At 38.5% G+C, this 144,179-nt stretch overlaps 2 protein-coding genes and 1 long non-coding RNA gene across 11 annotated transcripts in view; 2 read left to right on the top strand and 1 right to left on the bottom strand.

Moving 5' to 3' along the window:
* The window catches only part of GLCCI1 (glucocorticoid induced 1), a gene marked incomplete at its 5' end in the record, with an annotated part of 55,600 nt that extends 6,124 nt beyond the window's left edge, over positions 1-49,476 (top strand). The window contains 7 exons of one of the 4 annotated variants that reach the window (XM_083825154.1): positions 12,439-12,590; positions 21,300-21,386; positions 29,118-29,231; positions 32,499-32,651; positions 39,275-39,485; positions 45,338-45,458; positions 46,526-49,476. In XM_083825154.1, coding sequence (XP_083681280.1) covers positions 12,439-12,590; positions 21,300-21,386; positions 29,118-29,231; positions 32,499-32,651; positions 39,275-39,485; positions 45,338-45,458; positions 46,526-46,874 — 1,187 coding nt within the window. In that variant the 3' untranslated portion in view covers positions 46,875-49,476. Of the gene's footprint in view, positions 1-12,438; positions 12,591-21,299; positions 21,387-29,114; positions 29,232-32,498; positions 32,652-39,274; positions 39,486-45,337; positions 45,459-46,525 lie in introns of all 4 variants that reach the window. The other 3 variants (XM_083825153.1, XM_083825156.1, XM_083825155.1) reach the window with 3 other exon arrangements.
* A 12,734-nt stretch (positions 49,477-62,210) lies between these two features.
* ICA1 (islet cell autoantigen 1) lies at positions 62,211-134,736 on the bottom strand (the record flags this gene model as incomplete). 6 transcript variants are annotated; one of them, XM_083825161.1, is made up of 18 exons in its annotated part: positions 134,523-134,726; positions 124,422-124,481; positions 123,257-123,303; positions 121,665-121,702; positions 120,879-120,999; positions 117,060-117,231; positions 115,017-115,089; positions 113,237-113,360; positions 110,782-110,980; positions 86,493-86,618; positions 86,210-86,308; positions 79,167-79,261; positions 77,291-77,340; positions 74,510-74,572; positions 74,361-74,402; positions 70,190-70,471; positions 64,910-65,008; positions 62,211-63,141 (listed from the first exon to the last, which is right to left on the bottom strand). In XM_083825161.1, exons 6-18 carry the CDS (start codon positions 117,165-117,167, stop codon positions 63,020-63,022), a joined length of 1,482 nt encoding a protein of 493 aa, XP_083681287.1. In that variant the 5' UTR covers positions 117,168-117,231; positions 120,879-120,999; positions 121,665-121,702; positions 123,257-123,303; positions 124,422-124,481; positions 134,523-134,726. The 6 variants fall into 6 exon arrangements, with proteins under 6 accessions (XP_083681287.1, XP_083681284.1, XP_083681286.1 ...); XM_083825158.1 differs by lacking the exon at positions 120,879-120,999 and having other exon boundaries at positions 134,523-134,727; XM_083825160.1 differs by lacking the exon at positions 124,422-124,481.
* LOC310894708 lies at positions 124,492-137,404 on the top strand. Its single transcript, XR_014580109.1, has 2 exons — positions 124,492-133,974; positions 136,831-137,404. It is a non-coding gene; the product is annotated as an uncharacterized lncRNA (long non-coding RNA).
* The last annotated feature ends 6,775 nt before the right edge of the window (positions 137,405-144,179 follow it).

The raw sequence follows: 144,179 nt of genomic DNA, 5'->3' as shown, positions 1-144,179 counted from the left end.
CAACCAATGATTTGTGTTATGACTATTTTTGAATCAGAAATTAAATCCCGAAGCTTGAAAATGACTGACAGATACTGAAAGGGATCACAGTGTGAGACTTCTGCAGTACAGGCATCACATGAAGTGTCATGATAGTGTGTAATATTAATCCTTTTGAGTAGCGAGTTAGTTTCTCCAGCTCTGTAGGTGGGATGCCATCCATGGAAGTACTCTCACCCATGGTCGAAATGGAAATACGTGTTCTCTTGGGAACTCTTTCCATCTCTCCCAGCTGTGTGAATACGGCCTTGGAACCAGGGCTGTTCCTTTCTGTGTTCCCAGTGACAAGTGGTGACTCTGCTCAGACTGCTGCCCTGGGTAAGACAGAAGAGGGCATCTGGCTACTGGAAGCCTGTCTCAGGGAAGGAAACCCTGCGGGGCCGTGCTGGGCAGTGCCCTCGGCACAGTCTCTGGCCTTGCAGTACAGCCTTGGTCCAGTTCTGTGCATTTCTCTCCTTCACCTTCACGTCTGCTTTGGTATCAGCACTGCTTCTTATTAGCCATTAGTCCTACCAAAATACTAACTATCATGTCACTAAAACCAGATTAGCTTTCTCTGGTCGGAAAAAAAGTAGGTGTGGGTGTCTTGTCTCAAGCAATAGCTGTTTTCTGCGCAGATGATTTGTAAATAGGGATTAACTGAACCTGCTTGTCTTGGGTCAATGTAGGACAGTTGTGATGGAAAGTTTTCATTTTTTGTGGTAGTAGATCTCTTAAGTAGCTTTCTGTATGAGATATTGCTACTTTGGAGACAATAGACGCTTCCCAGTAGGTCATAAAATGTTACGACTTTGAGTTTTGAAACTTTAATGCCAGATTTTTATCTAAATGCTGTATTGGTTAGATCTTATTTAGTGTTGCATATGCCCTAACAATAAACGATGACACAGTTGTTTATAAGGGTTTAACTGTCACTGCTATTATTGTTAAATTGAGGAGTTGCTATTTAAAATGGATTTTATTCTCTGAATCAAGCACAAATGAGTGATTAACAGCACAGGTTTTTATGTGCAATTTGTTTTGCACAACCTGAAACTAGTTTTACCCAAACTACACGCTTTATTTCCCCTCTAGGAAGAACGTCTTGTATTTTGCTCAGAAAAGTGGTAACTAAGAACGGTATGATAGCAATTGTCGCAGCTTTCTAATTATCTAAAACCTACTGTAAACTATCCTCTTCTCACTCTGTCTTGCATCATGATTTCACTTTAGACTGTACTTCAGCTGTTCTGTTCCTTGAACTGTGTAAGTAATGTGTCTGAACAATGTTAGCTTCATCTTCTTTCCACATTCTCACACCAGGCATTGAGCAAGGAGATTATAATCGTAGACACATTTCTGAAATTTAAGAATTAATACTCAAGTCTGACTGGCTTGACTGATCATTGCAAGTTCATTGGTGTTCACACTATGAACTTGAAACTCATTTCTCCAACTATAGAAACTTACAAATTTCTCTTTTTTGTAAGTATAAATCTGTCTTCTGGATATGTTTTCAGTCATAGTAACCACTTGGTTCTGAAATAATTATTTCTGCCTTAGCATGTGAACAATGTACCAAGGTGTTTTCAGGGTAATAACGACCAGGATGGTTTGACTCTACCAAGCTGTGTGCAGCCGCACAGTTCTTCTGCAGGTGAACACAAAGCCTTCCTGATAACGTGGTTATAGCACTTGGTGGTATTCCAAGTGGTAAGAAAGTCCAGTGTGGGCTTTATTTGTCATGTGATGTTTGGGATGCCTGGAGTACACCATGCTCCTGCTGAGGACAGATAGCTCACGTGCAGTTGCATAGAACAAGTGGAGTGCTTGTATGACAAAATGGGTATCATTATATCATGTGCTTTTTAATCTCTGGTGTTTTGGTGTATAGCGCCTGTTCTGGTATAAATACCTTGTGAAGTTTGGCTAGCTGCATACACAAGTTTTTTTAAAGGCTTTTTGATTAGACAAGCCTAAACATTTTAATGTAGGTGTTTAGGCTGCGGTACCAAAAATTCAAAACTCTGATTTCTGTTAACCTCTGTCAGCATTCGGAAGCCAAACTGATTTGGAAATAACGTGTTCTTACTAGAAAACAAATTCTGGTTGTTAAATACTTGGCTACTAGCTGTTAACGCTAGTCTGCAGAAATCCACCCGTAAATCCAAACCCCCGTTTTCTCCAAGCGTGACATGTAGTCAGACGTCGTATGTTTGGGAGTAGCTTGTGTCAATGTAGATATAAATGTCCAAGTCTGTGAACGCACAGCTTCCAGGGATAGTGGTACAGTTGCTTTCATTAGATGAAATGCTGTACTTCATAACCCATGCCAGATCAGAAATGTGGCTGGATAAACCTTTAAAATTTTGCTGTATTGCCAGAACTCAGGCCACTGAGATGTACAGCGTAGAGGAGCCCGTGAGGAGCTCTGCAAGATCTGTAGGTATTTAACGTAGCGTCACGCCTTCCACGCGTGGTGGCAGAGCTCATTAGGCCGGTAGGACTGGAAGGCACTAATGAGCATAGCAGGTACCTGTGCGGTCTGTGCTCTGAAAGAGTTTGGTGTTCTCACACAGAGTCAGCTGAAGCTGAGTGCTGCCGATCAGTCTTGCTGGAGGGCCCAAGTGGCTGTGCAGCGTTGGCTCGATGCAGTTACGTGTATACCTCCATATCCAGCATGTCATATGTTATTCAAAGTCTGTTTGTTATGTAGGATATCTTAACTTTCTGTTTTTCAAAGTGATGGAGAGTTTGACTTGTTCACTAAAAATTAAACCCATATTTATGCCGAGTGTCCCGGAACAGACTTTGAACAGTGTGACTAAAAATATCAACTAACTGCTGAAGAATGCAGAAAAAAAGTTAGGTTTACACAGAAGTTGGGCAGCTGCCAGGTGAAGGGAGAAGTTGTTTTCACTGAAGTAAATTTCAGTTCAAGGACTTAAAATTTTTATTCTTAACTGATAGCGCTCCTTGCTTAATTGTGGTAGTTGGTAGTAAAATAGTCTTACACATTCTTTCTCTAACACTCTGATTCCTCTAGTATTTCACCCTCAGTGGCTCTTTAAAAAAAAAAAAAGTCAACGTGCATGTTTGAAAGTACGTGTATTTGAGAAATATCAGTACAAAGAAGCTTCAGTAATCTTCATAGGTGAAGTGACAGGAGATAAATACCCATCTTAGGAGCTTGTCCACCCAGAAGATCCAGGTAATTTTGGGGCATTACTGTAGAAACAGAACAACTCATACTTTCAAACCAAGTAGTGTATTCAAGTATGCAGTCCACGTGGTGTTTAAAATAACTCATTGTAAAATTGTTTTATACATCAGGCTAATTCCTTCTTTAGAAGTAATTATGGTAATTACGGTTGTTTTATGGAATCTCATGATTTTATTTAGTTGTATGTTACCTTTAATATCGAGTTGGAGGATGTGGAACGATCTTCTGATCACAAGAATTAAAGCGGAAACCTAGTTTGACCAAATGGAAGGTAGAAATTACGGAGTCTGACAACTCAAAATGTGGGTGAACAGAAGAAATGAATGTACTGACACTGCGTGTATAGTAGATGGCTTGAGATGTTAGTTTTCTACAGCTAGGCCTGCTTAAGTTGTCCAAATTTATATGCATGTCCAGCAAAATAAAAAATCCTACAAAGAGGTAAATGACACATAAGGCTAGAGTAAAGTTTCAGATTTCAGAAGAAAATAGTATGATAAATTTGGTTAAACAAGATTGCTCTGACGAATGTGGAAAGAATCTGATTTAATGAAAAATAGACTATCGGAATCTTTCAAACATCAGTGAAACCTGATGATCTGATTACATGCACATTTATCTCAAAAAGGCTGCTAGGAATTAGAGGAGAGTCTGACGGAAACAGCATGAACTAAAAAGAGCAAGTCACATTATCAATCGAAAAAGTCTTAGCTGAGAATTGTTAAATCCCAAGCAGACTTTTGTCTTTGCATATTTCTGGTTTTGGTCTTAAAGTGTGCAAATAAAAGCATGGGGAAAAAGTAGTTGGGGCCATTCTGTAGCAAGAAAAAGAAAAATGTTAAGGATGATCCAGGGCTGACTTATTGGAACTTACTGTTTCAAAATTGACTCCAAAGAATAGTAGCAACAATCTCAGAGGAAATACCATGGATATTTATTCACTGCTTTGTCCTCACCAACGTGGAGTATAGGCAGTCAGTTTTAACTGACGGCGGTGACTTTTAATCCAAGAAGACACAAGGTGGAAGCCTGAGGGAGAGGATTGTCTGGACTTAGAAATTACCACAGCTGGGATAGATGCAGATTACAGATTTTAATCAAGTCAATTAAGTGCTTTCTTTTACAGGATTCCAGAAAAGCCTACTCAGAAATTCACTTGCTCTCAATTTTCTAAAGCAGTCTTCTGGATCGGAGGTGTTACTGTTTGAGTATAGATTGGAGAAGAGCAGTTATGGTCGTATTCTTAAAATTTGGAAATAGCTAAGACCAGTTCTGAAATGTAGAGATCTATCGGTCTAACTTCTGCTTTATGTAAAAGCTCGGAGCAAATTCTAAGGGACAGTGGAAAGTGGTGAGTGAGAAACATTGAATGCAGGATGAGAATTCCAAATTGTGTCATGCTAACCTGGTAGTTTTTGTAGGAGAAATAATTTCCTGTGCAGGAAGTAGATCTTATCTGCGTAGGCAAATTTCAAAATTAAGGTGATGAAACTTGATGAATTTCGGGAGGTTTAATTAGTATGCAGGAAGATTATGCAGCAAGAGTTGAAGGAACTTGGGAATTTGAAATAACAGAAAATGTGAGATTTGAAAGTATAAAATGGATGCTCATGGATGTGAGGTTGCACTTGAGCAGAGTATCTTTTCCTCTAAGTGGGAGCTTGTCATTTGGAAATATTGAAGGGTGGACTTGAGTGATGTTGGGACTCCTGACTGTCAGCATGAAATGACTGCAAAAAACGCTGGGTGCAGGTCAGGTCTTGTGCGAATGGGCAACCTGCTGTGTGGGGACCTGCTGAGACATTGTCTGAGGTACTGTAGAGTTTTGGTCCTCCGTGTTCTAAGTAAGCAATTCTAATCTAGTTTAACATTTCTATTTTTCAGTATTTTCAGAAGAAAATACTATTTTTGTTTAGTATAATTAGTTCTAGCTAGGGGGATGCTTTTTATCCTTGCTCGCCCATGATCAGAATGGTGGCATCGTGTATATGGCCTGCCATGCGCTGATTGCAGTTTTTTCTGAATTTTGACTGTGAAAATGGTGAATTGTGCCTTCTAACTTTTTGAAGTCTTTTTTGTTAATTCAGGATTGTCTGGCTCCATTTTGAAGGAAAGTGGAATTAAATTAAAGGTGTGCGAAAGCCTCGCTTTTCTAAAACATTTTATGAAATTATTATCATTAGAACAACAAAAAAATCCCTTCAGTCACCCAGTTTATTTGACAAAGGTAATATCTTTAGTAACTGAATTAATTGCATATGTTTACAATTTTGTTGAAGGTTTTAATTTGTAGTATGCTGGAAGTAGAAAAAACAGCTTTAGTGCACTTCTTGGTTTCTAGTTTATTTCTCAAGATCAGATGAATTTATCATTTGACTGATCTAAATTAACGAACTAAAATGAAGAAAATCTTCTCTTTACTTGCAGAAGTGTACAGCAGTTAATGGGTTGGTTTTATGTTTCCCAAGTGCTTAGCTACAGAGCTCCAGTCAGTTTTTTTAAAAGTAGGAATATATTTGAAATAGCATAATTTAATAAAATCATGTAAGTTTAGGTCTTTGCGTAGTGTTTACGTTTGAAGTGATAACCTGACAAAGAAAGATATGTTCTGAAAATCTGAAATACATAAAAATCTGAAAGGTTTTAAATTAGCGTTTTATCTACCTTCTAGCGTCCTGTTGAATTGTGAACACGTAGGTTACATCTGTTGAACAAAGCAGGCTTTTGTGATCTTAAATGCTTAGTCATTTTATACAGGTCCTATATGTGCCAGCTGTAATCTTTGTTAGAAGAATAACTTAGCTTTAGAGGGCAGAAACTTTCTTCCTTATAGTTTGTTTGCTTTTCTTACTCAGATTAGAGCTTTCTTTCTATGCTTGATCTCTAAAGATAATGTTGATTTTAAACGGGAGTTTTGCTTTGAACAAAATCTGACTTCTAAAAGGTGCAAGTAAGCCATGTTTCACTTGACCTGTCGCTAGGTAGAATGGGAACATGAGGCAGAGACCATGTTTCAACACGTGTAGACAACCAAGTTTTTAAGTCAACTGTAGGTCCGAAGAAATTCATGTGCCTGCAGGTTCATTCATATGTGCCTCTTCCTCTAGTCTCTGAGCATGGTGCCTTGCTGTGCAGGTGTATGGAAGGACTTGTGCGTCCTTGCAGAGTCATGCATAAAGCCTCGGTGAAAGGAAATGCCTCGATCTGCCTGTTGGATTCAGTGACTGGTCAGAATCTATGTGGCTATAAAAGATAACTCAGTATAGTTGATTCTGAAGATCCTTACAGTGGGTGTCTACTGTTTTTTGTGTGCAGCCTCCTTTATCACCTGGGCACTCTAGCTTGTAGATTGTCTTGGATGACAAGTGTGGGGTTGGAGACCTCTGGACCACTTTATGGTTGTCCAATTTGGTTGTTGGAGCCTTGGTTCGATCACGATGCTGTTCTATGCCTGCTTTTTTTGGTCAATTCAATGTGAATTGTATCAGTCTATTTTGAGCAGTTACTTCAGACCGTCATCCCCCTTCATTTTTAGTCATCTTCTGTGTCAGTTTCTGAAAATAGAAACTTCAGAATAGTTTCCGAAGTTGATAAAACTGAATCAAAAAACAATGTGCACATAATACAGAGAGACATTTTACGGAGCTGCAATTGCAGTATTTTTACTGATGCATCAGAAAGTAACTTGAAATGACTGCCTCTTACATCCTCATAGAAGCAAAATGCTAGTGTATTTTCAATGTTTGAACATACTGTTTTGCTTTGTTTTAAGCTATTGATGAGATTAAGCTGTTCTATTACAGGAGGAAGACTGCAGTAGCTTAAAATTCATATTTTTACACATTTAGGGTGTTTTTTTGAGTTGCTGTTTGAAATCCTATTTTTGGTTATTTTTTACCAACAGCACGTGGCAAACAGTATGCCCATTGTTCTGGACTGTTAATACGGTAGTTCAGCAAGTTTGCAGGTTGGGTCAGAAACCAGTCTGTCAGTCAGTGGCAACTGGGAAATGTCTTTTGAGTTAATAGGTCTGTCCTGTGGAGTAAAACTTCTAGGGACCCCAAATCTCTCACTAATCATCTCCTTGAGAGATTTTTAGCTCTAGTTACAGGAGAAAAGCCTTCTTGAGAATGAAGATTAATTTTTTTTTCTGAGTAGCCTCTAAATCCTCATTATTCAGTCTTTTCTTTCACAGCGTCTTAGAGACAAGTTCTGAAAATAAACGTGTGTTGGTTTCTCCTCCTACCTACATAATCAGAGTGGGAAAAACCCATCAAATATAAATTCAGGAATCAGTATAGTATCAATATATGCTTAAAAAAAAAACCAACCTTGAACAGATTCTTGCAAGACTGTTCCTCCTCTTCTATCTGAAAGTCTGTTAGTAGTACTCAAGGAATTGTGGTCTGAAATAAGTAAGAGCAGATGTATCCCTTTTCATGCTTCTAGAAGGTGTAACAGAAGAGGGGAATTTTGTCTAAAAATTTTTTAGGTAGTCATGAACAGCTGCTGCTGTGGTAACTGGGCCCCAGGCATTGGGCCATCATTCTCAGTGGTTGCTGTGGGTCACCATTCCTTAATATTCAGCTTTCTATCTTTACATTACAGCTTCTGTTCCTGTGCTGTGTTCCCCCATGCTTCGTTATCCAAAAAGGATTTGCACGGGCACTTCTGAATCATTGGTATTTCAGATTGCTGTAAATTTATTGCAGTCTCTAGTAGAAATGTCCCAGACATACCTGATTCTTCTTTGTACTTATTTCTAGTCCTCTGCATCTCCTAGCCAGACTAATTGATCTATGCCTTTGGGACCTTTGAGAGGAGTCTTAAGCAGATGGATGTCCGTCAAGTCACACCAGGCGAGTCCTGTCAAGAGTCTTGCAGGCCTCATGTTTTGAGTATTTTTGGACAAAATTCTTCAGAAGTGTTGACTTCCTAGGTAAAATCTGAAATTCTTGCCAATGGGACACAAGCTTGGGTCTCAGTTCAGTAGTAGCTCTGAAGGTGAACCAGAAGGTTCTGCAGAGTACCAAGTAATTGAACCGAAGAGAAGCAACACCTCATGAAACTGTCTCACCTGTATTGTGGAAATCTGTACCGATATTTCATAGTGTCGTGACTTGGCTGTCTTAAGTAAAGTCATCTGTTACAGATGAGCTTTCAAGAAGAGATTGAGATATTAGTGTGAGAGTGTTACCTAGCCTTTGGGTAGAAGAGCGTTGCAGTTAGCTGATGTTGGTAAAGAGATGGCGATATTAATACTGCTAGGTTCAGGGAAGAATGAGCTTTATTTTTTATTTCATGTTTTTGCTCTCAACTTGAGAGGAATCTGTCATCTGAGAAGTTCTTAGGATAATTTTAGTCTTTTGGAGCTGGATATATCTATGCAAAGATGTGAGTGGAAGAGCCTTGGCCAAATTTGAGCTGCGTCTGCTAGCTGTTGAAGGAGATGAGGGAAGAAAAGATGCTGATAAATGATCTCTGGTGGATTTAGCTGAAGCAGTTTTTTATCCTGGTACCGATGCTAGCTGTCAGTCTTGCTCCTCTTCTGCAGGTAACTTGCCTCATTGCGTGCATGGCAGAACACATTATTTAAGCTAAAATGGACTGTGATCATGGCTGTGAGATTAGGTGCAGGTTAGCTGCCTCTCTGCTGGGTGGGGAGGCAATCTCTTCGTTTCAGAGCTGTAGCAGATGGCTTTATTTGAGCCCTATGTCCTTTTCAAAAGAACTGTCATGTGCTAGTCGTACTGAATTACATTTTGCTGGCAGAGAAATGGAAACCTTTTTTTTCAGTCAGTCTAGGTGGTATAGCTAGAATTCTTTTGGCTGTCGATGCAGCATGCAGAACCATGATTTCATGCGGTTTATTTTAGCTGATTCCTGCTGGGAGGTAGGATCACTCTGAATTTTACCAGCTGTGGTATTCAGGTGGACCCTTGTGTCATTTTCTGTAAAAACATAACTAGAAAGGTCTAGCAATAGTCCTTATATACATACCATTAAAACTTGTGGTGTATTTTAAATAATGCGTGAAGTATTTTGTTTTCCTATGAGCATGTGTCTTGCTTCTGTAACTTACAGCTAACTTTTCCAAGTAACGTTATGCTTCTTAAGTACTGTGTTCCCAAGGTTACTTGTTCTGGAGGTAGAGCTGAGCTCCTTGTGAGATGGAGCATCTCATCACTGAAAAAGAAAAGAGTTGTTCTGACTTCTTACCGCTGCAGTAGAATCCATTCATGTTCTTTGAGTGTTGTCAGATGTGGTACAGTCCAAAACTTGAGTAATTTAAGAAACTTTTTTATATTGCTCGTGCTTTTCTCAGTGCTAAGGCCTGCTGGCTAACTTCAGGAATTGTTGAAGTGCTTCAGATTTTGGAAGGTACTTGCTGCACTTCTTTTTTTCCTGTGCAGGAGAACCAGAGCATGAGGTTTCCATCAGGAGAAAGTGGTTGGGACTGGAGAAAAATATTGGTGATAGTAGCATTAAAATCCAGTTGGTAATGAAAGCTTGGGAAAAGTGAAAGTTCTGTAGTAGCTCCAGAGTAGCAAGAACTCAGACTTAAAATGAACCTGTAGTTGCTTGTGGCTCCACAACAGTTCAAAGCTGATCTGAACCAGCAGTGTTGTGGTCCAGTTCAAGCCTGCTCTCCACTACATCCAGTTACCTTTAAATTATTCCTGTACAAGACAGTTTGTTAAATACTAATTTGTAGAAGTTCCTTCAAACTTCATACTTGCAGATCCCTTGTCCTTTATTTTTTATGGTCTAAGGATGTATATAAATCATAAAAGGGTAAGGGATGAAGCATTTATTGACTAGAACACAACGCTGCTGCAGTCCTGGCTCTCCTGTGGTTGTTTCTGCACCATATGTGCTGCCAACTCTGCATCTAATGGTGAAAACTGCATATTTATGGCTTTTTTTGGCGTAGATTTTAGTTTTCTTTATATCTAACTCAGTGCATCACTGCACTCTGAGTTCACACTTCTGCTCATGCTGTCTCAAGGTAGATGGAAGGAACAGACAGCATTAACATTGGCATTACATTAGCGGTCGCTTTGATTTATTGGTTTATGCAGTTGAGAAATTGTCCTCGGTTTATTTTGTGTGATTCAAAGAAATACTGAAGAGTAATGGGGACTTACAAGACTGCGACTTGAACTCTCCTTCTAGCTTTAGGGTTTGATAATGTCCTGCAGTTCACATCCAAGATTACTATATTTATATTTTTCCATAGTAGTTTTTGGTGGTGGTGGTTTCTGTCCCCCTTGCAGTGGAATTCTGTGAGTTATTAATGTTGGGACTGCTGTTGCCTTTCTTCTGGCTGTAGAACAAGACACGGACCTTAGTTCACTCTAGTTGCATGTGTTTTGTTCATGTGTTTTGGGCTTGCTTTCTTGTGGTCTTTTTTCATAATATTTTTAAAAGTGTAGCTTGCAAACGTAGACTTGGGTTATTTCTTATTTCACCATTATCAGACTTTATCCTGACAGTTTCTCTTTGCATGGTCTCTAACTTGCTTTGGAATTACTGTTTATTTTTAAGAACATACCTCACTGCTTACGTACTTAGCAACTTCCTTATAGTTTTGTGCTGTGTAATATATTGCTAGTGAACAGGATATTCAGAGGAATTTTCTATACTCAGACTATCTGGAGTAGCTTAGTGCCATAGTTTAACAGTGAAGGTTGGAAGAACGCTTTATAGGTATGCACCCTTGAGGTACTTTTGTGTTTCAGCACAAAGGTAAATGCTGGCTTCATGTTTAAAATGTCACCTTTATTTTGGATTTCAGCCTCCTTCACTTGTAGTAGTTCAAAAGTTTTTTTCTTAAAATGCAAAATTTTCAAGATTGGAATCCTATGAGGGTAGATCTGTTTGAAACTGTAGGGATTTGATTTGTAAGTAACAAAGCAATCAAAAAAAATTACATTACACAAAGGCAAAATATATATGTACACACCACTGCACTTCAATTCATGGCATTATTTAAAGTTTATCACCTAGAATGAGTTGTTAATAAGGTGTTTCAGCAGTGTAAGTTCATATATCATACTCCAAGCATGCTGTATTAGTGCAGGCTGTACCCTGATCATCATGTTAATGCTACGTAAAGCTTTGGTGGTGTCCGCCTTTTGAGATTCAGAAGTTCTATAAGATATACCAAGAGAAGATGCATTTGGAGGCACCGGCCATGTTTGGCTGCAAAAGCATGCTAGTAGGTCAGTTCTCAAGTTCTGAGCAGTGAACAGGATTTTGGTGGGTTAGGTCAGGGCATAGCATGTGACTGTTTTGAAAGTAATTTCACTTGCAAAATTTCACTTGCAAACTTACTTTAGTGGGGGTGAGCAAGATAGACAGTAGCTATAATATAGGGCTTAGACTGGCTTATGTAAAGCCTAGAAAATGAATATATGAAGTAATTTTGCCTAAAGGACAAAGCTAGACGATCCAGAGAGCATGCCATAAACTCTGATGTGGGAAAGAACGATCTCATGAATCACCCGCCTTTCTGCTTTCCAAATGCATGTAGAAGTGTTCCATGATCTAGGTGTATGGGGAGAGAAACGCAGGGAGGAGTCAAAGATTGCAGGTACTGTGATGAGCGAAGGCAAACACAGCAGCTGCCTTGACCTGAGCTGTGTCAGGGAGACGTACACAGTCACACACTTCAGCTTGCTGAGGCCTGTATTGGGATACTGTAAACAACATGGAATGAGATACATGAGAGCAAGAAATTTGATGCGTGTTCTCTTAAGAATCATTTTTGCCAGGATTTGTTTTAGTATTTGTAAAGCTGAGCAAGCTGACTTCAAATATATAAATAAAACTAAATTGATACAGTGTTATGCTTTCTTATTCTAAATATCTGGCTTTCCTGAGTAGCTTCATCAACATGTTTAAATTTGCTTTATGTTCTCTGTTGATGAAAATGTATCACATAAGTAGCCTTGTTCCTTGCAGATATGGACACATGGAGTATTGTTGGATTTTGTAGCTAAGTTTTAGCTTTTCTATTTTTTTCTGTTGTCTGATGTTATCTGCTTTGATGTAATGACATTCTTTTCAGCTTAGTATTTAGACAAAGATTTCTGATATGTTCTAGCCATTGTCTGTCATAGCTAGCTTTTAACATTTCACGTCAAATGTAGCCTGACTCTTTTTTTTGTTGATTTTGCTCTGGTTTTCCACAGTGGACAGGCCAAAATCCCAGCAAATCAGAACTTCTGGTACCATAAGGCGAACTTCTTCTTTGGACACAATTACAGGACCTTACCTCACAGGACAGTGGCCACGTGATCCCCACGTACACTACCCTTCATGTATGAAAGATAAATCTACTCAGGTAAAAGTCATAAGACGACAACAGATGTTTCATATAATTGATGTCTTTCTGGTAATACTTTTATCACCTGATCTGGAATCTTAGCTCCACTCAATTCCAAAGAAATGTGGTTTCACTTTATTATAAATATGAAGCCCTAAAAATAGGGTACAGTAGTCTTTTCTTAATCAGTTAGCGTCAGTTCAGGAACGTTATGCAACTGATAGTTAATATTTTTAAGCTTTTATAAAGCGTTTGTTAAAAACATTCTCTGTGGGCTGGTCTGTTGAGGCTAAATAAACAGGTTTAAATCTCAGACTTGTATCTGGTCATTTTGAAGCTGCTATATGCAAAATTGTGCTGACTGTTATTTAAATACAGCATAGTAGTGGCTGACAAACTAAAGATTTTATTAAATTGTAATAAATTCATGGGTCTTAAAAAGTTGGGGGGGAGGGGTGGGGAGTGAGGTTACTGTTGAGAAGAATTGATGAGCTTGTCACTAGATGGAACTGAAGAAGAGACTGCATACAGTGCAGTTTTGATGTTCCTTCTGCTGCTTAGTAGCAAGAAGGGTGAATAAAAATGCTCTGTGGAAGATTTGCTTCTTGAAGCCAGTCATCAGAATGAGAGCCTTACACCAGCTACAAAGGGAAGGCTGCTGAGATTGTCCCAGTACTCCTGGATCCTCCTGAGGGCTCTGTCCTTAGTAGGATCCTCTGGCAGGTAGGCTGCTGTGGCATTCCTATTGCTCTAGCACTCTTTGACTGGGAAAGTGAATGCTGTTGCTTGCCCAAGTCCTCCTTACATTGGGCTATTTGCCCACAGAGATGATCGTCATCAGACAGGTTAAAAAAAAAAAGCCCATAAAACAAAGCACGTAATTCTGAAAAACCTCATTCCTAGCAAATAAGTCACGCTCTTGGTTTTCCAGTAATGTTGTTAGGGTATATGAAGTAAGTCATCTTAGTCTCAGTATTCTAAACTACAGTAGAAAAATAGAAGGAACAATGTCATTGGTTGTATTTTTAGTCTAGAGGCCCTGTAGCGCTGATTACGTCAGTTGTCTAGTCCTTGTGCTGTGATTCTGGTCCTTTGTTACCATGGGTGTCCTGCAAAGGAAAAACGATAGATACTTCTGCCACCCTGACTTTTGCTTGTAACTCTGTTGTGCCATGAATATTTTTCTTCATGGAAGCTTACATTGTAGCAATTTACATGACACCTTTTCGATATCAAAGATTTTTTCCTGTGGTAACTTTACCTGTAGATACATAGTTTTTGGTTAATTTTCTGTTTCCACTAATTTGCGACATTCTGCCCATTCTGGCACACTGCTTAGAGCAAATGCAGCAGCTCTTTAAAATGATGGGAGGTTTTAGTCTTTTGTGTAATACTGAATTTCACACAAGTTAGAATGTATAAATAATTTTGCTCATCTTTGAAGTGTACTGTAACGCAGTGCAGAAAGTCTTCTGACAGAGGAAAAATAAGGGTAGAAAGCTTAGAAAAGAAAAAAGCCTGTGAATTCTCTAAAGCTTGTATTGTCTTTTGTAGGATGTGGAGAGCTATTAGTTGTATGTATTTCTTAGCTGTAGTATGATCCAGAAGTTCCGTGTAACAAATTTGGGAATCAAACGAGTAAAATTTGTCCCAAGAAAGTTAGGTTTTACAGGAAACTGATTGGACCCTTTAAGAAGATGCCATCTTCATATTCTACTCATTCATTTCGAAACCAGCCAGCCAATTTTAGCAAAGAATAAGCAATCATCTATGTCATGAAGGATTTACCGGAAAAGCTATTAATTGTGGATTTTTTCCAAGGTGCCTTCATTTCACTACATACTGATTTTTTTAAACTAATTTCAAGTTCTATTCAGGAGACTTTCTATGGCATGCTTCATAGATACTATATTTCTTAACCCCTCTCTCATAGAATATCAGACTTTACAAATACTGTTATGAATGGAATATTTGGAATATTTAAGCATTCACAAACCTTTTCAGTAGTTACGGAAAACAGAAACAAACTTGTTCTATAAATACTTGAGCTCTGCACATTTGGCAGTAAAATTGCTTTCCCATTGAGCTGAAAGTAAGTGTTTGGGTTATTTGACCTATTGGCTGCCACCCTTGGCCTCTTTCAGAAACAAAGCTGAGGAAAGGACAATGTTTTACCTTTTCAACATAATCAAATGAAAAAGAGAGGAAAGGCAATATAGTAATCATTAAAAGGTGAAGGATAATTTCAAATAAAGGTCTCCACCTTTATTCTTAGTTTGGATTTGTGTGGATGTCTTCTAATGAGGAAATAATTGTTCACTGTCTGTTTATTCAAATTATGCATATATAAAAAACCAAGCATTTAGCAGTTCAAGTTGGGTTGAAAGATGTGTATTTATATATCCATGCAGTCCTGTGTCGTTAAAATGTAACAAGCATTGTGATGGGCTTGGCAACTTCCAGGTTTTTATAAGTAAAATGTTCGATGTGAAGGCTTATAATGGAACTTACTCATAAACCATTACTGAGTTTTGGTTATGTTTTTGTTTGGGTTAGTTTCAAGAACCAAGGATGAGGTCCCAGTTGTTGATAGTGCATGCATGGCAAAATAAATTAAAACCTTGCTCTCTATGTGAGTACCAGCACAAGTACTTTTACTGCTTCATGTTTCTTGACTAAGTAACACTTTAGCTCAAGGGAGTTCATATAGTTTTCAGCAGCTAAAAATAACAACACTTGGTAGTTTAGCAGAGTGGAAGATGGTAACAAACAAAATCAATAAAAAACAAGATAATGAAAATCAATAAAACCCATTTTTTGTATGAGCATATTTCATTGGAGAATAAATTCTTGATTCACTTCTAAACCCATGAACAAAACTTTCAGTATAACTTATGTTGTAGGTGGAATAATTATTCCTCTTTCAAGGGTACTTATTTTCCCTAATCAAACCTTAATTTTAAATCCAGATTTTGTGCAGTTTTGTGAAGGTGGTGATTATGGCTGTTCCAAGTTCCTTAGAATTTTTCTAGTTAAAATAATAATAATAAAAAGGTCATATTCTGGTCGTCACTGTGATTAGATGAACCATTAATGAGTTTTATTGCAAGTTCTTTAAACCTGCATATGCTCATGAATAAAAGATTTCTTCTTTCTCTAAAATTAAGCCAGTGTTCTAAAGAGTTCTCAGTAACACCTTATTTAAACAGAGAAACAATTTTATTGTTTTAATTTCAGTTGCATTTTGGAGAATAGTAACTATAGTTCATATTGCTCCTACCTCAAGTGTTTTGACAGAAAGCACTGAAGAGGAGTGAGGTTTGTATTTGTTTTTGGAAAAATATGCTACAACTTAATATATTTGTGATATTTATGCAATTACAAATGTCTCAGAATTCCTGTACATTTGTGTGTATATGTATACATGCATACAACTAGCTGATCTTCAAGGAGCAGTATGTTTTTAGATAATCAGCTATTATTTAGTACTATTACAAATATTTAACTGTTATTTATTATAAATAAATAGTACTAAATAAAAAACCATTTTAGTACTTTAAAAAAATCAGAAATGCAAATAAATTTACTGCTGTAGAATGTTATTGCACATGTTGATACACCTTGTGATGACTTTCCCAAATTCTTCTGCTGTCCTACTTCCCTCTCCTTTTTGGTTAAGTTAAAATTTCCATTTAAAACTATTTAAAATTCAGTATAGCTTCATTCCATGTTTCTTCTGTCAGGGCTGGGAGCATTGATTGAGCAACTTTGTATAATGCTCCCTTGAGCTATAGATGTAAGAAATTTCCCCACCACCACCTTTGAGGAATAATTCTGTGTTGAAATGGGTATGCCTAACCACAGAATCCCCAGAAACAGTTGGGTAATTGTCATAGTTTATTAATGTAATTATTTGGCAGTAGTTAAATCATTGAAAACATTTTTAGAAAAATAAAAAAGGGAGGTTAGGGGTAAACATATGATGCTGTAAACATATGATGCTGATGTCATAACATATATTGCCAGTTAAAATGAATCAATCTGAATAATACAACAAAAATAACAAAGGTCCAAGTGGTATACGATTCAGTGATTCCTCCCCCTTTTTTAACTGGATTCCAAGATGCATGGATATGCCTTTTTCATACTGCATGACAATTATGTATTATGCAAACAGCAATGAAGAAAGTTTGAAAAACACGTTTCAGAATTTTTACTGAACTACTCTCTAATCTAAAGAGTTAAACTGGAATGCTGGGCTAAAATGTTTTTTCTTCCATGTAGGTCAAGGCTTTAAGGTAATTAGTTACCTGTCATTAGTAACCTGGATAAAGTTTTTGTTTTCTTTTGGGTAGAGATTGTTTGTTAAAAATTGGCGACATAAACCATGAAGCTGAATTACATGGAGCTTTTCTTAATTGGTTTATCAGTTATCATTATTCTCATATGTTATTTAACAAAATACTTTGGGGGGAGGGAAAAAGGAGAAGGATTCTTGTTACATAGCTATGAATTTATCATTCTGACTTTTCCTTAACCTCTCAAATATTTAAGAGGAGTCACCTGTAATTGACTTAATTTCTAACTCTTTAGGAACTCTTTCTTGTAAATATCTGGATTTGAATGCTTTAGAAACATGTAAACACTGATTTGACTTTATCTTCTAGTGCTGTTGTTACATTTCTTTTGAGCACGGAAATTCTTCAAAAACTCCATTGTAGAACGGAGACTTGTGTTCTTAATCTTTGCATGCATCCCCCAAAACTAGTTCATCTGGGATGCAAGCTAGATATAGTAATTAAAACCAGGGGGTGGCAATAAAATGAGATATTTAGAGTAATTCAGTCTTATTTTAGGTTTAGGTAGGTTGGTACTCCATGTGGTTATTCTGATCTAAATGAAGTGGAAAGAATGTAGGTGTATATCCTTGATATGGATGGAAAATCAAGGCAGAATTACCAAATGCTTTGGAAGAAATGCTAATCTCTGCAAGGTTGGATGAGTTAGAACAATGGTAATTGTGATTTACGTTAGGACTGAGGAGAGCAACCAGATGTGGTGTTCTCAGTGCACCCTATCCCGTGCACATGCTTTAAGCATTGTGTCAACAGACTGGGACCGTAAACCCCTGCGTTTCAAAATATAAGTGATCATCCTCTTGAACTTGAAACGTGCATTGCTTAATGCTTTCTAGATTCATGTCCTAAAATGTTTTAAATCTTATTTTTGTCACACAAACTTGTAGGAAAAATCCTACTTAGTTCATAATTAATACAATAAATTTATTTCAGCTCTGAAATAGCATTGCCAGATTAAGAGACAGTACTCGTGACCTCTTATTTTGTTTCTGACTTGAGGTGCAGCAATTTTGCTTTCATCTGTTCTGATTCAGAAATTTATCTTCAAATTCTCTTTTGAGTTTTTTCTTTTACTCTGTTTTGGTTTGGATGTTTAACACATGGGGAGTACACTTTACAGCAGCTTATAATAAAATAGAAGCTTCCATGAATAAACATAGTTCGCAGAAATGGTGAATAAAGATGGGAGAACAACTTTCAGGAAATGTGGCATATCAAGGGTTCTATACAACCCCATCTTATTTGTGATGTAAATTGCAACATTCAAATGAAATATGAGGTGCTTCTTTATCAACTAAGCTTACAAAAAAGAATTCCTGTTTACATGTGACAAGGGTTTTTTATTTTTTCCATTTTTGATTGAATATAAAGTTTTGATTGAATATAAGGCTTTGGGGTTACAAAAGTAGAACTTATTTTCACATACTGTAGGTTACAATGTATTAGATGCAGCAATTTATAGAGTTTAAAGAAGAGGCTGGCTTGCTATAATAGTCTAGCAACTCCTTATGTTATTTTTTAACTATTTTTCTTTTTTTTCCACCTGATTATAAATAGAGCATTACTACAACATTGCTTGAGTTCAGTACTACGCTAGGAACATCATACAGTATGTGTAAACCAATTCTGCAAATAGATGTGAGGGGCACAAACAGTCTGCCCCCTGTATCCTGATACTTGTATGTATATTTTGAAAGGTTGTGACTTGACTCAATTTTCCAGAGATTGAAATCAACTATGTGTGATCCTTGTCTCAAGGGACAGTATCTGAGTGGAAGAGTGTCAAAGGATATTTGAGGCAGTACAAAATCTAGTATTAAGTGAATGGATGTTATATATTTGTTATTCAGAATTCCAATTAAATCGGCTGCAATATAAACATTCCCACTTCTTCAGTAACAGTCACCAGTGTTGTTGATGAAATTTTTTCACTGTTGCTATTAGTTTTTGTCCTTCCTATTTGAATCAATATCTGTGCTTAAAAAAATTCTAGCATGTTCTCACTACATATGTTTTTGTTTTAAGTCTTTTTGTTTGTTGAGAAACTTGCACTCTTTAGGTACTCAGTGTCTTTTCTGTTCTGCTTATTATGCTGTAGCTGATGGGTTGTGAGCTTGTAGTGATCCCTGGTAACATCCATCTTTCTGGATGTTTCTGCTTTGTCCTGGAATTGTTCACCAAACTGTGGAGTAATGTGTTCAGAAAGCATTCTTGGAACATAAACTTCAAAGAATTCTTTTTGCATTGGAGTTTGTCTGTTTTTGTAGTATGAGGATATGTCTACATCTGCACTCAGAATACAGTAAAAATACTTTCAGAAAAGAATAATTTAAACTGAAAATAAATTGCGAAAGCCCATGATTTTTAAAAAGGGAATAATTTCCCCCCATCTTCTTTAGTGCTTTAGAAATCTTCAAGCCACTTAAATACTGGTGACGCTTTAAGAAACATTAGAAGGTAGTAAAATCTGTTCTACTGAGAAATTTCAGGAAGGTGGTAAGCACCTAATCTGCAAGAACAAGTAATTATTTAGAGCATGGCTTCATTAAAATGCAGAGCAAGTAAATGTACACATAGGTAGCATGTGTGTGGCACTGAGGCTCTGCTTTTAGGGAAAAGAGTAGTGGATTGCTTGGCTGAGTGACTCATGTATTTTTATGGTAGTTTTAAATAGCTGCTTTAACTTGTTTCTCTTGGGTTTTGTTTTGTTTTTTAATAACCACATTATGGCTTCTTCCCTAGACCTACAGAGTCATATAATCAATACACAGAACCCTAACTTTTTATAAAGACTGTTTTTTTCTTTCTTGGGAACACGCAGGAAAAAGATCAGTAAAAGCTGATTTTCAAAATGGTTGTCATTTTGTTTTCTAGTCGCCCACACAGCCTTGATGGAAATATTCTTGGTGGCATAAAAATAACAGAAGAAGATGCAGAAAGTGCAGGGCTGGCAGAAAAGAGCAACGGGATACGTGGGCCTGTGCACGTGACTTAGCACATTAAACATTGGCACTGGTGCCAGGCTGTAGGCCATATAATACCACAGCAGCCCTGTGATCCTAACGGTACAACCTATGACCTGAGACTAAAATTCAGTGCTTAATGGCACGTGGGGTTCAACTCTCCAGTCCCCAGGGAGCTGCTTCTGCCCCTCTTCCCTGAGCAGCAAGAATGAGGAGCTCTAGGCGTTGCTTGTTGTGGTGTTTTCCAAGGCTATGCCAAGCCTCCTTACTTACCAGACAAGTGCCACCTCCATGTGCAGGTGCTGTAGAGATTTCTAGATGCTGGAGAGGAAGCGATAGAGAAAAGCTGTGGAGGACCTAGGCATCCATGTGTGGAGGGGGATGAAGGCTAAAGAGTACGGATGCCTGTGGAGAGGTGGATCGCTGATGCTGTCTGACTGCTGGGGTGGGCTGCCACTGCCCCTGGGAAAGTGTCTGCCATGATCCTCTGGTGTTGCCATGATCCCGTAGCCCTGAAAACCACCTCTCATAGTTTTCAGTGGTATGGTTTTATTTCTTGCAGTCAGTATTGTTGTTAAGGGTTCAGCTAGTACCAGTGGGAAATGATGAAAACATCTTGTTTTCACGGATTTGTGTTTTTAGCCCTTTTATGTTGTTCATACCCCAAACTCACTCTGGATTTCAACTGTCCTCATTGGTACTCTGACAGACAGTGACTATCATCTTTAGAAGTACTGGTGAATGCCCACAATTTTGTAAGTCTTGTGGTGAATGAATCCAGGAGGTGCAGATCTGGCTTCTAGACCCTTCTCAGTCAGGGTTTAATTTTATAGCTCCGGCATCCAAGGATTGTTACCAACCTTCTGGGCTTGCAGACAAGTCTGGAAAAGGCATGGTCTTCTGCCTGTTTAGGTCAGTGTCAGAAGTAATAAATGGTGTACTGAGTCAGTTAGCAATAAGGAATTGATTATATGGCACAGTGACTAAGGAACACAGGTGAGAGAAGTTAATACTGGCTTTTGGTCTCTGAGGTTGCATTTATGTACTTCATTCTTGTGGTTTTCTAAAGTGTTCACTGAGTGAAAACTAGAAATGGATGCTGAAGCAGAGATGGAACTAGTCAGGTAAGGGTTTTTTGTGATCATCAGGCAGCTGTTTTCTTCAATAATGTTCATTGTCTTCATACTTTGTAAATGCAAGTTTACAAAGCCTTAAACTGAGTTGCTTGTATTCTTTTTTTATTACTATAGACACTATTATTGTGGTATATCAGATTCTGAAATTTATTCTTTATGTATGATGCCTGGACACCGACATGGCAGAAAGATTAAACCAATAATTTGTGCCAAAAATATTCTTACCTGGGGAGTTTAGTACAATACGTATTTCATTTTTTTTCTCTCCAGACACCTAGCTGTTGGGCTGAAGAAGGAGCAGAAAAGAGATCTCATCAGCGCTCGGCATCGTGGGGAAGTGCTGATCAACTAAAAGAGGTGAGAAGTTTTGTACAGTGGAGCCTTTCAAGTCTTGATATGCCCAAGACACATTTTTTTTAATCCCTATCTGGAGTCCAGGAAACTGCACCCTTTCCCTCCCCTCTGTTGCTTTTGAAACAGGTTTTATGTCCAACATAAGAGTTGTTTCAAGACTGGTTGTTTTTATGCCTGTTGGATTTCCTCCCCTCCTACTACACAGTGTTGTCAGCAGAGGAGTGGCCAGAGTGAGTGCTGAGGAACCAGCTTGTTGCTGTTATTGTTTGTTCAGAGTTACCTTAGCTAGCTTTCTGTTCTTTAATGCTGAAAGAGACAAAGTGTTTGTCAGGATGTTACCATATTCTTGTTTAGAAATTTCGGTCAAGTTTAAGGGTGAAGATAGAGAGGATGTCAGTTTCACAAATGAAATAGAGTAAGTGTTGATACAGTAGTGGTATGATTACTTGAAATGTTCTTTAATCATATGTTTTTCTTGTAGACTACAATAGCAACTAGAAAGAACCCATCAGAAATGAAGCAGATTTGCATAATGAGAAATTAGATACAGGAAAATGGTTTCCATCTCTCAGCTGAATATGCACTATTTCAGCCTTATGCACCAGTAAACTACATTCTGTCCCAAGTTCATGCAACTCTGGCTGTGGTCAGTAGCACACACTTGGCCTATAGTAAGCCTCATGTCCCCACAGGAAGGGTATAGCCTCTCTTCTAGAGCTACACCTTTCTCTTTAAGAAATGAATCTTGTGGCATATTCTGGTGGTTCCTCCCCCATAGGATGGGACTTTGCCCTGATTCTTCATTTTTTTGTGTACTCTCTCCTGGCTCCGTGTTTAATAGAGCATTCAAAAATGAGGAGAAATATATAGGCTGGCTAAGGAGGGATTGTTATTGGCAGTAGATAGTCCTTTTCCTGATAGCTGTTGATAGGAAGAATAGCTATCAAAAGGAGTGATGTAAGTTTGATTCCTCAAATACTGAAATCAACTTTGAATATGGAGTAATCATTCATTCTGGTAGTAGCAATATCCTCATTTTTAAAGACAAGGATTCTGAGCTGAAGAGAGGTAAGGATTGTCTATTCCTGTCTCATCGAGTACCCAATATGAAGCCCGTCTTAACTGATTTATTATACATGGGATTTCCAAATGCCTGTGTGACTTCATTTGCAGCTGGTAAGCAAATACTCAAAATCACAAATTGTGCCCTGGAATTAGTGCAGAACGAGTCTTGTATCTGAAAAGTTTTTTGGCTTAAACATTAGCTACCAGCACAAAGGAATTGTACCAGAGGCAGGAATAACATCTGTATATCCAGGATAACACTTGCTTTTACTGAGACCATCCTTCATCATCTGGTGGTTCCCTATCAAGTGTTGCAGCAAGCAGCTGTTCTTTACCACATGGCTGTGACTGTCAGTGATAGGGAAACCTTCAGTATGTAAGTGAGTCTCTGCCACTTGATAGCAGTGATCCATTGTGCTAGGTTACTGTCCTCTATGGGCTGAGCTCAAGAGAAAGATAAACATGTTGTGGCTGGTGGGTTTCGTGGTGCCTTTCAGATAGAACACAGTAATAAAAAAAGGTAAAAAATTGGGATGTGTGGAAGGGAATTATTTCTATTCAGACTTTGTAAGGGTTATTCACCCTAAGACCTGTCTTACCTCTTCCAGCTTGCAGTTCTTTCCCTTCCTCTGTTTTCCTTTCTCTCTCTCCAGCTTTTCTACACTGTTTTGTTGCCTTTTCCAGTTCCCCAGGTTTATAATTCCAATGTCATTCTGTGTATGTTATCCAACCAGCTCTAGTTTACCTTCCCTTACTTGAGCTCTTTCTCAGTTCTGTTTGGCTTCTGTTTTTGTCCCTGAATTTTTCCATCCCCTCACCTGTAAGGCCTGGTTCCAGCCTGTCTGTGCAGCCATTCCATGTGTGTGTGATGTTTGTTCTCCTGGATATGCAAACCTGTCCCCTTCCTCCACCGAGCTACTTAATGCCTGTGTGGTGGATGGTAAGAGTTTGATCAATACCAATAGTATTTGTGCATTCAGTTTCTTTGTGTCTCAGCAATCTGCGGTTTCTGGAAGGAAAAATTCTCTGAGACAGTTCTGTTCAAATCTAAAGCTCAGTAGAAAAAGCTGCTGATACTCGCAAATGTAGCTGCCAGTTCCAAACATCTTTCATAAACAAATGCAAACTGAAATTTTGCTAAAACTTAACCAGACTTAAAGGCTTTTCCAGGGAAATAGGTGCATTCCCAACATAAAGGACTCCCAATCAAATGTTTGTCTTTTCCTTCCAAGGCATTGAACATCTGAAAACTATGCTAATGTGTCTTAGCATAGATAAAATTATTTTTCTCCCCTTCACTTTAATCTCAGTCTTAAAACAACTTTAATACTTGTGCTGAAATTTCTGATGGGAAGGTGATAGGAGAGCTGAATAGAGCATTGGAAGAAGTCAAAAAATTGACAAAGCTGTAGGTACCTGTAAGTAAGAGCTTAAATAATAGAAATAAAACTATCACCTTTACTGGACAACTGCATTTGTTACGAGTAACATTAGGTAACAGTACTTCTGCTCAACATTTAGGATTGTTTTCCCTAAGCATTTGACGGTAAATAAGCAGATAGCTATTTACAGTTTCCTTGGTTTGTCTCAGTTTAGATTCGTGTTTTCTTGTTCCAACAACTAATGGAATGATTTCTAGCATTTTTTCATTGTTTTGATACGGTAAACTAACCAAATATTTGTATATGTGGCTTTAATTAATTGTGATAAAAAGATTGGATGTCCTTCAAATTTAAAAAAAGGCTTTATTATTGGTTTGAGAACTATTTCAATCAAATGTATTTTACCACAACAGGAAACTCTTCTACAAATATTCAAATTTATAAACCCTAAAAATGTGTACGTTTCTTATCACTTCCTAACAAGAAGCCTTTCTTGATTCTGAGGGGGATCTACTGCTTTTTTTAACTAAGTCTTGAATATAACTTCTTGTAAGCTAATGCCAGGCTTCTTTAAAATTATTTTAATAGATATACCTCTTGAGTGAGAGGTGAAGATTGTGTCAAATACAACAACTCTGATCAGAAAATAGAGGTTTGAACCACCGGTATTTTTTCCTCTTTGAACCTGAATAGATAGTTTAAAATTCTGTTGAATTTGAATGAAGACTGTTCTAGTTATACCTCACCCTGGATTTTACACTCAGCTGGAAAAAAAGCAGGGTCTGAGGCAAATAGTTTTCAGTATATTAAGACTTTACTATTTCAGACATCTGATTTCCACTTACCTTAAATACCTCTATATGTTGTATTTGTTACACTGACATCAGCAAACTCCTGTTGGAAGGGTCCTCCTTTTTCGTCTTAACAGAACACTTGAAAAAGACTTTGGAATAAAAGAGAATCAGATCTGAAGGATTGATCTTTTTATATGCTTTCATATATGCATTGAATGATTGTATGCAAAGGTTTAAGTTGAATTTCTAATGCTTGTTTTACTCTTTGACCTGTTTGTTAACTTGTTTAACAAGTGGTTCACAGATGAGTTAAAGCTTTCTATCATTAATGATGAGTTTGCGGCTTGTTCAGCAATGGGAAGTTACTGTATTGTGTACTTGATTTGTAGAAGTACAATCTATTAGCTGATAAATATTAATGAACAATTAGGAGTGGTGAGATGTGACATGTTCTTTCATATTTGTACTGTGTTTGTGTCTCTTCAAATGAAAAATTATCAGGATACTCAGATTATTGCAATGCTGTGAAGAGCAAATGGAATTTGCTTATTTATCAGATTTGTGCCATTAGCTATATTAAATTACATGCATATTACAAGTGATATAGACAAGATTTGTATTTATTGCAAATATACTTCTCGTTATAAAAATACTAAGCAAGCAGAAAATACAGACTTTTCCTAACTTTATTGAATAATCCTTGCTTCAGTTCAGCATGTGTGGTCATCTTATAATTGGCTGCATGACAATAACCCATGCACCGATCTTTTTTGATTCTTTTGTATAAATAACTTTAAAGTATGTCAAGAAAAAAAGTCTTTCCAATACATCAAGAATATTGAAGGCAATGGTCACTGGAGAGAAAAGGCTGAAACTTTTCTTAATTCTTCTGAAAAGTGCACAGATATGTTTATGTTCTCCCTCTCCAGTACAGTCACACTAGAGTATTTGCAAAATGTGAATTTAAAAATGCCTTTTGAAACTTACCAGCTTATGCTTGCATCTTGTAAAGTAGTGTAATTTTTAAGTGTCTGAACATTGGAGGTAGGGTTCAAGTTGCTTTTATTCCCCGAGGAATAAAAGGAAGCTTAGGTCCTTAGAGCTCAGATTTTGAAAATGTTCACAAAAAGTCTGCACGCCTGTCAGTAATCTTTCTTCTGTAATGGGAATAATGACTGATAAAAAGGCAGTTTATTTTTTTTCTGGGACAGATCTTGTAAAGATCTTCTAACTATCATTACTGCAATTTGCAGGTATTACTTTCTATATGTAGTCTCTTTTTGTTGGTGTTCTGTGCAATGATTTTTTGCACATCAGTGAAAGCACCAGTTTGATTTCTCTTTGGAAAAAAAAATAGGCTGCATCCTCTAAATGTCGTTTTAAGACCTATTTTTTAAGAAAATAATGCATGAAATGAATTTTCTGTGCCTTCTCCCTCAAGGTGGTAGAAAGGGAGAGCATTTGAGTTGGTACGCTAAAATCATGTTCGCATTTTTTGGGTCTAAGTACACATGTGCAAAGCTAAGGCTTTAATGTCTTCAACAACTGGATGCTTTAAACGATACATGTTAGATCTTTAATTGATGATTTACATGTGTGCTTTTATTAAGGTTGTGTACGGGTTGGTCACCTTCATGCTCCTTACTTGGGAATGTAAGGAAAATGGTGCCCCAGACCCTTTCAGTTCTTTGTATCTGCCCTGTTAAGATGGAGTGTTTCACTGCTGTTCCTTTTTTTTTTTCCCCCCAGCATAGCACTCTATTCTCTTTCTGCCTAATCTTTCTCACCATATTGGTCATCTCTGCTCTCAGAACAGGAAGAGTTGAGTGTTTTTTGTGCTTCTGGTATACTCTGGCACTGTCAGCTGCCCTGAATGAAGTTCACTGTCAGGGTGTGTTTACACCAGTGTAGTAGATGCATCTTCAAGTGCAGGTTCTACCCGGTTCTACCCAGTACCAATCATCTGGGAGGTGCTGTTTACTTCCCTGAAGGGAAGAGAGGCCTTACAGAGGGATTTAGATAGATTGGAGCACTGGGCAGTCATCGGTGGCACGGAACTCAACAAGGGCAAATGCCGGGTGCTGCAGCTGGGACGGAGCGATGCCAGGGCCAGGCCCAGGCTGGGCGGCGAGTGGCTGGGGAGCAGCTCAGCAGAAAGGGACCTGGGGGTGCCGGTGGCAGCAGGCGCAGCGCGAGCCAGCAGCGTGCCCTGGCAGCCAGGAGGGCAAACCCCATTTTGGGGTGCCCTGAGCACAGCACAGCCAGCTGGCCAGCAGAGGTGATCCTCCCTCCTGCTGCACTGAGCGTGGTGCGGCCCCACCTCGACTGCTGTGTGTGGGTATGGGCTCCACCACAGATAAGGATGTTCAGGGCCCTGACAGATGGGGGGCATCACAGCATCAAGATTTTGGACAGTCTAGAGGTGTATTGGCCCAATATAGCCTCTCTCACTGTCCAAATATTATAGTGAGAGGCTATGTTCTCTTAAAGATTTGCAAGCTGCTTGTATCAAAAATCTGAGTCAGAGCTCTGATGTGGATTTGTATAGATCTTTTTTATAGCATGGTCCTGAGGAAAGCTCAGAAAGCTAGATTTCATTTAAATAAAAAATAGGGTAATTAACTTTTTAAACAGAAGGAAGCCCACAGGATCAGGCAGCAGAAATGAAAGATTATATAAAGTACTCTCCTTGCCTCTAGTGTCTTTGCTTTTTGGTTATTCTTGTAGCTATCCATTTCAGTCCACAGCTGTCTTCTAGTCTGGACCTCTTTTTTTTCTCATTCTTACTTTTAAAGAAGATAATTTCCCTATTCTTCACCTTCTTCAGCATTCTAGATGTAAACCATCATAGATTTATTTTCACATTCCCTTATCGAACTGGTTACTTTCTTGCTGCTTCATCTCTCTGAGCTGAGTTTCCTAACTTCCATTACTCTTACAGGCAGAATGGGGAAGTTCTGGACAAATATTTTTCGTAGAGGGTGAAGTATCTCTTCAAACTCCTTTGAAGTTTCTTCTATCATGGTGCCCAAGTGGCACCTTTCATCAAGAGATTAGTCTTGTTCTCTAAATCTAGCCTGTCTGTGTTAGAAACTTGGTCGTGCTAGGGCTATATCTTTCTGTGTGTATTCGACACAGACCCTTTTGGAAATCTAAACTGTTTGTCTGTCATTGAAGATTAAGAGTAGTCAACCATTTCTGAGTAGCAGTTCTCTGAATGTGGATAATGAGGTGTGGCAAGACTTGATATGAAGCATTAAAAATGGATCTGTCTTTTGTGAGTGATATTAGAAATACCAAGAAAATTGCAAAGCCTGGAGCAAGGCTCCATTGAAACCTTCACCAAGCACTGTCATTGCTGACACTGTGAAGAGTGAAGTGTTGCTCTACCACAAAGCTGCTTTGAAAGGGCAATAGTGATGTATTTAGCTACTTGGAGTTGACCACAGAGTGAATGTGCTTGTAGTCTGTCAGTCAAAAAGAGGATACTTCCAGCTGATGAAGTTCTTTGAAACATGATTTCTGTGTGAATTCAGATCTCCTTATTTGCACTTCAGGTTTTTAAATTTTTTATCTATAGCTGAGTTAAAAATGAAATAGGGCCATGCATGCTTTACCTTATATACTAGCATGCTGATCATGAAAGATAGTGAGACGTGAGCGCAAAGGGGGGGGGAAGGCAGTTTTAAAGAAGTATCTCTACCTGTTGTATAAATTTGCATGTGGTATGAACTTCTCAGGCAACGCTTATAGAGGGTAAATACTCTTTCATGTAGAAACTATTCAGGAGGATTAAATAAATGGAGGAATTCATGAATGAAATTCTTTAGCTTCTGTTAAGGAACATGTCAAATGAATAATGACTGTAGTTGCATTTGACCTTTAAAATATGTATCATTTGATTACCCATCTTTACAGCAGACAGTAGAAAAGATAATTTTGTCTGCCTGAATGAATCGGAATCTGTGGTAATGTAGCCTGTGGGGAAATACTGTTAAATGTATTAAATAAGTTCTCCAAGATGGAGCAATACATACTGATTGATTTTGTTTGTAGAGGCTCTTTTATTTTTCAGTTGAATTATTGGAAAACTTTGGTTTGGCTTAAGGTAAAACAAATTAAGCTATAGGCTTTGCAGTCCCTCAGTTTAAGCCAATTACAGTCTAGAAATTGTTACAAATTGTCAGGAGGACTACTTTTGTTTGCATCAGTTATTACAGTGCTTGTTTGTAAGTGAGGAAGTTTAGTAGTAAGCTAAGCCTGCTGACATGTTCAGGTCTGTAAATAGGGCGGCAGATACTTTGCAGAAAGTGTCTAGAGGCAGAAGATAACCATAACAGAATGGTTATGCTTAGAGGGAAGAAAATCCAATGTGCATGTATAATTCTTTAAAGAGGACTTAAAGATGTCTGTGATTCACTTCATAAAGGAAGAAATGAGCAGATATCAATTTGATAACTCATTATCACTTCACCTGAACTTCTTTCCAGCAGATTGCCAAACTGAGGCAGCAGCTTCAGCGCAGTAAGCAGAGTAGTCGTCACAGTAAAGACAAAGAACGTCAGTCACCTCTCCATGGCAACCACATAGCAATCAGTCAGACTCAGGTAAGCAGATAGTTGCTTATATTAACAGCCTCCTATCTTATCTGTGTTGGGTGAATAGTCTGCTGTTTCTTCCCATCTTTCTCCTGTTTGGTTTCTTACGTGGTACATTGAAATGCTTTAACACCCTGCTACCATTGCACCTACACTGAATTTTATCTGATAGCCGTTAATATAATAAAAAAAAAAATTGAGGGGTTGCAGCAAGATAGCTACTAAAATATATTAAGATGCTGTAAAAATTTTAAGCATGGCCAGATAAGGCTGTCTTTCCACGAATGCATACTTGCTTCCAAGACTAATTTTTGTGGTATACTTTCAAAAGTCTGTGTTCCTCTGGAGGGTATTTTCTTATTGGTTTTACGACACAGCTTCATCTAAGCTTGTTTTATAAATAAACAAAATGCACTAAAAGTAAGTGGACTGGATTGGAAGCCCAATAATTGATAAGTCTTTGAGCAGCAGGCAGAACTTCGAATGGGACCCGTTAGACAGTATTTGCATTGAGATTACAGAGCCTAGTTTTCTGCTTCTCTGAAACTAATTGGTTAGTTACGCAGAGGCTTGTAATTCACCCTACTATATATTCATCAGTAAAAGACAGTAGTGTTGCATCATCAGATATTTGAGGGAAGACCTCATTTTCTTGTCCTGTTTCAGGAGTTTTTGTGATACTTTGCTTATTGGTCATTTCCTGGCCAGAGAGGCCAGATCAGAGTGTCCCTATGAAATTGAGTAAAACAATATTGTGTTTTGTCTGCTTTATAAAAAGATAATTCACCTCAAATATAAACCTAGCTGAAATCAAGGTGGTGCTAGCCATAATTAACCACATGCCTGGAATTAGAGGACTGGTCATCATCTCTCATGCTACAGGATACAAACCTTTTTCTTCATGGCTTTGTCTAAGACAAAGGTCGTCTATAACAACCTTTTGGTTGTTATGGTACTTTAGAATCACTGTCAATACAGCATTCTGTCTTCCATGATGAGAGCCTTCACATACTCCTTTGTGGTAGCGGTGGCTTACTTGTGGCAGAACAACGTTGGTATGTTACAGCTTATGTTGAGAATTTCCATCTTATTAAATGGAAAAATTGCCATCATTGTTAGCCTGTTCCTGTTCCAGACACTGTGACTTGCAGGAAAAACTTAATCAGAGAGGATGCAAGACTGAGGTTTTAGGATGCAAACTCTTCTGTTCAGATTGTGTTGATGACCATTCTTGTGTTCTATATCAATGGGCAATGCGATGACAGAACTCTTTCCCAGCAGTAAGTCTGATATCAACTACTTTTTTTTTTCCTTTCTTATTTCCTCTGTTTCCTATCTCAGGTCTTATATACCTGAGCAAATGTTATCAGGAAGCACATCTTTGTGAATCAGGAATAGGACATCATAATCTCTTAATCTCTCTGATAGGTAAAGCTCAGGCTCCTAGCCTGACATCTTCTGTTTTCTCTTATTACTTAACTACTTTTCAAAATTATTTGTGAATTTATGCAAACCTTAATATAGCTGATCATTTTCACACTAGCCGGGCCAACGTTTGTTTTCAGGTCATTTTTGTGTATCATGAAGTTGTTTAAAAAAAAAAATCTATCTCCTATTAGAAAGGTGCTGACACTGTGAAGAATAGCTTTGGCAAATTACATGGACAAGTTACATGAGCATGAACCAGACTCTCAGCAGGGTGCAATGGAGGATGCTTCACACAGTGTCTGTCCTTTAGATACCACAAACTGCCAGTGAAACCGAAACCAAATGGATTTTAAAACTCAGGCAAGGTTCAGTGAATAACTTCGTGAACCTTAAGCCATTTGTAGAAAGCAGTTAATCTTTTCTCATTTGACAGTACAGACGTTTGAATCCTGATTAAATTTCATCTACAGTGGAACCTTAACTTGGTCTCCATGTTACTAACAAGCCACCGTTTGATCTCCTTAAATGCTTGCTCTGTCATCGGATTTTCTGCAGGCCTGTTTAAATAAGTAGTGTTTTAGAAAGAAGCTGTGATGGCTGATCTTTTGTGTTGGCCAGTCCTTTCATGTTCATTCAGTTTACATAAAATCTCATGTTTAAAACCTGATCTTGTGATGAAGACGTATAAGGAATTAATGTTCTTCGTGAAACTTTTATGCCTCTATAACGAAGGATTCACTGCATTTGTGTAGGAAAGTATTTTGCTTTACATCTCAAAGTAAGCTGTTGCAGGTATCAATGCCACTACTTGTACTAAAAACAGTCTTTATCACAGGCTGAAATCCACTTAAGGCGTATACTTTGCAGTAACATTCTTTAGCACTTGGAACTCACTCACGCAACGTTTTTGATTTCTCAGAAAGGTGTTCTGTAACAAGACTAGTGAAGTGTTCAGTTCTGGTACCACTGTGGGAAGGTATCCTGCAGGCAGTGGTTTTTTACGTTCATTTTGCATGAACTCCTCCAAAAAAAAAGGGAGGAAGGGGGAATCCCCCCACCCTAGGCCAATTAATTCAGTAATCTCTTGGAGATGTCCACAGGTATGTTTTACGTTTTGTCTTACCATGTTGCTGTGGATGAGAGGAAAATGCATATTAGGAAGTGAACACTGATGGCTATCAGTGTAGGTGCTAAGCTAAAGCTTTTGGGGTTGACAGTGAAAGACATGCTTTCTTGAGAATGGCTTCTGTTGGTAACAGAACTCCATTCCAACGTGTTTTTTTCCAAAAACCATACTTGCATTTTTTAGGTGCTTGATTCTTAAACTCCAATTATTTTCTTTTAAGACTTTCGACATAAAGTTCTGAAATGTTAGAAGCTAATGAAATTAGAGGTTGAGAATGAATACTTTATTTTTCATTCACTAAAGCCAACAAAAAGAGGATAGAAGTGCATTAAGTGAATATTCCAGTTGAGTGGTTAAGCTTCAGGAATGTTGGGAAATGCCTTTTGGATCACAGTTAAAATCATCCACAGCAGCACACTGTGTGCACCCCATCTCCCTATTGTGTATTCTGTAGTCTATACATCTGAAAAGTACATATACTTGCCTACCTACTGGTAAGTAATGAAGTAGATTTTATTATAGAACTATATTGAGTTTAAGTAGAGGTGTTTTTAGCGGCTTTTGATTCATGCAGGCATTTTTTTTAGTTAAATTTGACAGATAAAGATGATCTACATGGCAAATAATACATGGCTTCTTACTTTACCTTCTTTAGTGCTGATCTCAGACTTCTGTTTTATTCCGTTTTCCAACCTCAAATCATGTGGCTCTCTACCTTCTAGGCTTCTATTTCCAGATCAGTCCCTATGCCACTGTCAAACATTTCAGTGCCAAAATCAACTGTTTCACGTGTGCCGTGTAATGTAGAAGGAATAAGCCCTGAACTGGAAAAAGTATTCATTAAGGAAAACAGTGGAAAAGAAGAGGTATCCAAGGTAAGCTTATATTAATATGCTTATAGTTGTTTTTTCTTTGTAACCTATAAACACGTGAGAAAACTTCCTCATGGCTGAAACTGCAAATAATTTTCTTCAAAGACATTGTTTGAAAACCGTTTAAATGTTTTAGGGTTGTTTGCTTTTTTGTCAGTTTTTTAACGGGCTTCTGGCTAAACACAGGTTATTTAGGATGCCCTTCCTATGAAGAACTTGAAAGTTTTTGTGAGAAATGTAAGTGCTCAAAAACTTAGATACTTTAGGCTACAGTAGTAAGTAGGGACAGAGATTAATTTATTTGCTTCTATTTATTTGTTTTGTTTTTTAAGCAAGACTTAAGTTTCCTGTGCTCTGCTCAGCTTTTTGGTTTTAATACTTTTCTTCCATAAACCAAATGTGAACTGTTTTTACTTCCTTAAAAGACTGTGATCTGTTGTGGGAGATCTCTGTATGGGAAATACATACAATCTAAGGAGCATTGGAATTCTCATTGAAGAGCATTGCAGTGCTTAGATGACACTTAAAATGTGAAATATTTAGTTTTACAGCCACTCTTTCCTAAATAACCAATGAAACTTTTCTGCTGTGGGATCAACAACTGCTCTGCTGTTTTTTCTAATCTTCTCTAAATTGTAGGTTCTCTTCTTGTGAATGGTCCTCTAATAGCAATTCAGTGCACAAATCAAGCTATAAAACTTTAATTAGAGGGTTAAGATTCCAAAATCTGGTATTTGTATTTCTTTATTATGGCAGTAAACTTTAAACGCTTTGGAATATTCTTGGCTTCTCCAGAGGCTTAGGTGTGTTCTGTTATTAAGAATAAAATACTGTAGTAGTAAATGTTTTATGCTAGGTTGCCTTTCCCAAAGCTGTCTCACCCCAGTTAGAAGGGTCTGTGTTGGAACAGGGAATAAAGGGGAAAAAAGAAATAACTGAAACCAAAACAAAAAGCCCAAATCAAACCTTGTTGCCATCTCCGAACAGAGTATAAAAAGGTGTATTATAGTGCCACTACTGATGTTGCTATGGCTAGGGTAGTTATCTCTTATGGTTAGAGGACGTTTCATTTATTTATCAGACAAATCATCTTCGTAAATGTTGTCCTTGGGCTTTAACAGCTTATTACTTTGGATGCAGAACTGTCTCGTAAGTTACTGAATGTACTGGCTCTGGTCCAGCCAAACAGTTAAGCACATACTTAAGTGCATTGTTGGATTGAGGCCAGAGGTGCTCAGCAGTTTACGCAACCAAGGCAATAGTGAACCCTTCATCCAAACATCTAGTTGGGGAGAGTCTTCAGGCACAAAAGAAAGTCATAAATTAAACATTGCCCTTGAAGTCAAGTCCATCTATGTGGGCAGAGGGCTGTTTCCTGTTATATAACTGTTAATTTCTGTCAGATCTATTCTGGTGGGACCTAAAGAGGAACTACTAGCACTGTCTTTGAGCTTATTAGATTTCATTGCTTACTTATGGAAGATCATAATAAGAGTAATTTACTAAATCTTACTGCTGGTGAACTTTCTCCTAATGCAGCAATTTAGCTTCTTTTTTAGCCTGGGGGAGTTGGGGCAGCTGGGTTAAAGGTTAGGAATTACTGAACAAAAGATAAACCATAGGACAACCAAACTTCATTAGTTTCACTGCTGATGAAACAATTTGTTTTTCTTTCAATTTTCTGCCATTCTTTCTAGTTGTAACATTCTATTGTTAAAAAGTGTAACAATCAAAAGCAATTGGTTGCTTTGGGTGATGTGGGAATGATAAACTTTTTAACAGGCTTGTTTTTAAGATAGGTGGGCATCTAGACCTTTTCTGGTTTCTTTTAACCTGTTTCCAAGCTTACTTCCTGTTTCATCAGTGCATGTTTAAAACTTAATTTTAATATGTCAGGAAATAATTCTTTTTTTGTGGGAAGAGGTACAATTTACTAAAAACATAGAGAAGAATGATTACCTTTATTTTTTAAATGCAGTTCCTTATCTAAAGTTTTATTCAGATTTAGATGGTATATGAATAGCTTTCTGATTTCTTCCGTTTCTTTTCAATAAACACACTTGGACTTAACAAAACTAAAATGCATTTTGTTTTTAACTTAACTTTTAAAATTTTAGTTTAGTGTTCTTGAACTTTTTTTGTTCACTTATCTATTCAGTATAAATGTGTGAATTTTGGAGCAAACTGTTTCTTAGTTCACCATCTCAAAATGGGACTAGGTGATGCATAGGACAAAAATAAGCTTGTGGTTAAAGTAAACTTAGTTTTATGGACATTACTTGAATTATTTAATTTAGGGCCTAGTTAAAATTGGAAAATAGTGAAACTTTCCTTTCATGTTCACACTTTCCTGCTTAGTCTTTGGATACACAAATTGATTTCATTTATTTTTAGATTTTTTTTATTTTGTAGGGTATGATGTTCCATACTTTGTCTTCCTTTTTGCTGACTTCAATTTTTGTCATCCTACTTCATAAAAAAGTATAAATTGATCTGGAATATATTCTGTCATATCTTTTGCTGACTTAGTTATATTAATTCTTTGGAAACTTCTTTGCCTTTTTTCCTACAGTCTTTTAGTGATAAAAATAATTTTACTTCTAGAAGGGTAATTGTAGAGAGACTAGCCATGTTGTTTTTGTGCTTCACAAAGGTAATGGATGATGCAGTAATGTCATTAGCTTTTTCTTTTAATAATCTAATTGACTATGAAGTTTAGTAATACATGGTCAAAACATTCCAAGCATTTCTTCCTTTTCAGTTTGGCCATATATGTATATATTTTTTCAGATCATCCCGCTTGCTTAGTTAGCTGCAGGCATTTTCATTTTTCTTTCATAAAAACAGAGTTAGAGCCGACATTTTTTTAGTCCCTTTTTAATAGCATCTTTCTCCTCAGGTTTACTAATAAATGTTATTTCATCTTCTAATGCATTTATTCAAAGATCTGGGATATATTTTCCTTCCTGCTTTATAATTTAGTGACTAGCTTTCCAGGAAATTGCAGTTGTGTCCCACTACAAATTGTAAGAGGGAATCAGCTTTCTTGTGTAGTTGTGACTGGTTTTTATTCTTTGTTCTATGGTGATTCCACAATGCAAATGTTGGAGACTTCGGAACAGTAAGATGATGAACTTGTTGTATTTAGAAGCTCCCTGTTACAGAATACATTGTGAAACTAGTGAAACATGCCCTGCGGTTGGAGGCGTACATGTTCATAGGTCTCTTATTAGGAAAAATATTACCTGACCTATCTTTCAAATATACAAAAGAAATTAGAAATGAAGCAGTTCTGACCAAATGTCATGCCATAAATGTTAAACTGATTCATGTGTTTCTTGCTTAATCTCTAATGCCTCTGGAAGTAGGTAGTGAAATGCTTTTTATATACCTATCAGAAAGCTCGGTCCTGTAATAAAGTGATTGTTTCTCTAATTTGAGCAGGTGCAGAGGATCTTTACCTTAATCTTCATATCCTTCATCTGAAAGGTCTTTTCTCCTGTCTCCACGTGTTCCTTGCCAGGAGCAGTCTCTTCAAGATATGTGATGTCTCTTTTGCATTTGCACCTTGTCTAATGCACTGACTGCATTTACGCTAGAAGGCAGAACCACTTTCCCATTTCTCCCTTTGTTCCAGTTTAGAGAATAATTTCTATATCAGAAGCATAGAATACTCTGCTCTGAAGAAGTTGCCTCCCAAATAGATGAAAGGCTTGTGAAGAACAGATTATTTTTAAGGCTCCCACTGGTATATTATATCATAGTAGCATTCCTGATGCTACTATGGAGGGTGGCTTTAAATTTTTCAAGCAGAAATATTGCTGCTGGAAAGAAAAAAGTGATTTTTAACAGTGTATTAAGAAATGCTTGCTGTTGTCAAATCGACAGTTTCCATACCTTTGCAGGGAGTTACGAGGGTAGTATATAGTGATGTCCAAGAACATACTGTCCCATAGTGGTTGACTGGTGTCTTGTCGGAATGCATTTGGCATAAAGTTAGTACATGACTGGACTCTTGCAAAAAAAAACAGTATACAGAATGCAGTAATTTCCAGTTATTTTCCATGCATTGAGCATTATGAAAACTAATAGCAGCTGTACTGAATTAGCTACTCTATTTCTTGTGCTTTAATGTTGTGAGAGCTTCAGTTTTTAGAATAGTTTAGGCATGACTCATGGAAAGTAACTTCAGTATTTTTTATGTTGATCAGGTTTGATTCATAAGTTTTAAAAAGTGGAATAGTATCTAGCTGATATTTTCATGAAGGGTTTTGCTCTCGTCAAAACCTGGATTCAGTATGAAGGGGAAGAAATATACAGAAGCACGATAATCTGAAATACTTGCAGGTGCTTTCTACATGTTAAAAGTTATTCTACTTGGAAAGAGTGATAAATATTTAGCTTTTTCCACTTGTGTGTATTTCTAGAGGCATACTTGAAAATATAGATGACTTTCTATACCTTAAGTTCTAATTCAGTGGAGGCTGAAGTAAGTGACTTGGGATATACTTCCTGACTACATAAGACTATACTGTTTCTACAGGTGTGGAAGAACATCTGTGTTATACTGAAGTCCTTAATTATGTGCTTACTGTTTTTTTCCTGCCTGGAATCCTTGCTTTACCTGTTACGTATAGTGTGTGCACTTAATGAGTAGCTGTTCAATGTTTTTTTCTCCCTGTTAGATGTGTGTCCTAATGATCACTATTAAACCTTGCTTTGAAGTCAGAAATATGAATTTGTTCTTGGGTTTTTGCTTCTATGTAATAGGAGTGTTTCTGAAATGTTGTTCTCTTTTTATCTCACCTGTGTGAGAAGAAAGATGATATCTGCACTTCATGGATGGAGAAACACAAATCTATCAGGCTTCTATAATGTGATTCTTCAGGTAACTCAGGGTACTGCGTATCATTTTAAGACTTTAAAGTGCAGCTCCCGTGGTTTCCTTCTGCATCTGTGAATGAAGACTTTTGCAGACCTGGTCCTATACAGACTGGGCTTCCAGAAAAGATGCCATAAAAGAGAAGGGTAGCTTCAGATGACTTCCTGACATCTCAAAATTTTTGTGGGAGACAGAGATAGAATGCTGTTCTGCATGGCAGTTACCTTTTGGTTATGTTAATTACCAGACTGTTTCCTTTCTACAGCTTCAGTCTTGTTTTCTGCCTCTCTTCTGTGTAACAAATGATAAAATGCTTTAGGTCTATCTTCTGCATTGAATGAGTCATGGCCTGTTGGGGGTGATGGGAAGAGCAACACATAGTCATGTTGTAACGCATATGCAATGTGAGCTGAACTGTTGGAACAGACTACGCAGCCGTGTCCAAACTTCCGAGCACTTGATGTAGCAACTGTAATGTTCTCTTTATAGTGTGTTACTTTGCTTTTAAATGAAATGTGAAATGCTGTTAACTGGAAGGCTCATAAGAAGGAAAGGCTCCTCTGACTTTACTGTGTCTGCCTCTTTGTGTAGTATGTGGTGGTTTTCTGGACAGACTATTGCTGAAGAGAGGAGAATGTGATACTTGGACAATGTACTCTTGTAAAATATTTGGGTTGAATTTTAAGCTCTAGAATGGGCTGTTTCATTTTGGCATGAATGGAGAAGAGGAAAACAAATATTCACTCGACGTGAAAAGGAAAAAGGATTCTTGTAGCTAGAACATTTAATCCGTTCTCTATGGCTTGAATACAGTCCTCACTGAAGTGAAGATAAAACCATTATTTTAAATCTTGGAGGCATTTTTACCCCTTCACTTTTAACTAGAACTCTCATTCTCATTTGATTTTTTTTGTTGTTTTTAAAGTAGTTCTATCTTCATGATAAAACTAATTTTCCCACAGGGAGCAAGAATTAGGGTGTACCAACTTACTACAATGAACATGTCTGTGCAGTATGTTGCAGACTAGGACGCAAGATCTCTCTTGCCAGTGCCAACTAGACTGCTGTGAGCAGGCACTGCTTTTGGTTTAAAACAAAGCTGGTGAACCTTATATAAGCTTGAACGTCTTCTGCTTAGTTCTCAATTTATCAGAGGTTGCCTACAAAAGTAAAGGATGAAAAGTACAGGCGTGCTAGAGAATTACTGCCTGCTAGCAAAACTTGGACAGTTTAATTTGTAACAGTAATTCAGTTTGTTATGGCAATAATATGCTGTTGTGTTTGATGTTTTCTGCTTTTTGTTTTATCCAAATGTGGTATCAGGGTACTTTGTTTTTGCTTTATAATAAGTGACCTGTATTGAAAATTGTACTGCTAAGTACAATTAAGTACAAGGTCTATTTGTCGAGCGTGTGTGATGCAAGTTGCTTTCTAAAATATCAGAAAAATGCTAAAAACACTAGCGCGTGTAGATAAATGTTGAAGTGCATTCTATTGTTAACCTCACGTAAGAGGACATAGTTGGCTGGGAACATCTGCATATTATCCCAGCATTGAGCATAATTTATGTAAGTTGTGTCCATTTTACATTGCATTATTTTCTTGCATAAAATTTCTTTCAAACCTGACTTGTTTGCTGTTCTTAAGGCCTTGTCTTGTTGCTTCAGCTGTGAGTGCTGCAGGCTGACGTTGCTTGGGAGTTGGATCTTTTCCCTATAACCTGAATTGCTTGTTTTTCTTGCAGCCTTTGGATATTCCCGATGGTCGAAGGGCCCCGTTACCTGCTCACTATCGTAGTAGTAGTACACGAAGCATTGACACTCAGACTCCATCTGTCCAGGAGCGCAGCAGCAGCTGCAGCAGTCATTCACCATGTGTCTCTCCCTTTTGCCCTCCTGAATCTCAGGATGGGAGTCCTTGCTCAACAGAAGACTTACTCTATGACCGTGATAAAGGTGAGAGTAGAATGGCCTGCCTTTACCTATGGGAGGCATGTGATGTCCTGCTTTTACAACTACCTTCATTTTACTCATTACATCAGTTTTTGTTTTGTTTGATTGTTGTGGAGGGACTGAAGATTTATCTTAAAATTGGTTTTGTTTGTTTACATATCTTTTTCCCTCTTGTTTGTGAAACTTCACAAACATCTTCCATAAATATGTCAGAGGAGCACAGCAAACAGCCTTAACTATTTATGAAGATTCTAATGTGAAGAATTCAGACTGTAACATGCTTCTGTTTAAAAAAGGTTTCAAGAAGGTTTGTGTATGTAGGATTGTGATGTATGCTCATCATGGGTGAGTTACTTGCTGATCAAAACAGTGATGAATTTTTGGACTGCTTTAAAAGTACTCTGCTTCTGAACTCATCCCACTTGAAGCTATTTGGTGAAGAACTCGAATACGAGTTTGAATAATCTGATGGAGAGTGATTATCTGTCATAACCCAAAATTTCTGAATAATTTGTGTTTATATGTCAATATTCTGCATTTTTTCTAAGTCTGTAGAAAGTAGTTTAGTATTGTAGAGGGAGTAAATTGGAGTTCCAGTAATTAAGGGTTAATTTACAGGCAGGACACAGTATGAAAATAGAAGCACTAGTGTGAAAAGACTGATTTTGGACAATTCTGTTTACTAATGAAATGACTGGGCTTCTGGTTGGCTGGACTTGAATCTTTTATCAACTACAAATATGGCCCTCTGTTTGGAGGGATGCATTTGGAAGAAATGTGGAAGCTAAGAGTATATTTCACATGAGATGAAAACTAAGATTTTGATTTGGCAAAGATTTCCTAATGAGCTAAAGGCAGCAGTGTTTTGATGTTATGAGTAAGATTGAAGCTTTACTTGTAAATATTCTGTTTTAATCATTCTTCAAGTAATTTTAATTCTATGTGATCTAAAAGCAATAAGATTGGGGCAGGAGAAAATACACTTTTTCTTTGTTTCCGAAAAGTATTGCTTTCCTCTCTTAGATTTAAAAGTAAATAGTAGAAAGCAAATCCACCAGCCCAAATCCTGCACTGGGGGTGTGTGTGTGTAAGTTAACCACATGAAAGTAAAAGTCTTAGCACAGCATAATAGGTGGCCATGTTCCAAAAATAACATGGATATCATCTCCCCCCACCACATACTACTTTCTTTTCTTAGAGTATTTGTGTGAGTTGCAATTTGTCAAGACTGAATCACGATATAGATATCCACTAAAGTACTGGCAGACAAGGAAATGTCTTGACAGGTAATTTGTTCGTATATGTTCTGAAAACATGTATGCTAAAAAGCAAGGAAATGGAAAGAATCATTCCTTTTACAGTTAGTACTTAATTTCGTTATCACAGTAACTGGAAACTTTTGGTGATTTTTATTGGTAGTAGGAAGTAAAGACAGTTTGAAATATTGCATTTAACTTAATGATTTTCAAGGGTTTTATCTTCCATCTAGGATGTTCTGAACAGCTCATTGGAGTAAAATTTATTGTTGAACTTCACAAGGAGAAGATATTTGTGGGTTTCGATCTTGAGACTGGCTTTAATGTTAGGTTTGTATTAAAAGGCTGTTTTAGTAGTGGTATATAGGTGATTGTGATAAACGAGCAGTTTTGTAGACTTTTACATAATTGCATTTTTAAATTAAAGATTTAAGATACCACATTCATGAAAAATAAAATCTTGAGTTGCTCATTGCAACTTTGTTCTTTATGGGCAAGATAGAAACTAGAAAAACATGTAGCAATTTCTCAAGAAAATGTAACTTGTTCAGAGGTGGTAAAAGTGCATTGGTAACCAGATAGGTGCCATTTACGCTCAGATCATTGAGATCACACAGGCTGGTGGTTCTGAATAGGAATGTTATCAAAATAGAATAAAATACAAATGACAGACATAAATTATCAAATTATAAATGAAGAGTATAGGTAGAAATTATAAAGAAATTGTGAAATTTGAGAGAAAGTTTCTTAACATCTGTTACTGATGTGAACTACTTTTTTAAAAACTCAATTTTTTTGCACATTCATTTTAAAGTGATGCTGGAATACAACTTCTGTAAGTTTTCTACAAGACCTTTCAAGTTTTGAAAAATGTATTTCTACATATAACCGAGCGTAGACATTTTAAACCCAATGTTTTCTGTTACTTTTCTCAAGTTGGAGTTTTATGTTCCTTTTCTACTGGAATAACTTAGATTTACCATTAAAATTACCAGTTTTATAAATGCTCCTGAGTGTTTCTGAATAGGAAATGAAGGTTAGTAGTTTGAGACACATAAGCAGTGCAAGGAGCCAGCACTCGTACAGACACAGCACTGCTTTACATTTCTAAAGCATCTTTTATTTCTTGTGCAAAGCTGTGCTTTGGCCTGAGGCCCTCACAGCTGCTCTTTGGACTGTATCAGCTGTTTGGTTTACTTTTCTGCAAGGATCTGCTAAATCTATTGAATTTTTCAAAGGAATGTGAATGCTAAATTTCAGAAAAGGATCACAACCCTGGTCCAAATAAGAGTAGTGGTACTAAATAGTATAAATCGAGCAGAGAAGGAAGGGTGGGAAGGTATTTTCATGGCACTTGACTTTTATGATTTTGTTTTTGAATATCAGCCTACTGCAAGGTAAGTGTAATGCCTTGCCGCATTAAAGCTACCAGTTTCAGTAGATCTGTTTTATGGTACTCTGCTCCTTGAGACTAAAATTTTAGAGTGCCATGTAGCATACTTAGTAACTGTGACAGAGGTGAAGTTCAAAGCCATCCTAACATACAAGATGAAATGATTTTTTTTGTATGAGAATAGTGTAACCTGTTTTTCAGGGATTTTGATTTAGGTGCTTCTGCGTAGGATTGTGTATACCTGCTATTGCTAGCGGGCTGTAACAAGCAATGTGCTCATGAAGATGCTATCTTTTGGACTGGAGATATTTTTTTTAACTTCTGGGCATCTGATTCATAGTTTTTAAAATGAAAATTGTATGAGAAGTCTTTGGGCAGTCTTTAAAAAAAAAAAAAAGCCATTTTTGAGCTGGAAAATCCTTTTGAACCTATCAGACCAAATCCCAAGGTTCACTGACAGTTCCTTGTTTCATTTGTGTCACTCAAAATAAATTGTTCCACGGGTTCTCTTAATCTTTCTTTTTTGTTATTATAATATATGCAAGCTAAAGTTGTGGTGTTAAATATTTTGGTTAAAATATTTAGTGTTTGCAATCTTAAACATTTTCTAGATAATAACCTGTCCATTTTAAATACTTATATTCAGAAATTTTGTATAATAAGGCTCCATATTGTCTTCAGCATGGTTATGGTAACAAAGCTTGCTTTAAAGGTTACATCTGTTAATCTTCAATCATTGTCATCATAATGAAATTTGATTAGTTTGTTGAAATATGCCAGCAGAGCACACCCTACTGGTGGGAGCCTGGAAGATGCAGATGACAGTTTGTGCATTACAGCTGCTGAGAAAGTAAAAAAATAAAACCATGTGTAAATAGAATTGTTTGAGAATTGCATTCGCAGTGTCGTTAAGGATTAATGATGTTACAGTTCAGCACTTAAGACCTTACAGGATACACACCTATGGACTGGCTTAAGCCTCAGACTTCCTCTTATCTCTTCAGCTAATGATCTGTTCTTCTCAGGACCCTTCCATTCTAACTCTGCTGCTGTACATGTAGAGCTAACACTAAGCTTATATGTTTTGGCCTCCTAGTAACCGCATGTATTTATCAAATGTTAGTGTGATGTGTTTGGTCGAAATTAAAAGCTAAGAATTCAGTAAGCTTTAGAAGCTCAGGGAGGCAAAGGGAGGAACAGATGAGTTAAATTATATTGTATATTTTTTCCATGTTTAACAGCTGTCCTGTATAGAAAGTTTCAGCCAAACAGGGCTAAATAAACCAAAAACATTATTGAAAACTGTACTGGCTAGACAACACACTGAATCTTCCAAGAACTGACTTAACTTTGAATGCAGTTTGATTCTTTCCTTGGATGTACTTCCACAGTTTTCCAGTATTCACTGTAATGAACAGTAGCTCATTTTACATTTCAGAGTTCTTAAATAGAAACTTGGATCTTCAAATTTAAATATTAGAAAAAGGAAACAAACTGTCTGGGTTCTGTTAATGATTTCTGTGTTTGCAGTGAGCTGTGTGGGCCAACAGTGGATAGATTCCAAAAGACCATCGTGTGCTCAGCTTGACAAATATCTTTATTGTCTCTAGGCTTTTTCTGCCTTCATACAGTTAACACCTAAAATTCTGTAAATAACAAGTCTGTGTTCACTATACAGCAGGAAAGAGCAGAATAATCAATATACTACAGAGGTCCACTTCAACCATTTTCTCATACCTTTTGTAGTAAAAAAAAAAAAAAAAAGGATGTGGGACATTTGAGTTGATTTGTCTTGTAAAGGAAGGTAAAGGAAGCACTGGTATTTCAAAACCTCTAATGATAAACCTCTGATGATCAGCCTCTATATTTGAGTCATGCTTATACAAGTGTTTATGTAGTTACTGTTTACAGGCTCTTAAATAAAACCTTATAATGCTTCAGTGAATCTGGATTATAATGCTTGAAGCTTTGGTTGGTTTTCCACTCTTGCCAGAAAGGCACACGTGAACAGCAGCAGAATAAACAAAGGTATCTGAGATAAAAATGCTAGGGTACCCCAGTCTGGTGGAAAGACTTGAAAGGAGCTAAAGCAGGAGCTGTTAGCTCTCTCCAAGTTACATTTACTTGTAAGTTGGTGGTTCCTTTCCAATCTTGCCTTTTCAACTCATTTTAATTGTAAACCCAAGCACAGAATATGGAGCTACTAATATTAGCCTGAGATAGCTGTTGCTTTTTTAAATATGTAGAAGCCACTGCAGAAAGCTAAGTTTCTGTAATTATTTTTGTACATACTTTGCCTTAATGCATTGAATGTTCTGTTTTCAAGATGAAGGGAAGGGTGGTTCACTTTCTGTTTAAAGTGAACCCTTTTGTGGTCTTAGTTTGTCAAACTTTTGTTCTTCTGACACTAACAGAGTTGAGTCTTATCTCAGATTTGCCAAGAAATACAACAAAGTCTGCCTGCTGTGGAGCCTGTCTTGTGTCCTAGAGTGTCCTAGATGCTCGTGTCTTCAGTTTGAAGTGTGTCTAGTAATCATCTGTAAAACATACACAGGCAGCTAGAGTCATGAAGAATACCTAGATCATATAGTTAGTAGTGATGAGAGAATTGAATTATGAAAGTTTTTACTTTGGATACTAAAACAACTAAATTGTGAACCCAATAAGGTAGAACATTGTAATGATGAGATATCAGTACCTGTATTACAAATGTGCTTTGTTTCTTTGCAAATTCTGAGCTGTTCATGAGACTGAGGTCAATGTTCCCGTGAAGAATTGTTTATGCTGTATACACACGCTTTCAATAACTTTGTTTATACAGTGAGAAGGCATATTATCATTACCACTCATAATTCTTCTGCATGTATTATGCATATTACCTTGTTCATTTGTTTTTTGAATTACATAATAAAGAGTTTGTTTCCAGGATCACAGCTCTGCTTTGTTCCAGTTGCAGAGTTCTGGATGAAAATACTCTCCTGTTATGTGTTGTTTGTTATGTGATAGATTATTGCTGCACTGAAACTTTTATTCAGAAGAAATGTGCTATACAAGGGTGTTAGAAGTAGTCTGCAATAAAGGAAGCATTGTGGTAGAAGCAAACCAGCATAGTGGCTAAATTGTGAAAAAAGGCATCTTGTTTGGAAATCGAATTTAATTAAAAAGCACTCTCAATCTCTAGTAATATAACTGCTTTAAATTTTCAGACAGTGGGAGTAGCTCACCGTTGCCCAAGTATGCCTCATCTCCCAAACCAAACAACAGCTACATGTTCAAACGAGAGCCCCCAGAGGGATGTGAGCGAGTGAAGGTCTTTGAGGAAATGTCGTAAGTAATGCCTTTTATATCAGCTGGTATCTGCAAAGCAGTAAACCTGTTTACTGAGCCTATTCAACTGCAGATGAATAAACTATTCCAGCTGATGGGTTTTTCAGGAGCAAACTATTCTTAGAGTTTATACAGAAGAGAAGTTGAAGTGTTCACGTTGGTTTGAAGAAGAAATGGAGTCTTTTATGCTTAAACTCTTTTTGTGCATTTATAAAAGGCAGCAAAAATCCAAGCAGAAAAGATAAGGTACATTTAATTTCCTAAGCATTTATAAACCTCTTTCCATATATTTTTATGAACTTTGTACATATTTGTGGCTTAAAACAACAACTCTCCTTATTTTTTATCAATTCAAACATAGGTTACATTTTGATATGTATAAAACACACAAAATGGAGTGAAACCTATGTGAAGTGTTGGTAGGCGGTATATTTAATGGCATAGACTTTGCTCAACAGCAAAACTATTGAGCAAGAAGTCAAATTAAACTCTTGGATATCATGTCTTTTTCCCTAGACTCAGCAGTATTTGAGCACATGCTGTTGAGCTTGCATGCGTAGCTCCTGTGGATGAAAGCATTAAGGAAGGGATAGTTCTTGCTCTTAATAGCATTCATTGCCTGCTGGATGGTGAAGGAGCAATGTTGGGTTGTGGAGGAAGCCTCCAAAGAAATCACAGAATGTGGGAGAGGAGAGGTCTATTTCATGGAGTTTCTCAAAGGGCTTTAACATGGCTACGTGTGTGGTTGCTGCAGTGTTATTATTAAAGAAGGATTTGTGTCATTCTAAATTACTGTGGCATTTTTTTCATGTGCATATGTAGTGCAGATTTTTTTTCTTGCTGGAAGTTGCATGTTTATCCAGTAATGTTCAAGTCATTTTTGTGACGGCACTATTTTTCATGCTGTGGATCAGTTAGCTGACTACCAATATGGAAGATGTTTGCCCCTCTGTCCAATTAATCCCATTCCTTGTCATTCACATTTTAGCAACTTGTAGAACCACAAAGTTTGTGACACACAAAACCACCTTCGTTGGCCAGGTATATAATCTTTTTTCTTGTTGTAGGTCTCGTCAGCCTGTCTCAACCCCTCTCTTTTCATGTCCTGACAAAAACAAGGTTAACTTCATCCCAACCGGATCAGCTTTCTGTCCTGTAAAACTTCTGGGCCCCCTACTTCCAGCTTCAGACCTGACGCTGAAGAACTCTCCTAACTCCGGTCAAAGCACAGCTTTGAGTACCCTGACTGTTGAGCAGCTTTCGTCTCGGGTCTCTTTCTCATCTCTGTCAGATGACACCAGCACAATGGACTCTACAGAGGTCTCGGTACAGCAACCATCCCAGCAGCAGCAGCCGCTTTTGCAAGAAATTCAGACTGAAGAGCATTCCTCTCCTCAGAGCTACGCATTAATCTAGACCAAGGTGGAGCAGGCCTCTGCCCCAAAGCAAGGATTGAGGAGATAACAGTTCAGATACGTCTGCATGAGGTGGCAACCTTTCAGAACAAAACAGAATACTTAGCAGCATTTGAAAAAATATCTCAACGCTGTTCTTGGCAGGGACAGAATTCATATTCAGCATTTTTTGTGAGAAAGCAGTAATGCCTGCAAAATCCATATATCATTAAGCGTTTTAAGTGGAGACTATGCATTTCATAGTATGTTTGACCAGATTAGTACTGTGTCCTGTGTTCTGTTTCAAATTCTACAGTATAAATAAGCTCTATATATATAAAAAAAAGTTGCCTGTCTGAATAGAAAATGTCTTGCTGTGTTGTGTCCTATGGAAAATACTGTACTTCAGGATTATGTTTACAATTGATCCAGGTGTTTGTTTCTAACTTCTGTAATACACACAATGCAAAAAAAAAAATGGCCACAACAGTTGCACAGTGCCCACCCTATGGCCTAGCTTCAGGTACTTCTCTCGAAGTGTAAACTCAGGTAACTTGGAATGTATATCATATTGGGATATAAAATATTTTACAGCTACAAAGCTAAAGAGGGAACATCACTCTTTTGCCTTTCCTTATTTTATGCATTAATATTTCCTCATTACATTCCACTTTCTTGGAATAAGTGCATTCAGCTCCAGGTGAATGATGACCCTGGACATGGGTGAACATGAGGAGAACCAGCAAATCTGTGATGTATATCACTTTGTCATGTGCTTACAAGTAAAAACAACTGTTGCATTTACCGTCATTTCAATATATGTAAAATGTGGCATTTAAAGGTTTCAGGTGTTGCTCAGTTAATGACTGTTAAACTGTTGCAAATAAAGTGTTCAGTACTAGGCTGTACATGAGAAACATTCCACATTATGTGTGAGAGGATTTTGAAAGACAAGAATGTTTTTGTTCAAGGATAGAAATTCTTTCAGGTTTCACAGGGGGGCGATGGGGATTTCCTCTCATGTTTTTGTTGGCAGTTAAGGATGTGAAATGCTACTGTTACCGTCTAAAAGTCAAATTAATGTTTAGTTTCTCTTTTGGAAATGTTCATTCATTTGCTGGTTGGAACTAGGTTTTCAGATTTTTGTCAAGCAGTGTTAGATGAGCAGCATTTTATTTATATAGTGAGTAATTGTGTTTGGATTGAAGTCCAAAAGTAGCAAGTGGGTGTTTTAAGAGGGGTGGGGAAAACAATAGTTTTAAGTTTGTGTTACGTAATCAAAGCTTCTCCCATAACTTTTGCTTACTTAAGTTGTGTGTGTAAAAGTGTGTTTTTCTCCCCTCAAGTATGAATAAAAAAATCCTGGTGAAATAATCCTGGTTTTGCAGGCTGGACGCTTTCTCAAAATAGTACATGGCAAGAACAGTTTAGTAGTGCTCTTCTGTTGTACTAGAACAAGAGCACTGCTTTCAGAGATAATTTCCTGTGATACAAAGAGGACCCCAAAGGCAAAATAAACTTGATGTTCTTGCTCCATTGCTTTCAGCTCAGTGGAACTACATTTATGCTGTCTGCTCCTAAGAGAATAAGGCTCACCTTTTCCAGGAATTGAGGAGATTAGTAGCCTGCAGCTACCAAGCATTTAAACTTGCTCCATTATTCTTTTTTTTCCTCTTTTGAAGGTGAGATTGGAGGGGGTGAGAGTGAACCACCAATAAGTGCTCACTAAATACATGCTTTCTTTGGAGATAATGCATGGTTTCCTTTTTATTACAGAGGTTTTGTTAATGCTATCTTACAAGGTGGAATTTGCAGCCTATAAAAGTCACTTTTTTTGGCTCCCCTTGCAGAAAACATAAGGAGAGAGAGGTCTGTCTCTAACCATTTTCATGTGAAAAACCTGCTTGAAACACAACAGCCATCTTTTAAACCCTACTAATCTCAGGCCTAGGTGAAAACACTATATTTTATAGATTGAAGATAAAGGGGAGAAAATACTCATGATGTAAGTATCAATTCCTTTTAATATTTTTCCTTCTAGATTAACATTGCAGTATGATGACCTTATGCTCAATCGTAGTCTCAGTTGTTGGTGTTAGGTTACCAGGGGATACGATGATGAGTTTTTAGATCAGTGATGAACTCTGTACAATAATTGCAATGCCATTACGTGTTCTTTTTATTTTTTTCCATGAGAAACTAAATATTAATTAAATTGCACATTTGTTCTTAGCAGATTTGAAGGTTTTGAACCAAATGTGTTAAAGCTAATGCTTTGCCATGTAAATTTCCCAGCAGTTGTTTATCTCAATTGTATTCTACATCCAGCTGTAGAAATTTGTCAAATATTGTTTAAAGTTTTGTACATAGTTGTACTGTTATTTCTAGCCACTGTGCTGAACAGTATTCAAGTTATCACACAATATTGCTTTACACAAGGAAGTGTGTGGCTTTTGTTTTGTATTTTTTTGGTATAGAAGTTCCTGTGTCTTATTTAAATAAAAATTATAGTTAAAAAACAAACGTGTGGGGGGGGAGACACAAAAGCAGTGGTTCATTTATTTGTTTTGGAAACTATGTATGAAACCCCATAGAATGAGATTAAAGTTTAATATCGTTCCAAATTTGCATCTAGAATAGTGTCAACTATCTATCTTTATGACCAGTGTGCCATGTCTTACCTATTTTTTCCAAAAACATTACATTCTAAGGAGGAAAGAATATCTAAAAAAAAAATCTAAATAGTTAAATATGCTAAAAATAGCATATTTGATAATGAGCTTTTTCTTTCCTCAGAACATGGAAAAAACCAGGCATTATTGGAAACTGCATCCACTGCTGTGTTTGTGGTAGGGCTAATTTCAAGTTATCTGTTAACTTATGAAAGCCATTAGATGTTTCACTATGTGAAACTAAACTAAAACCTTAAAGGATGTGGTATAAATCTACTGACAGTCTTGGTTTCATGTTGTTTTGTATGAGTCAAATGATTGTCATTTGACTTGCAAAATAATTCTTTCCAGATGAGGAGGGGGGCGGAGGGAGGAAAAAAAAAAAGAATAGTATTTAAATACACGTAAATCCTCCAGAGTTGGTTATTGCCATAGTGCTTTTCAGTAAACACCAGTAAGCATGGTTTAATGCTTGTTATCAGAGTCAAAACTTAGGTTTTCAGCATCCCAGTGATTACAAGGTTTATGTATGACTGTGTTAAAAACATTAACTGAAACTTAAGTGCTGAAAGGCTGGAGCTTCAAAGGCTGTAGTATCCTACCCTGCTCTGAAAATGGTTGATGCACATCACTCATTTTATCATAAGCTTATATGGCTTACTAGGGAAGGCTTTGTGGCTGTCTTGCCCTCTAAAAGGATTTGGCTGCAGCAGCTTCACTCTGTTGTGGTGTGGGAAGGCATTTGCTTCTCAAGAATTAGTTCAACAAAAGCACCTCGCTCACCCTGGAAGACGTGATACAACTTGCACCATGGATGACTTTTTTTCACCATCCCTGTGACTGCAGGCCCTTGCCTTGTTAGTTTATGGTTGTGGTAACATAGTTTATGGTTTTGGTAACATGCAGCTTTGTAATTCACTGCATACGTCTTCCTCAGAGCCCTCAAGGTGAGCAGCCTGAAAAGAGCTGAGAATAGAGCAGTAACAAAATGGTTTTGCCTTGTGTCCCTGCTTTGACTGAAGGATTTTCCTTGACTTGCATGTTATGTTTCCTTGCAGTTCATGCATGGCTCTGGCAGAGGGGACCCTTTGGAGCCTGTGGAGGAGTGTGTAAGGGGAGCCCTTGAGGATGCTGGGCTAGGGGCAGCAGATAGTGACCTGCTTGTTTTAGGAAGCAGGGCGCTGTCAGGGAAATGATTTATGGCTTCCTGGCAAATCACCTCTTGGGAAGGGCCAGATAGCGGCTCGTGGGTAGAGCCTCAATATGTTCCCAGTATTTAAACATAAGCCTGGGGTAATACAAAATAAACAGAAGAAATGGAATGGATTAGAGATGTTGGCTGACATTGCAGTTGCAGGCAAAGACCACTGAGTCTTAGCAAACTCAGTCCGGGCCTTGCTCGGTGGTAGCAGGATATGTAGAACTGCTTCTTGAGGTCAAATCCAAGCAGCCTGGAGATGACAGGCGGCCAGTAGAAGTATAAATCAATTACTGCTATAAAACAGCCTGGCTTGCTCTGCAAAGCACAGCCCTGCAAACAGAAATTCAAAGCTGCGCAACTGGGAGGAAATAACCATAGTTCCGGCAATGTGTTTCCAGAACCTAAATGCAAGGAAAAAGTGATTGAAGCTAGGAAAGTACATTTGTTAATGGGCTGCACACGTAGCGCCATTCCTCGTGTGGTGCTTGGCTAAAGGAAGTTGTTTGATCAAAGATTGTCAAGCAGTTAAAATATGTGTATCTTGTCTCTGTTTGCATTAGTGTAACCACTCCAGGAAAACTATCTGGTTCAAGAAAAACCATAAAAGGTTGGAGAAGGTTCAGGAAAGGGCTCTAGGAATGAGTGAGATACTGGAAAAAAACACACAGCAAAGTTTTGCGTTTAACTTAACAGATGAAGAGTGGTTTAATTCCAGTTAGTAAATACCTGGATAGGATATACTTAGTATCAAAATACTTAAATTTGAAAGACACAGAATAAAACAGAATAGGAAGCTGGATAAATACATACTAGAAATATGGTTTTGTTTATTCTCTAGCACTAAGGGTGGTCAGGTACTGGCCCATCTTGGAAAGGTGGATTGTCAAGCATTGGTATGCTTAGTGTGAGGTGATTTTACAAAGGGTGCTCTCAAAGAAGAATCAGTTTCTGAAAGTTGAAATGCTGCTACTGTGTAGATTGCAGAAGACAATGTTCTTTTAAGTCCTAGTAACTCATGATTATGTTGGGCTTTTTACATTTCAGTTGCCATTAAAGAGGCATTTTTTAACTACCTAAAACATTCTTGCATCACTGAAAAAGTAGCATCCTGAAATATTTTTTAACTGGGAGGTTAACACTTTTTTAAACCTTTCTGCAGTGTTCTTTGAAGGTAACTTATGAAGATTTTTGGTTTGCATCACACTTGAACGAAGCCTCCAGTGAAGCAGAGGTGGCTGACTAGCTTTAGAATTGTTTTGATTTCTGTCACCTCTTCAATAACGCTGTGATTTTGGACAGATGGCGAGGAACTAGAGAGTAGGTGGTGCCTTTTCGGAGTGCGCTGGGTCAGAGAAATAATGTGCCACTCAATTAGAGCTGATAGGAAGATGTAGATTGAGAAGGTAGAGCATTTCCTCAGCAAAGACCTCAACGGAGGTGAGTGAATATGCATATTAAACTGATAATTCAACAAGAAAGAATAGCAATCAGATCAAGCTTGATAGATGACCCCTTTTTTTAAGAAGAACTTGAGAGTTTATGTCAAGTTGTAACAAGTTCTGAGTTTGGCTGCCTTGAGCTGTAGCCTGGAAGCTCAGAAACAGAAAAGCTGAAAGCCTGGGAGAACAGGAAGTTTTGTAATCTTTTTTTTCCCTCTGAACTAGAGACTACGCTTGTTAACGAAGCACAATTATGCTAAACTATGCCTGTAGAAAAGTAATTTCTGGTGGTGGTTGGATTTTGTGTCTGTATGTGCATAGTGAAGTGCGTGGATAAACTTTGCAGGGATTTGTACAGCTGTTGGTTGGGTTTGCTCAGGGCAGCATATGTTTTGTAATACTCATGGTAATATGTTTCTTGCACCCTTGTTTTAACTTTTAGCTCTGCAAATAAGCTGCAAGTCAATAGCCTTATTTAAATCCAGACTGGGAGGCATAGTGGTCACGTTAAGTAATTATGGATGTCTAACTGTTTGCTGAAAGAGCAGCTGAGGTCTAAGAGGGTCACTGAGATTTTGGCAGAAGGAGGTTCTTCATGGAGGAAAAAGCTAAGAGAGTAGATTCCTTGTTGAGGTTTGGTGCCAAGAAGACGTGTGATGCAATTCCTCAATTCTGATTTTTATTTGGATAAGAATTTCTAGTTTTGCCCTATCTTTATGATGCAGAAGTTTCTCAGGGAGTAACAGCCTCCCTTTCCATAAGATTGGTGGTATCTTTGGGCTTGTTACATCAGGAAGGAAGAACTCATTCTTGTGAAGAATGAAGAAAGGGTGTTGCCTTTGGAAACGAAACCTTGTTTTTAGGAAACAAAACCAAATGCCTGGCTCTGCTTTTGTGATTCCTTTGAATTAATTCTAATTCATTGCACCTTCTGAGAAAGCTCTGAAAAAGATGTAGCGTTTCAATGCCAGTCTCTGAAAAAAATAAGTGTAAGGTGTAGTCTACATCTCTGTGACAGCAGAGGGATGGTACCATGCTACAGGCTTTCACTGCATGGTCTTATCTTAGATGGGGTGTGTGTATGTTAAGGATTGCCACCTCATTCAGGGGCTTTTATTCATGAACTGAAGTTGGGTGCAGCAGAGGATATGATCGTTGTCTGTTCTGGTGGATAATGCTAAGGAGAGTTCAGACACCCGTTGAGTGCAGGTACCAGGGAGGACTTCCTGTTTTGACCCTCTTCTTGAGGGAAATGCCTACAACCTAAGGAAAAAAAAATGTTGATAATCGGTCTTTCACCTTTCAAGTAACAGGAGAACAAAAGCAGTGTAGGCTCCACCTCTACGTGATTTGGAGGATTGTCTTGTATATGTATATTTGTACGTACAGGATGTTCCTTGGGTTAGGAAGAAAGCAGGTGCCTTGATACTCCATAGGAACATAAATCTGGGTAAGTGTAACTCATTCCCCAAATCAAGCCATTTATAGGTTGCAATCTGTGTCTCTGGTGGCCTCCTAACTGATAGGCTGTTGAGTGCCGCACTGTAGCGTGATTGTTTTTTGAAAGTGGCAAAAAAATGTATCCACTAAGTGACCAAGCATACCTACTAGACTGGACAGCAAACTAGATGCTGAGCAAAGAAAGAGTGAAGTTTGTGAATCCTGTGACTACTTCAGTGTGGGACACCCCAGGTGCCTGAGGTCTTTGGTATCTGCATAGTTGCCCTTGGTGTAGGTGCTTGGAGAAACACATTGAGGGAAACTGAAATGTGTGAAGACTTGTGTGCCATTGGGATTAGGGACTGTTGAATAGAATTGGAAGAATATTCTGGACATGGTAAGTCAATTTGTGGGTATAACCCTTGTGATCATAAATGTGATAATTGTCATAAATATAATCTGGAATGGGTTGCTCACATCACGTCCAGTTGGGTTTGGAGTCTCTCTAGGGATGGAGACGGTACCCCTCTGGGCAACATATTCCAGTGTTTGATCACATTCACAGTAAAAAAGTAATTCTTACGTTTAAATGGTATTTTATGTGTTCCAGTTTGTGCTCGTTGTCTCCACTGAGAAAAGTTTGGCTCTGTTTTTTTTGGCACCCTGTTCCCTGCCTCCCTTCAGGCCTGCTTCCCTGTCTGTGCGTCTACATGGATAAGACCCCCACCGAGTCTTTTCTTCTCCAGACTGAAGAGGGTCACCTACCGTGCTTCCATCATTGGTACACTTCCTTTCTATGTTTCAGTTTTGTTAGGAGCTCTTTGTTCATCCATGCAGGCCTCCTGCCACCTTAGCTGGATTTCCTGCTTGTGGGGTTGGAGTACTATTGAGCTTGGAGGAGGTGAAAATCAACCTGGTTTTCTGTACTCCTTTCCAGGGCTGTATCCCATGGGATTCTTCCAACCAGGTCCCTGAAGAGGCCAAAGGATGTAATGGTGTCCAGGGTTATCATCCATCTTTCTGTTTTTTTCCCCTCCTCTCAGGATCCCAAGCTTCTCCACCTCATAGAGGCCCTTCAGGGAGCCACCCCTATTTCCCAGAAATGGTAGATCTTCCCCGTAATGCTGTCATCTTGGCACTTTCCTTACTGGTGTATCTACACCTTGGATGGGCAGTCTTCAGATCGCGTTGGTTGATCCCTGAGGTCTCTCTCGTCCACGTGGCCCGACACCCTTTGACAACCTGGGCCACTTTGTCACTTGATTGCAGATCTGAGGCCTGGACAGTCTCTTCTTAACATCCTGGATCCAAGTTCCTGGGATGCTGCAAACCTCCCTAGATGACAGGTTGGGATGGCAGCAGGGAGTTGCCGCTGCTCTTGGTTGCTGCTTCCTCCTGGTACCACTGCATGGCTCCGCTGGTGTGGGTGCTTCGTTGGACACAGCTGCATCCCCGGCGTGTCACCAGGGCACTGGGGCTGTCCTGGAGATGCTGTCCTGCAGATGCAGATCTGCAGGTGGAGCAGGAGCTGTTGTCCTGGTGCCAGAAGTCACCAGCACTCTTCAAGACTTAAGGCCGGCAGCATCACAGCACTGTTTCAGGCTCTGGGGATGAGCTGGGGACAGGACCCATCACGCCTGTGAGTCGTGGTAAGACCGGCCTCCAAGGGACTCGACACTGCCATGGGTCAGGCTTTTTTTTTGTATGCCTTGGTACAGAAACGTAATAGAGGTTTTTGTCAATGCTGATGGTATGTACATTGCACTAAGTCTTCCCTAGGTAAAGGAACTTGCTTTGTTTTGGTGGCACACACCGTGGAAAGGAGCTTGTGTTCTGGCAGTGCTGCACAAGGGAAGGACTGATTTTAGGGCCATAAAAGCATTTTCCTGTATCTTAAAACACTTTCCTTCTTTCGCTTCGATAACAACTATCAAAGAAAGCAGCGTTATGTACCTCCACCTCAATTAAGCCCTCCCTCCATTAGACACTTTGTGTGATTATAGGGAATGGAGGTGGAAGCCAAAACACTGACAGGCAAGCTGTAGTGTTCTCTAAAAACAACCCCAGGACTGACTATTCAACCTGCGCCTTAAATGCTCAGGTAGGAAAATGACCCATTATAGACTTTTTTTTCCAATTGTGCTCCCTGCTTGCTAACAGGGTGGGCTGTTAGCATGGAGGGGAGTGCGGGGAACAGGACGGACTTGAAGCAAGCAGTGCAACCTTTCTTCCTGAAAGTCTCTGTTTGCTTTTTAATCTTGTTTCCTTTTTACTTTGTCTTGGCAAATTTCCCACTGCTTAAACTACAAGCTGTGAGATAGACAGATGCTCTCTGAGGTCCCTCAAGCCTTCAAAGCACAGCAATAAGAATTAATGAGTGGCAAAGGCCAGCGAAGCCAGAAGCACCTCTACCTCCAAGGAGACCTGGATTGGATCCATTCCCTTAAAAATGAAAGCAAAAGCTGTAAAGTGCTCAGCGCGGGAGTGGGGAGAGTGGGTTAAGGGTGGATAATAGGAAGATTTTGTTCATTTAAGGATTTTTCATAATTACTGTTTCCCTACATGAAGAACAGCGATGGCTGTACACACCTTGCAGGTAAGCTTGCCTGTGCTTTGGTGACAAATAGCCAAAGGCTATGGTGCCACTGCTGCCAATTCACAGTGCTCATGTGCCTGTGTGGAGCTGCAGTGGCACAAACATTCTTTTTTTTCCTCTCTCTTTTTTTTTTTTCTCCCTAAATTTTCAGCAAGATTACAAGCTCTTCTTTAGCGGTTGGAAAGTGCCTGCTGTGAGACCATGGGGCTGGTGGTAGGAGAGTGGTGGCCCCCATTTTTATGGCTTGGGGATGCTCATGGACCTAAGCCCTGGGCAGGGTTCTATGACTTAACAGTACGGGTAGGCATTTGGGCGAAAAAACCTTGGACCACTTGTGTGTCTCTGGCTTGTTTGCAGCCCTTGCTGCTGTCACCGAACTCAGGAACAACCCCACAGAAAGGTCAGCTTGGCCCAAGACTGAGCTGTATCGTAGATCAGAAAAATCCCTTCAGGGTGTGTCTCATTATCAGAAGTGTCTTCTTCTCAAACCTGGATCAGACTAAACCCTGCTACAGTGAGACCATCTCTCTGTTGTTGGACTTCGGTGTTTTGAAGCTCTGGTACTCAAGTTCAAAGCAGACTTGCTTATGGCAGGCTGCAGAAAACCACACGGACTGCTTAAACAGTCCAGGAAAATAAGCAACTACACTAACAATGCAGTTACTTCAATGGACTATGAATTTAGTTTCTGTACTTTCTGTGTGTCAAGTATTTATTGTGGAGATTGCACTTGGAATAAGAGTAGTGTTTTTGTTTGTTTGTTTTCCTTGTTGGATCCTGCTCCTGCTATATTCAGCATGCTTGTTTCCTGCAGCCGCTATCATCTACCCAAATAGGTGGAGACAGGATGGATAATTTCATATTATAGCACATTCTTTTTATTTCCAGCCTGTTCATGAAGCATATGGCTTCCAGCACCTGTCCTGGGGCTTTTCCTGCTGCCTTAATAGCTATGGAAGTCCAAAATAAAAGAAACACCCTACAGAGAAGGTTTCTGTGAACTTTTGTTTAAAGAGAAGGCTGGCTGAGCTCAGCTAATGTACCTAATGGCTTAGGTAGGTCTGCAGGCATTTAGCCATTCCTTAAACTCCTTATCTATTTGTGTGTGTTCATTACCCCATAAAGATTTCAAAAGCAACCAGTGTAAATAGCTGCCAGGTAGAATGAGACGGACTTTCACTTCCAAGCTACAGCATGCTTTTTTTTTTTTTTTTAATTTCTTTCTTTTAAAATTCTATAATTTTTTGAAAGCAGCCAAAACTCCACCCCCTTGCATTGTGGCTCAGCACGAGCTCAGGCACAACAAGCTTTCAATATGATAGAAGAGAGTTAAAAGTTGATGCAGTTGCTAGGAGCTGGATGCTGCTCCCTGGCAAGTGGCAGCACCCTCACTTCATGGTGGCTCCTGTGCAGACAAATACCTTGGGTTCCTTAACTGCATAATTAGACCGGCTTACAATTAATTGAATGAGGGGAAAAGTCAGTGTAATGCTTGGGAGAACACTGTTAATAAACACCTGGTTAGCGTGGTGATTGACTGCAAAGCCAGGCAGCCTGAGAGAGGGGTGGGGGTGGTGGTGGTGGTGGTCACCAAGGGCAAAAATGTGCTGAGCCTGCCTGGCCCCTTTGGTCATGGTGCTCTTGTCCACTGCTGTGGGCAGGTGTGCAGGTGAATTGCCCTAAAAGCACCTGGGTCATATCTGGCATGTGTAAATGCAGCTGCACTCCCAGGGACAATGACTAAATGCAGCCAAGTGGCAGAAAATAAGGATTACTGTTAGCTGAGAAACTTTTGCTACAGGGCTGAGGCCTAGATTTCTGACTAGTCGTTCCTTGTCACAGTGACTATGTATCTGCGGGCCTGTGTCCCCATGTCTTGTGCTGGGCAGTCAGCAGGTCGTGATGGTGCGGCACCCAGGTGCAGCCCTGGGTCCACACCAGTGGTTTTGGGCCTCATTTACTCCACAGCGTCATCAGAGAATCACAGAATGGGTTGGGTTGGAAGGGACCTTAAAGATCACCCCCTGCCACCAGACCAGGTTGCCCAAAGCCCCATCCAGCCTGGCCTTGAACACCTCCAGCGATGGGGCATCCACAGCTTCTCTGGGCAGCCTGTGCCAGTGCCTTGCCATCCTCAGAGTAAAGAAATTCTTCCTTCTATCTAATCTAAATCTCCCCTCTTTAAGTTTAAAGCTATTCCCCCTTGTCGTATCACTCCACTCCCTGACGAAGTCCCTCCCCAGAGTTTCTGTAGGCTCCCTTTAGGTACTGGAAGGCTGCTGTAAGGTCTCCCCAGAGCCTTCTGTTCTCCAGGCTGAACAACCCCAACTCCCTCAGCCTGTCTTCACAGGAGAGGTGCTCCAGCCCTCTGATCGTCCTCATGGCCCTCCTCTGGACCTGCTCCACCAGGTCCATGTCCTTCCTGTGCTGGGGCCCCAGAGCTGAAGGCAGCACTCCAGCTGGGGTCTCAGGAGTACCAGGACAGACTCCCCTCCCTTGCACACCAAGCAAAGGCTGAGTGAGGACGGCAGCGCAGCCCTAACAGCCTGTTTGGGCCCAGCTCGCCAACACAGCGCTAGACTGTCAGCGCTGCTGCTTCTCAGCTGAGGCAAACCCTCTGCTTGCCGGCTGTTGGCAAGCTGAGCTGTTGCTCTGCTTCCTGCCTTCCCATATGGTGCCTTATTTAAAAATAAGGCACTGACAAAGAGCGTCAAATGTAAAAGTAGGCCAACCAGAGTGGGGTACAGCAAACCCTATGTTGCAGTGTGGGCTCAACGTCCCCCTACTTACACACCCAGAGGGTCAAAAGCCTAGAAACATGCAGGGCCCCTGGGATGGCCACAGGTTACTGCGGCACAAGTCCAGCTCCTCAACTAATCCTAGCCTGCAAGGTAAGCACGTGTCACTGCAGGCTGCCCAGCACGCAGGGCCCCCCCCGGGCCGCCCAGCTCCTCCCTGCTGGCCTGCCCTGTGCCCCCAGCAGGGAGGAGAAAGCACAGGGAGGAGAAAGCACGGGGGTGCTGGACAAAGAAGGAGGGAACAGCAACTGCTTTCTGGACAGAAGAGAACAGGAGCTTGGAAAAGGTGAGGAGGACCCAAACGGTGGCAGATGGGCCTTTACCACACCAATGTCTTGCTTTTTCTCTGAGTAATTGTAGAAACTGAACAGAGAGAAGACAGGACCGTCCATCTCTTCTTCCTCTTCTCTGAGGCTATCTCACCCTGCACACTTGGGAAAAGGATGCTCTCAGCAGCAACCAGGGACAGTACAACCCCCATTCATCACTGTACTTTTCTTATCCAGTATCCCTAGCAGGGGCTTGTGATGGTAGATGGCAGAGGCCCTGGGAAAACTCAGCTTGAAGCATGACAGTGCCTGGGTGCTGTGTCCTCACGTCAATCTACTGCTCTGCTGAGCCCTTCCAGACTCAGATCTTGGAGTTTTCATGACCAGGTGGTCCTGCTTCAAAGTAAGTACATCAATTTCAGGCCCATGCAATGTTGTGTATGGAAAGAATAGAAAGGAACAAGCTGCGTCATATTACTATGTTGGAAGTGAATTCTGATCACTTAAGGAGGTCAGAAAAGTTACTTACTCCATATGCTATTCAACTTCCCAAGGTGCACAGTCCATTTCTCCTGAAGTGGCTGTTCTTAGATTTGTAAGATCCTAGACTCACCAAAATCAATTACATCAACTTTAATAAACTTCCTGATAAAGATAGTTAATCAATTACCACTGTTTTCATCTGCCATAGGGGTTCTGCAGCTGTTTTTATTTTAAGACAATCCACTACTAAACAAGAATATGCAATTGGAATGAAGCATATTAAATCAAGATGAACATTATGTGTGTAGAACAATCAATCTGTAATTTTACCAGGATGATTAACTACCCTGTTGTCCCAATTACTGCTGAGCTTGCACACACATCACAGAAAATCCTATAACAATGGCACTGTGGCTTGGAGTTACTCTGGAGCCCAGACTGCACAGAGAAGTGTATGCCATACACTTCTCTCTGATTAAGGAAGTATTGTTTGTAACTGCAATTAAGATTTTTTCTGCCTAAAAAAATAGCTATTTGCAGGGTGTTTCTTTTCTTGCTCTACTTTTCTACTTAAATAATGATCGTGATAGTAATGCATTGTACATGGGGATTTCAATTGCTTTTCTTTAAGCAAATTTAATTATGTATTAAAAACCTCTGGCTTCTTTTTTAAATTAAAAATGTGAAAAAATGCATAGGCAGAAAGCACAAAATTCAAAGCTAACTTTAATTTAAAAAAATCACATATTACAAGAAAATGCATAATATGAACCAATCAGTATTGCTGCTTGGGGTAAAAAACACCTTCAGCTGTGGTTTCTCTTGTGTAAAAAGGATGATTATTCAGCTATTTTTCTACCTAAAAACATGACAAGGATTCACAACACATTTAGCTGAAACTTGTGCAATGTCCTTAATTTTCCAAATGAAGACAGGAGGGTTTTGTTTGTTTGTTTTAAACATCCTGAAAGTCTAGAATCTGTGACCAAAAAGTAAAAACGAACATTTTCTGAGTCTTAATTCTAACTTAAAGTACAGTTAGCTATTTTGAATATAGGCCATATTTTAGCCTCACCTTTGCTTTTATCAGAACTGCTTTAGCCATTAAAAATGCTAGAATAGATCGTCCAGAAGTGTTTTAACAAGTATTGAGACAAACATAATCTAAAACAAGTTTAGTAACCACAGACTTGCTTAACGTTGCAAGAATCTGTTTGATGATTTCAGTGCTAACCAAGCTGGGCTGAAAATGCCAGCAGCCTGTCTATTCCTAGAGCTGCTAACATTTTTGGTGTTGCAGATAATTACTGTTTGAGATGAAGAGGATTTCAGGCAAACATCCTGTGTTTTGAGTGCAAACTAGTACTCATAAGTGTAAATGCACCTCAGCATAAGTGTTAGGTGTTTCCCAGTTAATCTTCTTTGCAGATGCCTTCCTTAATGCCAGAGACGGCAGCTCAAAGTCAGGACCTCAGGCTACAGCCCTAATGCTCAAGAAAGTTACACATCTCAGGAGAGACTTCACAGGTGACAGCTTTTTGAGCAAGGAGCTGCCACCACCAGGCAGCAGGAAAACAGTGATCTTTGCAAACAGTTAGGTATCCATGTCTGTATCAGCTTCCATGTCTTAACTGGCACACAACAGAATGGCCTTACTGTTGGGGATCAGTGGGCTGGGTATTCCGTAAAGAGAAGACCAGGCTGTCCATTATCCAGTATAATACACTGCTAAACAGCTGAAGAACATCTCTGGCAAAAATGGAAGTACCTTGAGACTTTCCAGCTATGTGGCACCTTAAGAAGGATTTTGAACATTACAGATTTGTACAGAGGTGATTAAACTTGCTGAGGGTTCAGTCAGGTGGATCCCAGTCAGTCCAGCTTACCCATCCACTAAGTAGCATGTAGCTTTTTAGCTAGAACATATCAAACACACATTGATACTGCTCAGTGCAGCCACCAGATGATGTTCTGCTGTGCTTGAGAAGCAGGCCTGTTCAGATAACTTCTATATTTACAAAGTTATTTTGAGGCTTACAATGCAGGTACGTAGTTATCTAATAGACCATGAGAAATGGATTAACTAACTGAGCACACAAATTATGGGGATGAAAAACTTCATCAATGTAAAAGAAAAATAAATTGAATTAAAAAAGGCTAAATATAATAAATTGCAAAGCAGATCCTATACGGTACACATAGCAAACATGCAGAACTTGTGATATTGTGGCTGCTGCCATCCTTTTCACCTTCCTTCACTGTAAAAGGAGAGAAGGGAGGCAAAGAGAGACCATCAAGTTCAGATTTCCTTACTGTCCTACTGCATCACTATTCAGACACAGTGTGAGCTAATGATATGAATTATTAGGTACTCTCTAAAAACTAGTTATATGTTATCTTCAGATGCTTGTTACATACCAATTCAACAGCACACCAACATTCCACGGGGAATAAAATATATTTTTTTGTCAAAATCATTTTATTAAAGAGTTAATGTCACAACAAGCTCAAAATAACACATGCTTCAGAAATAAATTTGATGAAAAACACTCTGAACAGAAATATGTTTTGAAGGCATGGTAAATCATCAGTTGCAAGAAACTTCTGCAAACAGGTGCAAATTCTGTTGGTGCAATGGAAAAAAAAGTCAGAAAATAAGCCTTTTGGGCAATACTTCTGTTTAGGTAGTACAGTTTGTCTAATAATTTAAATCAGAAAGGGCACAATTTCCATGGCTGCATAGACCCAAATGTATTTCTTATAATTAGCTCCAGCACAGATTTTTCACTGTGAGTACTAACAAAACAAATTCAGTTGACATCTTGACATAGCAGTAATATATATATATTATAGATGTGATAGATGTTTGACTCATGCAGCCTCCTTAGTTACATGATATATGTATTTTTTAATTTACTCAAGAAACATTATAAAAAAATAGGTTTGCAATTTGTATTTCACTCCAGTGTTAGCTCTGCATCACCTCAGGCAAAGACAGTGTTTCAGCAGATAATCTAATTTAGCAAGAAATCTGCCCTAATTCTTAACCTCATTTTTGTAAATCCACGTAGAAAATAAATGCTAAGTCTTTATACAAAACAAGAGCAAATAACTGTACGTATATAAAAGGGGATTTATTCCCTTTAGTTTTGTTATCATGGCACATACTTCATAGTTTCACAACAGCATACTAGTTTTCATTTAGTTTTTTTAAAACCCAAAAATAGCATTGATGAATGGAAGAATGTGAGTTACCATAGGCAGCTGACTCATGCATTAAGCAATTCATGTTCTTTATCAGTTTTCCCAACAGCATCAGGATTGGATAACGGGTCAAGGTCAGCAAAGAGACTGAACCAGGCAGTCAAGTCTTTAGGATTCCTTGTAGGTTCTGGAAAAAGAAAAAAAAAAGAAAAAGGAAAAGTACAAACTTGGAATTCTTGCTTGTCAGCTATTTTAAAACAAAAGTGACTGAAAGTTTGACTGAGGTCAAACAAACGCCATGCTGTTGTTTAATTTATTACTAAGGGCACTTCTGACAAGAAAATCAGAATGAGTGATTACATTTTAAAACACCACCTTTAACAGAATATCGAACTTTAGTAAGAATGAATGTTTTACATCTGGCTGCCTGTGCGCTTTATATACCTCCTGCCATGATAAGTACAGGAACACTTTAATTAAAAATAGAAACAATCTCTCTCTGTCTAGCTTTGTTTAGTGAAAGGTATTTTACTTGTGTGTGCACCTGCAGGCCTGTGAAAAACCAAAAGCTAAGCAAACTCTACTTTACCTTACCATCTTACAGGCCTGAATTCCTTAACCTAAATCCAGTTCATGTGACTGTCCTCTTCCCCCTGTATATGACCATACAATGTCATTAGTCATGTCCCAAGTATGGCTTCTGGTATTAGGGTATATTTTTTGACTTATATTTAAAAAAACAAAGTGAACCAGGAATATGTTGAATACCAGCAACAGCTGGACTATTGCATCTATTGTGTCTATATTGACATATAGATGTTGCAGAGGTCTCCTACCTTCCTGCTTCCTTTGGAACCTGATTGTTCCAAAAAGGTAGATTTTCAAATTAAAGAGGAGGTGAGTTTGGCTGCTATAAAGAAGCTACATCACCACTTTCTTTTTTTGTGATCTCATGCTTAACAAACATTATATTCATAGAGAAATAAGATGTGGAGATGTGCTATTCTACTCAGAAAGATAACGTTGCATGCTAAATGAAAGCACCCTTTGTGCTATGAGGAATTCACGTACAGAATAGGCTCAATTTGGCATGATTTCCATCTTCGTGTCTGCAAGGCTAGAAGATATGTCACCTTCACAAACACAGATTTTGAAGTAGCTGAAGGCTGTTCCTTTTTCTGGTGAAGCTATTGTGGCTGTGACATCTCACTCATTCCCAAAAGAGCTCCCAAAACATCTTAACCATCTTTTTCTACTGGGCTGAAATTAGTCAGTCTTTTAATCCCAGGAGGCAGGGGAAGGAATACGCATTGCTCCTTCCTTCTGCACTGAACACCTTTCACGTAGCTTTTGTTTGAATATGAATGCAGAAAATATACTGCAAACTGGCAACAAGGATGCAATGTCCTCCTAGTTTGCCTACCCAAAAAACACTAGTCAAAATAGTGGGGCTTGGTATCAGTTGATGACAGGACTCTTGGCTCACTTGCCACAAGTGAATTGCTTCATTTGACTACTGATATGATGCATGTTATCAACAAAATCTGTAATCAGGGCTCTTCTGCCTTATCAGTAGCCTGTATTTTAGCCACAGAGTCTTCCTAGAGCTTCAAAACAGCGTTTAGCTTAGACTAAGTGCATGCAGATGCTATTCTGTATGACTCAAAATTAAAGGAGTAGAAGAAACTGTTGTTTCAGCTCCCTTGTTATATATATAGCACACTACTCTTCTGACAGATTACCAGCATTGAAGCCTACAAACAATACACAGATACACACGTATTATATGTATAACTGACACCGAAAGAGTAATTCGTCAGTAAGCACAAGACTCTTGATATGTAACTATTACAAAAATAAGTTTTATTATGTTAGATTAGGTGGGAAGGCTAGAAAGATGCATGAGTCACAGCTAAACAGGAAAAGCTAAATAACTGAAGAACTAAATGACTTACCACCTTTCATTGGCGTCTTGTTAGCATTCACATTCAGGCTGTTTGGTTTCTGTGCTGGCTGTGGTATAGATGGAGGGCTCCCACTGTTAGCTGCCCATCCTAGGATTCAATAATATAGCAGCGTTAGTGTTAAGAATTACTTTGTCAACTCTGCCACCCCGCTGTCTAGCAGCACAGAGCTCACACCAGGTGATGGAGCGGAGCATTCTGTTTTGGTTATGGCCATTTGTATCTTTCCTCATACACGAGAAATCAACAGTCAGATTCTGCAGAAAACAGAACAGAATAGCTGTGGAGTGGTTTCTTCATCTCCAGATCCAAGTAACTGTACTCTTCTCAAACCTTTAATATGTCTAAACAAAGACTTTTTTTTCCCCCTCAATTCTTTTATCCAATCACAGCTAATACTGGTTCACAGAAATGCCGGTACAGTAATCAAGTCAAGCATAGCTGTAGAGCAAAGAATATCAGTTACATTTGGGCAAAAATATCATACATACTAAACATTTTTTCCTCATTCCTTTACTTTTACAGTTCCAAAGACTTTCATTCCAACTGTTCCAGAAAACAAGTATTTTGTGAGCCTTGTTTTTAAATTAATTTTAAAATGATTAATTCTGAAAAAGTTCATTTGTTGCAAAATAACCTGAAGAATTTAATTCTAGATGCACTGTTTACAGTGAACTTAAAACTAGGTTTTAATTGAATATTTTTTAGTTATCCTTCATTTGTAAGGATCTTCTCAGCAGGGAGAGAGCAATTATACGGTAAAAAGTGAAACTGTACTCACAAATTATTGTTCCTACATGCATATTCTATATCCACAAGAGAGTAATGATAACTACAGTTATTGAAGCTGGATGCTCTAGGCTGGCAAAGTGAACTAGGGATGGCATAGCGTGGATACATATTAGGAAATAATGGCGCATTTTTATCCCTGGTTTAAGGAATTTAAATTCTTATGCTTTACCACATTTAGAGGACAAACAGTCACATTTTTAACACCGATGTTACATTACAGGCCTGTATAGATAGCTTTTATTTCTTATTTCAACTTTGTCTCCTCTAAGTGTTGCCTGGTCAATTATCTGTCCATCACAGGGAGCTGCTATATCTAACTCTGCAGTATCAGAAACAAGATATTCATCTGTACATAGAGCTAGCATTTCCTTATTCAGTCTACAAGTTCATGCTCTCACATCATTTTTCTGTTCTCTTCTTCCTTTCTCCCCTTACTTTCTCCATTTTTGAGGCTGCTGTCAAATATTGGTACCCAGCATCCTGAGAGCTCCTGCAACAGCTGCTAAGTCACAGGAACCCTTCCTTCCTCTAACAGATTATTCCCTTCACTCTCTGATCTGGCCTTGACTCTAAAGGGCTCGAGGCCCAAGCAGTGTTGTTAAAAGGGGGCAAGAAGAATGTTTCCATAAAACCACATAGCTTAAAAAGGGAATTTTAAGCCACAAACATCCTCTGTATCTCCAAGGAGAGGAAACAAAAACTTGTTCAAAATCTGGATGCAGAGGGCTCACAAACATTTGTTCTAGGCAAAGATGATAATGGCTTATAAGCCAGCCTGTGCCTCCTAAAAATGAGGTTTTAAGAGTTTAATCTTTCAAATAAGCAAATTTGAATCATAACTAATACAAAAGTATGGCATTACCACTTCAGAATGACATACTTTTTCAGGCATTTTCTCTCTTGTGTTACACAAGAGAAGACTGGCAGAGGAGATTACAAACAACTAGAGAAAAAGTGTAATGCTTTTGTTTCTTTCCAGATATATTGCAAGAAAGTGCTTTATATATCATGGATGGCAACGGATAAATTGAGTGGCTGAAATGAACAGGGCCAAATCCAAATTTCATATAAGTGAATGGGAGTGCTGCTCAGAAACATCCTGTGCACGTTCCACTGCCTTCAGTGAGGTCAGGAGCTGTCTCCCTAAGGACTCACCGAGGTGAGTTTGCATTGATGGAACTGGCAAACCACGAGGCAAAACACTGCAGGGCACCTAACTCCTTTGGGGCCTTCCTTTTGACTCCCTGGCCTGAGTCTTGGCAAGCAGCATGTCCATGAGCGATGCTGTGCTCCAGTTCTCTGTTCATTAGAACACAGCTAGCTTAAGCACCACTTAGAAAACAAAAAGGACTTAACCAAGGAAAAAAAAAATCCAGCCCAAAGTGTTCCACAAAATAGCTGATGCTTTTGTAACGAAGGTTTTGGGAAAGATTGCCACTGCTTTTTTATGAAATACTTTCATGGATTTTATTTTTAGTGTCCGCTCACGGTGAGTTACAGAGAACAAAAGCTTTGCCTTTCAAAACCAAATTGCAGTCTTTATCAAATCGCAAGCTCTTGCTGGCCCTACGCCTACTCTGGTTTGCCTGTTCACAGGATGGATTCATTACGTGACTAGACAAAAGGTTATCGTTGAGACAGCAAGGAAACCAAACAGCTTACTTTTCAGCTAGCATCTTCACAAAAGCTACCACAATTAAATTTAGAAATGGAAGCAGTGCGCTGCACATTTTCTTACCAACCAGAACACGACCATGTGTAGGTAATATAAAGAGGAATTCTCAGTGGTGTAAGTAAGTAAAGGGGGCTATTTACATTATGAAAGAGAAAGCCAATGCTCTCTGAATAAAATGGCAAGGCAACCAAATTACAAAGCTGTATCTGGAGTGGAATATAAAAGATTTGCTGGGAGCATGCTTTGTTTCTAATATTTATACATATTTTAAAACAGCACCTGGTAGTCCCATAGCAACTCAAAGTCCCATTGTGCTAGATCCTGTCCATAAATACAGCCAGAGAAAACTTGGAGCTGGGAATTCCTGAGCGTAACAGTTTATAACCTGCATAGCATTGTGCCTGTTTTACAGATTAAGATCTGAGGCAGAGAGAAAACAAAGCCCCAAAGATTTATGAGTGTGCTTAACGTAAAATAAGTAAGTAATCCCACTGAAGTTAATAGAAAAGTTAATGTGCTTAAAGTTAAGCATGTGAGTTTTAAGAATCTTTATGGTCTTAGGGCCAAATTCACACAGGAAGCATGCACCATCTAGGCTCTACTGCAGCACCTCACACTGAATAATTATTAAGCATTATCAATTAGGGGAAAAAAGAGTACAGCAGTATAAAATACGTATCACAGGTCCTCAGTAAAATATCCATAAATCATATTCTCTGATCTTTTCAACTTTAATGTTTAGATATGTTTACTCTGCAGTTAGTATTTTTTTTTTTTTAAATAGTCTCTGTTCCCAAATTTATTGGCAAGGTCAAATTATGAAAGAAGTGCTGTGAAATTAAATGCAGTTTAAAATTCAAGTTGAAACACAAACGGACAGAATTTCACTTTCAGTTAAAAAAAAGGAAAGAATTAAAAATATTCTGTAAAAGTTAGTTTAAATAATGTATTTCACTTGGCAATTAGAGTCATCTGGGAACATGCTGATTATCAGATACAATCATGGAGTTGATTAGCCGTGACTTTTCAAATGCCAGTAGATCAATTACTATGATCTTCTGCCAAAACCTTGGAAATTCATTTGAAAACATCAACATATTTTACTCTTTTAATACATATTTATATTTTTTCTTATTCAAAACAATTCTGGGATATTATATTGACTGGAACTGATTTTCTATTTCTAGTGTTTCTTGAATGCCGTATATCTGACTTATGATTTTGAAGTGGCAAAAACACAGCCAATGTCACTGTCTCATGCAAATAAAAGAGATAACATCAGAAAGGATACACAAGTCTGTTTGCCACTTACACCTTAAAAATATTTTATCTTCAAAATCATGTTTACATTTAAAAACATGCAAAAACTAAGCTATAATAATAATAACACAAAACACAATCCAATCTCATAATATAGCTGCTATTTTTAGTAATTTGCTTAAAATTTGTTTATGTCTCTATATCAAAAAAAGATGTTTCTCATTGCTCCTTTTTCTCCTTTCAGTAGATAGCATGTCTACTTCTGGTCAGAAACTGTTCATTTTGACAATGCAATGACTAAACCTCGTGATTTTTTTCTGTTCATATTTTATGGAGTCAAATCCTCTCCAGTCCCTCTTTGCTTTATTAATCATACTCCTATATGCATATATCACTATATATATATCCTGTATATATATATATATCCTCCTATATATCATCACAAAATTGCGCAGCACTGCAAACGTCACTTGCCCAGTTCCCATCTAATCATTGAAGTCAGTGAACCCAAGTATTTGCATTTGGGTGGGTGGGGGGAGGGAGTTATATCTGAATTAATTATAACTTAAACTTTCTTATTTTTGCCAAAATGGCACAGGTCACTTCAGAGCATGTGTGACTGTGCGAGTTTCATGGGTTCCAAGAAGTAGCCTTCAGGATGAAATCAGTCTGCTAGTCTCCCTACAGTGCTCTTCCCCAAACGAGATGAAAATGACTGTTGGGGCAGGGCCCCAAATGCCAAGCTTCTCCCCTAGCTTGCAATGCCCTACAGAGAAATCTAAGCTGGCAGCTGAGGGTGGTGGGGAGGATGATGGTAGTTACTTTTGGCTCATTACCATCCGCCTCCCTCCCCCAGGGCACAGAAGCAATAGGAAAGATTTCCCCCAGTATCCCTCCCACATATTCCCCTCCCCACAGCAGCAACTTGGAAAGGCCAAGAAAATGAACAGCACAGAACAAGGTGGAGAAAAGGAGCTGTTACCTGCAGTGGTAGGCAGAAATGCAGCCTACAAGAGGAATCCACCTGTTGCTAGGATGAAACACAATCCATTCTACCTTACCCACATACCTACATTGCAACAGTGTTGGATGCATTAAAAATAAGGCAGCGAAAGAACGCAATTGATTTTCATTAAGTTGTTTAAAAATAGTATTTCCAGACAAAATACAGTAATCATTTTTGGTTCTTTGGCTCCTTAACAGACACAGCAGCTGTGTTTTAAACAGTAAAACCTACTCAAAACATATTGTCTATTACAGAAAAAATGTCTCAAAGGCCTACAGAATATTTCAGAAAGTTTACTGAAAATATACAAGGCAATTATTTGTACTTCAGGCTTTAGACTAATTCATTCAACACTGAGTGAGCAGGGCTTGAAAAACAAATACACATATTTTTCTCCAGGCCACACCTTACTTTAACTTCAGGGTTTCTGCAGCTCTGACACGATATAAGACAACACCACTCTTATAAGTAGCAAAAAGACATACTCTAAAGCCCAAAAGCAGAATCAAAGACCTAACAAACCAAGATGAGCTCTCACCGTGTAAAGATGACTGCAAGTCATTCATGTTTTGGTCTAACAGCTGTGAGGGCAAATAGCCTGATGGTGTTGATGCCATGGACGATGAAGTGTTCTCCTCATCTCCAGCAGAAGAGTTCATGGTGAGATCAGTAAGCGCAACCTGTCCAAAAACAGCTGTCCACTCTTTGCTGAATTCCCCCTCATCCAGGGAGGAAGCGTTGAGGATCTCATTCAGTAACACCATGTCATCCTTATCACTAGGTTCCGACTCCAAGGGCCTCACAAACTGATCCTTTGATGCTGTCTCAGAGCAAAACAGAGAGTAAAGATAAATCAATTTTTAAACAATCAAAGAACAGAAGGAACATTTAAAAAATACCCAATCTATTTTTTATATATTAACTGAGATGGGATGTTTTTCTGTGAATATTTGTCGTTTTCTTTTTTAGAACCAATTCTCTTGAACAGCTGGGCTGTAGCTTATGCAACAAATTATTCCTTGATTCTCTTAGATAACTTCACCGTTCAGACTCATTTCCCATTAAAAAATACTACAAATACACTTAAGAATCTATTAAATGTCCCACCAAAACCATTACATAGTCCAATACTTATAAGCATTGGAGAAAACTACTTTTATGTTGCTTTTTGAAGCATCATATAAAGTTCCTCTCAAAAAAAAATCAGATTGGTACAAACTGAAAATAAAGAACAGCCGGGGATGATTCTAGAATTTTGTGAGAACATATTTAAGACAGCCTTTATGACCTTCTATTCATTGCTTGAGTTATTTATTTTTTTTCCCCACGAGAACAGGTTACTCCACACAAAGTGAGATTTCTACACTGTTCAATGCTATAGCAACTCTTTTTTTTCTTTCTTAGGCCACTGAGAAGTAACTGCGGCCACTTTCCTTCTGATTACCCTTGTTAGTTTTCCTAGTACCAAGAACTGCAGCAGAGGAATCTTAAGCTGACATTCCTTAAAAGCCATTTTTTTCTTATTTTAGAAACGTTAAACAGTTATATAAAATAAATGAAGCTTGTAACCAGGATTACAATCCTTTTCTCTAGCTTACAAAATGTTTGGAGAGTGAAAGAACTATCAAGGAATCCCAAGTGTTATTTTACTTGGAAACATTTAGAGCTCCATTGTGGGAGTATGTGGAGGACAAAAATGGTGGTTAACAACGCTGATAATGCTATGCTACTAAAACCCAGATCAGTTTATCTTAATTACACTCATTTCAAACTTGTGGTAAGGCGCAGAAACAACTTCAGTTTTCCAAAGTTCTGGTAGGTCAGCTGAGCTCTCCAAGCTGCATACAGCTTGCAAAGATGTTGTAACCCTTCTGGGTTGGGATAAAGGATGGATAGCAGCAAAGTGGCTGCCATCAGAGCAACAGGTCATTTGATTTAAATGCAACTGCCTTCTCAGGAAAGTTCCCTTATAAAAGCTGTAATCATTTGTAATGAAATGGCTGAATTTGAGTCATAGGAGAAAAAAAGTACAAAACTGTTTTAAAAATAGGCTGATGAGTCAACATACACACCTACATACTAAGAAACAAATAAGCCAACACATAATACAAGGATTTTTTAAATTGCTGAAGTTAACACTGAGGTTCAGCTCCTTTCTAATTTACATTTTATATTCTCTGACAGGACCAAAAAACTAGAAACAGAAATTTTACAAACAAATCAATTCTTCTAATATTCCCACTAGACTATAACTAAAACCACATAAAACAACTTCTTCTCATGAACTTTCAAGCACTTTCCAAATTTCAGATAAATAGCAATGAATGTGAATGTTCTCCCAGCACCTATAATTCTCCCAAGCCTGTAGCTATTCCATCATGTGAGGAAGAGGGGTGTGTCCTTCCATAGGGAAAAGACAATTACTATTTCTAAGACATGTAAGAACTGTGATTTCTACTGGACAGCACCACCTCAAAACTGCTTTCACTAGGCCCCTTCATGAACTTGGAAGGAGATTCATACGTGAGCATCCTCAGTAACAGATCTGTTGAAACATATCACCAATAGTGTGCCTAACCACAAATTACGTTTACTATAATGGAACAGAAGTTCTGCAGCAACACGGCTCAGAGCGAAACTGTGCTTCATTTGGCTATCCCATTGCAGTAGTCCCATTATTACTGTGGGAGAAAGCAAAACATATAGATTTACATCTGAAGAGCACTTAGATCTTGCTGTACTCCACGTGACCACCAGAAAAGAAGAGTGACACACTTCGTGTCTCAGCAGTCTTTCTGGTTTTCCTGGGGAGAAAATGCACACAGAGTAGGGGAGGACAGGGTGATGCTTATGTTGAGACTACCCCAAGTAAACAGCAGTAAGCTCAACTTGTTTGCAATAAAAGTTATCTTGAAACCAGTCTTGCTTATCAAGACATTACTCATGTGGTATCTGCTAGATTACTAGAATGATATGGACTTTTTCACCTCACCCATAAAACTTCTATTATTTCTTTTCCTGTTTCTCTGTTTTCATTGCCCATTTTCACAGTCAAGATCCCTTCTTTGCCTTCACATGCTGCCCCTTATCTTATAAATGTCCACGAAAAAAACAAAAAACTTCCAGTAAAACACTGAAAAAAAACAATGTCACTATATTCTATTTTGTGTTTATTTGAACAAGCCTCTAACAATCCTCATGCTCCTTTGCAAAGATGCCTTATTTTGCTAGTATTTGAAAATATTCATAGGAAGAGAAATGAAAAATATTTACAATGATACATGGTCTGAAATACAGGATAAAGTCTACTACCTTCTGAAACACACAAAAAAGTGTGTTTGGGAGCAATTAAAATAATACAGTATTCACTAGCCTAAAGCTAGCTATTGTGTGAAATTAGGGTAGACAGCTGATATCATAACATTAACATAAGCATCTTTATCTGATGTAGCTGTCCCACAACTGCTTTCATATTGACATAGCTATTTCACTTAAAAAAAAAAAAAAAGAAAAAAAAGGAAAACACTTCTAACTGACAAGGCTAAACTTGTATGACCAGTAATTGTATGCATTATCTATATCTGCTCTAAGAAGGTCCAAGAAGGAATGCAAATGATTAAGGGGAAAACCAGGAGGAAAAAGGCCACACACTGACCTTTTTGTTATTAACCACAGAAAAGAAGTAATCACTACCTTATCTGTTCACAGATTAGGACTGCTATCTGCACAGGTAGCTGAGGATACTTCCCCTGTTTTTGCCTTCGTGAGTGAAGACGTAATTTCCCCACAGTGCAAGAGACTGCTTGTGGCAAATCCAAAGTCAAAGTGTTTGCAAATCCACTGTTCCTTACCCGACACGAAGGCAGTGCCTTAAATACTCCAAATAACACTCTCAGGTTGACTGACTAAACCACATGGAGGGATTTTTTCTTTGCTTGTTTTTTTTGCCTTGCCACAGGTTTTTCTTTTTGTTGTTCTTATGATTGCTTTTGCTCATTCTTCTGAGATGAAGGAAGTGAAGAGCAAATAAAGAAACTATGAGCAATATCCTTACTCCATGTGAGAACTCGATACAATTTTTTTGCCTAGATGTTTCATATGTTACATGGTAAAACAGCCCCTTTGGTACAGCATATCCCCTTGAGCTGTCACTAATCTAACAGAAGTTTAACAATAGGAGTAGAGTCCAGAATTAAAGACTGCTTTTGCATGGGTATTTGAGAAAAGCACAGCAGATTTAATTAACTACGTGGCTGAAAATGTTACCTGTTCTTACATGTTTTCTAAGAGGATTTAATCATTTGTTTCTTATATGTCCATTTCTGATATAAAATCTTGTGGCTACAAAGTATTGCCAAGTGAAGGGTTGGGGTACAAAAAGAGAACTAAAAAGAAAAGATTTTGAAAAGTTATAGGAAAGGTAGGTTTACAGTGGAACTTACTTTAATGGGGAAAATGCAATATAACCTTGAATCATCCCTTGCATACCAATAAGGTATACTTTATATTCTAACATCAGCTTTAGTGCCTCTGTAGGTTTATGAAGCTGAGCTTCTTTTAACACTGTTTAAAAACCGTAACTGAACAATTTCATTCAGAAACATATGAACCCTTTAGATTAGGAAAACAATTAACATCTAGGATTAAAATTATACTTGAAGCCTGCAATGGAAAGGCAAATGAAAGAGATATACACAAATGTTTCATACCATTTTCTTCAGGTTGTAGGTCTAATAAGTCATCTATGGCACCTAAGAGCAGGAAATAAAAAAAAATTAGAAAGTAACAAAAGAAGACCTGCAGTACACTGACAATTATGATATATATATTTAGAAGTAGTTTTCTTAAGACACTTCACCTGAGTTCTGCTTGTGATTACAATTTCCTTGTAACTTGGATAGGGCATCCTTGCCATCGGCAGCTGTAATCAAGATCCATAAACATGTCAAATTGCACTTGGCACAAGAATATATGTTCATAAACAATGTCACTGTAAGTTCAACATGCAACAGTTGTTGGTATTCATGTTTAAAATTAACCTCATCGCAACTGATGAAAGACCCAACCTAGATATAAGCATTTTAAAGGAAGTCAAATTTCTGATCTTCCTTTGAATTACCAACTGCCACACAAGCCCATCTCCAGGCTAGGTGCACCCAGCTGAGGCAACTGCAAGGATCAGACAGGTCTCTGCTTTTCTGCAGAAGCAGAGATTTTTTATTTTATTTTATTCAGAAGCTTGTACTCGCACAGGGCAGGAGAGAGCACAAAAGTGTCCAGGACCTTGTCATTCCTTAAACTGCCTTTCTTGACCATACGTCAGTTGAATGGCATATATGATGGAACCAATCTTAAACACAGCCATAGCACATTAAAGGCAAATGCAGAGCAAATGATACAAATTGGAAGTTATGAAATAGGAGCAGTTTATGAGGAATGCTATGAAGAAACAGCTCCATCACTAGCAGTGCTATGTCTGTTATTTTAGGATGTACAGAGTACATCAAGAAAAAAAAAACAACTTAGACTTACTAGTATAGGGAAATGGAAAAATTTAGCAGAGGTATTACAAAATACTTCAATTCCTTTTAAAGGTGACGCAGAAAGAGACAGAACAAGGTATTTACATTATGGATGATGCTGAAACATATTACAGTCTGTAAATAATTGAGAAAGGTTCTAGAAAACATCTGCTAATAAAATATTTTAGAAGTCAGATTTTGCATCCAGGAACGCTAAAATATCTGGTAAAACAGATATTTGATCTGACTGATTACTTGCGAAATGGGTGAAACTTCAGAACACCAAAAAAGTCCTAATATGGTGCCACTATTAAAAAACACTCAAACAACAACAGTAATTAACAGGGTGATTCAAATAACTGTAGGTAACTAGGCGCTCATAGCTCATCATTACTCCAAGGCAAAACATTAACTGATTTGATAAAAGAATAGGAGCATAATAAATGCTCCCATAATAAAAGGTATTTTTATGGAAAGCATTCCTAGTTTAAAAAAAAAACAAAAACCCACAAAATGACTAATTCCATTCTTTGATGAAACTGTGAGCTTATTTTAGTGAAGATATTTGTTTAGAAACAAGTTGACTTTGCACTGCATAGTCTTCCAGCTAAAAAGTTAGCACTGCATAATAACTATAGGGAACATATTGAATAGATTAGGAACATGACAACTAACAGATGTCAAAAAAAGTTGTTAGCAGAAACAACTGCAAAGTAGAAGTGTTTCTAGTTTAGATCTGCAAGGTTTAGTGTTATTTCCATTGCTTTTCAATGGCTTTAACAGTCATCTGGAAGTAAACACAGAATCCCTCTTGAATAAAACGTACAAACAACTATAACAGACTGTTAGAGGTGGTCATTCAGGCCAGTCATTGAGTTTCTATAGTCAAGCTGGGAGAATTTAATACCATTAAGCCTTAAGTTATATCTTGAGGAATAAGGAATACTAGCTGTGCTCCAGAATGGAAGAATGAGTCGTGGAAATCTGTGACCAAAACGACCTGAGTTTTTATAAACAACAACAAAATCAAATATGAGCTTCTAATATGATGTTACTGAAAAATGAAATATTCCTGGAAATACAAAAAGGAAGGTGATGAGTTGGAAAAAGGAATGTGATTTTACTTTCTAGAAACACTATTGGTGAGACCAACATCAGGAATGTCTTGTACAGTAGTATTTTTCAAATTTTAAAAGGAATGTTGGAAAGTGGAATGGAAACAAAAGCTTCAAAACTAAAGGTCTAGAGAAGATGTCTTAAAGACATTAATATGGTTAGCCTATCAAGAGGAAGGTTTGAGGGGAGTTTTGAGTACTTTTTAAGCACCTTTATGGAGGATGAAATACTCCATGTTGAAAGGTTCTCTGTTAATTTATTAGATAAAATATACTATAAAGCCATGGCATAATTTAGGCTGGAAGGATGTCTGGGAGTCATTTTGTCCAAGCCCCTTGTTAGAGTACAGCCAGCTATAAAGCTGGATCAGGTTTCCCTGGGATGGGTCAAGTCTTGAACATCTGCAGGGATGAAGATTCGACAGGTTCTGCGGGAACTTGTTGCAAACGCTTTGCCACGCTCAAAGTGAAGCTTTTTTCTGAGTATCTGACCAGAATTTCCTTCTTGTCACTTGTGTCCACTGTCTCCCCTTCTTTCACTGTGCACCTCCAATTGGAGCCTGGCTGTGTCACTGGATAATAACCTCCCACCAGGTCATTGTCACCAGCTGAATAGGACTTTGCCTAACTTAGCCAGAAGTTCCACCAAATTTAACAAGTTTTTAACAGAGTGGATATTTAATCACTGGGGTAAACTAGCAAGGTAAGTGGCATACTTTCCTTGTCTTGACATCTACTAATCAGAAAATCTCTTCCTTGAGGACATGCCCAGTGTAAGAATTACTCTTTGGAAGACAAACTATTTGACCTGTCTGAGAGTAATTGAGTGAAATGCATTAGGATACAATATATAAGATATTATGTTTAACAGATCTTCCTGGCCTTAAGTTTTATGCATTTATATGGATTTGCTTGTTGAAGCTGAACGTATATTAAATAACAGAAATGAAAACAACATAAATCACAGCATTTAGGAAGTTATGAACACATGAAATAGAATACCTGAATAGTCTGATTCCTTGGTATGGCTCTCCTCATCTAATGAAATCAACCTTAATTTGAAAGAGTAAGAAAAAAAATTGAGAAAACAATTCTAACGCTATCATATATTTTTCTCTTTTTGCTCACATCATTATAGAATCCTATCGACAACAAATAAACACTAATTCATGTGGATTCCTGCATTTGCTGTATATGCTGATTTGTTGTTAAATTTTATTGCTTCATTGGCAGAAGTCTGTTGAAAACCAAAATAATATTGAAGACCAACTGTCAAAACCTACCACTTACCTATCTGTAATGAAAAGCATAGACCAAATCTGGAAAAGCAGAATATGCTCTCATAAATACCTCTAAGGAGGTATAACCGGTCCACAGAAAAACAATTTGCACCCCTCTTTTTAACTTTGTAACAGTGACTAAATAAAAACAACCATCAGGTGAGTTTTGTCCCATGACACCAGGTTTCTAAAGAACCAAATCAGTGGTGTTGATGAAAAAGCTCTTGCGATAAAGAAAAGAAAACAAAACAAAAAAAAAAACACAAAGGTTTACAAGCAATTCTTACACAAAGACAAGTTAGTCAGGCCAAATTCTAGTACAATGAATGTTCAGCATGAATGGAAATATTGTGAAGATTTGAAAAGCTTTATTTTACTTTGCATCATTCTTCTAGAATCTTAGATGCATGTTTATGCTTTGATGGATACACCAAAATTTTAAGGAAATGCTATTTTACCCAGTTTAATGAAAGGAAAAAGATAATTCATAAGTAAAAAAACAGTGAAACTATTACGTGGATCTGATGCATTTGCTGGTAGATGCCAATGCACAGATTTTGCATAAATCATGCATTTATTCTAGAATTTTATTTTCAACATTGAAGAAAACAATTGTTTCTGAAATTCTCTATTATTGTCACGTGAGAGGCATCAGACTCAAGGAACTGCTGTGAAAACAGCCACCTGCCAAATGGTACCTGGCCAAGTCATTTCTCATCTGCTTAGCTCCAAACCTGACCAATTTATAAACTGGTTTTGGTCAGTGGATGCAAATCTAAGCAAGCAAAAAAACCTGAAAAACTGAACTCTTTCAAAAACTGTTACTATAAATAGCCAAGCAAAATACACTAATTATCAGCCAAGCTGTTCTCTGCTTTTTGACAACTGATCCTTAGCTGGGTGCTTCACTTAACCATGGATAGTCAAAACAACAGGTGGCAGCAGGATTGTATCAATGTAGCATCTCGTCGCAACTGAATCCTGATGGTCCCATAGGGGAGGGATCACATCTCATTCTCCTGTTCTTCTCTCTCTATAGCAGCCCATTCATAATTCTCTCTCACCTCAGAGCTACAGGTAACCCAAACCTTGATAGCATCAGTTCACTTAGATGTACTTTTTACTAAGTACCTCCTGCTTCGCTGGATTACTAACCAATGCTGTATACATTACAAAAACTAATCGCTGCTCAAAGCAATCAGGAATCCATATCCTATTCCCAGGTGTAAGGAGACGCTGCTGAAGGGAGAAATACAATGCTCACATATCTTCTCCCATGTGATGCTGTTTACCACTTCTTTTACTAAAGAAAATTTGAAGCAAAAGCAGAAAAATAAAGAGATGGCTAAGAAAAATGAGTAACATATAAAGGTTAAATGGGTCCTTTTCAAGCTCTTAAACTCACCATAAAGTTTAGTAATTTTGATACACACAGTACATCATTTCAGTAATGCTTGTATTAAGCTTATTGTTTGCTAGTGTGGTCAGACTACCTGTGTCTACATCTTTAGTTTTAAATGTTTGGTGACTTTAGCAACGAGAAAGTAGATTATAGATAAAATTACTTATTATTTTGAGATACAGGACATGTGACTTACTGACTCTGCTGATCTTCTACTGATTTGGTGCTCTCAATCTGCAGGTCCTCCTTTTCTGCTCTTTCTGTTAGTTTATTCACAGGATCTTGCAAGCTCTAGATCATAATCATTATAAATGAAAAGAGAGAAGAAAAAAAAGATTCAGGGAAGCAAAAATGTGTCATGTAAGGCCAAACCAGACTATAAAGCCTACATAAATTAGTCTAGTATTAAAAGCATATCTGACTCAAAGAGAATGAATAGATGCACTCTTTAAACCTATCTTTTCCTTGTACTGCTTCTTTATTTCTTCACTCTCTTTTTTTTCCTGACCCGACTCTTCACAGAACCCTAGCAGCTGCAGTGCCCCTAGGAAGGCACTGCTCATATCCTCAATCCAAAAGCAGGGGTTAAAATCTTGGATCATTCGATAGAGGCCAGGTGTGATATTACCACAGCCTGCTGACCCTTTGCAATGTGAAAGACCAGGCTATAAGATAACAATGAGCAGTTTCATGGTCTGCACTTTTATAACCCAAAGTTGGGCAAGTGAACAAGCCAACACATAAAAGCATTGTGTACTGACTGTTTGAGATTGCTGAAGTATTAATATACTACTAGTTTTCCCCATAATTAATGTTATGCATTAATTAGGGTTGCTGTAAGAAAACTTAAATAACAAGGTTATTTAACGTGTTTGCTAAGTCTGTCTCACCTACTGAATAAAGGTTAGAGTCCCCAGCTCACTTGCTGTGAGAAAAATATTCCCACACATGTTGTAGCTCTTGTATGCACTGCCCTGTTAACCAGAATGCATTAGTCACCAGAAGGGGCATTCCAGTTTCTGTTTCTGTTAGTACTTGTGTGGAGATGTATACTTCTGTGTTTTAGAAACCAAACTAATGGACTTGTCATATACTGCAGTTGGATTTTTTTTTTCTCCCAGTAAGTTAATGCCTCTATGTAGTGCCACAGATTAATTTGTCATAAGCGCCTAGAGCACTGCAGACATCATGTGTCAGAAGATGAGGGATCACAAAGGCAGCAATAATAACTAGAAGCCTTAAGGAAATGTACCTTATCTATGGTTGCCGCTTTTTTTTTTTTTCCTTCAACACTGTAACAGTGCTAACCAGAACCACTGCTAAGTGCACTTCTTGGATTCTGAATAATGGACACAAGCCACCCCAGCTAGATCACCTATGAATGAACGTTACCCTTCAGCTGTGTCTGTACCAGCCGTTGACTAGATTGCACTGCGTTCTGCTAAAACTGGTGGGGATTAATCCATTGATTCCAAGAGGACCTGGGTTAAAGTTCAGAAACATATGTACAAAATTGCAGTGCAGAGAAAGACAGCAGTGCTTCTGGCATTTGACCCATCTCAGACACCTCCGCTGTAGAGCTCACCATGCACTGCACTCAGGAGGTGATGCTGCAACAGTGTGTGGTGCTCTGCGGCTAAGCATAGCAGCACTGAGCCTGCCCCAAGAAGGATGTAATGGTTTCAAACAACAAACAGCTATGTTAACTACAGCCTAACTTGTAGCAGGTAGAGAATTTATGCAACTTAGAGAATTATCAGAAGTAAAACCTTCTGCATCTTCAAGAAAAATACAGAGAAATCAGCATCCTTCTTCAAGAAACTATATTATGATGCTTCCTTCATTGTTAAAGAGTGTTTCAGGAAATCCATTTTTAAAGGACTGTGATCAACCCACGGAAACAGCATATAGAAATGGAGTTCATGAGTACCTCGGGAAGGAAACAGCACGATAATAATGGGAGTTACTATTTCCTGTATTAGAAAAATAAATATAGGTCTGAAATATAGCTTCAGTTTAAATAGAGATTATGACAAAAATTGTTGAAAATTAGCAGATGTACATTAAAACCATAATTCAATTTACCTAATTATTTTGACATTTAGGCAATATTTCCTCCAATTCTAACAGCAAATAATTAAATTACTATTCTCTTCCCTGCCTCCTTCAGTCTGCATCCCAGTGTGTACTATGAAATGAGATATCTTTTTAAAAGGATAAAAAAAATCTAGACAATGGGTATGAAATAAAACAAGTGTTAAAAAGCTATTCTCAACTATTTTCTAAACACAAAGCCACAGTAATGTGATCACTATTGTCAACATGCATAGAAATGACACTGTGACATTCTGTTGTTTCGGGTTACATCTGAAGAAAGGAAGAACTCCCATCATCTAGGAAATAAAATGATTAAACAAGGTTGTGAGATACAGACTGAACTCAGACAACAGCAAGCACACTTCATTCAGTTTGGTGTGTGAAACATCACTGACTTCATTGGCTCTAAACAGACAGATGTGCAACTTCACAGCACGTGTCTGGATGCTAGCAAGAATTCACACAGACTTTGTTGTAAGCCACACAAGTATGTGACCGAAGGTCTCAAGTCCAAAAAGCTTTCTTCTTAGCTTCATTATGTCTTTTTTTACTATAAAAATCAAGATAAGACCGTACAAACTAGTGAAGCAAGTTCACAGTCATTCCTTGTGCCTATCCTGACTCTGCAACCAAAAGTCACCCAGTGACGTTTTGCTTGCTGCCGTCACTCAGACTGAGTATCCCAGCCAGCTAACTGTGATGGTCCTCCACCACGGAGGTGGCTCTGTTTCCAGTTCAGGCACTGTTCCTAAGCTGACTGCTACTCGTGAAACTCCTTCACCTACGTTATAGCTTCTTTCAAGACAAGCCAAGATGATCTGGACTGCACACAAAACCTGTCCTCTGTAGTTATGTCACCAGAGTGCTGACAATGCATTCAGCTTGCCCACAATTCCTCCCAAGTGCCTTGGACAACTTATGTTCTTCCTCTTTACTGAGAAGGAATCAAAGTAACATAGCTAAGGGCAGCCCCAGGGGCCAGAGATACATCCCAGGACATCATAACAACATCCAGAGAAGCATAACACCACTGAAGAGACAAAAGCTTGGATCTGCTTCATTTTGGGAGAGGGCTGAAAGGGAGGAGGACAATCAGGTAGCTTCAGTATTTCCTCAGGGAGATTTATGAAAAAAATATAAAAGAAAAAGAAAAGAACAGAGATGTAAAATTATATGCAGTTCTTCCTAGGGAATAAAGTCACGATGCAACAAATGGAAATGAGAAAGGATACCGGTCTACAGCAAGAGTCAGCAGAAGGCAGCAGTACTGAAGTAGCTGTTAGGGCAGGGTTCTCCAAACCACATAAGCAGCAGAAGCAGCAGTCTTCCACTTTGCACACAAATAAATGGATGCATTGAGATTTAGGCCTTTTGACTCCCTCACCAGGGCTATTACTGTTTCTAGGCTCATGTGAACTCTTCAGGAAGTTTAGTATTAGAGTACTGAAATGTAAACAATATGACTAAATATTCGTGAAGTACCGAAGACAAATAAACAGCGACAGAAATTAGAAAGAGGTATCATTCATGCAAAGTAGCCCCTGAAATGCATTTGAATTCCTTTGATATATAGTAATTTCAAGAAAACGAAACCTTAAAGGTTTTACCAAAGCAGCAGCCCATCATCTTTAATATTACAGTAATGGATACTTTTACATCGTGATACATAGATTTGTTAGCACATTAATAATCATCTTTCATCAAGCATAAAACTAGCAGTTAGGAAATACAGCTGCAAAAGCACAATTATACTACTCTCAGCATATACCCTGAAGCAAAGAAAACAAATGGGCTGCTTTTCATTAAGGGAGTTTGGCAAACATCTCTAAAGACAATGTTTTCTTTCCAGAAACAACCCCGAGAGGCATTTAAGAGTCTCTTTCCTGAGGTAAATCTAGTACGTGAATATATCCATACTACAAAATACAAATAGTAATTTTCCAGTACATGGCACCTTCTAATTTTTCAGTAATACAATCTGCATCTAAGTTAAATATTAACACTGTTTCCTTAAATTCTTGTTTTGAAGTAAAATGCTGACCCTACATACATGTAAGCTTAGCTTAATTCGGCAGGACCACTCCTGAATTAAGGATGAGTAAAGTTAAGCTGCTAATAACAGAACTAGAATCATAAAAGAAAAATGATTTGCAAGCACCAAATTCACTATTTTAGAAAAGATCCCTTTAAAGAATATTTTTCCTTGTCTTATATCTAAGAGACAACTCCCAATTAAGCATGTAGAAATGGGCACATTAAAATATTTTATGTATGTTTTAAGCAATTATATATCCCATTTGTATGTTTTTAACACATAAAGTAAACAGCAGACACGATATCTTTTTTGACCAGAAGTTTCTCCACTAAAAACTGCACTTACCCGAGATCACCTATAGCCATTTATTATATGTTATAAAAAAAATAATACTTGAAGTAGGTTGCAACTCCTTAAACGCTGGCATAAGCACATGGCATGACTGGTAAGGATCAGTTCCTAACCATAAACATCTCTTGTTTTTCCACACTCATGTCTAGCAGAGAAAGCATGGGACTTGAGGGAGTCCACACCCTTCTGGAGGTTTGGAGACTGACCTGAAGGTACCTAAAGCAGCAGTAGACACCCAAGCTGTCAGGCAACAGAATCTCACCTGATGCAACCAACAAATTTTAACTGAATCTTCTTAGCAACCATTTAATGTAAACAAACAAACTACTAATTGAGGCAAAAGAGATCATGTAGGAGACTGAACTTTGATATACTAAAAAAATAATCCCACACTCAAGAGACCAAAAGAAATAAAGAACTGATACTAAAAGGCAGCAACAGAGTCTTATCCCCAAGCAGCTGTTTTCTGCAAGCACAGACTTCCATGAAATTCCGTAGTATAAAACTAACCCCTGATTAGCATTATTTCTCAGCATACATACAACTGCACAAACAGGAAATCACATCTTTTCAGAGCAGGAGGCCAGCAATAAAAACGGTTATGATTCTCATAACAAAGTTAGGGCTTCACCCTAAACATGTTACAAGATCCACAATCATTTTCACAATTACTTTCTGTTCCAGGGAGTGCTTGTTGCACATGTGCACACAATATAGATTGCATTTCTCCATCACAGATTCCCAATTTAATTCCAAATTTAGATTATACTAAAATCTTTCACAGGAGAAAGTTCAAAAGATAACAAGCATTCCAAACTCTCTCTCATCCTCCAACATGAGGGTACTTCTCATTCTCCATCACAAGGGTACTTCATGCTCCAGAAGCAGTGCATTTTCTGTACAAGTTTCTCTCCAAGGTATCTAAATGTTATGCATTTTGAAATGTGATATGTCTTGTTCAAATGATCATGTTTTTAGATATGAGAGAGAATAAATAGCCTATATTTTTTGCTGGGTGTCTGCACAAATTAGATTAAAAAGAGTTTGATTAAAAGCATAGAGAAAAAACTCTTCAGAAAACTTCAAACATAAGAGGTTAGGAGCAGAACAGCCCCACCGCGTGCTTCCCAGGCTCCTCAACAGGACTCTGTCCATGCTAAACCCAGGCTGTGAACCAGCCGTCACTGCAATGGGAAGTGATGATGGGGAAACAAAGAGGACCTTTTTTCTGATTTAGAGTTTAACTGGTGAGTCTGTAGGCAATTACTGGCAGTGTCAAGATAACTATTCCCAACTGTCTCCTGCTGGAATATGGAGATACACTCTGGCTAGAACCCATGTATGGACGATGTGAGAAGGAAGCGCAGAGTTCTGTTAGCTTCATAGCAAATGCAGACTTTTCCTGCAGGACAGAGACTGGGTAAGATGGAAAAGTTTATGAGTCTTTAAAGCTGCCCAGACCAGAACTTCCTTTTCTTTCTGTCCTCTGGTCAGGAGAGACTGAAGCTCGAAATGTGTTTGGCTGTTTGTTTTGTTGTGATGTTTCAAGCTGCAGGAATAACAGTCTCCACAGGCTCTTTACGTACTTCAAAGTTCAGAAACTACTCCCTTCCAACACACATTCTAGAAAACAACTTTAAATATAGCATGGTCACGTACGGGCAAATATGGTAGCCTGGGGTGAACTAAACTTTATACCTTCAGGTGCTTGCTCTCCAGGAGCTCTGGGGTAGCCACAGGCTATACAGCACACTGCAGCCCAGCTTCCACTTCTGCATATCATATCCACAAACATCTCAGAGACTGAGGCTATGACTCCTAATTGCTTTCAGACGGGGCTGTCTCTCCAAGTAAAGAGTGCTTTGCTGCAGGCTCTTCATTCCTCACTTTCCTCCCAGTGGTAACCCTTCCATCAGACCTTCTTCACACAAATGCTATTTTTCTCATATCCAAATAGGATCAGCCAATGACACAGTTGTTATGTTGCAAAAAATAACTACCGGACAAAGACATCTATGTGGATAACTGGGAAATTAGTGACTTTTTCCTGTTTCTCTCTTTTTCTCCTGAACTTCAATATACAACGGGCAAAGCAACTTCTAATGCAGGGGCAGACATGACCAGGAAAACATACAATGCTAAGTGCCTATTTCTTAGAAATATGACTGAACTCTGAACTCAGACTTCAGTCAGATAGTGCACATTTTCCGTAATGAAAGATCAGCAAATAACCACTAGTCAAGGAAAAAAAGTGATTTCCAGAGCAGTTAAGGGATAGAAAGTCTGAGTACTTCAGAGCAGGTGTGGAGACTCTGAGCATCCCTGTATTTATACTTAGTCTGATAAGGTCTTTTTACAGCATGGGAGTTTTGAAAAGCAGATACAAAGGCAAAATAGTATTAATTCATTGGTGGAATTTTGGAGGGGAACATAAATCCCTAATTCTGCTGGACTTTATGATTTTTCAGGAACAATCAAAACCAATCCCAGTTAGCACTTAAACACATACTTAAGTGTAGCCCTGAATATTGTCTTCCTTTGAAATATGTCCTTTATCACTACACTCTACATGCAGTTTTTGATCTTACTAGCCAGAAGTACATTTGACAGAAAACATGTATTTAAATGAAAAGATGGGACAGGGATTAAATTTCCAGACAACATATGGACAAAATATGAATGCGTGCTTTCTACAGGGTTATACGGTCTCTTATTTGTTATCACTGGGCAGACAAACATACCGATATATTCCTTACCTTTAACATAGTGAATTCATATGGCTGATAACCTTTGAAACTCTCATGGATAGCTGCCATCGTGTGTGAAGTTTTTTCCCAAAAATGAAGAAGTGTTGTCTGTAAGGGAGAGTAAAATTTCAAGGCAATGTTAGCTTAAACACCAATCTGCTTTTACAGATTTTACGTCTCCCCTCCAATATTAGTTACATATTCTTGTATTTGAAAATTGCTATAGTAACCTGTTAAAAACATATATTAACTGGAAATTTTATTTTGGAGGTTCATGGGTTTTTCTCAGTACCTGATATGTTGTTAACACATGAGAAAGAAGGTTGCATCTGCTTGCTCCCAAAAGATCGACTTTTTGACACACATCAGTCTTCAGTTTGTCAAAGTTGAGTTTTGCATGTCGCACTTGAGCTTGAACCTTCAAACAAAGGAAAATTGTTTATGTAGAGATTTTTTTCTCTGTTTTTCTCATGAAAGAGCAAATTAATACAACTTTCGGGGAAATCAAAATTCTGAACACACTCAATTAAAAATTATATAGAACCTTATTATAGTATCCGTCCAACAGAAAATAAGCTATGGCAGGCTAACATGCTAAAATACGGTTCTTACTATCATTTATATTACTACTTTTCTAATATATTCAGGGAAGAGACTTTTCTAACCTCTTTATATGATGAATAGTAGTATTATATATACACTGGGAAGATAATAACTAGAAAACACACTTATTTTGATGTTTCTCTATAGAAATACCAATTCAAATCCTGGCCAACAAATTTGGAATTATAAGTTTATAACATAATGTACATGCATACATAAAGACATCTCCATGTACCTACAGTAAGAAACAAATTATACTGACAAACTTTAAAGGCAGTCTGAAACTCTTGCTGATAGTATAGCACTTCAATAAAACTTTGAACTGTCCAAAAAAGTTCTCTCATTAAAGTTTTACTTCAAATAGGAGTGCTTACCCTGTTCACTGCTATAACACAAACATCAAGGCCCCCTTTCTTAGGAACAATCTCTCAATTTCTGTTTCTCAATTTCTCAATTTCTGTTTCAAAGAATTTTAGTTTTTCAAATGATTCTTCTGCTAAGTGTTAGGTGCATACAAGATACTGTCTGTTACACAAACAGCACATTTAACAAAAGGACTTGTATTCTCATTATCACATATCAGGGTAGACAGTTGATGTAGGCATTTTGTGCACAGGATACCTCATTTTTAAAACACCTTTGTACAATACCCTAAATATTGTATTAATAGAGAATGTTGTATACAACAAAATTTGTACACAAAATCTAGTTTTCATCCAAGTAAATATGAAATTATCAAAGCAGAAAATGTGATAATTTTTCTTATAACTCTGTCATAATAAAATGTTTACCCCAAAAAAATTCAGTGAAGAAAACCCACAACAAACTAAAATCAAACACATTTTCTTTTCTTTACTTGCCTAATTCTGAGAGTAAACTTATTTTGTTCAAAATACACAGACTCAGTCACACAAGATATGACAAACTTGTATGCTTCTGGTCTTCAGAAGTGAATCCAGCACCTTGCAGCAAGTACCTGTGCTCCTTTACATAGGAAGGACAGAGACATACCTCATAACGTAATCTGAAGCATTAGGGTTACCATATTTCCAATCACATTTACCCAAACTCGCTTATAGTACATGAGACTTCTGGTCACACAACTACATCCCGAACTTCTCCTGGCCCCATCCAGTGCTCTAACCCCTAGACTACAGCATTTTACTGACTGCTGCCCATGGCAGGGGGGGTTGTAACTAAGATGATCTTTAAGGTTGCTTCCAACCCGAGCCACTCTGTGATTCTATGATTCCACTCGTGTTGTTTTAGCATACTGAAAGACCTTCAAACTAAAGAGGGCTGTCCATAGCTGGAAGAGTTCTTTGGGAGTTAGGATATGTTTTGGTGAGGCAGAGACAGATTTGAATTCCCTTAGAAAGGAGGAAATTGCACCCATGGTTTCCACTTCATACAACAGACTGGGATTTGGGTCTATCTCATGTCTCCAACTCCTTAAAAGACAAGCAAAAAGGCCAGAAAACAAAAAACTTGTAAAGGTTCTAGTTGCAGTCTTCCTACAGTCTTCAGTGGCACTTAGCAAGAAACAACGCCAACATTTTATCTTAACATGCAATTGCCTCTCTTTAAACCTAGAACACTGACAAAAAGGATTCATAACACAACGTGGAATACAAACATATATACTTGATATGTCCATACAGATGATCCAAAATACCTAATGCAGTGCTGTGTTATCAAATGACACACATTTATCTTGCCAACCAGGGAAGACGCGAAAGTATAAGAACTGTTCAGTGAAGAATGTTTTTCAGCTTTTTTGATGTACTGAAAGTTTATTCAGCAGAAGCACTGTCCATTTTACAGCAGCAGTGCAGGACAGCCCAGGAAGAACACCACATAATGCATCAGCACAAGCTTTTGCCTTTTACATATAAGTGCATTTTCAATTCGAATTATTATTAGAAATCTTTTAAGATCACTTGTGGCTTCAGGAATTAGGTATAAAACCTTTACACTTACAAAGTGTAATCTGCTTAATACCACACAAGTTATCAGAACGAACCTTTGCTTTTCTACTCAAGGGAAAGCTGATGTAATACATATTAATCTTCTCCTCTCTCTGCAATTACTCTAAGACATTACAAACAGGACTTCATTGTGGTTTCTATCCTGCAAATTTTTACTTGTATGTTTTGTTTCACTCGAGCACAACATAAAAAATTCCTTCAAAATCCTGGTCTGAGAAGTGTTGGGATTTTACTGAGTAAGAGAACTGTGCTGAAGCAAAGGCAAGGCAGACATTTTACAATAAAAGAGCTCTGAAGCATCTGAAGCCATAGGTGCTAGTTATGAGATTTATGCTGTACAAGAAAGTCTTAGCATGGCACTACTGACATAAAAAAGACCATTACCCTCCATATTTTCCTCTTTCTAAGGAAAAACAATCTGCTTTTAATTTTCTAATGCAAATATCAAAGTACAATATTTAAGGGACAGAATTCTTTAAAGAGAACACATGAGAAAACAAAGTATTAAATCAATAGCTTGATAAACTCTAAGAAGTCAGATAAAACTGAAATAATTTTAATAGACTGAAATCAATAATCAGTGTTAAGATCCTAAATCCTGGGGGTTTGAAAGTCAGACTCTGGGATGCTTGATTGTAAGGGCAAATATTTGCAAACACAGGTTCCTAAATCTATACTCAAACAGAAAAGGCCCAGCTTTCAATAGTGCTATCATCAAAATAAAAAAGTTTAGATGCAATCAAAAATCCTGTTCAGTACATTCAGTTACTAAAATATGGATTTTTCATGTGTTTTCAAGGAACCTTTATGTCTTCTATAGTACTTCTATGTTACTACTTTCTTTTAGTCTATTGTAGAATGCAAAATTTATTTCTAGTAGTAGCCCAGTTTCAGGGATAATTCAGCTAGTGAGGCATCATCTCCAAACCAAACTTAAATCAGATAAATGCACTAACTCATTCTATATACTGTATATTTTTGTCTCAGCACTTCCAGCATAGAAGCAGAAACAGATGCTTTCAGTCTAATTTGTCACCCAGCCTCTCACTTACTCGATCTGAAAAGCATGCACAATGTGTGTACAGGGTGGAAAAGGGGGGGAAGTAAATCAAGAGGGAAAAATTCCTGGAATATAGCAAACCTTCCTGCTGGGGGCTCTGGGTAAACTCTACCAGCAGATGGAATCGACACAAATCTCTGCATTAAGTAAGTGTAGCACCTTCTGGCATACCTAATTGTTGTAAAGACTACAGGAAACTGAAATGGAAACTAAAGTAGACTGCAGTTTGAGGACAAAGTATGTAGCATACAGCACAGAAAGCATAAGGAACTAGGTTATCACGGCTCCCACAGAACTGTAATAACACCAGTCAAGCTACGAAGTTATGAAAAGGAGCACCCATTACAATTTTACACCAACAAATGCAAGCACCTATTGACTTTTTTTTTTTTAAAGTCATGATTGATGCTGCATAGTCTGAGAACATAAAAGGTAATGTTTTATACAAAATAATGACTGTAACTAAACTATTCCATGTGCAACATGCGGAATTCTTAAGTCTTGCACAGTACTAAGCCTGATTTTAGTGTGCTTCACTATGTTCTGCATTTTGCAGGCTATACTTTGACTCAACTGTTCCCTTGAGTGGGAATAGTATTTACTGTATGTATTGATCTCTGTTCCATGAACTTGTAGGAATAACGCATAAGAACAATGTTTAAAGAAGAGGTAGCGAACTTCTGTTCATCTGCCTTAGCCCTTCATTTATGAACTGATGAGAAACATTGATAAAAGTTAATTTTAGGAGATGAAATTTACAAAGTGAGAAATGCCTACCTAGAAAGGAAAACCACTTGAACAGTGTAATAGATCCTAATAATATCTTCCAGGTTTGAAGCTAAGCAGACGTACACCAAATCTGTTCAAGAAGTGGAACAATTCTTGAAAGAGGTATGAGTTTAGGTAACCTAGAAAAAAGCGTGTAAGTTCCAGTGATACATTTCTCAAGTTTGACGTTTTGGACTTAATTGCAATTTCTCCTGCTTGTGCACACATTCCCAGGCACCTCACCCTATTAAGCTTGATTAAGCAAATTTGCAGTCGTGTTGCAGTTCTTATAAAGGACTTAATTACCATTAGTTGTCTACCTGTCTTACTCTTTAAAGCAACAAAAATATCGTCAGCCTTTCTGCCACAGAAGAACAGCAGATAAATCAGCTTTGAAGTAATGGTTAATTCTGTGTGATGAGGGGAAAAATTGCAGATATGCCTGCCTTACAGGCTGCCTTTTTCTTCTATTTCTATACAAGACTAGCAGAGCGGAATTGCTACCCGTTACTCAGATCCCAGTCACTACAGCAGTACAAGCAAATAATGCTTTGGAACAGTGTTATTGAAAACCGAAATGTCCTGTTTCGAGGTTGTTTCTGTGTATCAGCAAATCCATGAGAAAAGACAACAGATATAAGTGAAAGCTAAATTAAACATCTATTAGGCTAACTGTGTTGTAAGCTATAAAGATTCTGGAAAGGAGATTGAGAAAACTTTCTGGTATCCAAAAGTGTTGTAAAACTCAATATGTATGGACTTGATCAAGGCAAGTCTATCATAAGATACAACATAGCACAAAGACTTTTCAGCCACGTAAGACCTTTTTTTTTTTTTTTAGCAGCTGAAACATTTATAGTGAGAACATTAAACATTCAACTGAAACAGTGATATCCAACATAACGTGATGAAATCAATCTCTATTCAAATAATTGCAAATACCTACTAGCAATTTACCTGACATAATTACCCTGAGATTTTAGATTTAATTGGAATATCTAATTCACTTGTTCAGAGTTCTCACTGCGGCGTGTTTGTACAGTCCTGGAATTGAACATACGCAATAAAGCAGGAGTGCAAGAAGTACTGCAAAGAAAGAAGGGGGGGAGAGGGGGAAGCAGAAGAAATGCTATAGCATTCTGTAGCAGAATATAGAGAAATGCAGCTTAATATGGATCAGTGAATCAGTAGCAGCATTTTGCTGTATTTACTGGGACAAAGAATAATCACTTTTCTCTGTCAAACTAGATCTGAAACACTGTGTACAAACAAAATGACCATGAAGTCTTCATCATATGCTGGTAAAAGTTTTTTTTTTTTTTTAACCATTTAATCACAATATTTTTCATTTCTAGTCAGGACAATTGAATCTCCGTGACTCTGACATATATTTCACTCTGCTTATACTCTGATGAAGCTGTCTAAAGAAAAGAACTAGTAAAAAGTCACTTTATAATAGAAATGTTATTCCCCCAAACCTGGTAGCTTGCATGCAAATTCTGTCGTTCAAACCAGCTCTATTATAGCCATTTTCACTATCTCATCCTATTTGAATTTGTGTGTTAGCATCATTCTTACACTCAGTTTTCCTTCTCACAAAATAAGATTTAGTCAAAGACAGGATTTTTCATTCACCTCTGTAATCAAAATGTGAGACAAAGTAACAGCTGTAATAGTTTTAATTCTCACATAAGAACAATAGTCTTTGATGATAATTCCCATTTTCATCTATCCCCTTTGATTTCAATACTATTGCTCATTATTAGTTAACATTTGTATTGCAGCAATTACTGGAGGTTTCAATGAGATGCGGTCCCACTGCACGACACACCAAACAGTACTGAATAAGTTACAGGTCTTGCCCCAGTGATGTGCGATACTTAAGTACAAGCCCCAGTGTTTGAAGGATGGAGGTTTAAATTGGGACTGCGCTGGGAAAACAAGCCCTTGCTGGATACCTAAGGGATGACTCCTGCCATGGGGACAGTGGAGTCTACCCCACCAGAATGCTGTAGCCCTTGGTAAAACTTTTCTTTTCCCCCTCTTTCGCTAAGCGTGGATGCCAGCCGTGCTAGCACCAAGTCCAGCACCAGCACACGCTGTAAGAGACCGTGCAATGCACCTGCACAGGCGCCCTCTGATGAGACCACCCTGGGCATCTTCAAAGTAGTGGAGTCAGGCACTCGGTAACGCAGGCTGAGCACAAAACACAGAAGGTAGGAGAAATTAAAAGGTTCCTTCAAAAGGTAGCAATCCCTCCTTCCATTTTCCAAAATGAAAGGACTAATCATCCCTATCTTGCAGACATGATCATGAACAGCATGCGCTGTTCTTGATTTGGGTGGTACAGTTCTCTTAAACCTTCAGTGCAGTATGCAAATCAGCACGTGTGCATGCACGTGCACAGCTCTGCCACCACCACCTACCAGCTAAAAAGCATTAGAGCTGCCACGAGGTGTCCGGACAAAGCACATTCAAATGAACTTCAGCCTTCAGCTGTGCTCCTGGATCTGACAATTAGGAGAGTTTGAAGGGCTTGGATTTTTTTTTCCTGCTTCTACTGATTTGTAATAAAAATATAAACATATCCTGACTAGTATGAAGATAAAACTGAACTCAAATTACTACTTAAAATTTCAGGGTTTGTAGGGGGCTTTTTTGCACACTGTGTACCATTTCTCAGGGGTAAAGCCATAGCATTTTAAACTTCCTTCTTTCTTCTCCTTCTGTCCCCCTCTGGAAGTGGTAATAAAGATGCTATAGCCAGCAGAATTTTTGTGTGCCAGGCAAGGAAAGGATTACATGACAGAACTAAATTTCACATGGACACTTTACACCGACACATGATAGCTTTGACACAATGTACAGCTCTAAATTAGTGTGTAACATGCAATGGATAATACAACCGAGTTTCTTAGGCCCATGAAATTAATAGAAATAAAAGAACACATTTTCTGTTCTATTCCCATCAGCGTCTCTGATGCTACACCACAGAACTGGGGTTTTAATTCTTTTTTCATCAGGAAACTGATTGTACTCTGACAGCTCTTCTGCCTCTAACGTGCCATGCTAACCTGAGGCACTGAACATATTATAACTTGAAAAGGAAAATTTTAAGAGCCTTTTAAGAAGCTATATTTAAGAAACTTTGCTAGGTTGTACTACTTAGAACCTAAACTGCATATACAAACATACATATACATATTTATCACTAGAGATCATTATCATCTCCCAGAATGGAACAGAACAACCTGAAAATCTTTTAAGGTGGGATGATAATGTTCTGTATTTTAAATCCATCAGCAATTACGACATTTAGAACCTTAGCTACCTAGAAAACAACATAATTAGGTAATAGGCGAAGCTTAATCCAATGCAAATATACTAAGTTTTCAGAGTTTAAAAAACACTTCAGATTTGTCATTAGCTTTAGCTGAAGTAATAATTTTAAAAATATTGCAATTTTGAATTTTAAGTAAAACAAATTTGTACCTTTTTTTTTTTTAGGATATGTTAAAAACACTTCATTAAAATGTTCAGGTATTTGTGGGTAACAAACTTTTAAACTCCAGCAAGCACTAAGAGAGATCCATTATTTTTTGTGATTCTGCGATTGTCAACACTTACCCTGATAGGACAGGGCCCATTTCAGCAATTCTTTGGGAGCCATTGTAACTCCCACAGTAATCCTCAAAATTGTAGTCACTGTTTTGCCAAAATTTTTCCTTATGCATAGCCAAATCATTCATACCTGATCCAGCTTTGGGAATTTCTGTAGGAGGTTTTCTAGAAAAGTGTTCCTAACTAGTTGCTATGTATTTGGCTAGAGAGTTTATGGACACAACAGATCAATCACAAAACATCACTCCTGCGCTTGCCCTAAGGCACATCTTCCAGAAAGACATGCCAGGTGCAACTAGCTCAGCCACTGACATCTACGCTGTTACTCTCCAGTCTTTCTTACTTGTGCTGGCCAGCTCTCCATCCACTATTGACTCTATAGAGTTTGATTCATGTTACCCTAAAACTGCCCATTTCTCTCCACTGGACTACAAAGGGAGCATTTGATGATTAGCTTAAGTGCAGACACCTACACAGCTAATGTCAGAAGATAAGGCAAGGAATTCTAACCTAAGTGTTGTCTGGAATTAAAAGAAGTTCCTTTATTGCTAATAACAGCCATAACTATTTAAATATGCGCTTATTTACTATTTGAATTCATCTAGTATAAGCTTCCAAGAAATGATTCTTGCTAAACTGAAGAGGGGACTGAGGAGCTTCAGGAACTTACATACCACAGTCAAGCCAACTCTCCATCTTCTCTTCGATAAATGAGACAGATTGACCTAGAAACACCTTGTCTAAAGCAATTTCCTCTAGTCCTCAAGTTACCTCTTACACTTTTGATTCTCCCTCTCTCTCTTCCCCTCCAGTTTTTCAAGCCAGAGGTGTGGACTGCTCAAAAAAACTGTCTCTGTTTCCTAGAGACTCCTGCTGCTGGCTAAGCTACATCCTCACAGAAGATCTTGACAAAAACTGGAGCAGACACCTTGCAAATGCAGCTGCATAACTGCAATTAGCAATTTGCTGCCTGAGAGCAGTAAAGCAGAATATACAAAGAGATGAAATTACAATTAAATGTACAAAAGAGCTCCTAAATACAGGACTCCAAGCAGATGCTACCATGCTGTTAGTGTCTGCAGTCAATGGAGACGAAGCCATTATGCTCAGGATACAAATGTATGCCAAACTACGATTTCCATCCTCTGTTTTCTTCTTTAACTGCCTAATGCTTTTCTTTTTTTTTCTTTTCCTTTTTTTTTTTTTTTTTACCCGCCTGTGTAGCTTTTTCATAATTTCTAGCCCTTTCTGCCCTTATCCTCCCACTACTTTGGGTCAGATACCTGCCTTTTTCTTCCTGTTTCGAAACCCATGTCACCTAGTTGGCTGTCTGCAACATGTTCTTCTGTGGTAAGCCACCTGGGTCAAGGACAACGTCATGGCAAGAAGCAAAGTGCTTAATGAACTTTCCTGTATTTTGTTTTTTCTTTAAGAGCAATATAAAAAAATATATAAGGTAACAAAATATGTTATTGGAAACAGTGCTATTTTTAAATCCCAATAGAGAATTTTTTTTTCCTAAAGGATATTATACAAATATATTTACAAAACAGCGAGGTCATGAACACAAGACATCATTTTTGTGGAATATGAAATTTGCTCTTTGTGTCACATTTCTGTCTAGTCTGCCTCTTAAGTTTTTTCAGTACTCAGCCTGTAAAAATTTTACTGCCTGGAGTCTATTGGCTTACACGCCATGTAACTCCAGCATGGCAGTAATGACTAAGCCATGGTCAAAACTGCTTGCTTCACAACCACTGACAGTCAGCAGATGTGAGCAGTTCTCTGACCCCTGTGAGGATATAAAATTATGGCTGACTTGAATATTCTTCCTTTTTTCGCCTCAAAAAAACAAGGGCTGGTTGTACCATCTTCTAATATATTCAAAGATGGCTATCACAGAAATTGAATCCTACTGAGTAGCTTTCCTCTCTGGTTTACACAAATACACCTTACTCCTCTCCCTCTTTCCCTTCTTGTACCACCTCACTTCCTTCCTAGCCCTGTGTTTATTCCTGCTGTTTTACGCTGTACATCTCTTGTATCTCTTTAGGTTTGTGGAGAAACAAGAACCTCCGCACACATTGTGCATTTGGTTCCATAATTATTATACTGTGGCATGAAGATTTTTTTTTCCCACTCTATATTTTTCTTCTGCCCAGAGCCAAGATGGATCTGCAAAAGCATATCAGTTCAGCCTTAGCACTGAGGCAAAAGAGCTACATTACTCTGGAAGGGGAAAAAGGCAGGAGAGAACAAACGTATCATCAAAGATGTAACTAGCTTCTGTAAGAAGAATGATTAGGGTTTTTTCGATATGGAAAAAAGAGCTGAATGAGGAGAGCGTTGGGAGGCTATCAGATCGCATATACAAACATTGGGAAAGACTATACATTGGCCAACACAGGAAGCAGAGAGCATTATACTAAACCAGCAGTTTGGGCTCAACAGGACAGCGGATCTTTACATGACATCTGTGTTAGTAGTGCAACTCTCAAATCATAGCAATCTGTTGTAAGGACCAGAGTTCAAAAGGCAAACGGTCAATTTTATAGAAAAAAACACAGCACTGCAGCTTATGATGCCTCCATTGGTCACAGTATTATAAGAAAACATCATCTTATATTTGCTCTGTGCAGCTGCCTGGTTGCTACCATTGGTCACAAACAAAGATAATGGACAGATGGGGGGGAATTGCGTTTGAGCTAACGCATCCATCCTTACGAATAAGGTAACCCTGAGGCGGGTGAAGGTGGCTTTGAGAGCAAGGTGCTGTGCTGGACTCCCACTGGCTCAGTGCCTTCTCATGGTGCTGTCTGAAAGCTGTTCTGTGATGTAAGGCACCATGGATACTTCTGTTTTTCCAAAAAGGTAGTAATCTCTTTCTCACTGCAGTAACAGCAGGTTTTCCCTAACGAAAATTCAAAAGCACATCGAATTAAAGAATTTTATAACTCTAAGAGTGTTCATTTTCAACTGCCAGGCTGTATTCAAGCACTGTCTATGCCCAAACATGCCTAAATAATAGAAAGCATGTAGAAATGCTCCCTATATTGTAACTGTATGACAGCAAGTAAGCTTTGCATTCACAGATTCATTTGGGGAAGGAATGGGAGCAATTTTCAAACACTCCAACATTTTTACAATTATAACTGCAGTGCAGAGAGAAGTCCGGATCTCAATATTTTATTTTCACAAAATTTTGTACATCACTTCACCGAAGTCTACATATATATTCAGACCTGGGGTTTTAATTTTGCAAACTGCCAAAAACTACTGGCTACGTCTAGCTTGGTTTCCAGCATCCATTGCCCAAGCATGCAGGCAACACTCCTCTCTTCTTGTTCAAGTCCTAGAGGGTTGTCTGCTGAGTGAAACTTTTACTCATGATATTTAAAAGGGGAGTGGTAACTGAACAGTAATATTGTCTACATGAATCCTCTGGAAAAAGCAGATATACTGCTAATTTTTTTTTCCCTTTTTATAATTTTTGACAAGGTAGTTTGCTAAAAATAAATATTGTTAGAGCAGCCCTACTACTGGGTTAGATATTCTAATCAGAACCAGTTCATCAGTTAAAGATACTCCAAATTCATATGCCAAGGTCTTCCTGGTATTCAACCAACAAGGTATTCTGCTTGAATACATCTCAGGAGAGTGCATTTTTTTTCCTTGTCTGTTTAACTTTCTGAGTTGAATCTGACACCTTTTCCACCCTACTATCAATACTGTTGTAGTGCAAAGATCTGGATCCAAATGCATCTTTGCAGCAGCAAAATTTTGTTACATCCAAATCAAATATCTCTGAGACATGAAAACAGTCTGTGGCGAGTAACACTGCTCTCTGTACAAAATAACTTTCTGAACAACTGCCCTGCAGCAATATGAATACACTTTCTCCTCCGTTATTAAAAAATAATTTAGTCGCTTCAGAGGAAAAACAAAACAAAACCAACAGGCTGAGAGGTACAGCCCAATAGCAACAGAAAAACTCTTAGGTTTTGCTAAGGAGTTCTGGAGATATTTTCTTCTTCCTTCCCAATTTCCCAAGCCCCTCTAGCATGGCCCAACACAGGGAGACAAGGGCATATTATTCGGTGAGACCAGCCTCTGCTGAATCCTTTCCACATAACCACCAGCTGGACACAGCCCTGACCAAACTTACATTTCTCAGCACAATCCAGCAAGTTCAACCAGCCAAAAAACAGAGAACAAATCTTTAGCTATAAGCCTCACAACAGCTTTTACAAACAGAGCACCACAGTGCAATTTCAGAATATGAATCCAACCACTCTACTAGCAATGAATTATTTGAAACAAAACGCACAATACAAAGCAAAATCAGTAAGTCAGCTTTAAGAAAAAGATCTATTGAATACAGGATGCAACCGACTCTCAGACATGAGATGTGGGTCACTTTCATAACTCCAATCATGACTTCCTATAAAACAGGGAAAAGTGTGTTAAATTTAAGAAGCAAAAAGCAGCAACAGTAACAGTCTTCAATCCATCAGATGCACACTCAAAATCATTACTGAAATTAAGATCACAGCACAACATAACCACACACTAAAACTCAGGCAAAGCAAACAACATGACTGAGTCACACCATCTTACAAGATTCAAGATCTTCCAAGCTCAGTCCTAGAGATGGAGGAGATGTGTTACTTTTCTGCAGCTTAACTGAAGTGTTTTTAAAATGACTTTGAATTAAACAGTTGCTAAGCATGTTTAAACAAGACTCTGTTTACTTGATTTAAGCTGTGAAGAATACATTTTTAAGCTAAGTTCATATATGCTATTCTCAAAACACAGTGAACGTTTGCATTGAGTTTCACACCAGTTAAACTACTTTTAGGCACCATCTTTCAGAAGAGCAGTGCATCTGTACAGCCATTCCTCTTCCCAGAAGAAAAAAAAACCAAAACAACTCCTATTGGTACTACTGGTTTTTTCTTTCTAAAAATCTTGCCCTACTTTTCAAATACATATCTCCGTGCTCTATACATGGTACGTACCAACTTCTACGTCTCCTGCCTGTGCAGAGTGAAAGAGATGAACTCCAAATGAATGTGCCTACACTGTATGTAGGGTATGGTCTGACCTCAGGGGCTTTGACCCAAGGAGCCGTAGCTCTTGTTCCAGATGAGGACATGGGACAGCACTGGGGTGCTGTCAGCAGCTCCATCCCCGCTGACACCACTGCTGGCTGCATGAGGCTTCTCCTCTATTTTGGTCCAGCATATGGACAAACTATTTATGGTTAAAGTAATCTGTATTACTTTGAACTGCACCAAAGAAGGAGCAGTTGCCATACAGTCAGGTACGTGACACCTGAGAGCAAGAACACCAGCGGTATCTCCTCAAAACTTGCTCACATTGGGTGAATGCAATTTCCCTGGCCATCTGGTATTTACATGACAAAAGGAGGTTTTATCATGTCAAAAAAAAACCCAAAACCCTAGAATAGCAGCTGTGGATGGGCCACAAAGCAGGAGCACATCCAGGGCAGCTACACAGGGTGGCCAAAGCAACGCACAGAGCCTTAACAGGGCAGAACTTACCCACTCACACAACCGCTAGAAGGTCTGTGTGACTTCAGGCCTTGGCCTGCTGCAACTTTCTACACCCACATCCTCCATCGAAGTCTTTTGCTTTGTTGTACAGGGAAGATGGACTTTGTTTCGATTTGCTTGGCAGATGAAGGCTCACTCAAACCTCTTACTTTACCTGACCAAATCCCTGTCAAACCTGCGATAGGAATAATTTCCAGTCCAAGAGAGGGGTTCACAGGCATGAACTGTGTGCAAGAACAGCTCTACCCCTCAGAGGGTAAACACCTGGCTACTCTTTGATTATCAGCCAACACACAACATATCACTCAAGCAATTGCAATGGAAAGATTTCTCACAGTACTTCATTTTTACAGCTTGGATCAATATGGAAATTGTTTTTAGAAGGGAACAAACAGAAAATGACAATTTAAAGGAAGGGAAGGCAGTAACCATCTAGCATCTAACCTTCCTAGCAGAAGGTCTGCTTTTTCTACTTTAAGCAGCCTACATACGTGCCTCAGCTTTCTGTTGGTGACAAGTTTCAGTATTAGTCAAACTCAGGATGTGTGCTATACTAAGCTGAAAGAAAAAAAATGTATTGACACTAATACAGACCTTGAAGCAATGACATGCACAGAAAATAATTACCAATGATTTCTCTATTCTGTTGACCAGGAAACTCTTAACTGCAAACAGGACAACACTCACTTAAGTAGCATTACTTCATAGTTCTGGGACAGGCTTTTACATTATGAGCCCCAAATGTAGTTCCAGTAGTAAGCACACATCTGTCAGCCTGCAGTTGTGAGTAATTACCACAACAGCATGCTTGGACACATACTATTCCTAACTGTAAACGGGTGCACAGTTTTGTACAAGAATATTCATCCTCTTTAGGGAAGAGATTGGTCCTGGTAACGAAAAACTCAGAACATCTCCTCAAATGACTGTGAGGGAGTTGATAAAATCCAACAGTTCTTTGCACACATGCATGTAACTCAATACAGTCTGAATCCAGTCATTTTGGGGATACTATGATGCAAGTGTGCAAGATGCCAAAAATGGTTGTAAAGATTTGTAGCAAGAAGTGGGCCAACCAAAGGAGACGGCAAAGGCAAAGAAATAAGCTTTCTGGTATGAAAGATCTTCATCAGCTCTAAACCAGAAGAAACCTGGACTTTGTGTTAAATGTACTGAAAATTGCTCCGTGTTTTTTCCACAAGTCAATTGTTCTGATTATATTATGGAAACAGAGATCAAAGGATGGTTGGCACACATGGAGCTGGGGAGGTGACGGCAAGAGGAGAGCAATTAGGCAGTTACCCCCTGCAGGAGACAGAGACGGGTTATTATCACTACTTGTGAGGACTGAAAGACCAGCAAGAGGTGTGATGTAAAGAAAATTGCAATACAGTGTAAAACTAAACTCTCTACTATGCTCAAGATTTTATTCACCTAGTAATTATACAGTTCAGTTTCTATCTCATTTGCTGAAGTGGTGAATATGGTGGAAGTCTTCCTGAATCCTTTAGGTGCAAGATCATCACAGTTAGAAAATGTCATTTATATTTTTCATTTATTTGCCTCCAGATTAAATTCTTCAGGGCCTGGGCAAGACTGTTACTTGACTCACAGTCCCTTTTGAGTAGGCAGACAGGGGAAGTAAATGAACTGGAATGGGATGTGAAAAGCTCATGCTTAGGGGCAGTAGCATTTTCCGCAGTTAAAGCACCATAATACACTAAGCTGGCCTTCAAGGTCCTCTTGGCCAACACAAAGGATGGCAGTATACTTGGGATGGGTGGATATGAGATAATGCTGGGGAATGCAACTGACACACTGCAGACCTTATCAGTATGACACCAACACTCCAAGAAAAATACCTGTAACATCACCAAAATGACCAGGTTGCCTTTAATATTTACTCCCTAAATGCTCTCACTGTTGTGAGCATAAAGCCACCCTGATTACAGTGCTAATGAAGGAAAAGAAGTTGTACAGTTGAGTTTCAGGTTTTGCTTTCTATTTAATCTTCTTCTGCATAGATAATAGAATGATACTTACTGATTTGCATTGTTGTACGTAATCCTCTACACTACTACAGCTCCAGTAAGAAACACAACTAAGCTATATATTACCTGAAATGACAATGTTGTTAAATAAAAAAATAAATGCATGATGATTAATAAGTTTCATGGTTGGTGTTTAATACACCAGTGAGTATACCTCACCGGTATACCTCAAAACAATTTAATTATATTTTGTCCAGATGCAAACTTAGAAAGATTTTAGTTATTATAAAAATCACCCAATCTTTCTGCATTGCTTTTCTGACTTTACACTGTTCTATCACAGAAAACATTTAAAACATTTAAAATCTAACAGGGTTCAGGTAAAACAAACAAACAAACAAAAAGACGAAATGTCACATTAGCCATTTCTCTGGTTAGAATGGTTTTGTTGTTTTTTAGATTATTTTTTCTTTTTCATTCATATCTTCAATTTGGTTTCATTATGTTAAGAAGAAAAATCAAACTTAGCATCTTTGTAAAGATTCAAAGCCTATGTAGCACATAACTGAACAGCAGAGGCCTTACGAAGTGAAAGCAGATGGACTACATTATGTATGTGCCCAGGCATTTTAGGAAAGTATAAAAAGGAATTCCTGGGCAGTGGCGACCATAGAAAAACTTGGTTCTCTTGTGTAAACAATGTTTTCCCCAACAGCTGTATTCCCCTTCCTGTTTATTCTTCTCTCCTGCAGAATTCTCTCAGTTCAGTCACATCTGTATTTCATTTATTTTTAAAATATATTTCTTTAGCTATCCTCCTAGCCTTCCAGATTATTAAGACTGAGGGAATTTTTCAAATCTCATTTCTCCTTTCACAACCTATCTTGTTTACATTTTTACACTTCATTTAGGTTCTGAATTCACATAATGATCCATGTGGGTTAGGGGCTTTACCCACACAGACTGGTTTGCAGGGTTAGAGTTTTCATGCGAGCATTTGAAATTGCCTACGCAATCATCATTTCCTTCTGATTTTAAGATCAAAACAGAGCAGGATAATTAAGTGAAAACAGCATTTGGTAGTTCCTTTCTTCTTCCTTCTTTTTTTTTTTTTTTAATTTCAGGATTACATTGAATGCTTACACATTCAATAATTATTAGACTTCAGAAAAAGTCTAATAAAATAAAATTTAAGAAAAACTGTTGGAGCACAACGTTTCTCACATCATATTTGAGAGTGCTTGTTTAATGCAATAATTATTGCTACAAACCCCAACGTTAAAGTCTGACTTAACACCATTATTGATTTCAATCACTTATCTTTTTAAAAATTATTATTATATACTTTTATTTGCTATATTCTGTTGCAGCATTACAAGTTCTTCTAATTATAAGAACAGCAGTTTTAACCTGCTTTTTCTTGGTATACATAAAAGTCTGAAATTGCACAAGAATTAAACCAAGTCCACCTTTTTTCATTTCAGCTAGGTTACATTTAACAAGATCATTCAAAAATATATTGTATTTGTAGTCTAACACTTCATTTTTATTCTTTTTACAGCCATTTTGCTGGCTCTCATATCTCAGATTCTTCTTAAAAATAATTGAAGAGATGATGAACCACCTCTCAAGGGCAAGCATCAATCTCTGGAAGCAACTATATTCTACAAGCAATACATCTTAAGATGATGTAATCTGTTCCAAGAAGCTCGCTTCTATTTTTAAATAGCATCCTTTTATCATGCTTTTAAAAGGGCATCTCTATCACAAATTGTTACTTTGCTTTTAACCCAGTAACAATCATCAGTGATATTTAATATACATGAAATGGCTTCAGAAAATCATTGATTTTATCTCATTGTCTACAGCGATCCTTACAAATAGTACTTGAAATGGTAATTTAAATTTATAAGACTATAAAATACTTACACTGTGAAAAACATTTCTGCTTAAGGTCATGCTGTCAAAAGAAGTACATCTTTTACAACCAACTAAAAATGCTTAAGTATTTTGTATGTAACGTATCTTGGACTGTTTTGGTTTCTCCACTTAATGCTACTGAAATTGACATAGGAGAACCTGGAAAAAACATTACAGCAGAAACTGCACAAAGACAACATTCTCAGCACTTAAACTCCACCTGACTTTACATGGAGAGACAATAATGACAAAGCAAAAGCTATGATTTTGTACAAAGAGCACTTTTTACATGTTTTGATTTTCATTACCATGACTCCAGGTAAATCATTAAATTTAACACTTCCAGAACAATATACTTCCATAATAAATAAAAAAAAAATGCTAAAAAGAGGTAACATTCCTTCTGTTATTCTCTACCAGAATGAAAGCAAACATAGTCTTGATGCCACAAGCACCTCACAAGAAGTGAAGAATGTATGCATTGTTTATCATCATATTATAAGAATCTGCTAATATCTCTGCCATCACTTGCTACACTGAGATGTGGATCTCTGAGCGCAGAGTGATAATGTCTAATTAATTTTGGAGTATGTAGCTATCTTGCAGCAAAATTACTGGGTCTCCCAGAAGCTCACCTGTTCATCTAATGCGTAGCAGCATTCCAAATTAGCAAATAGATTGATTTTTTTTTGAGTGGATTTATATATTTCAGGGAAGGTTTTGAACCAAGAATAAGATGGACTTCTGAAGTGACAGATTCTACCATCTCACATTCCTAACAGGTATTGTAAAAGCCAGCATTATTTTTATTTTTCACATTATAGTGCCACAAACATCTCATATCTACTGTGTGGTCTACTACAGCTATGCATAGGTCTTTCTTACATTTCCGGGGAGCAACAATAATCATCTGCTCTCTCGCATGCAAAGACCTATATTCTTGTCACCTAAAGGCAAAAGAGCTTTACATTTTGCTGATGAAGTTAAACTTGGAAGTTGACGTGGAAGTATCACAAAAAAAGAAACAGAGCTAACTACTGTTTACAACTTTTTTTTTTTTTTTAATTTAAACAAAACAAAGATGGTAAACACGTGAATACCATAGCTGGGTCTAAACATGAATCCCTTACAGTGCTATTTATAACTATGGCAGTTGAAAGTCTATTGATTACACCACTGTGACTGCAAAGGCCAAAGACGTTTTTCTTTGAGATACTGGTATACTTTACTGCTTGGAAAACCCAAACACCTTCCAGATCAATGTCATCTGCGGAAGTAATTAACATTAGCACATTTTCTTTTGGTTGACTTTTTAAATAATTAAACTAGAACACAACCAATACCCATAAAAATTCAAAGACTGTCACCCTCAACTGAATTATATTTACTAGATGAACACTTGGAAAATGTATTACAAAATGCACAATTTTGTCCTGGCAGGAATACAGTTTAGTTGATATTCAAGGTATTTTCCATCCTCGTTTTCTATGAGTTTTGGAAACTTGTTTTTAACACTCCTCAATCAACATTCTCAACTCCTGAGAGGACTTACTATTTTAGCAAGATTAAATTCATTTTCCCAGCAATCTTTACGAAACTGCAACAAATACTTTTGAACAATCCAGATTTATTACATGTAATGCGTTTTTTTTTAACTAACTTCATAATTTGAATTAAAAACACAAAATAACATCACAAAACTCTGTAATGTTATTTATAAACCTGTGTTGTTTTCTACTCCTCACTTTGTTACCCTCTAAATGCCTACAGATTTTTCTTTTCGTCATTTTACCATGAACTGAAATTAAGTTTGCAAGGACGGGAACTGCCAAGTCTGGTCTTGTTTCAAAGATCAGTACCGTATTATTTTTTTTCCCTCCCTAGGCTTTTGCATTTCCTCAGCCTTCCAAGAGTTTTTAAATGTAACAGACAATTAAAAAAACAATCCTTGAGCACTTTTCCATAGTGCCTCCAGGTTTGTAGGGCTGCTTGCAACTGTGATGTCAATGGGCTGGGGGGTAGAAGGAGAGAGCAGCAGATGATGCTGTAACATCGTGCAGCCCCTTCAGCACCGCACAAGCCAAAGTGCACTCACACCAGGCACAGCTCATAGGCAAGGGAGTCAGCAGAGAGAAAGTTGTAGGGGTGACCACAGCCTCCTAAGCCCTCCTTGTAAGGCTGTGGCAGATGTATCTTATCCATACTTGCTGAAATCTTTACAATATATACATATATTTAAATGTTTCCCTTCTGACCTTTTGATCAATGGATTTATTTAGATCCTCATTATTCCCCAACTGTCCACACAAGCTTTAACTTTTTCATTCCTAAAAGACATTTAACAGAGAACTGTGCAGACCAGCCACTCCCTACACGAGTACAGTTATAAAAACAAGTCTAAACGATCGTTAAGTCATTACAAATCCTTCTTATTGAGCCTTCCTGTTTCTCACTGCTTTGCCTTTTCTTTTGCCAGACTTAACGTTAAAATGCCATTTAAGGGCATTAATTTTGTTTCAAGTATATAGAGTGCTACAACTAGGAAGAACTTGAGATAAACAGCTCCCAAACAACTCAGCCGCAAGCTTGCAAGTTTCTCACAGCTGCATGAAACGTAACAGCTAGACATTAAGGGTCCTATAACTCTTAGGATCTTTAGGGCAACTGGGAATATCCTTGAAACTTCTCTTCCATAGTAGGATCTATGCCACTTCCTCAGCATCACTGAAGTAGTTTGGGGTGCTGCATTGTGGGGTAGGGCCTGTCTAATCTCCCAGAACAAGGCGGCCCAGCACAAACCACACTTCTTGTTCGCCCCAGCTGCCACACAACTATATTGATCAAGAACCAGCTCCTCTTCCAGACAGTTCCCCTGCCTAATACACAATGCCTTACAAACATATTTATTGCTGCAAAATCTCAGTACCACAGAGATAGGACTTGCACTGTATTCCAAGCAGATGAATCTGATGGCATTTACAAAGCTCTGTGGCAAACAGACCATGCACTGCTTCTTACCCTTGCACGGTTTCAAACTTTTCTTCCTCCTACCTAGGCTTCGTTTGGTTCTTACAGAAGCAGAGCTCCTAGGAAAGCAGTTCCAGCAGAGAGGACTACATAGAAGGGGGAAATCGAGCCCCAGTGCTCATGTGCCCAGGTCTTGGGATACCAAGGCAGCACAGCGTGGCTGAAGGATCTCAGTATGGCTGCTCTTGGTACTTACCAAGCTGCCCCAGCTGTGTTTCGAACCTCAGAATGAAGGGGAGGCAGAGAGCAGAAGGATGATGGAAGCAAAAACCATATGTATGGAAAGGATTAATTTGCTCTATCAATGTAACAATCATATATATATATATGCACACTGCCATCTGACAGATTAAATATATATATATTTTATAGTTGTTCTGAAGAGAAGCATGGTAATTTTTTTTAGCTTTTTTTTTTGTTGTTTGTTTACATGTTATAGGAGGCACTGCAATGTCTAGGTTTGATAAGAATCTCTATGTCACACTGTATAAGCACCTGAGATATGTTAGCTAAGTAAAATTGAACAGAAACTCTTCCGTGGTTTTTATAGGCAGCTTATGGGTTGCCTGGTGGCATAGCCTACCACTGCACATTAGTATGTTCCTTCCCAGGAAATGCATGGAAAATTTTGCATGTTTTTCAGAGCTGTGGCAAGGAGACTCAGGAACCAACATCACTTGGGCTACTTGGTCTGTAATTTTACAGTATCACAGCAGAGCTCATGCTGTAGTGTGCAGTCAATAAAACAGCTTAAACTTAAGAGCCTTACAAACCTGATCAGTGGTGGAGAATTTGGTAAGGGGACATTAACTTGTTCAAATTCTTTTAAATATCACAGCATCGCACAGCAAGGCACTGGTTAGATTCTCTCCAGCAACACTTCAAATTACAAACTGGGGATGACAGGTCACTGTAACTAATACTACACTTGAGCATCCATAAAATCTGTTTACAGGAAAACCAAAAAGAACAACAAATGTCCCCCAAATAGGGGGTACAACAATGGAGGTACATAGCATTTAGAGAACTCTGTGAGGAAGTAAATACTTTACCTGTTTCCTTGGTTTGACTCAAATAGCTACAATCACAAGGATCTTAAAATAATAGCGTAAAAGGGTTGTTCTGCAGGTTATTGCTGAAAAATCAACACTGGAACACTTTGAAAGTTGTAATATTGTTGGAACTAGCATCTTTACACTGATGCCTTGGGAACAGCAGAAGAAAATTCCTTCAAGTACCCCACTGTCTGGAAAGAGAGCTACAAAACCGTCAATGTTTTAACTCAGATTTTATCAGCTCTGAAAATACTGACTCAACTATTGATCTTTTAGCCTAAGCTGCTCTGAGGGAAAGTATGAAAAACCCATCTGGATTGATTTAGCTTTGGTCTCTTAAAACAAGTACCATATCTGTATACATAGTGATATATTTAGGATTACATTATAAAAGGCTACAAACTTGAAAAACAGTCACCAAGTGACTGTTTATATCACCAAGTGATATAAATACTGCTGATGCACAAGGTAGATTAAAAATCTCTAAACCAGCACTGTTTACTTGAAATAAAAAAAAGATGTTTAGTGAAGTAATACTTAGGATTTTTACAACTAGAAGTCTGAAGAAAACTTTTTTTCAAGTGCTCTGTCAGGTCCAGCTTCATTAACTACTTGCTGGTGTATCACTACATAAGCAGCTCCAGATCAAACACTTCTCTCTGGTGATGGTATATTTTAGAATTTAAACCCCTACGTAAGTAGTTATAACATCTCTCTCAACACAAAGCTAGCATGACTTAAATTGTTGTTAGAGATCCAAAATAAGCCTTAAAAACCCAGCATTACACTGCCACACTATGGTACAATTAAGATCTGCAAGCAAAAATATAACAAAAAGACAAAAGAACTCCTATAACTATTTAGGATTGCAGTATTCACCGTTAGTTATGTTTGTCTACTACATTCATAAAGCAATAGAAACATACTGTTGTACCCTGTTCAGCAACAGCCATCTAGGTACGTTATGCTTTAGTATTTTATTTTTGTAAAGTTTTTCCAAAATGAATAAAGAAAAAGTTTACTTTTTACAGGTGTTAAAATACATAGGAAAGTTGATACCAAAAGCATTTCTTTACTTTGTTGGCTACAAAATATAGAGCTTTTTGCTCTCTGCAATACAATGTGACCTGAAAGGATTTGTGTTGACAGCCAGAGAAAAGAAAGGTTCAAAGACCTTCTCCAAGATATTTTTGAGCTATTCAAGGAAATACTACATAATTTTTTAGAATCTACATTTAACACATTGATCATTTCTTTATGTCAGAACATAACTCATTTTAGACCAAGAAATATTTCAAATATACTTAACATGGTAAAAATAGGGAAATTCTAAATGCTACTAAGTTTTATGAGAGCTTAAAAAGTCATATTTTTGCTGACCTTGAAGCACAGCAACACAAGAGGGCTGAAATTTCACATGTAACTTTTTAACTACAGCAGCTCACAAGTCAAGGCATACATTATTTTAATTACTTTGCCATTTATATAATTTATACCTTCCATAGCATTTATTTTGCAAGAAAGCTATAAATCAGTTTTGTATGACCATTACCAGCACTGCTTTATTCATTCTAACATTCCATTTTTTAAGTGTTTTTCTAATAAATCAAACATTTTACATAAGCAATCGGCTGAGGCCAAGACCATACCAATTATTTTACCTGTAAGAACTTGCCATTATAAACATTTCCCACAAGGCATAATAAAATACATGTCTGGTGCCACAAGACTTACAGGAATATCCTGTACTGAAGGATATTAAATAAAGATTAGATGACTAGTTGGAGTTTCATCTGTTCCACCCCCTTCTTAATTGCTATTGTCACCACCTCAGTTTACAAAAATGGCACAGTCTGTATGCATACAGGTTCCTTCCCGTTAGGATGGCTTGGTCAAGCTTTTGAAATCCCAAATTAAGCATCTTTCATCTCCAAACACTTTCACTTACAGAAAGACATTAATGAACAGGGATTCTCTTTTCTGTCACCTGTCTCTAGGCTACATGCACATGCATACATATGCATATGCTTTAACGCAATTTCTGTTATTAGGCCTCTGTTTTCAATTATTGGAGTGTTCGTAATTTATTTTTTACTGCATTTACTCAGAGCACAAGCCACCAACTTATAGCTAGAATATTAACTACTCATAATACTCAATACTTACAAACAGCAAACTGTGAACATTATAGTCTAAAAGCTTTTAAGTTTCACTAACAAATGCAAACATCTCCTGAGCATTCCTGAACAGAATCAGCCCAAATAAATTCCATCCTCACACCTGGTAGAAAATCTGCAGACTATCCTCTATAACTCGTGATTTTTGGAAGCCCTTTGGCAGGGGAGGAGTATAGCAAACTTGAGAGACACTGAGGGAAGACAATTTACGGTGAATGCATTCTTAACTATTTTAGTGTTTAGTGGTTGCCCAGAAGTTATGCTGAACTGCATGAGGAACTTGAATTCCAACTTTGCGACTCCTCCCCAAAATCCTACAACAGTCAATTTTGAAATGCTGGCCTTTGACTGCACCCGAAGATTTATCAGCCGATGCTATGGCATTTCTGTTATTCTGTCCATTTTAGTTACAAAACTCAATTTTCCATTTCCCGGCTGAAAGAAGACGTATCTTCTTCCATTAGTCACTCAGGCATCACAGCTAAGTATTTAAAATTAGATAACATTCTTTAAACCATATATGTTATTTAAATTATGAAGATTTAGCTTGAAATTGAATTGACTACTGAAAAATGCTATTTCTTACTATCATATCTTCCCTTACAGCCCACTCTTCTGTGAAGGATACTGTATTCCATATCAGAATAATTGGAGTTCTGTCACATGAAAAAGATTAGTTACGATTAATGGCATCCTTAGCGCTGCTGAGTTATGTCTTCCTCAGAAGAATCAAAATCATGTTCCATTGTCATTCATCAGGTATCCCCTTCCAGGAAACTACGGGAAACATCATACCTTCCTGAACTTTTCCATCTGCTTATAAAGATCTGGATCCAGCTCCTGAGACACATCTTTCATCCAAAGCAGAGCTCCTCTGTATTCAGTTCGATACTGTTCCATTCGGTTCACTGTCAGCCACGTGTCTGAGATGGCCCTATATCTGAAAGTCTCCACTTCTTGATATAATCTACTCAAAGGAGTACGCAGTGCTAATCTGGGGGAAGGCATGAAGGAATGAATGAAAGAATACATTAAAGAAGCTGTTCCCCAAAAGCACACAAATTAATAGAACTCCTGACACTTCGCTAGCAATCAAAAGACACACAGTTAAAAGAATTCACTTAAGTGCTACTCTGCGTTCAGACAGTTCTACAGGTTAGTTGTGGGTATGCATTAATGGGGTAATTTTACACATATATTGTGCTTGCAACACTCCTGTTCAAAGAGTTACCTTTTACAGTTCCTTTCTCTTACACATGAGTGGAAAAGGAACTTTTACTTATGTGTATATTTTATTTAGCCAAACTGCTTGTATTTATGCTATTAAAATTCCTCTTTGTCGGTTGCATTTAACAAATGTAAGAATATACCTGAGATAATTTATTACTGGATACATACCACAGATGCATCAGGATTGTCATGTTAAGCCTCAAAAAAAGTACTTCTATTAGCCTTTAATCTTCAAATGTACGCGTAAATAAAGAAGTCATCTGACAAGTGGATAATTATCTGATTTTTTTATCTTTTTAAAGAATCTGAACAATTCCTTTGAAGGACATTTATCTTTGGGAAGGTTTTAGGCATTTTCTTACATGTTTGTTCCAGATATCACACTTTGGAGAGGCAGTAGGGGACACTGTTGTCTTCCCTATGCCATCACTTCAGCTGCTAACGGGATCTCGGAACTAGACAGAATTACTCCAACTTTTGCTGTTTCTTCCTGCTGCTTCTGCTTTCCTGTTTGTTGCCAGAAGCCACCTCACTGGAATGGGTTCAATCAGCTCCACATCAGTGTACAGCTAGTTTAATTTGCCACTTAGGGACTTCCTAGGCATGAGAGAATTTCTAATTTCAGCTCCAATAGCCAGCAAATTTCATCTACATGCTCTCCAGCTTGCTATTGGCATACAACATAAATAAGAGCAGTCCTGACTCCAAGATGAGCTTGGGGATAGCTCAAGAAGAGGAGGAAGACAAACAACTGGTTCTATTTTTATGGTTGTTTGTTTATAAAGATGCCTTAAAAATGCATCAAGTAAGGCAGATGACAAAATGTGAACTTCTTATTGGGGCTTCCGTAGGTGCAATGCACATTTCTTCACATTCTATAAGCAGACAAACAGCCATTTAAAGGAAAAATTCAGTTTATGCAGACACATCATACAGTGGGATTTCTAAAAAAACATTAGGCTTTTTAAAGAAGCAAATCATTAGGGTTTTAAATGGTGCCTTACATGTATTTTGAAGATCCCACTCATAGCTTTTACTGGATGTGCTAATGACCAAAATCTAGCCCAAGATAAACATGAAATTCTCAGTGCTTGGTATGTGATGTTTTATTCTGAGCCAAACAGCTGTGCTGTTAAGCTAATTATCGTGAAAGTTTCCAGATTTAAGAACCCCCCAAAATCCTGTAAAAGCACAGAATTTAATTTGTAATTTGTCATGGAATTGAATTTTCCCTTCTGAATGATGGAGAAATTCAAGCTTCCATAGTACCAACATGGAACGGGAGGGAACCAACAAAAAAAATTCACAAAACCAGAGGAAACCCTTATATAGTAAAATCCGTAACACCACCAAGTACTGTTACTTTTAAACTCTTTGAATGAACACAGGGTCAGTGTGTCAAGAGCTCTAGGTAAAAGCAAGAGTTTACGTGGATATGAGTCCTTCTGTATTCCTTACCTTTTACCAATTTGCTCCTACTCAATCTGCATGAGTTCGGTTGCAACCTAGGATCTTCTCCTAGAGCTTTTTGTGTAAGGTTAAAGCAGGAAATGGCAGACTCCTTTCTTCTCTGTCTACTTAATGCATGAGACTCTAGTCCAGAAAAAGGCACTTCCTACTCTCCCAGGACCCAGACACTTTTACAACAGGCCTGATGTAGCAGCATTTCTTTTCAGAGTGAGAACTGCCATCAAGCAGCAGAGGGACCTGATATCAGCTCCTTTACTGTCCCACTGCTAGAAAGGCCATGCAGATAGCACCTGTACAGCTTTAGAAATGCTGATCTGAACAAGCATAGGTGGGGAAATCTGCAGACCAAAAGACATAGCAGGTCCATGGGACAAAAACCAGGATCAGGCAAAACTACTCACAGCAAGCCAGTAATATTGCCAATACTGTAGCAGTTTTGGTCGATAACAACTTTTGTATCCTCATATCTCAAATAGCAAAATGAACTGTGGCAATGATGAATAAACTTCCATTATCCCATGTAATTGGATGGTAATGCTGATATACATACCTTTGCTGAGAAGAAAAGCAGAGAGCCTTTCCTGTGGCTTGCATCATTTTTCCTGCTCTCGTTTTATCTTGAGAACCCTGTGATCGAAGAAATTTTCCCAATTCATTTTCTTCCTGAGACAGAACTAATGAAAAATAAATGAGTGGTCAAACGTAATTTAATAGGTTTCTGACAGTTTTAAAGTTGGCCTAACATCAAATACCTTAAGTCACTCCAAATCCAAGCAGCACAGAAAAAAATAATTCCATGGAACATGGAATTACTGCATTTATACATATATTTATATCTTCAATCAGAAAATATGATTCACTTGAGACATTTGTTGATGGGGTTGCTGTACTAAAAAGTATCACAAATTCTGTCAGTGCTTAGTCGGTAGGAGAAACATGCTACTTTGCTCTTGAACAAAAAAAATAGCTTGGTTAGACTCTGCATAAAGGGCCCACTTGAGGCTTGATTACAGTATCTTTTTGTCTTGTGTTTTGTTTTGTCTTTCATTATCCTTTTTTAGCACATGGACTACCTCAGCTGATCTTAGTTAGCATACTTTCGCTGAAGCTAGTTCTTAGCTATACTACCCAAAACTTTCTTAGTTGCTCTTTCTCTTGGTCTCCATTTTTCATGTTCTACTACAATACTGATTTTTTTTTATATGAAAAATACTATTTCTGAATTCATTTTTTTAAACGAGGATCAAGAAAAATAAAAGTGTTTATGCATTGATATGTTGGCTACTTCTAAACTGGAACAATAAGTCTTCACGATCTCACATCCTTACAAAAGCATTTCATTGTGGCCTCATCTATTTGTCTTTTTAAGTGGCTGTCTCCTATGGAGCCTATTTTTTCCCAGGCTTAATGAGGAGAATGGTCTAGTATACTGAAAAAAAGATCTTTTAAGTTCTCTTGTCATTTTTAAAATGCTGACAGTTGAATCTATTGCAGTCTAATAGCAGCACATTTTGCCAGAGTATGCACACGCATTTTTGCATAAGAGATTTTACCTGCTATTGTGGAACACTTCTTGAACTCAAATACTACTAATTCTGTATTACAATTTTACTTTAGTATCCTTAAGCATCATCTCAGACCCTCCTTGGACAGGCAAAAGAAAACGGAAAGAATGGAGAAAATATGCATAAAATTCAACAAAAACAAAGTAAATTAAAAGATGTATCCATAGCCGATTTTCTTTTCCAGGACAGAAATCACAGTATCAGAGAATCAAAAATATTGATTGGAGGGAACTTCTTCTTTAGGTCATTTAATACAACCTGCTGTTTGAAACTTCCTAAATGAGGTTCCTCTCTCTCATTAATGACTGCTGCTAATTAACATCCACCTGTTGCAGCCAAGTCAGCATAATCAATTTCATCATAATCGCACACATTACTTACTTATACAACTAGCAATAAGACCAATACCCTTCATTGTTAATCCCAATTAAAAAACACAGGAGTTGAGAAGAGAGCTAGAATTTCAAAAGTTCTCAATTTAGATGGGCACAGGAACTAATGGAAAAAAACTAAAAAAAATCAAGCTTTCTCCCATAATAATTGCCACTTTTCACTGTGTAACATCAAATATAAAGCTTAACACAAACTAGGACATCTTTAAGCAGTTAAACAAGTCTACATTTAATTTAAATTGCAGGGAATGTTACCTTTAATTTTAACTAGGATGAAACTAGTAGTTCTCCAGTTTCATTTTTACTTTTTTACTTGTTAGATGATTTCATATTGCAGAGTGCCTTATCAACTACTGTACTTGCTCATACTTACAACAAATCCTTTTCTGATAAAGTCCTATTGCTTTCAGCAACTCCATACACGTTCTCTGAATAGAATGGAAGAGCTGAAGTCGAAAAAGAATAAATAAATGTGTGTAAGAAACAGTGAAGATTAAGACACAAGAAAGAGCTTGTCTTTAGTTTTGTAGAAATTATTAGGGATCACTACTTCCTTCTTGAACACTGAGTAATCTTTCGAGCTTGAAAGTATTTTTTCCTTATTAATTGTGCTTTTCTTTCAATCAAGTTGTCCACTGAAACTATAGACAGACAACCCAAACATAAAGGTAAACAAAGACAAAAATAATTTTGGAAACAGATCTATTCCAAACCGCTCATAGTTAACCAAACTATTCTTTTTTTTTTTTTTAAGTTATCTTTTGATACATAAGAAGATGCATAAATCTTTGATTCTGAACAACCCTCAACAGAACAAAAGGCTGTCAGTAGTTTCAATGAAACGCGATAAGCGGCAATATGTATACTGAATTTTTAATACCACAAAATCTACTGGAAGAAACTTGCATGGATATGCCAACAGGAAGGTTTTTGATTTTAAAATGGACTTTTTACTGTCACAGCTCTGGTATTCTAACCAAATTGACAGAGTAGCAGTTTTCAAAGAAAGTAGAGAAAAAAAGTCACTCTTGACTAAGTTTGGAGAATTAACAGGAAAACAGAAATTACTACTCTTTCTTTCTGCTCATCTAAAACCTCTAGACTGTAATTTAAACCTCAACTCTGCTATATCAAGTGCCATGCAAATATTAGTAAAACGGACTGCTGGCACAGTAACTGTCATCCTTTTGCATCTGCTTAACCTTCTGTATGTTTACTGGGATCTTGTCTTTTCAGCAGAGAGCATGACTTGCAGTTTTGAAACTGTTCAAGTGAAAACATGTTTGTACTTTCTATCTGGTAAACACAAATTGCCCTATTTTTAATCCACATGAAGTAACAAAGCATCCTTCCTGATCAATCTGCCACACAAGAAGCACAATAGGAAATCAGGCTGAAATAGTATTTTATAAATATATAAGAAAATACTATTTCAGCTTCTTCAGCTTGTTTAACACCAATACTTTTGACTTAAAACCTATCTATGAAGGCCACACACATAGTTAGAATCTTCTAAGTTTTATAAGTTGTCTTTACAATAGGTAGACTACAAAGATTTGATTGTTGTAAAAGCGCCTCTTGTATTCCAGCTCAAACATGTACGAAACAGATTCCTAAGTCAACAATTTTCTAAGAAAAATAGTGACATAAAATATTCACCCTTACGTAATAAAATGATACAAATAAAATTTATCTAGATGCTAATTTGGTTACTTGCTAACTTTGGAAGTCCATTCTCTATCTTTTGATTTGTGTCAAAGATGCTTAAGCTCTTCAGTTTGTAGAACCTTAATTCTTTTCCAGTGGGGCTGAGGATACTGACAGTAGGACTGCAGATATCACCCAGTAGGATTTCTTCTCTCAGTTACACTTCACAGACTTTCAGAAGCTGCCTTTGGTCATGTCAAAAAACAGTAATCTGCACAAAAGCCTCAGAGAACAGACTGCAATGGCAATGGGCATCTATTCCTTCTTTGCATACTCTGTATTTTTTATGGTCTATGCTACAATGTGGCATTTCATAGCTACAAAGAAAAACATCATTTATGTATGCTAGAGTCTACTATTTTAAAAAATGATTTAAACTGATATAAGGAAAGGATAAGGATGGCTGATACAAAGGGTGATGTCCTGCTCCCACTGCCACCAAAAAAGAAGAAAACCTGCCCTCAACACCTGAAAATAGGCACGAGAAATGTTAAGTTCTGAATAAAGTTTTTTATTACAAAACTTCCACTAGACTCCCTACATCTGCATAAGTATGTTTGTCTGACATTAGAAAGGATATTACACAAAAGCAATGATAAAATTAATATATGTTATTATCTGGTATCTATATGTACACATCTTAGCAGCTTGATGGAAATGAAAACAGTTTAAGTTATCAGAGAACACATATTGTGTAGACATTACAAACCTCTAGCTTTGCATCCAGATCTGCATCTGAAGCCACAACATGTTCATCTTCTTTTTTTCCTGTGACTTTTATAAGGGTTTGTTTTGTTTTCCAGTACTTCTGTTGCATTTTATTGACCACAGATTTTTCTTGGCTTTGAGCATATTGATCATAAAATTCCCTTGGATAATTACTAAAATATTAAGGAAGAAAATTACAAAATTTCAATAGGATACTTAAAAATAAGACTAACAAGCTAGATTAATACACCCCTATTGGGAATACTGCATTTACATGCAGACACATGTATTCTAGTATGCATTTCCTCATTATGCATTAGTAACAAACCAATTAAAATAATAATATATTTCCACCAACATTTCCCATCCTCCTTTGGAGGATAATACATTGCATATAATATGAATGTATTTAGTGTGTAGTACTTCCAAATCATCAACTGCAAAGAATTCTTCCCAATGCATTATGGAACGATTTATAGCTCCTGGAATTAAAATTTTATTTTTATATAGCTAATAGGGAAGTTTAAAGAGCGCTAGCAGAATTGCTTAAGCAGACAGCGATTTTCATGCAATTTTAGTACTGTCAGGATTTCACAAAGTACATTTTATGAATGAAATTAGACTACTTACTGCATTTTTTTTTTTAATTGAATAAAAATGAAAATACTCATCTCTTTTGAGCACACTATGTACAAGATAGCCCACTTCTTTCACTGTGCTATCACCAAGTGATAAATGTAGGTGCAAGACAGAGGTTTGTCAAGCACGATCTGCCATTAGTGAAGCCATGTTGGCTGTCACCCATTACCTCCTTATTTTCCATGTGCCTTTGCAAAGTTTCCAGGAGGATCTGCCCCATGATCTTGCTGGGCACAGAGGTGAGACTGACTGGCCCATAGTTCCCTGGGTCTTCCTTTATTCCCCTTTTTAAAAATGGGGGTTATGTTTGCCCTCTTCCAGTCAGTGGGAACTTCACCAGACCGCCACAAATTCTCAAATATGATGGAAAGTGGCTTAGCGACTACATCTGCCGTTTAGCTCAGGAGACATGGATGTATCTCATCAGGTCCCATGGACTTGTGCACCCTTAGCTTCCTTAGCTGGTCTTGAACCTTATCTTCTCCTACAGTGGTCAGTTCTTCTTTCTTCCAGTCCCTGCCTTTGCCTTCTAGGGCCCAGGCTATGTGTCTGGAGCTCTTGCTGGTGAAGACTGAGCCTTCTCCATATCCTGGGTAACTAGGTCTCCCATTTCCTTCTGGAGAGGGCCCACAATTTCCCTAGTCTTCCTTTTATCACTGTTGTACCTACAGAAACCTTTCTTGTTTCCCTTGCTGTCCCTGGACAAATTTATTTGTAATAGGAGTTTGGCTTTCCTAACCCGATCCTTGGCTGCTTGGATGATTTCTCTGTACTCCTCCCAGGTTATCTGTTTCTTCTTCCACCCTCCTTTTTTGTATGCCTCCCTTTTTGGATTGAGTTTGGCCAGGAGCTCCTTGTTCATCCCTGCAGGCCTCCTCCTGGCATTTTTGCCTGATTTCCTTTGTTGGGATGCATCACTCTTGAGCTTGGAAGAGGTGACCCTTGAATACTAACCAGCTTTCTTGGGCCTCTCTTCCTGCTAGGGCTTTGTCCCATGGTACTCTACCAAGCAGATCCCTGAAGAGACCGAAGTCTGCTCTCCCAAAGTCCAGGGTAGCGAGCTTGCTGTGCTGCCTCCTCACTGCCCTCCTAAACTGCACCACTTCACGGTCACTGCAACCAAGGCTGCCCTTGAGATTCACACTCCCTATGAAGGAGATCTATGCACTCCAGCTGCACATTGACACAGGGGGTTACGACACCTCCTCATCTTCCCTGCCTGTTCATTCCCGAAGAGCCTGTATCCTTCCATTCCAACACTCCAGTCATAGGAGTCATCCCAACACATCTCCACAATGCCAGTGAGGCCGTAGCCCTGCAGGTGTGCATACATATAACTCCTCTTGTTTATTCCCCATGTATGTTAGCATAGAGGTATTGAAATTGGGCCCCAATGAAGATGACTTACTGGCTGGAATTCCTTTGTGCTCTTCAGATTCTCTCCCACTGACCTATGACCATTCTCAAGGCTCTGGGCATCTATCACTGACGCTGGCATCAAACTGGGAGGAATGGGATGGATTGAGGTTCCCCTCCCCCTGCAACTCTAGTTTAAAGCCCTCTTCACCAGCTTGGCAAGCCTGTGACCAAAGATGCTCTTCCCTTTCTCCAACAGGTGGACCCCATCAACCCCCAGAAGACCACGTTTCTCAAAGCCAGTCCCGTGGTCCACGTAGCCAAACCCCTGTCTGTGGCACCAGTCCTGTAACCATCCGTTGATTTGACACTTTCAACTTGCCTTCTCAGTCCCCTTCCCCTTGACCAGGAGGACTGAGGAAAATACCTGCGCTCCCGAGTCCTTTACTGCTGCTCCCAGGGCTCTTGATCCCTCTTGATACTCCTCAGACTGCTCCTGGCTGCATCACCGGTGCCCAGTACAAGGCTTGGCAGTCTCCAGGTGACATCCTTGACATGAGCCCCTGGTAAGCAGCTGACTTCCTTCAAGAGTGGATCAGGTTGGCAAAAGGGTGCGTCTGTACCTCTCAGAAGAGAGCCCCTTACCTGTCACCTTTTCTCAGTTGCACTAGTTGTTATGCCGGGAGCAGATTGGGCTGCCTAACTCAGCTCACCCCACCTCACCCCCTGCAGCAGGTCTTTCCTTTTTGGCAAGTATATTCCACAATATTTAAACCATGTGACTAGAAATTACAGTTTCACAATGAAATCTTGATCTCTTTCAGTAATAGTTATTCCACTATTAAATTCCCTTATGTGTATAAATTAAGATATGCAAAATCACTGCAGCTTTTTTTTGGAAATACATGGTTGCTTAAATTTATTATATTAAATACTCCAAGAAAATTAAAGTGGTTGAATTTATTTTTCAAGTAAAGATACTCTTCATCTGTTTTACATTACTGAGATATTGCTCACTAGCTCAATTCACACAACAGACAGGTAACTCGCTGATGCTACCCCAAAAAGTCCTCAGACTCAACATACACGTCAAGTCATGCAGAGAGACACACAGATATATAGTCTTGCTGTGAAATATTATGGATGCTCTGAAATAACAAGCCATTGGCACACATATTCACCAAGAGAGGCAGCTCTCCCCTGCGCAGTTACTAATGACACAATTCATCCTGAAAAGAAAATCTGCTTGACAGGGTTTTGTTATTTGCTTTGGTTATTTCTAATCAGTGAGTTAGGAGACAGTGACTTAAATCACCAAAGAGATGGTAAGAAATTGCACTGGAAATGAGCAAAGACAAAAGTCAAAATGCACATATATACAGAACTTCCTGGCTTCTTCCACGAACTTTAAAAGAAAAGGTATTCACCCATTTAATTTTGCCAAAGCATCAGTCCAAAGTCCTTAGTTTACGAATTTCATTAAGCTTCATAAGACACTTTTTTGGTGTCACAGCACAAAATAAACAACACTTGCAAAACATATCACATTTCACATGCAGCTTTGCACAAACAAGTCATTACACATACCCTCACAACTCCAGCCTATCTAGTTAGGTGAAGCCTGTATTGACCTGACTTGCTGTATCTCTAATAAATGAGGAGAACATCTAGGTATCTCCCAAACCCCCCTGCATTATGAGAAAGCAGACTATGAGAGCTTAACTAATAAAACTAACATTACTTTAAAAAGAAGAAAATAAATAAAATCAAACTGATCATGTGGCAGTATTAAGATCCTAGCTATCTGGCTAGTTGTGTGCTTTACCTTGTGCTACAGCTGTGCAAATAACTGATATCTCAGTTCAGTGATCAAACGAAGAAAACACCATAATTCATTTGCTGTCAACCAGCCTTAATAGCTACCTTGCTTGAGGTCACCAGAAATTCTAGGGACCGGGTGGAAAAAATAAAAATGAGTCATTAATGTGAGGTCACAAAAAACAGTCCTGGGATTAATAGAGATTTCTGAATTAGACACAGATCAACAAACGGGAAGAATATGAAGAATGCAATCTTTTACCACTACAGACAAATTCAACTTTTAATTTCATTTGGAGAAATTTCTGGCTCTTGTTTATGCCTAATGTGATTATAAATCATTATCTTAATGAAATATTTGGTGGACAATTTTTCTGGAGGTTTAAAGGTTCTTGTCAATACCTTTAAAAATGGATTTTGTCAAGCAGTCATGGGTATATTTAAGTTTTACTAAACAACCAACAATATGACTAAAAGAAGGATCTACTTTATTCTAATGCTGACGACCACAGATAAATCCATTGAAATAAGACAGTTCATACAATTTTTGCCATTAAGCAGAAAATTGACAACATATGCTATTTTTCCATCTCGTCAATTCACTTGTTTTTCCATTCTTTGATAGGTTGGCAGTTTTTCACTTTCTATTTTTATTCTTTTTAAACAGAACATCTACCAGTGACTTCACATAAATACTAGATGCCAGAACATAATGCATGATTATGCAGTCACAAATCAACATGCCAAACACCACTAACTCTTTAGAATAATAAAAAATGACCAAGGTACTTACTACTTATGACCTTCCATGTTTCTTATTTTCTTCAGACACTTAAATAAAATAAGAAATTATCGGTTAATATAAACATCTTTAAAATATAATTCTCAATTTAGACAACAGAAAAACTCCTGCCTTTTCACATACAAAAATTACCATACTTTATCATCTTGTATACCACGTTACAACAGAAAATTTTTCCATCTGTAGACCAAATGCTTTTCTCATGTAACACACAATTCTCACTTAAATCCATGACAAACACATTTAAGTGGTGTTGCTTTTTTTGTATTTTAGCAGGTTTTCCAGACAAACAAGTTTCCCTGTCATAAATTCAGTGATTTTTGACAAGGCAAGCCCAAAGTGTACAGTGTACATGCTAGGAATAATCCCCAGTCAAGTTTTTTTTTTTTTTTTTTTTTTAAAAAAAAAAAAAAAAAAAAAAAAACAGAATTTTAGCCACAACCTAGTTCAGGTATTCTTTTCAAAAATGTCCCATTGATCCACTTTTCAAAAGCATTAGCTACCTTATGTCTTGAGCAATGGATGCAAAATTTAAACACTGGTTGTTTTTTCTCAGAGGGACATCACAGTTCCCATGAATGGAATATGATTTGTATGTGCTTGGACTTTAAATTTTAAAAGTTAATATCTCCAGTTTGGATACGCAATGAGATGACCAGATGGCGCACACATCACCAGTAATTGAGCACACTCCTTCCAGGCCAAATTTACTAGTCAAGCCAGACACTCATTGCAAAAAACCAAGCACCTGGCTTCTCCTGTTTTCAGAAAGGACTCTCTGGCACTAATCTTGGAGACAGAAATGGGGCTGCAATGGGGAGCCATGACTCTGGCAACACGTCTAACAAGGTGCTGCCTAAAGACAGTATGGCAAGCACTGGATGGTAATGGGACTGGAACAGATTGCAGTGACTCGGACAAGGCAATGCAAACCTGAGTGCTTCCTGCAACTGTGAAGCACATGCAATTCCATTTACAGCCAATTGAAGCCAAATCCCAGGTTTTGGATTCTAGCCTCTCTGCTCTCTGTACCTGTGAAACTTCCTGGCGAAGTTCCGTGAGATGCTGGAAGATTTTATCAGAGCAGGACATTTTCCTGAAATGGAATTTTTGTGAAGAGCTCATATACACTGCAGTAGAGATCATAAGTAAATTCATAACCCTGTCTTCCACAGCATTTAATTGTAAGGCCAACAGCCAAATAATGAAGAGGAAGAAAGAACTGCTTTGGATTGCTGTTTGCATTACAGCACCGTCATGTCAGACAGTACGCAGAATGGATAGCAACAGCCACAGCTTTGCTGTAGTTTCTAGAGCCATAAGGCACAGACAACGTTAACTCCAGTTTTCTAATACCTATGTGCTCGACTTCATTGTTTTAATACAGGTTCTGCTTAAGTCAACAGTGGGTGTGTGCGAGAGATAAGAACACAGGATTTGGCTTGTATGCACATTCATGACTCAGTTATTGAGCAGCATGCTTGGCTTGACAGGAAGCAAAGAACAGCCCATCTAGGTGAAATAAAGCGTATTATGTGGAACAAAGTGTAGCTCAGCAAGGGGAACAGGTCTTAGGCACTGACCTTAAACACTGTACGCGTTCACCTGACTCTCCTGGAAACCAGTGTCCCTAAAAAAAGAAGACATAAGGGTCATGGTGACATAGAGTTCTCATCTTGTGTGCACAGCTCACATTCTTTTTTCCTGTAACTATAATTGACTCTGGGGTCTTCTTAGTTATACACCTCTTAGTTCTACGTAGTGCCCCTATGCCCATTGGATACTCTTTGTGTGGTGGTGGTTTTTTTTTTTTTGCACCTGTGAGGACCGTGTCACAGTTATTAGGACAGGGTTTTCATGGTATGAAAATGAGGGTATGCACTCCTGGCCCCACTGCGTGACACAAAGGCACATGAGGTGTTTGAGGCCAAAAGGCTGATGAGATAGTGCTGTATGGCTGTATAGGGTGGAAGGAAACAGAAGTGGAATCTTACCTATACTGTGTACTAAATATGGCTCCTGGCATGCCGTATCCCCCAGAACATGCCAAAAGATAGAAGGGTCCCAGAGAGCTCTAGGTGGTATGGACAAAAACCACTCCAGGGAGATTGCAGCAATTAAACAGCAGGAACAAGAAACAGCCCAGTGCTCTAGCTTAGTCCTTGGACCCCTTTTATTACCAATACAGAATTAGCTTTTGGTCTTAAATGAGAATTCAGGTTGTACAAAGATGGCTTAGTGAGCACTGGCATTGAATAAACAGAACTGTGGTTGCTTGAAAAGAATCAGCTACCATAAGCGTTGGCAAAAGCCATATCACCTGCAATTTCCATCATGAAGAGTTCCTGGATCCCATTCATTCCAGATGCTGTTCAAAGAAGTTTCATAATGAAACCAGTTATGCCTCAGAAGTCCCAGATGAGTTTCACCCTTCTCACTGACTGAGAACACTCTGAAAAACCTGAATGCCCACTACTGTTATGCCATTTTTTCAGCTGTTAATTTAGACCACAAAAGTGCACTCAGTTTGGGTCCCACTGATCTCAATGGTACCCTAAATGATTCCATTCACACAGAACTTGTTTCAAGTTAGATACAAGTGTGTGATACTTACAGTACTGTATACTAATTTACATTTCATGTTTCAGCATTATAGTTAAGCTCTACTGAAATGGAAACAGTATTTATTAATGTAGACATTAAAATCAGAAACAAGGGCAGAGGAAAACATAATATAGGAATACTTACTTGAGCTGGATGTAGCAGATGTGCTATTGCAGGAATTCTCATGTTTGTACCTGAGTGCAACTGCAAATGTATAAATTTTAAGCTTTTGACTTTATGATTTTCTTTTAAGAAACAGAGTCTTACTAATTATGTTATATCCTAAACTAGTCTTTCAGTTCAGGAGGAGCTCAGGACAGCTGTGTGATCTTTGAGGTCAGCTTCCTCAAAGAACAGGACCGTCCCATTTCAATGCACAGAAAGCTGAGCACCTGTGGCAGAAAGCCAGCACTGATGGATTTGTGACCGAACTCAAATGCAAAACAAACACGTAGAAGACGGAGGCAGGATCAGGTTACTCATCAAGAGAATACAAAAGTATTGCCAGAGTACGTAGGGATGGGGTTAGGAAAGCCAAAGCTGTGCTGGGTTTGAAACTAGGACGGGATACAAAGAGCACCAAGAACGGCTCTGTAGAGATAGTGGCACTGAAAGAAAGGTTACAGAAGGCACAGGCCGTTTTTGAGATCTGCCCTTCAGCCTGCTAGTTCTCAGAGCCTACTGGTCAGGGTCTGGGGGTATGAAGCATTACCCACACTAGAGAAAGACTCAGTCAGGAGGTATGCAGGCTGTTAGGATGTACACAGATTCAAGAAACCAGACAAGACGGATCTGGGGGTGCTGAGGGAGCTGGCTGACGTCATTGCAAGGATGTTCTCCCTGTTCTCTTGGAGGTTATGCTGATCAGAGGAGATGCCTCGAGTGAGACAAACATCACACCTATCTTCAAGAAGCACAGGAAAGAGCATCAGGAAAACTTCAGGCCCATCAACCTCACCTCAGTTCCTAGAAAGATCTTAGAGAAATCCCTCCTGGAAACTATTCCCAGCCACATGAAAGACGAGAAGGAGAGAGGGAACAGCCAGCATGGATTTACATGGATTTAATTCACTCCTAACCTGACTGCCTTCAATGAGGTGACTGCCTCAGGTGAGTGAGTGAAGGGAGAGCAGGGGATGTGTGCTCATTTTAGCAATGCCTTTGTCATGGTGTCCCACAGAAGCCTTACAGGTTCTCGTGATATCTATGTGATTCTGTGACAACTCATACAATGTAAAATATTAGACTGGAGAGCAACAGTTGGCTGCTACTTTTGGTTTAATGCAGAAAACTTTCATTAAAAACATGCTGTAAACGGACAGCGGAATAACACTGCACCATGACCACTGTGGTGACACACACACAAAAATAGTACCGAATGTTTGCTTTCAAAGAGTTATCTACAACACATTCAGCTTTTAGTTGTATTATTTTCATTTATATCCAAAACTTTGAAGATTAACATTTTTCATTCTTCATATATCACTACACATACAATGTGAATTGTTCCTGCAGTCATTTAAAAGGGCCATCATTTTTTTTATTTTTGGAATAGTCTCTAACTTCATGTGCTACTACTGCCTATTCCAAGTCCAGGAACAAAAGAGGGTTAAGATATTGGTTCAGCTGTAACAAAGGAGATTATTGAAAGCATCTGGCATAGCTGAAAGCAGCGAGCTTTTTTTAAAGAAAACCCGAAGTCGTAAGTCTAGCCACAAAAAGTGAGAGGTACTAATAAACAGGGACTGGAAACAGTCCAGGGAAGTATCAAGGCACTGAAAGGAAACTTCATAACCACGTAACAAAGAAACCCTACAGTCAGGAAAGGCTGCAGAAAGACACCAATGAATAAGCACACAACCTTCAACTACTTCAGGTTTTGAACTCTTATGCTTTCAAAGAATAACACATGAACGTCCTGGACAGAAGTAACAAGAGTTGTTCTTTGCCAAAGCTGACTACAATAGAAAGCACATGACACTCACTGGAGCACACCAATACCTGACCTGAAAACTGCAGTCAATCTTAAAATTTACCTTTGTTATCACAGAATGTTATATATAAAACTAAGCTTAATTTGCCACAGGGAAGTTGATCTGAGAGGATTTTTTTTTTCCTGTTCCCTTTTTCCTCCCAGTGTACTAAGACTATAAGATGTTATTAAGACTATAAGATGTTTCAAGAAATAATGTTACGCTGACACTGACTGAAAAAAAATACTGTCCACCACCTCATCGGAAAACATTTCTATCAGAAAGTTTCCATTACCTTTGACGACAAAGAATGACGCAACACTCACAAGTGATCTCTATGACAGCCTTTATCTTGGCTAACAAAAGGTAGGGATACTCTAGATAATATGGAAAAAAAAAAAAAGAGACAGCAAACATAGGTGCTGTGGAGCCTGCTAGGGAAAACAGTGCTATGCTACAGCTGACTGTACACAGACCCATGGTTATTGCTGTAGGTTTTGCTGAGGTTTTCTGAGTATGTCCACACGCTGCTAATTCTACACTTGCTTTCCAGTGTTTTGAGACAGGTGCTACCTCGGTTTCAGCTTTAAACCTGAGCTGGCCCTTTCACAACAAGTCTACCTGGAAGACAATGGATCACAGAGCTAAAACATCCATTTCCACGTGGAACCAGCTGGGCCCATTAGCTCTGCTGCCCCCCTGAAAATCCCTAGCTGGCCCTCTGAGGAGCAGCCGAGAAGCCTCAGCACCACGTTCCGCAAACCTCCCTGTGTGCAGACAGACACCAGACAGGACTACATGCAGCCAGCTCGGGTCTGGCACAGTCATTGGCCTGGACACTGAAATACAACAACCAGTGTTTCACGACTCAGTTTGGCTTCAGAAGGAGGACAGCTGCACTCATCAGTGCTCCGCCAGAGCTAACAAGACGTGCTGGAACCAAGATGGCCCTGCACATGGCCAGCTATGGCACCTTCGCATCTGTGGCAGTTTATCTGGTTTGTGGGCTATTTATCTACAAATTATTTCCACAAGTAGCCAAGCTTCTGGAATGCTACAGGACTTCATAATATTTCTGGAATACTGAATTACCCTGTTTTCCTACCAAGAAGTTTTAGAAGTCATGGTGCTCGAAGGAAGCTTTTGATGGAGAACATCTTCATTAGCCAATGGCACTTCTATTCCACATGACTACGGAAAATCCTCTGATACTCTGCACCCCTCCAAAACCATTTGGATACACCATCAACATTCTCCTGTGCAAACAGGAAAATGCTAGCTTGGGGTTTTGAATGCTTAAAACTCCAGCATTCCCTAGGCTTTCTTTCCAGCTCATCCTCTGTATGACGTTCATACTTCCTTGCTTCTCTTTTTTAGCTTTATTATATTAGAGTTTGTTGCAGCATAAGTTGTCTGGTTTCCCTAGAGCTGAACAACATTATCTGTGTATTAATGTCCCTCAGATATATTTAATGTTCATTAGAAAAGAAAAATAACAAGTGTCATGTAGCAAGGTGAAATTCTGATCTTAATGCTCTCCTAGTTACAGGAAAAATAATAATAAAAAAAATCCTTTCCCCTCATTCAAATGTCTGTCCTTGGCTGAGCATTGCACTAATACACTACTAAGAGTAGCCAGCAGATCCCACAGAAGGAAGCAGGACTTGGCAAACAGGAATCTTTCATCCATGGAAACTGTATCTAAAACAAACTGTTGATCCAATCCCATCTTCTCAGAATGATGAGCTGACATGAAATCCTTGCAAAGCTTTTATAAATGCTGAAGATAAAATGTAGCATCCAAAGATGACCTACCATAGTTACATAGGAAAGTAGTAAATTGAATTCTTATGAGATGCATTCAGAAGCAACAAAAGGGAACAGAATGAGAGGCAGAGCAGAATTCAGCAAGCCTGATGTGAAAGTAACATGTTTATGAAAAAAGACAGATGGATTTGCATTTTCACTGATAGTTAGCACTATCCTCTCAGTTTACTGTCCTTTCAAAGCAGCTAACGTGGTCGGAAGGTCTTTAATCTCAAACTCTCTTCACCTTAGAAATGCCACAACTTAAAACTACAAATACGGCAGAATCGTGCACTGCGGTTGATTCACTTAAATGTTTTTATTAAAATCAGTAATTCTCCAAGAAACTTTTAATACAGTAACAGTACATTGGTAGTAGGTAACAAAAAAAAAAAAAGAATTTTAAAGAGCTCTATCTGTAAAACAGTGATAGTTTCATTTATGTAAAATACTTTGATGGGAGGAAAATCTGTGATGTGCTTAGGTGAGGGAATCAATGCCATCTGTGCCTCTTTAACAGCTCTTGCCTGACAACCTACCTCCTCTCCTCTACTGCCGGAAAGCTGTGATCAAGTAAATGGGTCTCGAAAGCAAGAAGCAGTCTCACTGCAAGAGGAAGATCAGGCAAGGCACAGTTATATCTCCTGTGGTCTTTCTACAAACATGCAGACCCAATGAGTCAGGGCTTCAAACCACGTTTCATTTTGCCTTTCACAAGCAAAAGTGAATAGAGCAGCCTATTGCTCTGAATTATACATGTTGTCGAATGCAAGAAGAGTGAAAACCGAAGCCAGGGTCTATATGGGCATTCAGCATCACAGTTATTCATAGACTTACAAGTATAATGCCTAGTCCAACTACATGAATAGGTGCTGCTGTAATCCAGATAAAACGAATCTAGAGTTTATGTTGATATGACAAATGACAAGATTTAATTTTTCCTCTAAAGCTCATCACTGCTGTTCTAATCCTGCTGAATCATCCATGCTTAGCTTTAAATCCATATTTTCATTGTTAGACTACACACTGATGCACTTATTAATACAAAAAGTTTAAAAATTGTTGTGCAAGTGCTGCATTACCAGTTCCTTCCATCCACCACAACTTTTTGTCTATTCCTTGGTCCCAAGACAGATGTTAAATGTTACCCACAACTTCCCAGGAGTAGAAATATTGCAGTCTTATGAGGGGAGAAGATGCATCAACAAAATGACTCTTTCAACCTATTTCAGAAGCTGACATCTACAAAGACGTTTCACGCATTTGTAACAGAAACACGGGAAGCAGCATGCATTACACAGTGAGGGGACCTCTTTTGCAATTTCCATACACCTGGGGGGCGGTACTGAGACAGAAAGAAATTTGTGCTGTTTGATCCCAGTCATCTATCTAACTGTGGTGCCCAAATTACAAGTCGCTCAACACTAAGCCCCTGCAAAGGCAGCCAACAGAAGGTTTGCTGGTCTATCAAGGTTTATGAAAGACCCTAGCAAAAACTTCATTTATTCCATTCCATTTATTCGTTTGTCTTGATCCTTTAAAGCATCAAGAAAAGAAATACTAACAACAAAACTAGACATGCAAAGGAAAACAAACCAACAACAATGAACTGAAAACAACAGAAGTATCAGAGAGATTGGAGCCTGTTTTACAGGGAGGTATCACACTCTCTTTGCCTTCTTCTTCAGGCCGATCAATTGCAGGGAGAACAAACCACAGCAATACAATCAGGTATCTTGAACGACTAAGATTGTGTGATTAAAGACCTGCACCATTAGAAACTATGCATAAGGTATGAAGAAATCCGGAGGTTTGGGGTGTTCTTTCTGGCATTTAGTAGCATTACCTAGGGACCTGTCTGCAAACAGAACACCCAACGAAATGAGCAGCACTATTGTCATTAAGTATGTAACAATCTGTCTTTCACTAGGTTTTAAACTCATTGTTAATACTCTCTCCACAGGGCAGATGACCAATAGCTACTGCAGAGAGTACTGTACGAGCTGCTTTATTCCAAAAGCAATTATTATGTTTCTAGTGTGGAATAATTATTGCAGAATACGCAATTAACATAGGAAATTGCCTAATTTTCTGATGCAGTCAAAACAGAGGACGACAGCCAGGGTCCCATTTCTTTCATTATCATTTTGAGTCTTTTATTTTTCTATTCCCACTGTGTACAAGTTAATAGAAGGCAGTGGCAGATAAATACACCAAATTTGCACATTAGAAGTTTACTATGCACTTATACCCAGAATTTGAGTATAAATCCATCTGGGCTGCACCGATGTTCAATATTTGAGTTGCTAGAGGTAAGTTTTAGCCGACATGAAGATATGGAAATTTGGCACTATGTCACCAAGTATTTTTTTAAAACTATGTTTGCTCCCATGCAAGTGCAAGGATGAAATCAACTGCTAGTATTCCTCTTCAAAAAACAATTTGGTGTATATTGGGTACTATACGCCTGCCAAATTATACCAAAGACTATCAAGTGATAAACTTACAGGCATAAGTGATCTCATCCTTCCAGATCGTAAAATATACCGAAATGAAACTTAGAGCTGTTTTTCAAACAGTTGAATGACAAATTCTTAAAAACAGTGGTTTATCTCAAGAACACTGATAGGAATGGGACATGTAGTCATGACACAGTACATGTAGTCTCAGAACAAAATATTTCAAATAAATGCTGATAGGCACAGTAGGCAGATTAACAAGCAAATGATAGTCCTTTCTCAATAAACTGCATGCAGAACTTCACTATTTATACACACAAAGACATGTATTTATACACAGGCAGAACTAATTTTAGGCTGCTTTTTCACGTTATACTGACTTTTCAGCAGGTGATTGTGAAATAATTTAAGAACAACACATAGTATTAGTTTGTCCTTATGTAACAGCTTTCACTCAACTACTAGTTTTCCATTTATATATGTGAAGAACACCGAGCAAATGTCCTTAGGAAGGAATAGGTATTGTAAATAAGCACTGTATCTGTCTTATGAAAGAAGTTGAGTGATGGGTCTAACCTCGCTCTGCAAGTGAGCAAAACTGGGGATATCCAGGACTTAATTTCACTCTAAATGCAGACTCGCTTCATTTCTCCGAAATGACTATCAAATTGTTTTGTAATAAACATTTGTTCTTCCAGCTTTAAAATGGTATTTTGAAACTTAGTAGCCAAATACTATTAAAGAAAGTGCCATATGGAACACCTGCTGTGCACAGATTATAAAAGACAATAGGAAGATGGTTTTTGTGACACTTTGTATCTGTAATCAGTCTATAGTCTTAATCTTAGGAACCCTTCCCCTTGCAGAACGGATGAAAAAAGCAGTGAATGTACAAATACTCATGAAATCCTTTTCACATTTATGTTGTCATAAATGTGGTTTATAAACATGGTTATAAAGTTCAAACCAATCTCTCTCTTATTTCGATACCCTATTTGTTGACACAGTCAACACTCAAAGAGTCTGCCTCCCTTCTCATCTGTGCAGAAGCCAGGAAGCAATGCTATTATACCTGAGGGGGAACAATGCAGGGGGAGGGAACAGGGAAAATAATTTTCTCTAGAATCCCTCAGGAGATCATTTCACATCCACGGGTAAGAAATTTGATTAACGAAACAGTTTTAGCATGCACAGCAACAGCAATACAGGGTGATCTTCTTTCACTGCACATTGAGTCAACACGATCAATACAGGCCGCATATTCTTGATAGATGCACAGTCCACACGCAACCTCTGCTTCTCGGCCACAGAAGCAGGAACTTCTCAGATCCTGACACACCAGCCGACTGTTCCCTGAGCAGCGGTGATCCCTACAAAGCTGCTCGCATGACAGACCTGAGCACTGTTTCAGTGACTTGGAACAGACAGTTCCCAAGGTTGACGTAAGCGATTGCATAGCCGGCCAAAATGCCCCTTGTTTTGCCACGGCTAACAATAGCCGCAGGAAAAGCTACTGTGAGACTATTACTAGCAACACATAAAAGGTCAAAGGTTTTACTGTTCTTGACTGCTTGGCTCTTTGTTTAACATTCTTCACTCTCCGGGCTTTTGTATTTTTAATGCTTCTGCATCATGTGGTATAATTTTGTCTTTAGAGTGATTTTACGGTTGAGCAATGGCAAAACATCCTGAAGAACCAACTACTTCAGAGCAACACTTGGAGAAGATTTTGAAAAAAGTATTAAGAAGAGTCTTTGAGGACATTTCTAGACATTTACTGTTAGCTGAGATATTAGCACATTTTTCTGCCAACTCATACCAACAGCTTTCAACACTAGCTTAAGTGTGAAAAGAGCTATTATTATTCAGCTTTTCCAGAAAAGGTTACTTGAGAATTCATCAGAACAATTTAGCAGCCCTGCAAAGTGTACATAGAAGAACGGGCAAGACTGGTTGGCTTGAGACTCTACTAAAGGTAAAAAACCCAGCCCTGCAATAGGGTTCAGCAGGAATTTTACTTTGCACTACGTGACTCCTTACCTCACTCCAACAATGATAAAAATCTTGTCAAAAGTAAGTAAATAAAAAGTTTAAGAAACCTTCCCTTCTCTACAGTCATAACTGATTTTTTGAACCTACAATCTTCAGTTGTGTGTCTATTTGAATCTTAGCTCTCACGAAGAGAATAGAGAAAATCACCTTTACCTAAAACCAATCCTTTCTCTATTAAGAAGCAGGTAAATCCCATTTGCTAGCATCTAACTTCTGACTATACCATTGTTCGAACCATTCTGGAAGTAACCATGTTTCACTCGTGAAGTTTAAACAGTAGGGGAACTTCAGACCAAGGTTTGGCAGCATTAACTGCCACATTGTCTTCTAGTAGAAACTGCCATTGGAAAAACCTGACTGGTTTTACCAGTTACGGCAGTTTACTACACACGAGACCTCCGTGGCTTTATGCTAAATTTCTTTTGCGGCGGTATTAACACAAATCTTAAATCATAAAGTCACTCAGGTTAAACCAGTAGGCTACGCTATTCAAATAGCGTATTCAAAATGCTATTGTCCCAACGAGATGTCCCTAGACTTCAAGCTAAGCACCATCAAGAACTGCAACTCCTAGATCAGTGCTGGGAAGACAGCGCTAGCAAGCAACACTTCTACTCGCTCCCTAGGAACCCTGCACGGACAGAGTTAAAAAGAGTTGGTTACCAGGAAAAAAAACAACAAAAAATAGGTGGAAGTCCATACCCAAAGCCACCCCACACTACAGACTCCAAAACTCAGCCTACCATTTTCTCTGCTCAACACTTTGGCAAAGCAACCAAACATACTTTTTTCTTTTCAACAATGCCCTTGCTAGACCAGAACAGCTTACTTCCAAGAAGTTTGCTCAAGAACAAGAACCACGACCACCTTCTGAGACCCAAATTAAATAAAACCCTTTGATCATCCCAAAACTGAAAGGAGAAGGATAACAGAACGAAACGCAAGCAAAACAAAAGAAAAAACAAACAGGTGCTTCCTAGAAATAAACTACTGCTTTGGTTTAAAGCAAGGTGCGTGGGTAGAGTGTCAAACAGAAGAACAGTGCTAACGCCAACCTTCCAGAACATCCACACTGTGTAACTTGGGGGTAGGGGGGCAACTGATGCACCCCTGAGATTATCTGGTTCAGTTCCACTTTTACGAACTAGACCTGGATCCCCCAAGGCGAACTGAAGGCGTGCTTGAGGAGGATCCATGTAAGACCCTGGGGTGCCAGCACAGGGCACAGCAGCGCGGAACAGGAGATTATTTACATTTGGTGCTGAACGTGTACACAGCGCTGGCAATAAAAGAGCACCGTGCCCTTCATCCTTTCCTCTTACTAAGAACTACCACTGCGAGTAATGTTCTTTTTTCCTTCTTTATCTTCCAGAACAATGCACCCGATGACCAACATTCAGGAGCCAGGTAGATGGATGCAGGTCAAATCAGATTACCATGATCAACCTTTTCCAAAATACAGGTGTAGAACCAGAAGTATATATATATATATATATATATTTCCCATGTCATTAGCCTCGGCAGCTGGTACAAGGCACGAGGGCCCACCGCAGCCGGCCGGCAGGTGAGGGCCCGGCGGGGAGCAGCCGCCGCTCTCCTCCCCCCCTCCTCCCCGCTCCCTGCGGGCCCGCGGCCAGAGAGGATGCCCGGGAGGAAGGCAGGCAGGAGCGGATGCGTGCAGCAATCATGGCGAGACAGCCGCCGGCAGGAGGGAGAGAGGGAGGGGACAGGCAGGCAGAGAGGACAGGCAGATGCCATCTTGCGCCCTTCCCGTTTCACCCCCGAAGGCCCCGCCGCCGAGCCCTGGCAGGCACCGGGCGCCTCGGGCCCGCCGGCCGCGCCGCCTCCTTCCCCCCACCCGCGGTCCCGGCGCTGCCCGAGCCCGGCCGCGGCAGCCACCGGCGGAGCCCGTTCCCCCTCCAGCCTCCGGCGCGGGCCCCCCTCCCGGCACTCACCTTGCCCGCGGCCGAGCAGCGGAGGGCAGGGCAGGGCAGGGCCGAGCCGGAGGCGCCGCCGCCCCTCCAGGTGTTCCAGCGCCGCCGGCGTCACAGCGGCGAACGGAGCCGCCTCTGCCGGCGCGGGCGGCCCCCGCAGCGGGGCGGAGCGGAGCCGCCGCCGCCCGCCCAGCGCCCGGAGCGGGAGGGTGGCGGCCGCCGGGCCCCCGGCGCTTCCCGGCGGTGGCCTCGGGCGGGACGCGCCGCGCTTCCTCCTCCGTCCCCGCCGGGCCGCGGCCGAGGCCTGAGGGGAGGTGGCGGGGAAAGGCGCACGGGTTGGGGCCCTTCGGGGGCTGCTCTCAACCGAGTTCCTCTGCTCAGCCCCAGCCTGTCCCAGGCAAGGAAATATTAAAAGGCTCCGGCTGCACAAATCACCTGTTGTCACAAGGGAGCGGAGTCGTGAAGGAAAAGGTTCTTTGACAAGGCGGACAGGTGGCAACGGTGAAGGGCGGAGGGAGAGCGATGGCTTTGAGCTGGGTCGGGAAATGGCTCAGGGAGGATTTTGGAGAGCGCTGCTTCAAGTGAAGCACCTGAGTTGGATTTTAAGCTGAATTTTGAGCCTGGAATGAAAGGAGAAGTTCAGAGGTGGCAACTGAAATCAGTCTGAACAGGTGGAAGGTAGAAGGAGAAACGGGAGCTGCAAGAATGGGAGTCGGGGGCCATCCTGCTGAACTGGGGCCCGTGAAGAGAGCAGCAAGTTTAGCCCACACAAAAGCAGGAGTGAAGGAGATGAGCTAGAGTTTGAAGGGGTGAGGAGCGGACTGCAGAGTGTTGTGGAAAATGAGAAGGAAAGGGAAAAGAAAAAGGATGGAAATGAGGACACTGATGGGGGTCTACTGAACCTTAGTGGTCTGAAGCGTTCGTGTCAGTGCCTCAGTGTTTCTGTGAGGTGTAGCAGAGCCATTTCGTTGGAAGTCATTGTGTCTAGAAGCAGAAATGGGACTCCGCTGTCAGATAGTGATGGCTGTATAACCTGAGGAATTCCAGGTAAGATGTGGGAGGTTGTGTGGTTTCCCTCTGTGGCGCTGGTCTGACCACCAACAGCAGATTGCCCCCCTCCCAGCTTGTGCTGTGGTCATCCAGAGATTTCTAGATCAAATGTAGGAAAACAAGGCACTTCTTAGGGTGTAGTTTGACTGACTTTAGTTTCCAATGAGTTTAATCATTCTCTTGACTGGAGTTCCCGTGGCAAGGAAAGGGTAACAGGCTCAGATGTATATACTTGCCTTACAGGTATTACTGATTTAGTCAAATTAATTATTGATACTACTCTTTCAAAGACAAAGCTGTTCACAAGAGTTACTTCTTTACTCCAAAGGGAAGTGGTGCTAATGAGGGACAAAAGGTCTGTCTGCTTTGGATAAGGATCTGGGATCCCTTCAGCAAGATCTGACATTGGTATTTAGTATTTTTTATTTATAAGTGAACCCGGAGATCTTTGTGTTTTTAATGGCATTTATATGTGCTAATCACCCAGACTGTAGAAGGATAAACAAAGAAAATCTCACAGCATGTGAACTAAGTACCTTAACCGCTGTAGGAACAATACCAAGCCTCAAAGAGAGATTTTAGTTGGTAAATTTAAACATAATACTTCTATTAGGTGCACCAGAGTAAGGTAGGAGGGCAAGTGGTCCTGAATAAACCTTGATTCTGAAAAAAAATATACTTTTCTAATTTAGGAGCTATTTTGTGCCAGCAGTTATGTGTGAGCATGACTATACCTAGAATGAGGGTCTGAGTTTGGCTCATTTCTGTTTACATGAGCCTAGCATTCTGCAAGTTACAGACACCTTCTAGTATTGTCTGTGATAATCTCTTAAAGTATAAGCTGAAATCACTTTATAAATTTAAACAATTAATTTTAAACTTTTATTCCTTACTCTATTGCAAGCATTTCTTAGTCTTTTAGTATGTTTCATATAGTTTATCACCAGACATGAATGTTATAAATATAAGCAAGGGCCATCTGGTTGTTCTAGCACCTCTCTTATCTCCCATGGAGATATTTTTAGTACAGCAGAAATACATCACTTGCAGTAGCTGTTTTCTGTATGAAATGAGGTGTACCCACTACTTTTCACAAACTTCGTTCTTTACCAAAGCTGAATGGATGCATAAAACACCCCGAAACATGGTGCTACATTCATTCTGTTACTGCCTTTTTTCCCCTTTGGAGCATCAAAGCACTCTAGTTGCTCACATTAACTAACCAATTGATACGGTGGCCTGAAAAATGTCCAGATGCACCATTTTTGCTGTTTTACAGAGCTCCATATGCAAACTGATTCCCTGAAAGACATCATCAGAAGCGCTGGAAGATACAAGTGAAGATACAGCCCTCTGAGGTGTAACTGTTAGTCACACCAAAGTTGGAAAGGTCACAGCGCAGTTTATGGGGAGAGAGCTGACTTCCAAGTCCTCTGTCATGCAAACCTAGAGCTTTTGAAAGGGTGAATCATCGAATCATTCAGGTTGGAAAAGACCTTCAAGATCACCCAATCCTACCTTTAACCTAGTACTGACAAGTCCACCCACCATGCTACTAAGTTCTAAATCTACACTTTTCTTCAAGACCTCCAGGGACGGTGACGCAACCACTTCCCTGGGCAGCGTGTTCTAGTAATGCCGCACCTGTCCAGAAAAGAAATTTCTCCTAATATCTAACCTAAACCCCCCTGGCACAACTTGAAGCCATTTCCCCTCATCTTATCACTTGGCAAACTAGCAATAAATTTTATCCCTCTTCTTGATCTTTCCTACATCTGAGCTTTGTGTTACACTATGCCCTAGCTGTGTTTAATTTGTAAAAGGACAAATAAAGATTGGAATCATATGTTGAATCAATGAGACTCACTGTCCAGTCGTGTTTACAATATTGCATTACTACAAAAGCATACTGTGAGATATGCTTTTCTTGTCATTAATTTGGTACATTCTGCTGCATCTGCATTCTATGCTATTTATATAATTTAATCTCAACAAATGTGTGTGCTATTTTTCCTCCAAATCCAGGATATTACATTTCTCTTAGTAATAAGAAAGAAGTTAAAATAAGAAAATGGAAATCCATCCGGAGGGAGAGAGTAACTAGAAACTCAAGTGTTTTGGAAGCCCAGTGATAGTAAGCTGTTTGCCAAGTAAAACAGTGAGAATGAACATTTTTCCTTCTATATATTTTCTTAAGGTTTCTCTATGTTTTAATTCTCTCCTCTGTTTAGTTGCATTTGTGAATTAGTTGGTTAGGAAATTGTATAGTATTGTACAGTATCCAAGAAATGACACTGAAGATTTCTCATCCTCCCTGGACTTTAACGTTATATTAGTTGATGTTTGAACTTTCAGACATCGGTATTTTGTAATCTTCCTGTAACTCTATGCTTGCCTTCTCTTTTTCTCATCCACATAAGGAAGTACAAACATTTCATGGTGTGCTCTACGGAATGACACTTCCCTTCAAGTCCCTTCAGTCCTATATAAATGTTTTTACTCTTTTCTGTCATCTCTGATCTGTCTGATGGTCTTTTGTCTTGCCATAGTGCTTACAATGTCTGGAACATCATTGCTGTTTACAAACGGCTTTTCAATCTTTAATTTGTTTTCAAACTTTTAGTAAAATATATCTATCCAGTTTAATCATGTTTAATTCTTCATTTTGCCTTCTGCTGTTCTTTATTAATTTCTATATTTAGATAATTTAGCTCTGTAAGGCATTTAACGTGTATCGTTTGTGTGATAGCCCTGCAGATGAAAAGTCAGCAAAAAGTAGAGCGTATTCGTTTGGGCAGTAGCATTAGGAACTGTAGGAGCCAACACACAGAATGGAGGAGGCTCTGGAGAGTGTTAAATTCCTACTAACAAACAGCTAATGTAGATGAATTCTAGTTGTCAGCTGAGGAAATTATGTTAATGTAAGGACTGTTTGGCCACTTCTGTCTGTGGCAAATGCGATTACAGCTTAGTTAGCTGCTGAAAACCTTCAGCGTATTGGCAGCTTCAGAGATTGAAAATGGAAACAAATAATTAATTAATTTTCATAGACTGGAAAATACATACTAGGGTACTAAAACCCCAGGAATAGAAAGCCAGGTTTGGAATGTGAGGGCTCTGGTTGGAGTGATGCCAGTATCTCTGAAATTCAGGGTTGGACCAAAACTCTGCCGAATTAGTAGCTTTCATGAGTTTACTCAGCATTACTTTCCTGTACTTCTGTGGACTGAAAATGAAACAGGTGTGAGCATAGGCGTGACGGGATCTTTCTGCATGGAGGATTGGTTTCATACTAGGTACTGTCTACAATCCTAACTTTTAATGTTGCTGTCCAAATGGAGATTAATGTGGATACTCTTTTATGTAATTCAAGATCAATGAAGTGTGCAGTACCTCTGTTTCCTTGTCTGGCTGACACTGAACATTGCTGTTATTGTGCTTTCTTCTACTATCCTACACTGATTCTCTCCATAATTGTCATTATCAAACTCCTTGGATACTCTTGCAAACAGCATATGATTATTTTCTGTCACATATTTTGCATCAGAATAGCAGGAATGGAGCACATGGAGTGACCATCTATTTTTCATACATGACATTTTGAATCAAAGAGCTGTGTTAATTAATCCATTGTTTAGATGGAGTTGGTATTTGTGGAAATCCACTGGAGAATTAGTGAAGCATTCAAGAGCCAGGTTTATCCTTAATAAAGGCAAGTACACAGCAGGAAGATGAGAACTGGCATGGTGGTGATTTGCACTGATTTCCATCTGAGAAAAAGAAAAAAATCTTTCTAAGCATCTGCTTGAAAATGTTAATTTAAACACAAATGCAACCCATAGTCATCAGTTGTATTCTGAATTGGAGATTTTAGGCTCTGTACATAGATGTTGCAAATAGTAGCTTCTTACCCGAAGCGGATTACAGTCTGAAAGAAAATGAAAAAATAGGAAAGAGACAACAAGGATCATTGTTTCCACTTGGTAGATGAGAAATTGAGACACAAATGAATAGAGTGATTTGTCAGAAAAGTAAATGGCAGAGCTAGCCAAGGGTTCTTACAGTCATTCACCACTGCTTTTAACCATCCCATCTTCCTTCCAATATTTTCAGAGGCTAGAAATGCACTTGCTTTTTCCACAAGGTCAAGGATGAGAAAGGAGTGGGGTACTTAAAAACAAACAAACAAACAAAAACTTCTTGGGCGGAGGTTGTATCAACAAAATAGTTGTTCATTGAATAGATTTACATGGTGGTAATATGAACTACATGACATATTTTCTGGAAAATACAATTCTTGAGAAGGCAAAATGCATAGTAAAGAACTGAAATATGGGCTAAAGCTCCTGATTGTTGCCGTGTTCTCCTTGATGTGTCCATGAGAGTTTTTCCATTTAAAATAAAACTTTGAAACAATTACATTTTTGAAATATTTTTGCCCATTAAGAGTATGAGTCACAGCAGTTTTAAAGATCTCCTGGAGACGATTCATATGTTAGGAGGATGAAAGTCTATTAAAAAAAATGTAACAGCTGTTATGCTGTGAATTGTAGACCCTGCATACTCTCAGAAATGTGAGAATAATTCTACTTTGTCAAAAAATAAATCTTGTAGCACATTAACTATTGCATGCTGCTAAAGAGATTGATTTGCTTTCAACTGCTCCTCTATTGCTTCTATAATAAAATGTATACCTACTGAATTTTCTGAAGGTGTTATCTTTAATAGGTATTTGATATCAAGCCATGTAATACTATGGCTTGGTATCTCAGGTTCCTCCTGAGAGCACCCTCAACAATCCAAACTGCAGTTCATTTAAATATTTGATTCTTCCCGAAACATGTTAATGTTCACTTTTGTCATGTATTCTGAAACCTGCCTGAAAATAAATTAAAAAGAAGTCAATGTGCTTGATAAAACTTTGTCATGTGTGACAAAGGATTCTTAGTGATAAAACGGAAATAAACCCAAACATCATGTTTTAAGTAATCTCTGAGATTTCAACAACTTGAGTGAGATTTTCCCATGCTGTATAATCCCTTTGGCCTCCCAGGCAATCTGATCTGGCTGTCCAAAGATAACCACATTGAGATAGAAGTTATTTTTCAGTTCCTTAAGGATAGATAACATGAGAAATTTATGTTATTTTTACACTCTAATAGAAAAAGAAAATCTGTCACTGCTTGAAATTGAGGAACAGAACATTGGTGAAGTTTCATGTCCTATTATCCCGAGATTTCCTATCTCTGGAAATATCTTTACCAATCTATTTCTTTTTTAATTTTATTTCCTTACCTGAACAAGAGCCCTGGAGGCTGCTATTCTGAAAATACTGCTTAGTGCAACTCCAGTACATCTTTGCATTTGAAAAACAAACCTCTTAATTTTCTACAGAGTGAGGCAGATTTTTTTTTTGTAAAGTGATGAGAAATATCAATTTTATTGAAAATTCTATTTTCCAACCCTTTTCATACTATGCTTTTGAAAAGCACTTCAGCTCACCATAGGAGTATTATTGAGTTGGACCAAGAAAAAAAGGCTGAACTGTGCTTTTAAATAGAGAAAGTGTTCTTCAAAATACTGCAGCCTCTCTTATTCAGCAATGAAATGATTTTTATTTCTTTTTTCCTCCTCTTTTGGGAACAACATGGATCATTTGTCCCAGGAGACAAACTGTACTCTCACAGAGATTCAATATTTGCTGTTTGTGCTGTTCCTTTTTTTTCTATTGCATACATGTATATTCCCCATAACTAAACCTGAGTAGATTTCTTGCATGTTTTTCATGACATTGTCTTCAGGTTGATTCTGTGAGAAGTGTTTCAGCACCTTCAGAACATTTAACAAAGCTGAAAATGTCATAGGCAATTAAACCATTTTGCTCACTAGGTTGATGTATTGTAGATTTGCTCATTACTGCAGAAGAAAAATCAACATTAATTTGGAACATACATTACAAAAAATTTTTGCTTTTATCAGCTTTTATCTCAATGAAGGGCCTGTAAAAGGTTCTTAAACTTCACAGATATTGTTAGTAAGAAGATTTAAAATGTCCATGTAATTTTAGAGAAATCACATTATCGAGTTTATTGTGAAAGCACACTAGATTGATTATTTGTCATTTTGAGTTACCAATCATGTGGATCATCTTATGCTTTAGAGATAAAGCCTGCTAAAATTTGCTGTTTTCTCAGCTCAGTGGTATGTACCACAATAGTTTACTGTGCTGAGCTGCTGCAGTGAAAAATGTCACCTTTTGCATTATCACATTCCTTTTGGAGAGGATCCTAAGTCATTCATTTCAATTCCCATCAGGATAAAATTTGGCTTGCAATATATATTTTTGGTAGTTTAAAATTCCTTTGCATGTGAAAATGCAGAACATTTATTCTCACATGTATATTATTGATCTGTTGCCCCTATAGTGAAAGAATTCATTAGACTGAATTCTGAAAAATGAAATATTCAGGGCTAGACTGTTTGTTTCAGCACAGCCTTGATCCGTGAATGGTGTGTGATCTGCTCAGCTCAAAATTAGGTCAAAGACTTGAGACACTCTTCTCTGGTATATTACGTTTTTGTTTCCCACTGGCTTACACCAACAGCTCATTTTAGTTTGTCCTCTAGAGGTGGTTCCTTCACAACTGTGTCAAGAAAAGAGAGCTCTATCCTCCATCCTAATGAATCTAAGCAGTGAAAAATATAACTGGGATTTAATATTTCTGCGTAGTAGGGTACCAGATCTAAATAGCTTGCTCATTGGTACAAAGGCAAATCATTTACACACCTAGGTGTTCTGATGGAGCGACACAACCCCAGTGTCACCTTTCCTTCTTGAAAATGCAGTTGACAGTTTTTCAGCTAGAAATATGTTGTTTATTTATTTATTTTATTTGACAGTATTTATAATAAGGATGTGCAAGTGGTGTTCTTTACAGTGCAACATTTTACGGAATGGATTCCCTGTGAATAAGTAAAAAAATGAGAGTTTGAGCCACTTAAACATTGCTTTCAGGAACTACAGGTCTAATTCAAAGTCTCTGTGACTTCAGTGGCTACTGGTAAAAGTTCACGTAGACCCTGTGTTTATGTAATGTGAGCCTGGTTCAGTCCCTTAGTAATGTGCCTTTTTTTTTTCTTTTTTTCTTTTTTCCCCCAAGAGTTCCTTAAAACCAAAATGAACGCAATCTAAATGGTCTAAAATAAACATTAGTACTTTAACCCAGACTAAACCAAGATACATTTATCATGCCTATAACTTCATCTCTCATGTTAACAATTCTCTTTTGAACCAGGAACAACAATGCAGTGCTAAGTGTTTATGCTGAGTAATGTTGAAGACATTGAGCTATTTAGCCATGCCAAACATGAACTATGAATTATGAACAATAACATAGAAAAAAGCAATTAAAGCCTCCTCCCTTCCTATTGTTTTTATATCGCCCTTTATAAAGCCATTCTGAGAGCTACAGAAGAATGTGTACAATCATGAATATCTTTATTGGTCTTTGTTGGCAAGATCTGCCTGCAGGTCTCCCAATGTCCTGAGTCTTGTAGCAAAAATGCAGGGAGGGAAGTATGACCCATGATAGAGAAAGGCTGAGTGAATATCCTTAGAGAAATGCACGCTGGACATACACAAGTTCATTGCACTGGAACAGGTCCCTGGAGAAACTCTGAAATCTCCACCCCTGGAGATACTCAAGACTTGGCTAGACAAAATATATAAACATATAATAAAACATATAATTTATTATTTGAGTTTAAAATTCTTTCTGACTTTGAATTAGGCCATACTTTGTGCTGGTGGGTTGGGCCAGAAGGCCTCCCTGGATGCCTTTCAACCTATATTTTTCTGTGATTTCGTGAAGGTCATTTTCCAAAAATACTTACTGCCAGCAATCAAAGATAGTTTGGTTAGGGGCAGTAACCCACTTAACTATAAATTCTGACAATGTTGTGCAAATGTCAGAGGGCACATTTGCTTAGTCTCAATAGGATCCCTTCAAGACTTCAGTCTACATGAGCAAGACAGCCAGTTATATTTTCACACTCTGAAGCACTTTTGAAATGATTCTAACAAAATAGAATATATATATATTTTTTCTATTTTTTTTAAGGAGATGGGAAATGGCAAATTTTTCTTCCCTCAGTAAGAAAATAAATTGAAATAAATCTCTTGCACTCACTGTGAAACCTGGCCATGGAATTTAGGGCTGATTTGCTGCTTAACATGCGTGTGTCTTAATGAGTAGATGCATATACATAGACTTAGCTCAGGGCAAATATAATGTCTATTATCTATTCTGAAATATGATTTAATTATGATAAATTGCTTTAAGTGTAGGGACATTACTTGTGTTTAATAGAACTATTAATCAGTGACATGGTTCAAATCTGAACAATGTTATGCCCTGCCTGGCACTCAAGATGTGGAGCAGAACACCTACCACATATTGCATCCTCAAATGGGTGTGCTGCACCCAGGTATAAGTCAAATTTGATGGACAGGCTTCCAAAGAGCAGTAATGTAAATATCTTTGTGCCAACTTCAGTCACGCCAGGATCTTACTTCTAATGGTACATCATGTCAGCTGGGCACAGCCTTTGGAGAAAATAGCACAAATT

This window comes from Anser anser (genome assembly GCF_964211835.1).
Source record: "Anser anser genome assembly, chromosome: 2".
NCBI classification, from domain to species: domain Eukaryota; kingdom Metazoa; phylum Chordata; class Aves; order Anseriformes; family Anatidae; genus Anser; species Anser anser.
The sequence above is the reverse complement of the archived record's forward strand: the minus strand, read 5'-3'. Positions and strand labels throughout refer to the sequence as shown.